The sequence below is a fragment of the Gopherus evgoodei genome, chromosome 3 (assembly GCF_007399415.2).
Source record: "Gopherus evgoodei ecotype Sinaloan lineage chromosome 3, rGopEvg1_v1.p, whole genome shotgun sequence".
In the NCBI taxonomy this organism is placed as follows: Eukaryota; Metazoa; Chordata; order Testudines; family Testudinidae; genus Gopherus; species Gopherus evgoodei.
Window position 1 is genome coordinate 7,265,630 of NC_044324.1, and position 140,833 is coordinate 7,406,462.

At 53.2% G+C, this 140,833-nt stretch overlaps 4 protein-coding genes and 1 long non-coding RNA gene across 5 annotated transcripts; 1 reads left to right on the plus strand and 4 right to left on the minus strand.

Annotated features, from left to right (window-relative positions):
* Positions 1 to 20,899: 20,899 nt before the first annotated feature.
* On the minus strand, positions 20,900 to 39,278 carry GRASP (general receptor for phosphoinositides 1 associated scaffold protein). The gene is made up of 8 exons (XM_030554889.1): positions 39,102 to 39,278; positions 30,327 to 30,376; positions 25,017 to 25,071; positions 24,136 to 24,238; positions 23,081 to 23,174; positions 22,208 to 22,274; positions 22,056 to 22,122; positions 20,900 to 21,855 (listed from the first exon to the last, which is right to left on the minus strand). Exons 1-8 carry the CDS (start codon positions 39,276 to 39,278, stop codon positions 21,392 to 21,394), a joined length of 1,077 nt encoding a protein of 358 aa, XP_030410749.1. The 3' UTR covers positions 20,900 to 21,391.
* A 10,754-nt stretch (positions 39,279 to 50,032) lies between these two features.
* ACVR1B (activin A receptor type 1B) lies at positions 50,033 to 73,920 on the minus strand. Its single transcript, XM_030554891.1, has 9 exons — positions 73,881 to 73,920; positions 62,122 to 62,361; positions 60,155 to 60,403; positions 57,990 to 58,220; positions 57,047 to 57,214; positions 55,949 to 56,105; positions 54,859 to 54,983; positions 54,037 to 54,167; positions 50,033 to 53,195 (listed from the first exon to the last, which is right to left on the minus strand). The coding sequence occupies exons 2-9, from the start codon at positions 62,294 to 62,296 to the stop codon at positions 53,070 to 53,072; spliced, it is 1,362 nt and encodes a 453-aa protein (XP_030410751.1). The 5' UTR covers positions 62,297 to 62,361; positions 73,881 to 73,920; the 3' UTR covers positions 50,033 to 53,069.
* LOC115647939 lies at positions 70,762 to 79,410 on the plus strand. The gene is made up of 3 exons (XR_003999414.1): positions 70,762 to 70,774; positions 71,724 to 71,729; positions 79,325 to 79,410. It is a non-coding gene; the product is annotated as an uncharacterized LOC115647939 (long non-coding RNA).
* A 2,392-nt stretch (positions 79,411 to 81,802) lies between these two features.
* ACVRL1 (activin A receptor like type 1) lies at positions 81,803 to 102,504 on the minus strand. Its single transcript, XM_030554890.1, has 10 exons — positions 102,092 to 102,504; positions 93,583 to 93,654; positions 91,733 to 91,963; positions 90,883 to 91,097; positions 89,123 to 89,222; positions 88,046 to 88,192; positions 87,680 to 87,955; positions 86,898 to 87,095; positions 83,410 to 83,540; positions 81,803 to 81,961 (listed from the first exon to the last, which is right to left on the minus strand). The coding sequence occupies exons 1-10, from the start codon at positions 102,165 to 102,167 to the stop codon at positions 81,827 to 81,829; spliced, it is 1,581 nt and encodes a 526-aa protein (XP_030410750.1). The 5' UTR covers positions 102,168 to 102,504; the 3' UTR covers positions 81,803 to 81,826.
* Positions 102,505 to 111,512: 9,008 nt separating this feature from the next.
* On the minus strand, positions 111,513 to 115,449 carry ANKRD33 (ankyrin repeat domain 33). Its single transcript, XM_030554338.1, has 4 exons — positions 115,156 to 115,449; positions 114,525 to 114,654; positions 113,503 to 113,643; positions 111,513 to 112,291 (listed from the first exon to the last, which is right to left on the minus strand). The coding sequence occupies exons 1-4, from the start codon at positions 115,447 to 115,449 to the stop codon at positions 111,513 to 111,515; spliced, it is 1,344 nt and encodes a 447-aa protein (XP_030410198.1).
* Positions 115,450 to 140,833: the final 25,384 nt, after the last annotated feature.

The following is a 140,833-nucleotide window of genomic DNA, read 5'->3' on the forward strand; positions in this document are numbered from 1 at the left end:
GGAGCCCCCAGCCCCTCTCCCTGCACGTGACTGGCTGGAGCCGGGGGGACTCCCCAGCCCCCCTCCCTGCACGTGACTGGCTGGACCCGGGGGAACCCCCAGCCCCCTTCCCTGCACGTGACTGGCTGGAGCCAGGGGGACTCCCCAGCCCCCCTCCCTGCACGTGACTGGCTGGACCCGGGGGAACCCCCAGCCCCCTTCCCTGCACGTGACTGGTCCTACCTGGGGAAGCCCCCAGTCCCCCTCCCTGCACGTGACTGGCTGGACCCGGGGGGACGCCCAGCCCCCTTCCCTGCACGTGACTGGCCTGACCCTTGGGGAGCCCCCAGTCCCCCTCCCTGTTCGTGACTGGCTGGACCCGGGGGGACCCCCTAGCCCCCTTCCCTGCACGTGACTGGTCCTACCTGGGGAAGCCCCCAGTCCCCCTCCCTGCACGTGACTGGCTGGAGCCGGGGGGACTCCCCAGCCCCCCTCCCTGCACGTGACTGGTCCTACCTGGGGAAGCCCCCAGTCCCCCTCCCTGTTCGTGACTGGCTGGAGCCGGGGGGACTCCCCAGCCCCCCTCCCTGCACGTGACTGGCCCTACCTGGGGAAGCCCCCAATCCCCCTCCCTGCACCTGTTTGGGCTGACCTGGGGAAGCCCCCAGTCCCCCTCCCTGTTCGTGACTGGCTGGACCCAGGGGGACCCTCTAGCCCCCTTCCCTGCACGTGACTGGCCCTACCTGGGGGACCCCCTAGTCCCCCTCCCTGCACCTGTTTGGGCTGACCTGGGGAAGCCCCCAGTCCCCCTCCCTGTTCGTGACTGGCTGGCCCCGGGGGGACGCCCAGCCCCCTTCCCTGCACGTGACTGGCCTGACCCTTGGGGAGCCCCCAGCCCCTCTCCCTGCACGTGACTGGCTGGATCCGGAGGGACCCCCTAGCCCCCTTCCCTGCACGTGACTGGTCCTACCTGGGGAAGCCCCCAGTCCCCCTCCCTGTTCATGACTGGCTGGAGCCGGGGGGACTCCCCAGCCCCCCTCCCTGCACGTGACTGGCTCGACCTGAGGGACCTCCTAGTTCCCCTCCCTGCACCTGTTTGGGCTGACCTGGGGAAGCCCCCAGCCCCCCTCCCTGCATGTGGCTGGCCTGACCCTGTGGGGGCCCCCGCCTGGCAGGACAGTCCCTGGCACCAGATGCAGAGAAAGCCCCAGGGCAGCAGCAGAAGTAGGAGGAGCCCTGTGCACTGGGGAGCAGCCAGGGTCTTTCTCCTGCTACTTGGGATTCACAGGGAGGGGCTGACACAGAGCTGTCTTACTGCTTTGCTTCCAGGGGGGTTGGGTCAGAGCCACCCCAGCCTCCCATTGGGCCTCTCCCAGGGCAGAGCAGGTGCAACTCCCTCTGTTTTTCACTGTGGCCCAGGCTCACCTAAAAAACATGAGCTGTGTCCCTCCCACATTAACCTCCAAAATCAAGTTTGTCCCAAGCACCCCTAGACTCACCCTCAAAACTCAGAGGACCCCTAACTCCCCAGGCCTGTCCCCCAGACTTCAGCACTCCCCATATCTTGCCTAATGGCTCAGACCCACCCCAGTTTAATGGTCAAAATGAGGCTTCTCCTAGAATTGATCCCAGGAATTAAATCTTCCCCACACAATATCCTGTTGCAAACAGTCTGGTGATGCGCCAGCTGGGGTATGTGTGTGTGTGAGGGGGCAACTGCCTGTGTGTGTGTGCATGGAATCGATCTGTCCCTCACATGTGCTGTCCGCTGCCGAGGGCTCAGGCTGGGATTAGATTTTACTCCCAAATCCAGGCTCCTGCTGGGCAGACCCCTGCCAGATCCCTCTTTCTGTAGAACACCCTGGTGAACTGTGTGCAGGAGAAAGCTGGTGGACGGGTAGCGCTGGAGACCAAACTCTCTGTCCAGGGACACTCCAGCCAGGGGTGCCACATACAGCCCATGTGTGCTGCTGCCCGAAGGGGCCCTCTTCCTGGCCCATTGAGCCCTTGGCCTCGCTGATGGGACTGCCAGTGCGGGTGGCTTTCGTGATGTGGACACGCCTGTTCTGCGAGGAACTGGTCTGAGACCCATCAAACTCATTGCACACATGGGACATGAGAAAATAGCCTATTTTAGCCACTACCAAACTAGGCTGGATTTGAACCAGTGACCTAGAGGCTGGGGCGGGGGCCGGGATTCCTAAATAACATTGTCTTTTAGTCTATTATTCGTTAATTTAATAAGAAACTTGGGGCAGCTTCTCTCCAGAAAATAAACCAGTTAATGTTTGGGGGCAAAGGGGGCCTCATGAATTGGGACACACCATTCTAGAGCTCACTAGCTCCTGAAGGGTTAATATGCACCGGTAGCAGCCTGCATTGGGCCCCTGAGGTTGCCTGGATTAACTGTATCTCCAGTCCCGGCTAGTTACTAGGAAACCAGTCATCTCCTAGGTGAAAGCAGAACAGGTAGGGTCTCCTGCTAATAAACCAAACCTTATAACCTGGCTTGCCATAATCCAGCCCAGTCCTACGATGATGCAGGCCAGCAGCACCCCCTGCGCCCCAAAGAAACAAACACCCAGTTTGCTGCAGCAGAACAGCAGCCTGGAGATGCAAATCAATAACAAGCCTCTGCTCTGCTCTGGGAGCGGTTCCCGGGCCCCCACACCGCCCTGCCCTGGACTCAGGACTACACCAGGGGCAGGGCAAGGCAGCTTCAGCTACACAAGGAAGTTGCTCCAGTTTAACTTCAATATGAAACTGGTGCCAGTACGGGTGGACACTCTGAGTTTGGTTCCAGGAGGGGCTTTGCTGGGTTCAGCTTAAGCCAGTTCCAAACTGATTTGAGTTCAATGAAAATAAGCCTCATTTAAACCAAGAGGAGAGTGTTCATACAGGAGGTGGTCTGGTTTGCTGACATTGGTTTAAAATCACTGGTGCAACTTCCTCGTGCAGACAAACTGAGGACATGGCCTGTGGGGTCAGGGCTGTGCGTGCAGGGAGCTGGTCGCTGGATCAGGGAGCTCCTGACTTTTATAGCACCTGTTCCAACACAGTCCAGCTCAGGACTGGCCAAAGACCCTTTCAGTGCAATGAGTTTGAGTGGTCTCAGCCCAGGCTTCTTTGTTGACAGCCCCCATGGAGGGGTCCAAGGGCTGAATGGGCCGCAGCAGCTGAGAGCTAGAGGGAGCCCATCCTCGAGGTATCATGGCAGCAGGTAGAGGGAGGACACCATTTTCCCCAACCACCAGGCCGGCCTGTTCCACCAGCCCCCAAATTACCTTGGGAGACGTTTCATAATTAAAAGACAGAAAGGGCTGGAGGCTGCTGGGCCTGGGGAAGAGAACGCCAGGCTGATTACAGGGTTGCCCGCTGCCTAGCATCCTGCCCAGAGCTCTGCACTCCCTGGCCAGTTCAGGAGGCATTGTGGCTCCTGGCGCCATCTCCATGGACATGAGCCTATATTTGTCTGTAATTATGGGTTCTCCGAGCTGGGGAGCCTGGAGAGCCTTTGTGTGGGACAGAGGGGCGTTCCCGAGGTGCCATGCCAAGGGCCCAGCCATGCCCATCTCCTTGTGAGGGGCCAGGGAGCCGCTAAGAAGTAGAGTGACCAGATAGCAAGTGAAAAAAATTGGGAGAGGGGGTGGGGGGAAATAGGAGCCTATATAAGAAAAAGCCCCCAAAATGGGGACTGTCCCTATCAGATCAAGACATCTGGTCACCCTACTGAGAAGGCACCATCCACACCACTGCCAACCACATAACCCCCCACCTTGGGGTCCCTTTAGCTTGGGCATTCAGCTCCGTGGGGCAGGTGGGGGACCTTGGGGAGGGGGCTGGCTCTTTGCTGAGCACCCCTGAGGGCACTGCTATCCCCACCAGGTTCGTAGCCAGGCCTGGGCAGGCTCCCTAGCCCATTAACTCTGTAGTGCCAATGTGCTGCTGCTCCCAGATCACAAAGCCCCTTCTCGAACACAGAGCTGGCCTGCACCCCCACACTCCACACGGAGGGCAGGGGCTTCTGTCTGGGGCACCGCCCCCCTCGGCTCTGTGGCTGCTCCGCCTCCCTCACTGCTCCAGCTTCCCCTTCTGGGTATCCCCCCGACACACACACAGCCCTTCCTGCCTGAAAATATCCCAGCACACAGGGTTCAACTCCCCACGTGCATCCAGGACTGGGGATGCTGCACCTTCAGGACTCTCACAGCTCCAGCCCCAGCCCCACCTGTACCAGGAGCTCAGCAGGTGCCTGGTGAACCCATTCGCTGATCTGAACGAATTAACCTCACACCCACCAGCCGCTCCCCAGGAGACAGGGGAGAGTATTGGTGCATCACAGGTGGGGCTGCTGACGCAAGGTCACTTGCAAGGTCAAGCCATGAGTCAGCAGAACAGCAAGGAGCAGAACACAAAGAAAGCCTGATTTCCAGTCCTATTGCCTTCCACTTGGCCCCACTCCCTCCAGGGCTGGGCTAGAACCCAGGAGTCCTGCACCCCAAGCCGTCCCTGTTCTAACTACTACACCCCACTCCCTCCAGGGCCGAGCCAGAACCCAAGAGTCCTGCACCCCAATCCGTCCCTGATCCAACTACTACACCCCACTCCCTCCAGGGCCGAGCCAGAACCCAAGAGTCCTGCACCCCAATCCGTCCCTGATCTAACTACTACACCCCACTAGAACCCAGGAATCCTCTCAGCCAACACTGCATGTGACCAGGGGACGGGGTTGGGCAGGAGGCAGCCAAATTACACTTTGCATCATCGCACTGCCTGGTCCGAAATCCTGGCTAATAAAAGCCCAGCGCCTTAACGTGACAGGTCACCTGCTCCGAGGGGAAATTTCCATGGAAAAGCCCTGTTTAGAAGGGGTGCAGTGTCATCAGAAAGGTATCTGGTGCGGGGGGAGCTGCCACTGCTAGGTCTGCTGCTCAGTGCCAGCCGACGGGTTCTGCTGGGAGTCTGGCAGGGAATTGACTGGCTCTGGATTTAGCTGTGCCCTTGACTGTGAAAAGAACGTACCCGTAACCCATACCATAAATGTCCAGCCACACAGTCATTTTGGAACCAGTACAAGGCGTAAGAGCAGCCCTGAGCCTGTGCTCTGACACACAAAGAGTGACTCACACAGGGGTGTGCGCGTGCACACACAGCCTCTCTAGCGCACACACAGTGTCATGCATATCCACAGCCCTTGGGCTCGGCCTGACCAGCAGCAGCCCCTGGCTCACGGGCTGGGAGGGGACCACCAGCCTGTAATGTCACATTCAGGCAGCCACAGGGGAAGCTGATGCAGGAGGCCAGTTCCTGGGGGAGTTTCTGTAGAGACCCACGGGATGCAGGCAGGAGAGCCGAGCCCAGCTGGTGGGTGATTTACCAGTGGGAGGCGGCGGTGTCCATGCTGAGTGGGTCTCCCCAGGCCAGGAAAAGCCACCTGTAGACTGAGCTTTACCAAGAACCATCTCAGCAGCAGGCCTGGCTGTCAGACATGAGGGACAACTGCAGCCAGCTGGGTGCTCGGGAGCGGGAGGGGAGTCACCTCTGCTCATTAGACACATGGGGCCTGATGTTCCATGTGCCTTGCAAGCCCTGCTGGGGATCCAGTCCCTAGTGGTTACAGCCCTGGGTGCTGCCAATTGGATTAGCATCCCAGCAACACTGGGACACCCCCCCCCACTTATGGCCTTGGCATGCCAGATGCTGCACAGACACAGTGACAGACAGTCCATGCGCCAGAGCTCATAGGCTAAATAGACAAGGGCCAGAGGGGAAACTGAGGCACAGGGAGGGGAAGGGACTTGCCTAAAGTCTTGCAACAAGTCAGTGTCAGAGCGGGAATAGAACTCAGGTCTCCCAGGCCGGTATCCCATCTACTAGCCCATCCTACCTCCTAGCCCAGGCCCAGGCCCCCAGCAGAGGCAGATTAGGGGTTTGCGGGGCCCTGGGCTAAAGCAAGTGGGGGCCCCTGCCCTCCCCTTCTGCCTGCAGCCCCTCCCCCCAGTGCTCCCACCGGGGAGTGGGGTTGGGGCATGGGGGCTTCCCTTGTGCCTCAGCAGGGGCGCCAGGCAGGTGAAGTGGGTTGAGGACAGGGGCGCCCATTTTCTGCCCCCCCCCAATTGGCCGGGGCTCCTGGGTACTGGTCCCGTTGGCCCAGTGTCTGGTCTGCCACTGACCCACAGGGAGTGCAGAGCAGGCAAGAGGGAGCCAGAACTCCTGGGGTCAATTCCCAGCTCAGCCTCTGACTGTGTGACCTGGGGCAAGGCTCAGCTTGACTCTGCCTCAATTTCTCCTGTTGTCAAACACCTTCGCGTTCGGGGCTCCCCCCCGCCCATTTCTCACCAGGGCTTTGGAACAGCCAGGGCCAAGCCTGGGCCCAAATGTCCATCCTGGGTTTTACGCTGAGCCCAGGCTTGGCTGGGATAGACACAACCCTGCCCTGGGGCAGGGCACAGGGGAGGCCACCCCTGCCTCCCCCATTCAAGGGCTCTGAGGGATGGTGCATCCCTGGTGCAGGGGCCCTGCTTCACTGCCCCCAGAGGAGCTTTGCAGAGACCCCTAATTGCAGCTCTGCCCTGGACCCCACCCTGTGATGCAGAGCTGGGGCATAGGGCAGGTCCCTGGGCGGTGGGTGATGTTTACCCGCAGGCCCTTTGCCCCAGTTAGCCATTGGGCATGCATGACCTGCCCAGCTGGGGGTTCAGCCGAGGATGCACTGATCCCTGTGCAGAGCAGCCATGAGCCACAAAGTGCTGCCTGGCCCCGGCCCCAACCCGCTGAGTCAGGCCCCAGAGGTGCCTGGCAGGGATCGTGTCCGGCCCCCTGCGGGCAGCGTTTTGAGCATGCTTGGTGAAAGGCTGTGTTACCCCCTCCTCTCTTCTCCCTCCAGCCAGGAATGGGTAAAAGGGATTGTGATGCTGCAGTCTATATGGTTTTATAACAAATATGTTAATGAGTGAATATAATATAACTGGAATATGCTTCATGGAAAAGGTCTCGTGTAAGGTATCATTACAAAGCTTATAATCTTCTGAGTGTGACCATCCTATTTGTATAAATGTACCACTCTTGTATCTGAACCTAGAAATATGAACTATAACCCTGAGGGCCTATTGTAATTATGCAAAGTGTGGGCCATTAATATTGCTTTGGAATCTTGATGACTCCCATTAACCAGGACAATTGTCTGCAGATGGGTGCGTTTTACCTGGAAGTCTTCCTGTTACCTGTGTGCTGGCAAGTGGGCAATGAAGTCTTGCCGTGACTGTGATCCTGTCACCTGAACTGGAATCCATCTTTAACCTGGTGTCTTTCCATTGAGAAGGAGGGGTGGGAACCCAGAGGGACAAAGGATTCCCACCATATCCAAAAGAGATATAAAGGGGTGGAACAGAACAAAGCTAGAGGAGCCATCCTGAAGAACCCCCTAGCTACCCCCTGAGCTGGAACAGGAGCTGTACCGGGGAAAGAATTGTGCCCAGGCCTGGAAGGGGTCCAATCTGAGGAAAACACTTACTGAAGCATCTCTGAGGGTGAGATTATCTGTATTCAGTTTGATTAGACAGAGACTTGCATGTTTTATTTTATTTTGCTTGGTGATTTACTTTGTTCTGTCTGGTACTACTTGGAACCACTTAATTCCTACTTTCGGCATTTAATAAAATCACTTTTTACTTAGTAATTGACCCAGAGTGTGTATTGATACATGGGGGGGGGGAGCAAACAGCTGTGCATCTCTCTTGATCAGTGTTATAGAGAGTGAATAATTTATGAGTTTACTCTGCATAAGCTTTACACAGGGTAAAACGGATTGATTTGGGTTTAGACCCCACTGGGAGTTGGGCATCTGAGTGTTAAAGACAGGAGCACTTCTGTGAGCTGCTTTCAGGTAAACCTGCAGCTCTGGGGGCAAGTCATTCAGACCCTGGGTCTGTGCTGGAGCAGACAGGAGTGTCTGGCTCAGCAGGACAGGGTCCTGGGGCCCCAAGCTGGCAGGGAAGTCAGGGCTAGAAGTAGTCTTGGCACATCGGGTGGCAGCTCCTGGGGACGGTTCTGTGATCCAACCAGTCACAGGGATACAGAGATGGCAAGTCTGGCCAGCCCCCTGGGGGCATATTGCAGCTCCACAGAGCACATCTGAGCAGGGAGAGAAGCGTGGCCGTGGTGGAGGATGGAGACAAGGTTGCAGTGACTTATGCTCCCACACCCCCTGCCCCTCTCCCCCATGGCTGTATTCGACTCACAGACCCCTGTGGTGCCTGCTGGCAGTGGAGGCGGCTGGAACAAAAGCCAAGGTGCCACACGTGGGGCTGCCAGTGCAGCCGCTGTACGGGTGCAAACCCCTCATGCAGAGGTGCCGCACCGGTGCAGCTCACCCCAGCACAGCACCTCTGCACCAGCGGGTTGCGCTGGGGCACAGAGCCTCCCCCATCCCCACCCCCTTGGGCCAAGGAGCCCAGGGCTGCAGCAGGGCAGCCCGCCCTGTCATGTGAGGCTGTGATGCCCTCTCGTGGGCGGTCAAAGTCAGCGTTTAACTCCAAGCTGGGTATTTATTTCCAGGGGGCGTCGGGCCTGATCCTTAAAGGCTGGGGCTGCTCCAAACAGAAATGTTCTGCTCAATTTACAAGGGGGGAAAAGGCTAAGGGAGCAGCCGGCCCTGCACTTACAGCTGGGCTCGTTCGGGAGCTGCAGCATCACCCGTGACAAAAGACTCTGGGGCCTGACGCCTCCTTGGTTAGGCCTATGCTGCCCCACTGCCTTCAGCTTCTGCCCCATTGGTGCTGGCAGAACCTGGGACTGGGACTGTCCTGGGAGCCCCCCATGAACCCAGCCCCCTCGCCCACTGCAGCAGGCGCATCGAGAAGGCCCCAGCGTTCACGGAGGGCTTCGGTCCACTTCCTCTTAAGTAATTAATCGGGGCAATTGGAAGGAAAAAACGGACACACCTGCAGGCCTCTGGCAAGGCCTCGGAGCATCCCTCTTCCGAGACTTGGGAGTGGGAGTGATGCCTTGTCTCAGAGGTGGGCGCTTCAGAGCAGCCAAGTGCTGCAGGGAGCCATCCGGCGAGTGCCCGGCACTGCACTGAGCTGCCTGGCGACCGCCCGGCGCTGCCCGGCACTGCCTGGAGCCCCCCAGCGACCGCCCGAAGCTGCATGGAGCCGCCCGGCGCTGCCCAGCACCGCCCAGCGCTGCCCAGAGCTGCATGGAGCTGCCCAGCGACTGCCCGGAGCTGCCTGGAGCCCCCCAGCGACCGCCCAGTGCTGCCCAGAGCTGCATGGAGCTGCCCGGCGACTGCCCGGCACTGCCTGGAGCCTCCCAGCGACTGCCCGGCACTGCCCGGAGCCGTCCAGAGACTACCTAGCACTGCACTGAGTGTCCGGCGACTGCCCAGCACTGCCCGGAGCTGCATGGAGCCCCCCAGCGACCGCCCGGAGCTGCATGGAGCTGCCCAGCACTGCCCAGAGCTGTCCGGATACTACCTAGCACTGCACTGAGTGTCCGGCGACCGCCCGGAGCTGCATGGAGCTGCCCGGCGACTGCCCAGCACTGCCCGGAGCTGCATGGAGCCCCCCAGCGACCGCCCGGAGCTGCATGGAGCCCCCCAGCGACCGCCCGGAGCTGCATGGAGCTGCCCAGCACTGCCCAGAGCTGTCCGGATACTACCTAGCACTGCACTGAGTGTCCGGCGACCGCCCGGAGCTGCATGGAGCTGCCCGGCGACTGCCCAGCACTGCCCGGAGCTGCATGGAGCCCCCCAGCGACCACCCGGAGCTGCATGGAGCTGCCCGGCGACTGCCCAGCACTGCCCGGAGCTGCATGGAGCCCCCCAGCGACCGCCCGGAGCTGCATGGAGCCGCCCGGCGACCGCCCGGCACCGCCCGGAGCCGTCCGGAGAATGGGACCAGGAGGACCAAACCTGCACATTTCTCCATGGTACAATACACGGTCGCCAGCCAGTCCCTGGGCACCGGTGCAGGCAGAGGCATCAGGAGGCCTGAGCTTGTGAAGTTTCCCGCCCCCGGTTGAGAAGGTCCAAGAAGAGGGCTGATCTGAACCCATCCCACCCCCTCAGCTGGTTCAAGGCCCTCCTGTCACCCCCACTTTCTCCACTAGATGGGGCCAGATGCCGGCTCTCGCCCCGTGCCCCATCCAGCACCCCCTGGGCTCTGAGCTGGGCTCAGCCCCACTCTGGGAGGGGGCAGCTCTGGGCACAGGGTCCAGCCCTGCAGCCGGGGAATCTGGGACCTGGCTCAGAACTTTCCCAGGCTCTGAGGGACTTTGTGGCTGTAGCGCTGGACCTGTCTACAGGGTCGGGCTCCCCCTTCACACGCCCTCCCCCCATCTCACTCACTGCAGGGGCTCAGTGGGGGGCACTCTCCCTTCAGTCAGCACTGGCCCCAGTGCGGTGCGTGGGGGAAACAGGGCATCCTGGCTTCCCAGCTCTCGCATTACCGGGAATGACAGCACCGACATGATCAGGGAGGGAGTTTCCTGGACTCAAGCGAAGAGACTTGCCCCCCTCCCGCTGCACAGAGAACAGGCATTCTGGCTCCCAAGTGCTTTACAGACATTTTTAGCAAACCTGGCCCCTCGGATTCCCGTTGGCTGCAGCCCCTTGAAGGACTGGCCCGTCCTGCAGCAGGAAAGGCACAGGGGTGGGAACCTCCTTCAGAATATTTCGCAAGATCCCAGAGGAAGCAAGACAGGAAAAGGGGCTGGAGAAGGCCCAGAAAAACGCTCCACAAGTTCCAGCCGCCCAGGGAGCTGCTGTCAGAGGGAACCAAGCATGGAGGCTGCTCCAGCCCCAGGAGGTGGGACACTCCCATCAGCCTCGCTCTAGGCAGAGCCGCAGGTTGCCTCCTAGACACCCAGATTTGGGAGGGAGGAGACCTAGTAACAAACCTCAAATAAAAGGAGCAGTTGGCTGGGCGGGGTAAGAGGGGTGTTTGCACCCGCCCAGGGAGCTGCTGTCGGAGGGCACTGAGCATGGGGGCTGCTCAATCAGCCAGGGCCGGATTCTGCTCACTGGGCCGCTGGGGTCACGAGAGGTGCTGGGGTGAGCGAGAGCAGGACTTGTCCCATTATGCACTGCAGCACCTGCATCCAGCAAGCACCGGCGCTAACAACTGCTTTGCAAAGCCCTGCCTCCTGGCCTCAGCACCCCCATGGCAGCTTCTTTACCATCACACGGGACATCTGTGCTGGTAGAACCCAACAGCCCTGATCCCCTGCCTTGCCCCCGCTCTAACCCCTAGTCCCTACTCCTCTCCCAGAGCTAGAGTCCAGGCTCCTACCTCACCCTGCTCTAACCACTAGCCCCCACTCCCCTCCTTCACTTGGGAACAGAACCCAGGAGTCCTGGCTCCCAGCTGCCCCATTCTAACTGCCAGCCCCTACTCCCCTCCCGCACCTAGGAACAGAACCCCAGGAGTTCTGGCTCCCAGCCCCTGCCCCCCCCGCTCTAACCGCTAGCCCTCACTCACCTCCCACACATGGGAACAGAACCCAGGAGTCCTGGCTCCCAGCCCCCCTGCTCTAACCCACCAGCCCCCACTCCCCTCCTGCACTTGGGAACAAAACCCAGGAGTCCTGGCTCCCAGCCCCTCCACTCAAACTGCCAGCCTCCACTCCCCTCCCACACCTGGGAACAGAACCCAGGAGTCCTGGCTGCCAGCCCCCTTGCTCTAACCACTAGCTCCCACTCCCCTCCTGCACTTGGGAACAAAACCCAGGAGTCCTGACTCCCAGCCCCCAACTGCTAGCCCCCACTGCCCTCTCACACCTAGGAATAGAACCCAGGAGTCCTGGCTCCCAGCCCCCCCGCTCTAACCGCTAGCCCTCACTCCCCCCCCCGCACCTGGGAACAGAACCCAGGAATCCCCAGTTCCACCTACTGGTGCACTCTCTGGCTGCCCACTAGGGTGACCAGATGTCCCAATTTAATAGGGACAGTCCTGCTATTTGGGACTTTTTCTTATATAGGCTCCTATTACCCCCACCCCGTCCCGATTTTTCACATTTGCTGTCTGGTCACCCTACTGCCCACCAGGGAACCTCCACATGCTGCAGGACCCCCACCTCCGCTGGGAAGGCTGCCTCCGCGCCTCGCAGCCACTGCTGGTACAGAGAAAGCAAGTTCTTTTGGCTGCCAAGAGCACGGCATTTCCTGAGCCTTGGTGTCCCCTCCCCCTCTGCCCCCCTCCCCCAGCTCCTCCACCCCGCAGCTCACGGCCCATGGAACAAAGGCTCGACTGGACAGACACACTGGTTCTGTTCTCTGCCAAGGAAGCCGAGTCTACCCCAGGTTGAGCGTACGAGCTATGGGCTGGATCGGTGCTAGGACAGGAGGCCTCTGAGGAAGCCCCAATGATGCTGAGTCGGTAGTAGGGGCTCTGCCCTCTAAGCTGGGCAGGAACCGATGCTCTAATGGACAGTTAGGGGGCTCTGGAATGCAAAGCCACGGTCCTGATCTTCTGACTGGCAAAAGCCCAGAGCATTTCATTGCACAGGGAGGCGGGACGTGAACGCGGGTGTTCTGCCAAATTCCAGTCCAGCTAATTCCATCTGGCGACCCGCATTCCCTTTGCAGGTTCAGTTGGACACAAGCTTGTCTCCTCCACTTCCTGGCCTATAACTGGCATCTCAAGTTACTGTTAAACAGCTGCTGTGTCCCACCCCAGAGGTGGCAGCAATTCAGTGCAGGGCAAAGACATCCCAGTCTGGCTCTATTTGATGTTGTAAAGCGCTTTGGGTGATGAATGGCTCCCTGGAAGCAGACTGACACCGCAAGCGGCCAGTTCACCTTTCCTCACCTGCTCAACGAGACAGAAAAATCCTTTGGCATGAAGCCGTTTGCAGCAACAATGGGAGTCGCTGGATGCTGAGCTCTTTGAAGCTCTGGCTGCAGGCGAGGTCTGTGTTAAAGCCCAGTGAAATTGGAGGGGGAGAACTGCTGAGCGGGGGGGGGGCGGGGGGAGGGAATGCTCTCCCTTACCATCCCCCCACTGATAGCAGCCCTCCCCCAGTGTGTCCATATACACACGCACACGGCACATGCCCGGACGCACACAGGACTAGCCCCATGCAGGCTGTCACGCAGAGCCCACACCCACTTCCACACGCCACACCAGAGACTTGCACAAGTGGCACGCTGGGATCTATTCATAGCCTGTGCACTTGGCTGGGTGTGCACGGCCCTCGACCCACAGGCAGCTGTACAGGGGATTAGGCAGAGCCAGCTCCCTGCACCAGGCCCCGGGGGCAGGACTGGGCTGTGAGGAATGTGCAGCTGGGGCTGGGTGGGAGCGCAGGAAACAGATGGGGTGGGAGGTGGGTGGGAGCCCCATGCTGGTGCAGAGCAGGGCCCTTGTGCCGCCCAGCCTGACAGCACCTCCAGGAGCCGCCCTGCAGCACGGTCCCCTCTGGAGTGAGTCAGCCCCCACTGTCCCCCCTTCCGCTTCCCCAGAACCTCCCCCTGTGACGGCTCCTGCCCTGACGCGCTGGTGCCTCGAGGGGCCTACCACCAGCCTTGCGGTTTCGTTGCTTTCCTCGCCCCATGTCCTCCCCCAGCCTTATCTTGGCTCAGCATCTGCGGCAGCAGCAGCGCCCCGCGCTATGGCAAACGGAACTGAGAGATGAGCAATGGCTGAGGGCAGCCACCCGGCTCTGGCTTTCGGGCCCGGTGATACCCAGAGCCAGCCGAGGCGGCCTGTAAAATACCCTCGGGCCTTCCCACTCCAGTCCCTTCCAGCCCTGCTGGAGTCTGACCGGCCACGGCTCAGAGCATTGGGAAACACCTCAGAGCGACTAGCCAGGCCATGGTGGCTCTCCAGCGTGGCCTTGGCCCTCGCCAGCCTGTGGCACCCAGGCCTGCCTGCCGTGAGCGTCACAGGGGAAGCCGATCCCTGCTGGGCGTGGAATGGGTGGGGCTGAGCCCAGCGCTGGGCTCGGACAGCAACAGACCGTAGACCACAGTCCAAGGAGCTGGTCTCAACCCAGCTCATGGTGGGCGGCAGCTGCAGATGGGGCTGCCCATATGTTCCGCTGCTTTGCCTGCCCTCCGAGAGTGACATCCCCTTGTGCGCAGGGCCCTGGTGCATCCCTTCATCCGGCATTAAAGAGCCAAGGGCTGAAAACTCCTCAAGCCAGGGGCTGTGCTTTCCTGGGTGTCTGTACAGCTCCTGGCGCTCCTGGGTGACAGTGCAAACCCAATCAGCCCTAGAGGCAGGACCTGGCCAGCCTGCTCCATGCTTACCTCGCACACCACGTGCACAGAGCAGTGCTGAGCCGGGCGAGGACGGCAGGGCAGTCAAAGCAGCGGAAGTTTGAGGGAGAGGAGCTGCTGCCCCTTTTGCGTATGAAGCTGCACACTGAGGTTGCTTGGTCAGATGAAGCACTGAGGGGTGGGAAATGCGGCCAGCAGCAGCAAGGAGGGAGCCAGTTTGCAGCAAGGTTTTGCTTCTTGCTTGCTTGGTTTTCAGTCTGTCACTGCAGGGAGCCCCGTGGAGTCTGGCTAGGGAGAGGTTTGGCAGGAAGACACAAGCCGTTTCCTGTCTGGAACAGGGATATTTAGCTCTTCCCTACACACGGGGTCTGGTGTGGTACTCGTCAGAGCCTGCTGGCCGGCTCCCTCCCTCCGTGCTGGGAGGGGGCAGGAGCTGGGACTAAAAAGAAAAGAAAAGTCTATATAAAATCATGGCTCGGCTTTACTTTGCACAAGCCAGCTCGGCCAAGTTGATTATCTCATCTCTCCCATTAGTCATTTCATGTCACCCTCCTCCAGCGTCAGGAGACACTCAGCAGACTTGGGAATGCAGTTCTCAGCGACCCAGGTGATGGGGAATTTTAATAGTCACGCTGGAGGTGCCACAAATAAACCTCCTCAGGATCATTTTGTTCAGTGCATGAGCTGTTCTTGATTCCCTCTTCCAAGCGGTTTCTCATTTCACTGCTGCGGGGGAAGACGTAGGAGGATCTGAAATGGCCCCAGGTGCAGAAGGCTCCTGGGAGAGGATGCGATGTCCAAATGCCGCTCTGGTAGGTCAGAGCCCAGGTCCCTCTAGTCCAGTCTCGACAAGGACCAATGCCACATTATTCAGAGCGAGGTGCAAGAAACCTCCTCAGCCCTAGTGTTTGAGATTAGTTAAAAGCCTAACATTTAATCACCTCCCAAACATACCTGAGCATTAACTCTGGCTAGTTCTGTGACCCCCCTGCAATGTGTCCAATGCCTCTTTGAACCTTGCTGCCGTCGCGATTTCTGGGACATCCTGTGGCAATGAGTTCCACAGGCTAATTACACAGGCGCAGGGGGAGGGGGAGGATTTCTCTTTATTTTTTGTATTTGCCATCTTTTAGCTTGAAGGATTATGTCCTTCCCCTCCCCCTGATTTCCCCCAAGGGCAGGAATGGGAGCAACATGGAGGTGCTCTCCCCCAGCATTCCCAGCTCGATGCTGCTGCTAACGCGACCAGCCCTGAAGCAGTTACTCCTAACAGCAGCTAAGGCCTTGCCCCCAAAGCTGGTTTCACCCACCCAGGGCACTGCCACCATTAGGCTCCCGATTCTACACCCCGAGTCGCACGCCCCATTCTCCTGGTTGAGGAGAGAGAACGAACCCCGCCGGACAGCTTGAGTCCTGCTGTGAGGGCACAGCTGGCGGCACCCCCTGCTGAGGACTGGAAACCCCTGCACAGGGGAGGCGGGCGGGTCCCTGCTGAGACCATGGGCTGACGCCCAGTGCTGCAGTAGCAGGCAGCTCCCAGCAGGGCAGGGTCCTACCAACCCAAGTGCAGCCCCCTCCTCAGCACCCCGGGCTGTGCAGCGGGTCTGCTTGCCAACCGGAGCCCCAGGCCACGGAAAGCTCTCTCAAGCCTGCTCCTTTAGCTGTCACCAGGGAATGACCCCGGCCAGCATCAGGCACCATCCGAGAAGCATCACAGCTCTGAGGCTGATTACGCCAACCTCTCTTCCCTCCAGCAGGAGCAGAACCCCCTGACTTCGTGCCGGCAGCACGGCGGATGGAGGAGAAACGTTCGTCATGCGCAGAACCCTCTAATCAGCACTCCAGCTGCTTGCGACTCATTGAAGGGAAAATGTCTAACAAGCCTTCGGCCCAGAGGATTCCAGAGCACGGTGTCCAGCATCTAACAGGAGCCTTTCCACCCACCACGGAAATGCAGCTGCCTCAGGGGAGCACGAGTGGTACAGCCGTGGACTACACCAGCTTAAGGCAGGGAATCTCCTATGCAGACTCCAAGGAGAAGTTTAGGCAGGTAAGATGTAGTTACGGAGATTGGAATGTGGCCAGAACACCAAGGCCTTGGCTCTGTTATCATCACCCCAGTGCGAGTTTTCTTTGCATAGAGAGCATGTTACTATAAACGTGTAATGAGGGCTAATGAGCACAAGGACCCACGGCTTCTGCACAGGAAAGCTGCTCCAGCAGCTAAATGCATAAATGAGGCAGAAGAGCAGCAAGCATGTTTCCTTTCTGAGAGCCTGGAGCAGCTCCTGGTGATGTACTTAGCCCCAGGCCAGCGATCCCAGCACGGCTACTTCCAGTGCTTTAGAAAACAGATTAGAGGTCAGAACAGATCTGCAGCCTCGTGGCAGCTGCAGGGCTGGAACTCAGGGCTTGTCTACATCAGAAAGTTGCAGCGCTGGTGAGGGAGTTACAGCGCTGCAACTTTGAAGGTGTACACATCTGCAGGGCATCACCAGCGCTGCAACTCCCTGTTTGCAGCGCTGGCCGTACTCCCGTTTTGTCTCGGGTGTAGAGGATCCAGCACTGGTGATCCAGCGCTGGTAATCAAGTGTAGACACTTACCAGCGCTTTTCTTGACCTCTGTGGAATAAGCAGGTATCCCAGCATACCTGAGGAAGCCTCTGGTAATCAAACTGGTCTCCTTCCCCAGCTTGCTCTCGCGTTCCCCGAACCCCGAGCAAGCAGGTCTCCTTCCCTGCGGTTTGCAGGGTGGTTCGGGGAACGCGAGAGCAAACCGCGGCGAAGCTGGTCTCCTTTCCCGGCTTGCTCTCGCGTTCCCCGAACCTCCGTGCAAGCAGGTCTCCTTCCCTGCGGTTTGCAGGGGGGTTCGGGGAACGCGAGAGCAAACCACGGCGAAGCTGGTCTCCTTTCCCGGCTTGCTCTCGCGTTCCCCGAACCCCCGAGCAAGCAGGTCTCCTTCCCTACGGTTTGCAGGATGGTTCGGGGAACGCGAGAGCAAACCGCGGCGAAGCTGGTCTCCTTTCCCGGTTTGCTCTCGCGTTCCCCGAACCCACCTTGAAGCCGCCCAACAGCGCTGCAGTGTGGCCACATCTAACACCACTTGCAGCGCTGGTTGCTGTAAGTGTGGCCACTCTGCAGCGCTGGCCCTATACAGCTGTACTAATACAGCTGTAACAACCAGCGCTGCAAAATTTTAGATGTAGACATGGCCTCAGACTCTCCTGCTCCAAAACCCCAGCCCTGTTAGCACCTCAGCAGCAGGACTCAAGCTGTCCGGCGGGGTTCGTTCTCTCTCCTCAACCAGGAGGATGGGGCGTGCGACTCGGGGTGTAGAATCAGGAGCCTAATGGTGGCAGTGCCCTGGGTGGGTGAAACCAGCTTTGGGGGCAAGGCCTTAGCTGCTGTTAGGAGTAACTGCTTCAGGGCTGGTCGCGTTAGCAGCAGCATCGAGCTGGGAATGCTGAAGGGGAACCCCCATTAGCAGTACAGGGATCATGACCCACACTTGAGATCTGCTTGCATCCGTTCCAGGGCAATGTGAGCGATATCTACTTAGCAACCACTGCTAAACCCTTTGCAGCTGTCGGGCCAATGGCTGCAGTTTATTTGCCAAGTCCAGGATAATTCCCCCCCCCCGCCCCATTAGAGGCTGCATATTAAAGGTGGTCACAGGCATTGCCCTTGCCTGCAGGGGAGCCAGCTCAGACTCCCACCTGCTGACATGAGATCCAGGCAAGACCCAGTTCAGCCCTGAAGGCTCTGGAGAGAACATCAGACCCAGCAATTCTCAGCCGCCCCCCCAGCAGAACCTCTCCTCTCTGTACTAGGGACTTTCCTCCCCGCCCCAGCCAGTGCACAGCCACCTTCTTTGCTTTGCACAAGGCCCCGCAGCTGTCAAAACAACGGGCAGCCAGCACGTGAGGATGGATTTAACAACAAACCCCTGGTAACGGCAGGGCTGTGGGATGCGCTTCGGGGGTGCACGGGCAGGGGAGCACTGAGGAGAGGGGGCCCTGCTGGTGCAAGTCATGTTCCCCTTTGAGAGAGATCTGAGGGGGGTTGCAGGGGTGTAATTCCCACTCAGGCTGCTGCTGGCTTGGCTCAGGCCCTGAAGGGAGGTCGGATTGATGGGCTGCCCCAGCCCGAGGGCCTGCAAGCCCAGCGTTCACTGGGTGCTGTACACGAAGCTACGCTGGCTCCAGCAGAAAAGTCGGGGGCTGCAGAACAGGCCTGGCTGCTGGCAGATTTGTACCACGCTGCGCAGCTTGGGAATAAATCCACCCCGTGCTCGGCCTCGGGGCTTTGCTGCAGCAGGAGGGTGGCAAGAGTTCTGCTTCAGCTCAGACCCTGCCCCTCCACCTGCAGGAAGCGGTTAGGAGCACCGTGCCTGGGCTACCCAGGGGAGCAGCTCAGAGCAATCCTCCGCACAAACACCATGGCTGGGGGCTCACTGCTACCTCCACCCCCACCCCATAAGGCAGCCCCACCCCCCCCAGCTGTACCTCCAGCAGGAAGTTTTCCAGGGAGGCCCATTGCACTCAGATGCCTTGCTTTAGCAAGCTGTGATGAGCCGAGGGACAGGGGTGGCCTTTCCCAGGCAGCTACATGTCCTTCCCCCCCCACACCGGTCTCCCAACTCCAGGCTCTTCTGCCTGCTGCCTCAGGCCAGGGGATTCACACCCAGGTTCAAATCCCAGCTATCCAGGGGTGACCCTGGGCAAGCTGCTTAGTTTACACTGTCTCAGTTCTCCACTGGGACGAGAGGGGATTATTCCCCCACCTTTGTCTGCTCAGACTGGGAGCTCACTGGGGCAGGGACTGACACTGCACCCGGCCCTGGGGAGCTAGGCTTTCGGCAGGTCTTACAAGCAGGGGCAGTGTCCTAGTTACCACCCCCCAGGTCTGCGCTACCCACCCTCCTGCATGTCACTAGTCCTGCAGAACCCATCCCCCAGCTGGGAGCAGGAGCAGCCTAGCCTGTGTCCAGCTGGGCACACAGCTGGCTTGCAGCACCAGGGTGACGGGAAGACTTCCCCAGAATCCACTCCTTGCCCTAACATGAGCTGGGCTGCCTTGGACGCAGGGCTATTTTAGGCCATGGCCCACATGCAATTAGTCCCTTAGCCACAGGAATGCTGGGACTCCCTCCCAGCCCCAGGCAGAGCTGGAGGAGAGCAGCTCTGAGCAAGGGGCTGGCCAGAACCACCTGCAGGCTGCGAATTCGGGAAGCATACCCCATTGACAGGAGGATTCCTCTCTCCCCCTCCAGTTCCATTCACAGTGCAGTCGAGGGCTGCAGCACATGGTCAGTTCGGCAGGGCGAGGGGCTGGGGCTGGGCTGGAGGGAGCTTACAGGAAGGCTAAATGTGCCCCCCCAGACAGACACTCATGGGGGGGGCTGCTAACAGAGGAGCTCAATGGAGACATCCTCTGAGCCACTCAGCCCATGCAAGGCTGACAGGTGCATGGGGCTGGGAGTCCGGATGCCTGGGTTCTGTAGCCAGCTCTGCCACTGACCCTGGGGGCGAGTCCTTTTGCCCCTGGTCCTGTGACCCCCACCCCCTCAAGGACACTGCCCCATCTCGGGAAGCAAGCGAGCAAAGGTGAAATTGCAACAGCCCCACACCGATGCAAAACAGTCTCATTGTATTGATCAGAATCTGTGCCAAGCATTTTAACAGCAATGTCTGTGTCCGTACAAAACCTCACTCCCCCACACCACAGCTAACCACACCTGTGTCCCAGCCACAGCCCCACCCCCACCCCCCTCTGCTATTAGCACTGCCTGGGGGGCAGGGGCTCCATTTTATCCAGCAGGGAGCCCTCACTTGCTGAGCCACCCTCTTCCTGTGGCTATTTCCTGAGATAAGAACCAGCTTTGCTGAGAAGTTCCCCTCTGCTCCATGGAACCAGGTTCTCTCCCCTCCCCCAGCCAGTGAAGATGGAGCTGTAAAGCCTTTTCCTTAAGGGCTGCAGGTCACCCAGTACAGCCCCATCCCGCTCTCAGGCCAGGGCTGTCCCTGAGTGCTGACTCCTCCTTCCAGAGCGGACACACCCCAGTACGATGCTAGCTTGCCTGCGGCAGCCACCCCATGGGTGTGATCCTGCAGGGTGCTCAGCAGCCCGAGCGGTCTCTCCCGGCCACGTGACAGCCCGTGCACACCAGCGGGCTGAGCAGTTCTGCTGGCGTCAGGCGGTTACAAAGGGATCTTCTCGCTCCAGTCAATGCGTCACCGGGCGGAGTGGTGTGATGGAGAGACACACACCCCCAGGGTCAGTCCCCTGTGTGCTGAGAGCCAGTGCCATAAATAGGGCTGACACAGAAGCACCAGACTTCGCCGAAAGTCACGCAGAGCCCCAGCGCTGCAGAGACGGGAGGAGGATGTGGCTGGAACAGAGCAGAGCCCCTGGCTGCTGGACGCCTTCCAGGGGAAAGCAGGCAGGGGACCCCACACCTCTCTGGGCCAGGATGCTCCGTGCTATATTGGGGAAGAGGGCGCCTGCTCGGAGATCCTGCGGGCTACTGCTCCGTTCAGAGCTCTGGGGTAGCACCAGGATCCCTCTCTTTCCGAGACAGTCCTGCACTTCCACCGCAACCTGGCCCCCGGGAGACACAGGCAGGGGCATGGCCAGCCTCTCCCACACCTCCTGCTCGAGGAAGGAGTAGTTTCTCTCTCCTCCTGTGGCCTCCCTGCTGATGGTACTAGCCTGAGGGCAGAGCCCACTTGATGCTGCCCCAGACAAGCTCTGACTCATCAGCTCATCTACCCCCAGAGCTATTGGAGGGGTTTGGTCACATGAGGTCTGGAAGCAAAGGGCCCCCCATGGCCCATTCCCCCAGGACACCTGAAAATGCCCCCTAACTGTGCAGACAGGCCCAGTTCCCTCCTCCAGCAGTTCCCACAAGCAGGCACCCAGGCTGCCGCTGGGGCTAGATCCAGCTCCTGCTGCTGCTGCCCCCACCCATTCCTTTACATGTTTATCCTTCTGTGGGGGGAGCAAAAATCCCCTGTGCCCTTCACAGCAGAGGCGCTCCCCAGCTCTGAAACCCAGACCCCAGCACCACGCTCTGCCAGGGCATTGGCACCAACCGAGATAATAAATATATAAATAAACCAAACTGCGTAAAACTTGGCTGCTCCATGGCCCCCCGTGTCCCCTGTGCTCCACCCCTGCAGCCAGCACCCCCTACAGGTGGCTCTCCTCCTCTTCCAGAGAGCGGTTCAGTCCCGGGATGAACCTGAGGAGCCGTTTCCGGAAGCTGGTGTGTTTGCTCTTGTGGGGCGTGATTGTGCAGTTCTTTTGGTCACCTGGCCTGTCCCAGAAGTGCCCCACGGCCCCATTGCTGCTGCTGGTGCATTTGACGCTGGCACTGCGGGTCAGGGTGGGCCGGCGCTGGGAGAGGACCGGGGGGGCGCTGCCCCCGTCCCGCCCTGAGTGCCCGTCCAGGGAATCGGCCGAGTCAAAGAAGCAGGTCTGGTAGACAGAGTCCTCGCTCTCTTCGGTGGCGGTGCTGACGCAGCTGGAGGTACTGCCCGCGCCTGAGAGCATCTTCCCGAAGGCGAGGGAGCCGCTCGCGAGCCCAGCGCTGTACAGGCAGGAGCGGACAGATTCCAGCGTGTCGTAGATACTGGGGTCTTTCACCACAATCCCTGGGGGGACAAGGGGCGTTAGAACGGGCTGGGCACGACCACACAGTGCAGCAGCCAGCCCGGCGAGGGCTTCGGGGCGTCAGCCAGCAAATTAGCCCCCTCCCCGGCAGGCTGGGTGTGCTCCCAGTACGGGGAGGTCCCCACCCCTCTGGCTGCTTTTCACTCCCACAGCAAAACACACACCCAGCGCCCCCACTCACCATGCACCAGCCTCTGCTCCTGGACCATCAGCGAGCGGTACTCCCCCCACTTCTCATACAGGGTTTGCTGCAAGACAGACAGGCCAGTTAGGGCTGCCTGGGGGGACCTGGCTGCGGACGGGCGGGTAGCTCACTCCAGGTCACAGCCTCACCTTTAGGTACTGCAGCCGTGCCTCCAGCTCTGCTCTCCGGATGGATGTCCCATACAGCGTCTCCAGCCTGCAAGAGACCAGCTTCTGGTAGCGACCAACCAAATCACAGCCTTCCATGGAGAAAGGGGGTCCCCTGCCAGCCTGCTCCCCACCAGCAAAGGGGGTGTCCTCTGCAGACCCCCCCCTTTCAAGTTGCTGCAGCAAAGAGGCACTGGATGTTTTCCCATGCACTCTCCGGAGTTCAGCCCAGCACAGGACAACTTGTCGCCAGGTGGGCTTCCTGGGATCAGCTCATCCACCTCGTGCCCCCGGAGGCGGGGCCTGGTGCCGAGCTTGGGTCTGACATGGTCCCACAGCAGAGGGGAAGGAGCTCGTTACCAGGCGAAGGGGTCGGAGCTGGAGCTGGACCTGGAGTGGGCTCCCTCGCAGCCAGGTGGGGCACTCCAAGAGTGGCTCGTCCCCCCAGGCTACAAGTCCCCCAGCCGGCAGAGGACACAGACAGGGGATGAGCAGGAGCTGCTCTAAGCAAGGTGCTGGGCTCTGGGAGCCAGGCAGCCCCCAGTCCCACTGAGGCAGGGGTTATTTTCTGAGGAAGCCAGTTCCTGTGAGCACCAGCTGCTTCCTCCTGCCCCTGGCCCAGCCCTATCTCCAGGACAAGCCAGCCAGGCACCAGAGCACAGGGGCAGTGGATCCCCACCTCCCACCTGGAGCATGGGGAATATGTCCCAGCCCCAGCTCTCCTGCCCCTCAGCCCCACAAGCTGGCCAGGCACTACAGCACTGGGACAGTGGATCCCCACTTCCCACCTGGAGCACGGGGAATACGTCCCAGCCCCAGCTCTCCTGCCCCCCAGCGCGGCTGCAAGCATCTCACCTGAGCACGTTCCCGGAGGCCTTGATGATTTCCACGATCTCGCGGTGTCGGATGCCCTCCACGTTCAGCCCGTTTACTGCTGTGATGGTGTCTCCTGGGAGGCAGACAAAGCACTCAGAGCTGCCCTTGCCAGTGGCATGAACCTCAGCTCAGTGCCCCCGCAAGGGAGTGGCTGATGCAGCCACCCCCTTCCCAGCCCCATGGATATCTGACACTAACCCTGAGCCCTGCACAGAGGGGGCAGGGCAGCCTGAGCCACATGTCACAGAAGGGACTTTCCCCAGGTTAAGCTCAGGGCACAACTGGAGAAGAACTCACAGTCCTGGCTCCCAGTCGCCACAGCTCTAACCACTAGCCCCCAACCCCTTCCCCGGGCCAGGGAGAGAACCCAGGAGTCCTGGCCCCCAGCTGGAATCTGGCTGGCCGGGAACATTACAAGAACGAGTGCATGGCAGAGCTCAGAGCTACCTCACCCCACTGTCTGCTCATGGAAGGCCCCATGCTCCAGTGAACTTTGCAGAGTCACTTCCTGCACTGGGCTGCACAGCACCAGGCCGTGGCATGTGCGGTGACGTGATAAGGCGGGGGACACTGCCTGTGTGGCTGGCACCCGCCAGGGGCTGCATGCAAACAGAAGTGATTGTGAAGGGCAGTGCTTGTGACTTCCCCCTCGCGCCTGAGACTAGTCATTTCCCAGGGCCCTGCAGCCCTGGGGGTCAGTCAAACAATGCAAGGCCAAGAAAGGGCAGAGGGGCTGACACCCAGGTGCCACGCATGGAGCTGCCTTTTCCCGAACTATTTCTCAGTTCTCCTCCTCCTCCCACTTGGCAGCTCCCAGATCCGGTTACTTCTGTTCTACTTACTTTAACCAGTGAACACTACTGTTAGAGAAATATGGGTCTTCCCCTGAGAGCCAGGATGCCTGGGTCCCTCGGCCCACTGAATGCCTGGGTCCTACCCTGGCACTGACAGCCTCCCCCCACCATCCGTACCTCATCCTGCCCCAGGGTGTGAGATGGGGACCAAGCCCCGGGGAGCTGGCACGATGCACTTACCGGGTGTGAGCCTGGCTAACTGGGCTGGGCTCCCCTCGTGGACACGGCAGACAAAGGTGAACATTTCCACACTCTTCTTGTCTTGGTGGTGGAGTCCATAGGTCTGGAATGAGCAGCAGCCGCCAGTTCGTTAGTGGGAAGGGCTGAGCGAGCACTGGCTGGCCGGCGAGACACACAGGAAGCCTCCAGCCCCGAGGTTAGCACCATCCATCTCCCAGTGCCGTGTTACCTCCCCAGGTCCCTGCTACAGCTGAGGATCCAGGGACTGCCTACGCTGCCTCCCTCCAGCTCCGCGTCCCTGCACGTCACGAGCCACCACCCCAAACGTTCCGTATTTAACCAACCTTTGCACAGTGCTTAGCAACGCACAGCGATGGGGGCCCCCACACGGGCCCCCAAACCCAGCCTGCTCCAGATGGCTGCTTTGCGTGAGCTGCCAGCCCCCTCCCGCCATCTGAACCGTGACTGAGTCGGGGGCGGCTTCTGTAACTTCGGCATCATCGCTGCTAAAAATAATCCCTGGCTCAGATGCAGTTTAAAAATACTGTAAATGCAGAGAAAGGTCTGGTCTGCAATCACTGAACCCAGGGCAGCTCCTCCACCCCGTGAGCACGCTGCTGCTCTAGGGAGCAGTGCTGCCTGCGATGGCTGAGTATGGGGCAACCCCCTCCCCAGGAACGGCTGCGAACTGCACCGCTGGGGCTGATACAGCCACACCTGGCCGCCCAGCACCACCAGGCCGGAGGAGCGGCTAGGAGAGGCAGCCCTTGGTCCCCAGGGGGCCTACCGGGTAGAACCATGATCCAAATCCCATTTGAGGTCGGTCTTCTTAGAGCGAGTGCCAGCTGATTTCTCTGCCCTCAGGGGTGGGGGGCACTCACCTGGATCTCAAACCCAAATGTCTCCTCTGCCTCCTTCTCCAGCGTGATCATCTTCCTGGGGAGGGAAAGAGTCATCAGCAGCGGTCTGAGACTCCCTGTTCCACGCCGCCCATGGCTGCGTGCCCAGAACAGAGCCACGGCCCCCAGGGCAGCGTCTCATCCATGTCACCGCTACTGTTCCCTGCAGCACCGGTGATATCCCCCCGCCCCAGCGGTGTCTCGCCAGCATGGAGCACGGCTACCAACTCAACCCCCCTTGTCACAAAGCCCATTCAAATCCCAGGGACACCTCTTCTCTCCCACGGGCCTTGAGCCAGCGCAGAAGGGTTAAGTGACTTGCTCAAGGTGACACAGCAGGTCAGTAGCAGAGTCAGGATGAGGACCCAGGAGTCCGAGCTCTTGGTCCCCCTGCTCCAGGCAATGGACTGCAATCCCTCTAAGAGCTGGGGCTAGAACCCAGGAGTCCCAGCTCCCAGGTTTAAAGCAGGAATGAACTGAGGCCAGGGCCACATTTAATTATACAGCTTCCCCAGCGAGGGGCAGAAGGGGGAAGAGACAGTGACACAGACATGATGACTTCAGCATGGGCCCGACTCCCAGAGGGGAACCCCACCCTCCCAACACGAAAGGGGAATCCACCCTGACTACCTGCCAGGCTCTGCGTACCAAGCATCAGGCCCCACCTTGCAGGCCACCAGCAGGCTGGCCCCGCTGCTACCCAGAGCGTGTTATTTAACAAGTTGCGTAAGCGTCTCCTGCCTGCAGCTAAGCAATTACACTCCAAATGGGTTTATTCTTGTGCTCCAGAACAATGCAGGCAGGAAAGCGCGTCGTGCAGCTCATTCAGTGTTTTCACTGAATTAAGTCTTCACAGAGCAGCTCTCCTCCACATTCAGCATGCGTCACTGGGCCTTCTCCGGGGCATCAGGAGGCGCAGAGAGAAAGGAGCTATCGGCAAACCTGGAGGAGCACCGAGGATAATCGCTGCTGTCAGGAAACCGACTGACACTGCCTGGTGCTGTGAACTTGGGAATGTCCCTTAACCGCTCAGCACCTCATGTCCCCCCACTGCAAATGGGGACAGTGGCGCAGCCCTGCCCACCATGCGCTGCCCAAGGGTTACCATCCTAGTCTCTGCTGGAAGGAGCCTGGATTGCTGGCCCTACTTCCGGCACCCATCAGGGCTGTGATCGGTTTTACTTTCCCAAGGAGGCGGCTCGTCTGGGGCACTCGGGATCTCTGCTCCAGTATCGCTACTAATACAACCCGCCAGTGTTAACACTACACGAGTGGAACACGTCTACGAGGGTAAAGCATCACTTGCACCAGTGTAACACCCCCGCCCCCCCCCCGCGTGTCTGGGCTTCCGGTGCCAACCCGTTACCCAGCTGCAAGCCCCGCTTTAAAGCCAGCGGCACCACGACTCCACCGCCCAGACTCCCAAAGCAGACAAACCCTTCGGTTTAGAATTAAACCCGGGCACGCCTTCTCAAAGGGGATGCGGCTTCTTCCACGTGTACCCGGCAGGAAAAGAGCTGCCCTTCCAGCCGTCCCACTGACTCTAGCTAATGGCCACGCCAGCCCCATCGGGGGACAGCCCAAGCCCCTGGGAAGCAGCAAGGCTGGGGGGTTGCATGGGTGAGTTCGGACACACCACGTACAGCTGGTTTGCAGCCTGGGACAAATCAGGTCCCAAGCACCACTCACACTCCAGCAGGACCCCACACTGAGGGGTCGAGGGCTGGGATTTGTCCAAAGCCCTCTCAAAAGGGTCCACGTCCTAGAGACAGTGACTCGGCTGCCAGCTGGATCCTTCTGGCACTTGTAACAGAAATTCAAAGGCGGCTTTAATTATCCATGCGCCACGGAGGCTGGAGAGGAGAGACCTCCCTGGATCGGAGCCCAGCCCCTGCAAAGGCAGGAACCAGCATGCTAGGAGAGGAAAAGCCCCCAGCACACACCCGGTTTGCCCCCATCAGGCAGGACTACAGCAGCTGCCAACAGGACAAAATCTGAGGGGCCCTTTCCCAGCTCTGGTGTCAGCCTTGCAAAGGGAAAAAATCCCCACACCTTCAGGCAGCTGCTGTTCCATAGGCCATTTACCGGCTCACGTGCGATGTGTCATGCCTGCCCCTGAGCAGGCATTTAACAAGCTCCGCTGGAGGGCTCCCAGCTGCTCATCTGGCTCATAATGGGTCTCATTTCACGTGGGAGAATTTCACCGTCCGGTAAAGAAAATTCATCACTTCCCCCTGCCCCCACGGCTAAGCGCTCAAAATAGCCTTTATTTATAGGCTTCTCTTTGCGGTTCAAACACACACGCTTCTGCCGCTCGGTCATTGCTGTCATGGTCTTGCTAACGGCCCAATCCTGAGCTGTGCTTGCAGCTTCCAACCTGGTGGGACTGAGTGGTGAAAGGTCACCCTGAAACCCCAGGAAGGCTGGGATAAAAGCCAGCGAGAGGAAATCCAGTGCTCTGAGAGGAGCTGCAGCCTCTGGGGCTTTTCAGCAGGTTTGTGTCCAGAGCCCAAATGGTTAATGGCTTTCCTGGCACACAGCCTTGGTTTTACGATATGCAGGCGGGATTTCTGGGCATGCTCGAGACCCACCCCCTGGAAGGTGTTCAGACCCTCTGACAGTCAGGTCCTCAGCCCCGCAACGCCCTGTAGGCTCCAATCCCTCGCTGACTGCAGACCTTTCCAACACCTCGGTGTGCAGAACTATCCCACTGCACAGGAAAGAGACCACCCTGGCTTAACCAGGAGATCTTCGGTGATCTAAAACTCAGAAGAGTCGAAACTCAGTCAAACGATAAAGGATGAATATAAACAAACACCACATATGTAGGGACAAAATTAACAAGGCCGAGGCACAAAATGAGATCAACCTAGCTAGGGACATAAAGGGTAACAAGAAAACATTCTACAGATACATTAGAAGCAAGAGGAAGACCAAAGACGGAGTAAGCCCGTTACTCAATGAGGGGAGAAAGGCAATAAGAGAAAAATGTGGAAACGGCAGAGGTGCTTAATGACTTTTCGCCAAGAAGGCTGGTGGCGACTAGACGTCTAACAGTGAATGCCAGTGAAAATGAGGTAGGATCAGAGTCTAAAATAGGGAAAGAACAAGTTAGATGTCTTCAAATCATCAGGGCCTGGTGAACTGCGTCCTAGAATACTCAAGGAGCTGAGGCGATATCTGAGCCATTAGTGGTTATCTTTGAGAAGTCACGGAAGACTGGAAAAGGGCAAAGCTAGTGCCCATCTACAAAAAGGGGAATACGGACAACCCGGGGAATTACAGACCAATCAGCTTAACTTCTGTACCCAGAAAGATAATGGAATAAATAATTCAGCAATCAATTTGCAAAACCTAAAAGATAATGATATGATAAGTAACAGCCAGCATGGATTTGTCAAGAACAAATTGTGTCAAACCAACCTGATAGCTTTCTTTGACAGGGTAACAAGCCTTATGGATAGGGGAGAAGCGGTAGATGTGCTATATCTTGACTTTAGTAAGGCTTCTGATACCGTCTCACATGACCTTCTCATAAATCAACTAGGGAAACACAACTTAGATGGAGTTACTATAAGGTGGGCGCATAACTGATTGGAAAATCATTCCCAGAGAGTAGTTATCAGTGGTTCACAGTCATGCTGGAAGGGCATAACGACTGGGGTCCCTCAGTGACCAGTTCTGGGTCCGGTTCTGTTCAATATCTTCATCAATGATTTACTTAAAGGCATAGAGAGTACACTTATAAAGTTTGAGGACAACACCAAGCTGGGAGGAGTTGCAAGTGCTTTGGAGGATAGGATCAAAATTCAAAATGATCTGGACAAACTGGAGAAATGGTCTGAACTAAACTGGATGAAATTCAATAAGGATAAATGCAAAGTGCTCCACTTAGGAAGGAACAATCAGTTGCACACACACAAAATGAGAAATGACTGTCTAGGAAGGAGCACTGCAAAAGGGATCTGGGGGTCATGGTGGATCACAAGCTAAATATGAGTCAACAGTGTAACGCTGTTGCAAAAAAAAGTGAACATCATTCTGGGATGTATTAGCAGAGTATTGTGAGCAAGACACGAGTAGTAATTCTTCCGCTCTACTCCATGCTGATTAGGCCTCATCTGGAGTATTGTGTCCAGTTCTGGGCACCGCATTTCAGGAAAGATGTGGACAAATTGGAGACAGTCCAGAGAAGAGCAACAAAAACGATTAAAGGTCTAGAAAACATGATCAAGGAGGGAAGATTGAAAAAATTGGGCTTGTTTAGTCTGGAGCAGAGAAGACTGAGAGGGGACCTGTACCACCCTTTTATGTACTTGAAACTTATCAAGAATGAGGGAAAAAAATTGTTGTTGTTAACCTCTGAGGATAGGACAAGAAGCAACGGGCTTAAATTGCAGCAAGGGCGGGTTAGGTTGGATATTAGGAAAAACTTCTTAACTGTCAGGGTGGTTAAGCACTGGAATAAATTGCCTAGGGAGGCTTTGGAATCTCCATCATTGGAGATTTTTAAGAGCAGCTTAGACAGGCATGTCAGGGATGGTCTAGATAATACTTCGTCCTGCCAGGAGCGCAGGTTGATGTTGTCTCGAGGTCCCTTCCTGTTCTATGATTCTATAAACTCCCACAGGGCCAAGCTGCACACCGGCCCCCAGCCCAATGGCCCCTCAGCACACCCGCCTGCCCCCAGCCAGGGGAGCTCGTTACAACTGGAACGCTTCTGAGGTGCTAACTGACTTTGCCCCCCGATGCTGGTTCACTCCTGGCATCCCCACTCGGCTTGGCCCGTTGGCAGGGGTAGAGAGCATGGAGGGAACCAACGTTTCTGCTCAAGCCCAGTGCAGCTGCGTTTGGGATGCAGAGGGGACAGCTAAACTTCCCTGAAGCTTTAGGAATTCATGGAACTTCCCTTTAATGTTAGGTTGGATTATTTTTTTTTGTTTGTTTTTCACAATCAGCCTCCCTCCCTTGCTGGCAGGCCACTATGGGGCTGTTTCCTTTACCCCCTGCCCCGGCCTAGCCCCACAGACCACAAGCCCATTTGCATGCCTGGCCTGGGACAGCCGAGGAGTGGGCACTGCCTGGCGTCACAGCCGCACCTGGGGGTAAGTGCCCTTGAGTGTTAATGGCCAAAACCCAAGAGCTGATCAGAAGCTGGAGCTGCTTTTTATGAGCCTGTCGCGATGCTAAGGAGCAGCCAGAGGCTGCTCTGGCTGGGAGAGCGGGAAGGAGGCTGCCGTGCTGAGGCCAGACCCCGGTTATTGTTCGGGCTAAGGAAGCGGTGTGGCTTACCGGTGCTGCTCCGGGGACTGGCTCAGAGATTTCCATCGGCATCCAGAGCCCTAGGAGAGAGCGAGAAAACACACCAACGTTAGACTGTCCCATCCCTTCCCCCCCACGCCGGCGTGCAAAAGCAGGCGCTTCCCCCTGGGACCCCGGGGTGTTAGCTGCAGAACTGCCAGGCGACGGAGCACATGGCCCTTCCACATCACCTTCCAGGTGAGCCCCATAGCCCCATAACCCCCTTCCCTGCCACCGGGGAAGGCGGCCAGGCTGGGGCTGGCAGACAGGGAGTGACCTCGCCCAGCGATCACAGCTAACAGGGATATAAAGCCCAGCAAGCCGAGGGCTGACCTCAGTCTGGCTGGCCCCTGCTGGAGCCAGGACCCAGGACTGGAGGGACTCTCAGGTCTGACCCAGCCTGGCCAGTCACACAGCAACTCAGTGGCTGGGCCAGGCCCCAAGGATTCCAAGTGTCAGATGGAGAGCCAGTGCCATCCTGGGCCCTCGCTGCAGGGCACGTGTGAACATGGAGGGAGGGGTGGCAGGTTCTGCCGTCCCACACAGCTGCTGCCCAGCACACAGGCAAGATCCACCCTGTGTGATGTCCTCGTGAACTCAGGGCACCTGGGCAGAGCTCCCCTTTTCCCAAGCCACAGATTGGTCAGGGCACAATCGCTGCACCAGCACCCTGCACAACGAAGTGTAAAATCCGCCTCCCCTGCAGCTCTGGCTGGCCCTTAGAAAGGGCTCAAGGCGCATTGGAAAGAGGGGCTGGGCTCTGCCCCTTTGGAGCCATTCGGGGTCGGGCAGCCATCCCTGTCCAGCTGCTACATCCCAGATGGGCACCAGCAGACTCTGCCCACTTTAAGCAGGTGTTTTAAGACCCCTTCCAATGTGGCGCCTCTGGCTCTGCAGCATCCACCTCTCGCTCTGTGACCAGTAGAGCCCCATGGCGGCTGCCCCGATGGGGAGCACCAGGCTGCAGCAGCAAGACAGGTCACAGCTCTTGACTCCTGAAATCAACCACCTAGCGCTGCTACAGAAACCTGCAGCGCCGGGTCAGCTGACTCCGGCTCGCGGGGCTCAGACAGAGCAGTGCACACAGGGGCTGGAGCCCAGGCCCTCGCAGGGTTTCAGAGCCAGGGCCTGAACCCAAACAGCTCCACTGCAAGGTTCAGTCCTGCAGCTTGAGTCAGCCGGGGCCAAGCCGCAGGGCTCTTACTGCAGTGGAGAGGGACCCTGGAGAGGCTCCCCTTGGCACGGCCTGGGCCTGCGAGCTGCCAGTCACTACTCGCCTTGGAGGACCTGCCAACAGCCCCAGGAGGCATCAAGCCAGACATCCTGAGCTCCATTCCCACCCCAGCCCAATGCCAGGGAGCAGACTGCACTGCCGGGCGCCCTGCCCTTTGGATGAGATGAGACACCAAGGTCTTGCTGTGCTTTCAGATCCCACCATCCCTCTTTGCGAGAAGGCCAGCAACCTCAGGAAATGTCAGCTGGGCAACTGCCCCCCCAGGGAAACAGCACACTGGATTCCAGAATGTGCAGCGCTGATGGGTCATTTCAACAGTGGCTGCACCTCACCCCAGACGCAGCTGCATTTTAACAGAGTCTGTGAAGCACTTGGGAACGAGATGTGCTACAGAGGACAAAGAGCAGGCTCCGCTCTGGCCACAAGCAGGGCCCACCAGGCCAGGGCTGCACCAGGGGACAAATTGAATCATGTTTTGGTTTAAGCTGGAGCTTGCATCTGTTTGACACTTGTCCCCGGTCTGACGTCAAACAGAATCGCTGGCTCCTGTCACGTTCTGTGCATTGCGTGCTGTGGCAAGCACTCTGTGGGGCTGGGAGATGAAAGCCCCGCAGACAGAAAGCCTCTTTGTTTTCCTCTAAAGTCAGATTTTTAATGCAAAATTCAACAATCCCCCTCATTGTTAATCATTTAAAAAATGGGGAACCAACGCCTGATGGGAGGCAGCAGCAAGGCAGATGAGCCAGATGAATTAGCATCAATGGATCACCCCGAGGTGGGCGGCCCCGGGACCCACTTCATAGTCAGCCATAAGAATTTCAGACATCTCGGCCGAGGCATAAGTAGCGGCTGACTATAAAGATGGGGCTTTGTCACCAAGTGTCTTTTTTTGCTGCTCTTTGGTTCAACCCGGTCCCCGCTCGCAGCGGCCAAGAAGCAGACAGCAGGTTTTTATTAAACTGCCTTTGAAAAGCCCAGCCATCCTCACCCCACAAGTGGAATTCGATTTGAAAATAAACATGGACTAGAATCCTGCCTCAAGCTCCCTTGATCGCCGGCCAAAGCCTCCGTCTTCCCCGGGGGTTCGACTGCACCCTCAGCCCAGCGTACCCCCCCCTTCGCACCCTGCCCAGTCGGGATCATCTTCCTGCCATCACCTTATCTACACTCCTAGGAAGGGCTGCCCCATGGGCTCCGCTGGCTGGGCTGCCATCTGCCGAATGCCGCCCTGGCCAATTCCGTGGTGCTAGCGGGAAGGACGCGTGCACAAAGCAAGCCCAGTCGGAGACACAGCTAAGCATGCGAGCCGGCCGGCCAGCCACTGCAGCCGCCAGGGTTCTCCAAGCTCCTGCACGGCACAGAGAATAAATAAATACTCCAGAGGCCCGGTCACAGCCCTTCCTGAGCAGAACAGAGCGAGGCAGCTTCAAACAGCAGCCAGCTGAGAGCAGCTACTTTTCTCTCCAACAATAAACATTATCCCCCCCATCTGGTCCTTTGCAGAATCAAACCATTATGCAGCGACCAAGGACTCGGTGTCGCCACGTGTAATTAGACTCTTGTGCAAACATGTGCTTCCAACACAAAGCCCGAGGCAGCACCGACCGACACCACGCCCTGTGGCTGGGGCACTGTTACTTCTGCTGGGGTGGCAGGTGGGTAACGATGGGCCACACCTGCCAGGGCTGCCCTCCCCAGCTGGGACGTGCTAGATCAGAGGGCGAAATTTAATCTGCCCCCCACCCCGCCAAAAAGAGGGAGCTCTGTGCTCCGAGGAGCCAGGTGCTGATAAATTTACATCGAAACTGACCATGCAAATGGATCTGTGACTCCCATGGAAATCCAGGTTTTGAAAGTGAAATGTGCCGGGCCTGCTCCCTGACAGCTCCGTAAACAAGCCACACGGTTCATCCACTCGCTTGCAGAGCTGGTTTCCTGCCTGGGGCTGGAGGCACCAGTGCCTGGGTGGGGCCTTATTTGCGACTATCCAGCTTTCTTCAAGTTTCTCCACAGCTGAGTTTTATACTGGAAGACCCCAGACCGTGCACACAAGAGTGCTCACAAGCCACTGAGTGCAATGGGGTGGGGGTGAAGGGCAGTGTCGGAAGGCACAATGGGGTGGGGTGGGGGAGGAGAGAGATTTGAGTAAAGGATCAGGGGAAGGCAGGTTATCACCATTAGGATCCAAGCAGAGAAGTGCTGGGTCTGCCCACTCTAACCTGCCAAGAACACGTCTCTGTCCTCCAGAGGTTCTGAGAAGCTAGTGGATGCAAAGGAGTAAACCCAATGCACTGTGCAGCCAACCCCTGGACACCTGCCCCAGACGCTCTGAAGCCCTGTTCTGGCTGATGCTGGCTAGGTCGTATTTGCCTCTGGCACAAACACAAGGCCTGCTGCCCCCTTTTGCTTTGGCAGCCTTTCGACCATTCCTTCTGCCAGCTCCAGGACTTGGAATGGCGTCATCTCCTGGGCTTGGAACCCACTGCACCAGGATGTCCAACCATTTCAAACGTGATGATCACAGCACCAAGCCATCCCCTCCAGCCGTGACCCCCACCCCTCCCAGGAAGCTTGATGTGGAAACTATTCCACCCCACTCCTCCCCACCAGGAAATTCAGGAACCAGGGAGCTAAGAGGGCAACTCCGCAGAAGCTACATTCATGACCTCCTAGTAAACTTAGAGTTTCTTGGCAGAGCGTCAGCCTCTAGATTCATTTCTCTTCTGAAGTTCTTAGCAACACCAGACTCAGTTCCTCCCTCTCTCCGCCCCATCTAGCCCCAAGCCACTTTCAGGAAGCTTCCTCTGCGAGACCGAAAGTCTCGCTTGCTTTGAGAGGGATGGCTAGGAAAGTTTGTGCAATGCCTCAGACCTGGGCGCCAGCCACTGGTTAGCACAGAAGGGGTGTCCCCCACAGGCTCTGAGCAGCCAGGCGCCCGTGTCATGCCCAAGAACAAGTGCGTAAAGCACACAGAGTCCTAGAAAAAGTCCAAGTGTAGGGCCAAGAGCTCCCACGCACCAGGGGAACGGAACACGGCCAGCTGAAGGCAAAATGGCCAGTCTTGCTGCCCCCCCCCCCCACCAGCTTCAATGCCCATATGCTGCTTTGTCCCCCCAGTCTCCATGCCTCCCACCCCCTCTGTTCTGGCAAGTCAACCCCCGCTGCCTTCCCTCCTGGCCCCTGAATCAGAACTCCTGCTGGCCTCCCAGCACATCCTGTCTGATCTGCCTCACTCAGATTGCGATCTCAGCGGCCCTGGCCAAGCGCTCAGAGCCAGCACTAGCAGCCTGCGCCCAGCAGCACCCCGTTCCTCTAGTGCTCTTCACCCAGGGGAGCCAGAGGAACGTGCAGAGCAGTATTATCCCGCTTTCTGGCTGGGGACATGCCCTACTCAGGGTCACAGCCAGTCATGGCAGTGCTGGGTGCAGACCCCGGGAGCCCTGAGCCCAGGTCTGCACCAACACACAGCCCGCACCCCGGGGGGCTCGAATCAGACACGAGGCTGGTAGAGCAACAGGTTGGTGCATCTGTATCATTCACTCCCAACTGGTTCAGCTTCTGACACAGGAGTTCTCAGCCAGGGCTGCAAACTCCGCTTCCTACGTGGGCACCGAAGGGGGAACAGCATGACTTCACGGGTACACAAATCCCCCACAACCATAGGAGATTCCAGCATTCATATTTAGGTGACAGTTTTTCTGTCTTGGCAGGAGACAAGAGAATCCACTTTGCTCTTCGGCAGCTATTGATGCCTCTGACTACATAGACAGCACCTAAAAAACCACCCCCCTCACCCCAGCGTTGCATTGATGTGGCTTAGCCACAGAGATCAAAAACGCAACTAGACATGGTTTCCACAGCTCCATTCCTGACCTCACACACGTTCACCACCCTCATTTGGAAAAGTTTATTAAAAAAGGGAACCTGAGAAGTCATTTGTCTCTTTGTCTCTCCAACAATGGTTTCATTATGTTCCACACTTCCTGGACAATTGCGTCAATGTGTCCTGAAGTGGCCGTGACACCATGGTACCCAGAGCCAAGCCTGCAGTGCCGTCACGGGCACCCCACAATCACATGCTCCCAAAAGCTGATCACTTAAGAACTTGCGGCCTGAGTGAGGCTCCACCAAGAGCTCTGCATTCAGTGTTCCTGGTGAACAGCAGTGAGTGTTTCCAGGCTGCCACAGGGATGGGGAAGCTGTGCAGGAAGCAAGTCCTTATTTCTCCAGTAAGGCCTTCACACACAACACAGCTCCACGGCCTGTGTCTCACAGAACTGACCGGTGAACTCCCCGCTAGAGGATATTACTAAAGGAAGCAAGTGGTTCCAACAGCTGTTAGAAGAGGACTGAACATTGAACTGCAGCCAGCAAGGGGTGTTCATACAAAAGCACAGCCTGTGTTCTGACTCTAACCCCATCCCACCCCTCGCTGTACTGTGTCTAACTTGGTCGGCATGTTCTTAGGACCTCCCTTTGCCTGCAAAGCACTGGTGCTGTAGGAAAGGTATGAAAAACAGCATCCATTGCCCCAATACCTAGGTGAACATTATAAGAGTCATCAATCCTTATGCTTCTGGCCATGGCTGCCAACTGGGATCAGGAAGGAATTTCTCCTCCCCTGCTTGTCACCTGGAAATCTGCACAGCTAGGGGACACTGTGGGTTTTATGGCCTCCTCTGAAGCACTGGCCACAGGGAATTGCTCCAAAACAGGTCCTGGCTTCCAGTCCTTTTCCAGGTGGAATTTGAGGGGTTTGATGTGACCTGACTAAACCCTGCAGGTTGAGGGATATCAGAGTCAACTATTGATGACAAGTATAAGGGAGGTAGCTGTGTTAGTCTATATCCACAAAAACAAAAAGGAATCTGGTGGCCCCTTAACGACTAACAGATTTATTTGGGCATAGGTTTTTTACCCATGAAAGCTTATGCCCAAATAAATCTGTTAGTCTTTAAGGTGCCACCGGACTCCTTGTTGTTTTTATTGCTGGCAAGTTGATTATACGGACAATTTATACTGTGAGAGACGACGTCTGTTTTGGGGCAGATGGGAGAGTTACAGCTGCTTGTCCCTATGCTCATATGACTTCTAGCATGTGCACAAACACCCAGAACCCTGAATAAATGCTTTGGACACAAATAGATGCTGACGAGATAGGAATGCCCACACTACAGCAGACTGCGGGCTATGCTCCCGTAGTTCTGCCGACTCGGCCCTTTCTTTCCCACCGACAGCCAGTTCTCTCTCGGGAAAGTTTTGATAACTTGGTTCAGGACACAGCAAACTTTCTAAACTAAGACATTTCAAACACTTCACTTTCCAGCACCCTAGTATTTACTTTCCTATCACGCCCAGCAGATTAAGCCAGTTACCAACTTAAGCCTCAGTTTTGGAAGCAACCGTTTTACATGGAATGCCAGGGGCTTTTTCCAGGGACCAGCCAAAGCAGTCCATCGACAGCCTTAGACAGAATGTCTCAGGACACGAGAGGTGAAGTTTCTTAAAGTTATTTTCCTCTACGTTACATAAACTTTTCAGTGACCATGGCCACGTAATGATCCTAAGGTGTTCTCTTTCCACTGGAATGCATCATGTCAGATTTAAGCCCCACATTTAAGCATCGTGCATAATCAGCTTTTACAGAGGTCAGTGGAAAATTCTGAGAGTTTTTTTTTTTTTTTAAAAAGAAGAGTTCCAGTGAGAAGTTAGGTTTAAAACCCAACAATTCCCTGCAATGTTTACAATCCAAGCATTGTGGCACTGTGCTAGGGCATGAAAAGCTGGGAGTGAAATGACCTAGAGATAACTATAAAAAAGCAAAATCAACTAGCTTCCTTCATTGCCTTTGTTACTGGTGAGGGGCAGGAAGGAAACCAGCACAGAGCCAGAACTGCAGCAGATCTTTGTAACCTTCGCTTTGCCACCAAACTGGCTCTCTTGAGAGAGGAGTTTAACCCATCAGCGTCTCTAAGCATTAAGTGGAACATACCACTGATTGACATGCAAAAAGTGCCCCCCCCCCAATCTCCTCCTCTCCAAGTTACACAGAACTCAAGCCATTCCCAGTTTGATGATCAACAAGGAGGACAAGTTGTCTGCATTGGCAATCTGCTCCCAGGAACTGCCCGCTCAGAGCAGCGCCTCGCTAGCCCAGTGCCCCATCCCCTGCAGGGGCTGTTTCAGAAGATGCAAGAAGGCCTGCAGGGAGCAGGTACGGGGAAGCCTGCCCGCCCTGTCGCTGCTTCTCCCTAATGCCCACCCTGCGGGGGTCAGTTCAGACCCTAAAGCAGGAGGATTTAAAGGCACTCATCTCAGTGCCCACAGCAGCACTGCAGGCCCCGGCTTCTGGATGCTCTCGGAGGGCTGAGTCTCAGCTAGGGGAAGCTGGCCCTGGGGTGGCCTTACAGCACAAGAGGGACATGCCCTAGGGCTGGCGGGTCCCTGGGGACCAAGGGAAACCCACAGCCTTTCCCTGCATCCCGCACACCATAGATGGGGGGATGATGCATTGGGACAACACAAGGTGCCGGCTGCACCCAGGGAGGAGCCAAGTCCAGCTGGAGGTGGGGGGGGGAGTCACGCAGCAGTTGGTCCATAGCCTGTGGACCCAGTGGGGTGGGGGCGGGCTCGGCCCCGGTCCCGGTGGGGGGGGGTCTAAGGGGCAGGGAGGGTCTGGACGCGGGAGAGGGGGTTCGGTCCCGGTGGGAAAAGGGGGGGCTCGGTTTCAGTCGAGGGCTCGGTCGGGGGGGGGATCTAAGGGGCAGGGAGGGGGCTCGGTCCTAGTTGAGAAGGGGGCTCGTTCCCGGCCCCGGTCGTAGAGGGTGGGGGTCGGAGTGGGGGGAAAGACTCGGCCCGGTTCCGGTCGGGGAGGGTGGGGGGAAGGGGCTCTGTCCTGTTTCGAGGAGGGAGGCTCGGTCCCGGGAGGCGGGGAGGGCGTCGGGTCTCGGTCCCCGGAGGGGGGGGTCTAAGGGATAGGGAGGGTCCGGACGCGGGAGCGGCTCGGTCCCGGTTCGGGGAGAAGGGGAGGGCCCGGACGCCGGAGCGGCTCGGTCCCGATCCCGGTCCCGGTTCGGGGAGAAGGGGGCTCGGTCCCGATCCCGGTCTCGGTTCGGGGAGAAGGGGGCTCGGTCCCGGTTTCCGATGGGGGGGTGGCGCTCGGTCCCGGTTCGGGGAGAAGGGGGCTCGGTCCCGATCCCGGTCCCGGTTCGGGGAGAAGGGGGCTCGGTCCCGGTTTCCGGTGGGGGGGTGGCGCTCGGTCCCGGTTCGGGTAGAAGGGGGCTCGGTCCCGATCCCGGTCCCGGTTCGGGGAGAAGGGGGCTCGGTCCCGGTTTCCGGTGGGGGGGTGGCGCTCGGTCCCGGTTCGGGTAGAAGGGGGCTCGGTCCCGGTCCCGGTTCGGGGAGAAGGGGGCTCGGTCCCGGTTTCCGGTGGGGGGGTGGCGCTCGGTCCCGGTTCGGGGAGAAGGGGGCTCGGTCCCGGTTCGGGGGAAGGAGGGGGAAAGAAGGGCGCTCGGTCCCGGTCCGGTCCGTACCTTGCGTGCCCGGGGCAAGGTGCCCCCGGAGGCCACCAGCGCCCGATACATCTCGGCCGCCCGGCAGCCGCCCAGCGCCAGGAAGGGGCCGCCCCCCGCGGGTCCCGGATCCAGAGCAGCTGCCCCCGCCGCATCCTCCTCCTTGGGCTGCAGCCGCCGCAGCCGCCGCAGGGTCATGGCGGGGCGCGGGACGCGAGCCGCCGGCGCACGAGGCTATATCGGCCCGGGGGGGCGGAGCCGCCGGGAGACACGCCCTCTTCCACACAGGCCCCGCCCCGTCAGGGAGAGGCTATCTACAGGGACCACCGCAGCGCCACGCCCCTGGGCGGGGAGGCCACGCCCCTTCGATCAAACCCACCAATCCCGACGCAGATTGAGGCCACGCCTGCTTCCACGGACGCCCCGCCTCTAAAGATGGGAGGCCACGCCCCCGTCCAGGGAAACTCCATCCTGCGGCTCACAAACCTCACCCCTTCCTCAGTCGAGCTGTGCCCCAGAGCAGAAACCGCCCCAGGGGCCCGCCTCCTTCCAGGGAAACTCCCCCCACGGCCCATAAACCCCACCCCTTTCAGAAAACCCCTCCCCCTAACATATAAGCTCCACCCCCTTCAGGAAACTCCTCCTCATGACACATAAATCCCACCCCCACAGTGTTTGCAATTGCAAAGGGTAGATGCTGGGGAGGAGTCGTGTTTGTACCCTGTCTGGGTACAACAGGCAGCACCAACTGGAGGATTTTCCCGTATTTCGGGGAGGAATCCCACGGCTGCTCTCTTGCCACCCAGTACGTGGCAGCTCAGGCACTCTTGGACAAGAGTGCTACCAGTCTTTAGTCATGCACCAACGAATCTCAGCACCGCCAGGGAGCCAAAAATTATATCCTTAGAGATTGGAAACCTCAGTGATAAAGAGTCTAACGCTAACTTCAGGAGCCCATCGCTGCACTTGCCTCCTTGTCCGCGTCATTGTAGATCCTGGACCAGGCTCAGCAGCCCATTCAACCAGAGCTGTCGCAGCCATGCACTGGCTTTGCCTGGGTTCCTCCCCACACCATGACAGCATCACAGACAACAACCCAGCCTGAGAACTGGAGGGCAGTCTGCAACGCCTAGCCTGCAGGATCCAGAGGCCAGGACCTGGATGTCATACAAGAAAGAGAGAGAGGTTGTTATTACATTTATTAGTATTATTCAAGGGTCCATTTCAGGTGACTTGAGTCAGACACCCAAAACTGAGGCATGCTGAAGCACTAGACACCTGGGAGAATCTTGGCTGGTGTATTTCTAGGCATACCCCATGATATGAGTTATCTGGAAAGACGCACTGTTGGGTTAAAACAGTCATACGTTCACAGGTGCAGCTGTGTTAGCGATAACACCCCTGGTTAGCAATGCGAAACTCATTTGAAACTCCTGTATTTACTGTATTTTTCACCAATGATTGCCCCCTCCCCCCGTCCCTTTGTGCATTTCTTTCAGCTTGGAAAATGGATTATGACTGGTCAGTGTCATGATTTGGTCATCATGCATTCACCAAGGGCCAGATCCTGGAGTGGGGTCCACAGGTACAGAGCTCATTGCAAGATCAGAGTTTCACACCCTTCCTGCACCATTTGGTAGCAAACGCTACAAGGGAATGTTTAAATCCAGATGAAACTGCTTTCCATTAAACTTCTATCAAACAAATAGATTACAGACCCTGGTATAAATAGAAATGAGTTAAAGGAGGGGTTTGTTTGTGGGCCATCTGAATGTGCCCCTTAGTCAATTAACGAATTTCAGTTTATTCTTTATAAGACATAAAGGTCCCAGCCAAGGGAAGGGTTATCATTCATTTTACAGATGGGGAAATGAGTCCCAGAGAGATGAAGTGAATGGTCTGAGGTCACCCAGGAAGCCAGGGACAGAGCTGGGAGTTGAACCAGATGCCCTGCGTCACAGTGCACGGCCTTACCCACAAGATCCAATTTCCTTTCATACTAAAGCCGAGCTCAGCCGGTGATGATTTTATGCAGGTCAGACATAGACCTAGCCACAGTGACCTTGTTCTAACAGTGCAGCACCGAGTGGGCTTCTTTATAGGAAGCACCAAAAAGGAGAAGTGAAATACACAAGTGCAGAGTCATGTTCTCCCCCAGGACAGGTACACACGAAGGTGGGGGTGAGCTGCATGTGCCACTGAACTGGACACTTGCTGGCACACTCGTATGACCTCGTTAAGGATTATAGCGTGTGAAGGGGACGTGCACAACTTGCATTGTTCATGTTAAATAAATAATTACATCACCTCCTTTTGGACAGGTGGGGAAATTGAGGCACAGAGCACTTGGCAGCCTAGTGTTCAGAGATGCCACACCTCGGCAGCACCTCCGAAATTCCAGGGTGTAAATGATTTGCACAGGGCACGGCAAAGCAATGCCAGCCAAGAAGAGAAGCTGGTGAGCTAACCCCAGGAGCTGCCACCTCCATCGCTTTAGTCGCTGTCCTGGACACTTGTGATGGAGCCCAACCCAGATTTTTCTAAGGGACGTCAGAGCTACGCTAGCTGACCACCCCGCTGCTCTTCCTGCTTCCCCAGCAGTAGGCTCCGTAGCCACTGTTTCCTCTCCCACCCGTGCATGGGCTGTGCAGTGCAGAGAGTGGGTCGAACCAGCCACGTTATCAAAGCCAGTCTGAGATCAGAGGTGGGAACACCCTTTGCATTTCTGTGGTGCCTTTCGTTCCCGGGGCTCAGCAGACATTCACTATGTAGGCCTTACCCCATCCTTCCTGCCCGACTTACGCTGTGCTTTTCAGCCAGGCAGCCCAAGGATCTTCCCCAACACCAGTATCCCCCCTCACCAGAGAGAAGGGGACTTGCTGAAGGTCACACTGCAAGGCAGGGCAGCAGAACCAAGACCTACCTCCCAGCCTTTAGCACTCTGCACTAGGCCACGCTGCCTGGCATTTCCCCTACCCCACTTCCTGCAGCGCTGTTCGTTGCTCAGAGATTTCCCAGCTTAGTACTGACCCAGGCCTAGCCTGGCTGGGGCCTATCCTGTCTCTGAGAGTCACTTCCCCTCACCGTGCCTCCATTTCCCCAGCTGTAGAATTATACCTATGCCATACAGAACCTTCTGAGACATCACCAATCGGTCTTGGTAAAGTGCTTTGAGATCCTTGGCAAAATAGGCGGCAGAAGGGAAAATTCGTATTTACTGACGTCCCACTGGCGAGCTCCCTCCAGGACAGAGGAACCTCCCTCAGAACACAGGGTCCAAACACAACAGGAGCTGAAGCTGCAGCTCTGGCTTCCTTTGGCTGGAGTCAACTTAGCTGCAGGCGTGTGTCGCCCTCTGTTGTCCATCTTGCTCAATTGCAAAAGCAGCTTCCTTCCCAGTACGTCGTGGTATCTATGTATCTACTCACACCCCCACTGGGTTTGTGAGCCCCCCAAAACGTATCCAAGAAGAGTGGGAAGAAGCCACAGACCCTAAATGACCAAACTTTCTGGTTTCCTTCTTCCCCTGTAGATAAGCCAAAAACACTGAGGTTTTACACGTGTCTCATGACTGATTATGGCTTTGTATAGCAACTTGTCGGCCCTACTGAACCAGGGAATAATGGGGAGCAGAATGTCTAGCGCAGCCACTTAGGGTCTGAATGCCTGGATTCCGGTTCTGGATCTCTATGGCGGTTGTTTCTAGTACTGCCCCTGGTGCACTAGGATCTGTACAAACAGAACTCATAGTCCCTGCCCCAGCAGCCTTACAAAGGCCTTGATCCTGAAGCTGACCCTAGGGAGAATTCCGAGGACTTCAGTGAGGCTCTACCTGAGTATAAGAGCCCGATCCGATGGGGCAGCTATGGGTTCACAAGATGCATGTCTGACATCCACTGTGCAAATCATGTAAACATTCTAGCCCCCCCCCCCCCACCTGCAGGAGTGGGGAGAACACCAGAGTCTTGGAGACATCAGAGCTGCTCCTCTGAGCACACGTAGGTGTAATCTGGGAGTAGGAAGGCTGGCAGGTAGGGGATTCCCCCGGAGGATTTAGCCAACTCTAGGCAAACCTGCTAGCGATCCCCATGCTTACAAGCTCACCCCAAGATTGCATTTGTATGTATTGAATGTCAAGTACTTCACTGTGGAAGGAAAAAATCAAATGCACACCTGCAGCATGGGGGAAAACGGGCTAGGTGGTAGTGCTGCTGGAGAGGATCTGAGGCAATAGTGGATCGCAAATCGAATGTGTGTCAAGGCGAATGTAATTCTGGGGTGTATTAACAGGAGTGTCATATGTAAGCCTTGGGAGGTAATCATCCCACACGGCTGGAGCACTATGTCCACTTCCAGATGCCTCACTTTAGGAAAGATGTGGACAAATTGTAGAGCATTGGAGGAGAGCAACGAAAAAGATAGAAGGTTTAGAAAACCGAACCTATGAGGAAAGCTTGGAAAAAAGACACTAAAGTGGGATATGATGGAGGTCTATAAAAATCACAACTGATGTGGAGAAAGTGAACAAGGAAGTGTTTTTACCCCTTCACATAACACATGAACCAGGGGTTACCCAATAAGATTAATAAGCAGCTAGTTTAAGACAAACATAAGGAAGTTCATCTTCACACAACACACAGTCAAGCTGTGGAACTCATTGCCAGGGGATGTTGTGAAGGATAAGTTCATAGAGGCTAGGTCCATCACTAGCTGTTGGCCAAGATGGTCAGGGACACAACCCCATGTTCTGGGTGTTCCAAACCAGAAGATGGGCTTGGACAACAGGAGATGGATCACTCACCCATTGCCCTGTTCTGTTCAGTCTCTTTGAAGTATTTGGCGTTGGCCACTGTCAGAAGACAAGACAGTGGGCTACATGGACCATTGATCTGACCCAGTATGGCCGTTCTTATGGAAGGTTAACAAACCTGGGCATGTTTAGTCTTCAGAGAAAAAGACTGAGGGGAGACCAGATAACAGCCTTCAAATACGTTAAGGCTGTTACAAAGACGATGGAACCAATTGTTCTCCATGTCCATTGGAGGTAGGACAAGAAGTAATGGGCTTAATCTGCAGCAAGGGAGATTTAGGTTCCATATAGGGGAAAAACTAACTCTAAGAGTAGTTGAGCTCTGGAACAGGCCTCCAAGGGCAGCTGTGGAATCCCCACCATTGGAGGTTTTAAAGGCAGGTTGGACAAGCACCTGTCAGGGATGCTCTAGGTTTACTTGGCCCTGTCTCAGCGAAGGGGGCTGGACTTGACGGCTTCTCAAGGTTCTGATATTTCCATGACACTCATTCTATGCCTACAGTCCAGCCATTGCTGCCCCCGTTTTGACAGTAGCATAGACAGGACCTAAAACCAACTGCTTTTCTGCAACAGGGCCTGGCCCGAAACATCTTCAAGAAAATATTTCCACTGCGTGTGCGGTTTGGATCCAGCAGCTGGCTTTAATGTTTAGCAAGGAATGAACTGATGCACTGTTAGCTGCAGAAATTTCTCAGTGAGAACAAACTCAAAGCCACATGTCTGGGGGCAGATGGCTGGCAGCTGAGGGAGATTTCACAACAACTTGACTCCAACATTACAGGAACTTCTTCGGGAAGGATGCAAGTTATGTAGCGCTCCCTCCTTTTGCTGGGTTTGTTCTTGGAATTGCCCTTTTTGGAGGGGTTGGCAGGGATCTTCTCCTCACCCTCCCAGGACTGAATAGAAACAGCTGTTCCCAAAGGGGGTCAAACCTCTCACAAGCTCACAGGAGCAATATAAAAAAGCATCATCCTTGGAGACTGGGGAGAGACCAGCTGGGTTAGAGTCAGCAAGGAGCAGCACTCAAGCCCCAGACCCAAACACACAAACTTTGGGGCAGTTTGGAGCCAGATCCGAGCACAGGGCGTGAACTCCGCCCACAGAAGTGGTCCCACATAAATACCAGGTCAGGTTGCCAACACCTAGAGCTTCCGCAGCATCTTCGAGCATGGGATTTCAAAGCACTTCTAAGAGGGCCTAACGAAGGCCTCGTTTACACAAAGTTGTATCACTGTAACTAGACTGGAACAACCCCCTTAGCGTGGATGCAGCTGTTAATATACAGGCATCCTACATACTGGGATAGCTTATACCCCTTCCCATGTGGGAAGAGCCATACTAGTGCAAAGCACCTTTCTACTGGTATAAATGTGCCCATGCGAGGGGGATTGTGCTGCTTTAACTAAACATTGCTCTATCCTTGGCCAACAGAAGACAGAGACGAGGAGAAGTGTCTGTCTAAGGGGGTTGCACAGATTAATTACATCAGTGTGTAAACAAAGCCTCACGTGTCCCTTTGGAGAGGAGTTGGTTTTTTTAAGACATTTATCTGCTACCCAAAGGCATCGTTTTAGTGTTTCCGGCTGTTACCCCTCAGCCACGCTGCAGCATCCTTTGCACCTCACTAGAGGGGGGCTGCAGTTAAGAGTGACAAAACCAACCAGAGGTGATCTCTGCTGAGATCGATAAAACACCATACAGAAGCTTGTAAGAGGCTTATAAAAAGCTCAGGAGTTATCTTATTGTTAGAAAATGAGGCTTAACAGGATGCGATATCAGCACAGGACATGGCCAAGATCTCATCTTGATTAAAAAAAATAATCAAGATTATAAAAAGATCCTGCATCATTTTGGTTTTAGGAATTGTTAAAATCTTTGTAAATTAAGTTGATAAAGGCAACCAGGACCCCGGGGCTGCTGGTGGAGCACTAAGGAAGGCATCTTTGAGAGGAGGGAGGGTGGTATGCATTAAATGCAAACAAACACTCTGGGTCAGTGTTTGTCAGACAAAACTACACAGGATCTTTTCAGGGGGCAAGACAAAGATGCCACATTTATTACGATAATTTGATTTATGACCAATGACTAATATCTTAATCCTTATATACACACACATTATACCTAATACCTATACATACACACACACACACACACACACACACACACACACACACACACACGATGTTCTGCAGCTGCTGCATAGTTACCAGTCCTGAAGATAGCTTGAGTTTGTTGCTTGATTTTGTAGCTTGTGGCGGCTAACTGGCCAGGAAAGCAGGGCAGAAGGACGAGCTGGGTCTCTGTTGGGCCTGCACCGATGTCCTTCCATGTTGGCAGCAGAATGTTACCCTCCAAAGTCTTCCATCTCACCCATCCTTTGTGTAGGCTTTAGTTTGAATCCAGAGTCTATAGGTCTTGCTGTGTCACTGCCTCTGGGTTTGGTGATTGATCACCTGTCAATTGCAGGCGTGACTTTCAGCCTCAGACCTGGCTTTGATCTTCCTTCTATTGTACCTTTTCTTTTTAGGGTGGACACTTATTACTTTGTTAGGGCTCTTGTCTGCATCTTCAGCCGTTGGGGTTTGAACTTTATTTCATCAGGACAGGCTGGGAATGGAGGTTGAATCCATCATCCCTACATATCTCAATCACACATCTAATTTAACTGATAAGATTACAGCAGGGTTTGCAAAAAATGAAGGTTGGAGGAAGCTTTTACAAAATGGAGTGAGCGTGTTAAAATGGGGTTTGAATTACAATATGGCAAAGAGTGAACAGAAGTTACAATACAGACAAGTGTAGTGGACGGCAAACAAGTTACATTAATAATTAAAAACAATTTCATTTATCAGTTCTCCATCAGGATCCCTTGTTTCTATGTACTTGCTTCCATAAGAGACTTGCTGTAGGACCTTGGATAATTCACTTCAGTCGGAGCCTCAGTTTCAGCCCCTGAACAATGGGAACTATCACAGAAATGTAGAACTGGAAGGGACCTTGAAAGGTCATTGAGAGTCCAGTCTCCTGCCTTCACAGCAGGACCAAGTACTATCCCTCACAGATTATTTTGCCCCAGATCCCTCAATGGCCCCCTCAAGGATTGATCTTACAACCCTGGGTTTAGCAGGCCAATGCTCAAACCAGTGAGCTATCCCTCCCCCCTCCTGAACAATGGGAACAGGATAGAACCCTACCTCTGAGAGGTGTTTAAGAAGTCAATCTGCAGATCTAACAACAGGTGGCAGCAGAAGCCCTTAGCCCAGGGCCAGGCAAACTTTTTGGCCTGAGGGCCGCACCAGGTTTCATAAATTGTACAGAGGTCCGGTTAGGGGCTGGCCCCCACCTCCTATCTGCCCCATCCACACACACCCACTCCCTGACCGCCCCCGGACCTCCACCACCCCATCCAACCCCTCCTCTCATTCCGATGGCCCCCCCAGGACCCTTGCCCCATCCAACCACCCCTTTTCCCTGTCTCGACTGCCCCGGAACCCCTGCTGCTCCATCCAACCCCTCCTCCTTCCTGACAGCCCCCTGGGACCTCTGCACCCATTCAACCCCCTGTTCCCAACTGCCTCAACCCTTATCTACACCCCTGCCCACCACCCTGAACTCCCCTGCCCTCTATCCAAGCCCTCCTGCTCCCTGCCCCTTAACTGTGCTGCCTGGAGCACCGGTGGCTGGTGGTGCTACAGCTGTGCCACCCGGCTGGAGCCGGGCCACACTGCCAACGCACAGCACAGAGACCGGGTCAGAGCCAGTCTGCAGTTGCGCTGCCCCACTGCAAACCTCTGCCTTAGCCTCAACAGGCAATTTAATCAACAGCGGAAGCTCGCAGCTTAGAAGCTTCAGGCAGCAGTGCACTGAATTTGTTAGTCTCTAAGGTGCCACAAGTACTGCTTGTTCTTTCTGGTGCAGAAAAGCTATTATAAGTTTTCAGTACAGAGGCACCCGGCAGTCAGAGCGTTTACACAGAGAGAAACAGCAACAGCTTCTGAGAACAGGAACAAGTGGGAATTTTCCCCTTTGATTTTGTGTAAGTGCACTAAACATTGATTTGTTTCTAAAGTTATAAGGAGCATTCAGAGCCTGCCTAAGCACAGGGTTTGCTTTCGCTCAGCCAGGATTTGGAAGTCAGGATTTTGCCCACATGTTCACATTTTTAAGAGAGAGACACACACACACACACACACGAGTAAAGTCAACCAACCATTAGTTTGTAACCATCCGATTGTCTTGCACACATCCTCAGGCTGCCAGGAGAGTAGTTTAAATTCAAGTTAGTTGCCTTTGATAAGGACTGGGTGGTACTAGGCACCTGCTTGTAGATCTGCAGCCTGGCTGGTATCTGAGCTGAGGAACTGGGGGAGAGTCACACCTGTGTACACCTGGCTGTCTAGCTATGATGTGGCACCGCCCAGGGTGAGGTAATGTACACCTTCCCCCTCTGCCCAGGTCACAGCCTAGGATTGCATTTTGACTGAGAGCAGGGGGCAGGGTGTGCTAGAGAAAGGCTATTACACTTTAAAATCCAGGGCAAGGCCCAGATGGCAGCTTCCCCCGAGCTAAGTCCATTAGTCTCATCTCGAGGGGTACTCAAGGCATCATAATGTTAGGAAAGGATTGGCCCCTTTATCCTTTCACGACATGCTCTGTTCAGAAGGGGTGGGGGCTAATTGGGAATTAGTTCAGGCACTTTGAACAGCAAATACAACTGAGGCCTAAAATGCACTCCACTTTGAAACAGTCTGGAGGGAGGGGGCCCACAAACCTTCCTTGGAGTAGTTTCAGTAATAAGCCATCCACAGGCTGTTACATCTGTTACCACCATTTCCAATTCCCCCTACCAAAAGGGCCACTTTCAATGCACAGCCAAAGAAACCTAGTGGATGAGGGTGAAGGCTGGGACCTTAAACTTCTCATTCTAGCTCAGTCTAGCTTAGGCGAGCCCAGTGATGGCAAAGGGGTATTTTTTGAAGTGTGGCAGCCAATGAAGGTCACCAAAGCATGTTTAACTCCTGTGACACTAACCTGGTGACCGGTGTTAAAATCCTAGTGCAGTTTTAAGCCATTGTTGGCTGGCCCTGGAGCTCTCCAGCACCGTCTTCACTGGAAAAGACACAGTGAAGCCACTGTTATGCAGTCCCCTCGCTGTAAAACAGTAGGAGCCAAGGCACTGCATCTTTAGTGGCTCCCAAACATTTTAGTAAGGTGACTCACTCACCGCAGTGTCTTTTTTGCAGCCCACCCAGGGTCCAAATTTGTGGGTGGGGGGCCCAAAACCATAGGCCAGCATCCTTCCCCTCCACCATGCCATACCTTCCATTCCAGCACTTCAGCCCTAATCCCAGCCTGGTGCAGATGGGGAGGACAAGGGACTGGATAGCAAGCCTGCCCTGCACTCACCCCACAGCTCCCATCCTGCAGGGCTGGCCCTGACACCCCACTCCAGGAAATGTGACCTGATGCAGAGGATCACAGCCCCACTCCTCTCTGGGGGGCAAGTCCAAACCGGAGTGGCCCTGTCACACTATGGCTAGTCTCACTGCTACAATGTGAGTGGGGTGGGTACCTGCCCTCCACAGCAGGCCCATGACCAGTCTACAACCTGGTTGTGACTCAATGTTTGGGAAACACCAGGCAAGGTGTATTGCCCATGGGGGCAAGAGCTGCTGTAGACTCTAGCAGGTGGATGATGCGTGTGTGTCATTGGCTTCAGGCTAGCAGACCTGGGCTCAATCCCCACGGCTGACAAGTCATGCAGACAGATCATGTGATGCACAGAAAAAAGTTAAACCAGACTCACCTATTTGAGTTGACAGTAGGAAGAGCCCAGGGTCATTCCAGGTGAGTTCCCAGGGATCAAGGCAGGGCCACTGTGCAGGTTCTAGGATCCTGTTCAGGATCCTGTTTAGGATCCCACAGCATTGGACCTTTCCCATTTGACCTTGGAGGCTGCTTCATGGTCTGACGCCTCCTAGTCTAGTTTATTTTCCAAGTACCATCTCATTACCACTGGTTACTCCCCATCCACTCCCTTCCTGCTGCTTGTTTGCAGACCGCTATACCCACTGGCCAGGGCTAACCCTTTGCAGGTTACCCACAGCAAGCTGGGTTGGAGAGAGAGTCCAACAGTTTGTGTGAATAAAACAAACTTTAATCATGTACAGCAGAAATTGGACAGCTTGTTCTTATATTAAACACAAGATTTCCTATATTACAATGTATTTACATTTGCATACTGAAGAGGTAAAGTGTCTAAGTGACTATTTTACAGTCCTTTTCTAATAAAACATACAGAGAAAGGGGGCAGATAAATACCCAGAAAGATCTGTTCTGAAGCCAGAGTACCATCCATTCATCTTGTGTCAGAGACTAGAGGCACAAGCTTTGACCTGAAACCCTTCCCCAGTTTGATCCATTGATCAACCTGAAAACCTACCCTGGTTGAACCAAAAGCCTAAACCCAACTGTTTTGTTACCGTATGCTGCTAAAACAGCTGGTGTGTCTCACTTCAGACAAGGCTGCATTTCAGTGCTGGGCAAAGTGATCCCTAGATTTGCGACAAGTCAGCTAAGTAAGGTTTGCACACACCGCTCTTGCACATTTGCATGAGAAGTGCCGTATAAATGCTACATTGTTATTCCCATCTCAGAGGGTCCAGCCAGGGTTTGACCGATCTTATCTGTACCTATGAACTGAGTATGTTTCATAATCCTTATCACAAGGTGATACCAATCCCTTCCAGACACGCTGGCATGTGCTGTTTGATATGGTATTGAGGCAGGTACATGTGTGGCTACTGTTGGGGGTGGCGGAGCGAATCAACCAAGGAGTTAAATTGTTGAATTAGTTTCAAAGAAAGTCTTTGGACAGCTAATGGAACTGGAGACCTTGTGCTCTGGAGGGAGAATTTTCTTAATGCTCATGGGAAGACCAGATGGCAACCCCTGCTTATCAGTGTGATGGGCCTCTCTGTGGCCGTTTATTTCAGTTCCTCACACTTCCTCCCCAGCCCCTGCACAAGTCTCATCCTAACGGTCCCGCTACAGTAGCTGACGAGTCTTTCTTGTAGGTATTTTTAAGGCACACACCACCCTGGTTTCTCAATGCAGAAGAAGGGTTCGGTAAGTAACAAGTCACACTGGAGATGCAGTAATTTCTGGCTGAGAAATATCAGAACAAATCAGAAGGGAAAGCTGTACATTCACCAACCACGTACACTGCTGCATGAACCAAGGGTCTAAGATACAGACCACTGCAGGCAGGGAGCAGCTCTGTCCTGCCTGTCATTTAAAAGCAAGGGAAGAATGCAAAATGGCTCCAAACACAATGCAAGACTCCTCATTTGAGGGATCTAAATCACAGATGGGATGGGGGCCTGAGGGAAGAGAGACACACAGACAGTGAGAACAGAAAGTCTTAAAAAAAAACAAAAAAACAACCACCACCTGCGAACCAGAGAAGAGATAAACGCTCACCTTACAGAGCAGGCTCAAGGTTCGAGTAGAAAGTTCCAGTGTAAATTCGGCTGTGTGTATTTGCATTTTTTTTTCCTTTTTTTGCAGTGATTTCTTTACAAACAAAGAGGTTGAGAGGTAATTATAGATTGTTTCTCTTCTCATATAAAAATTAACAATATTAAAAAAAGTTAAAATCCAGACCCTCCGAATCAAATAAAAAATAATCAAATGCACTCCAGTTAAAAGTTATGGCTTCAGAGTCACATAGCACAGATAACACCCTAACCATCACACAACCCAGCCTTCTAATGTTGTCTTTAATGCTGCATTCAGTTCAGACACAGGACTCAGCCCTGGGCTATTTCTAACACTCACTAGGCAACATTCAAATCAATTCTACTTCACCCTGACTGGTTATTCAATTAAAATAAGATTCATGCAGTTACCCCCTCCCTACCCCACCCAAAGAGTTATACACAGCTGCTTCCAGAATAGGAGATATTTATATATGTATATTTAAAAGATGGACATGTATTTCCAATCCTAGTCACCAATGGTCAGATCCTGCAGTGTGCCGAGTGTTCCTTGAGAGGTGCTGTGCACAATTGTTTTTGTGGGCACAGAGATCTTCACAGATCAGACCTTATGCTTGGCTCCAAGTTCTAGAGTGTTCCTGCCAAAGCCCTTTGAGAGATCCATGGGTTATGCTCCTAAGAGGCTGATATCCTGCATGTCCCTGTGGCCTGGTCTCCTCCACCCAGGGGGAGCGCCAGCTCCAATCTCTGAGACACGCCTCTTCTCTCCTTTGCATCCCTCCCACGGATGGCTCCTCTGGCAAGGCAATCCTTCCATACTACCACACATTACAAACCAGGGTTCTCAAAACAAAAGCTTAAAATTTCAGGGACAAAAATCAGTACCCTGCTTTAAAAAGGAGAGGGATGGCAGTGAGGCAACTTGACAGAAAGTTCCTGCAGCTGGTGTACAGCTGGCAGGACAGAGCCCTGCTCCAGGAGAAAGAAGATCTGGCTGTAAGTAGCCTGTTCAAGCTAGATAATGTTCACTACTGGACAGGCAAGGCACCAGTACTTCAGACTTGCACATGCACAGAAAAACACAAACAGGAATGTGCAAACCTACAAGCAGATACTCTGCACATCTAAGGGGGACTAAGCAGGCACAGGGCACACATGGCTTTGCACATGCACACACTTGCACGCACACACACACACAGCCAGTCTGGCTTTTTGAATTTTTCAAGCTCAAAAGAAGGAGAAATGATTTCATGAAGCCAATGCCTCTTCTGTGTGTCTGTGCCAGTTCCTGGAAAGCCTGCAGGTATGGCAATACCACCGTCCCTGTCCCTCCCTACTCCCAGGCCCTGAATGCTTCCCAACGAACGTGCCATATTCACTGGACTACACAGGGATTTCCATCAAAGAAACAAAAAGTGATGGTCATAGCGAGATCCACCCACACAGATCCCTCAAGTCTCCACGCTGTCAGGAGGTGGTTATAAAAGGGTTCTGTTTGTTTCATACCCAAACCAGGAAAAGAACATTTCTTTTAATAGGCTCTGTCCTCCCTAGCTTGCAGCCCATAGGTCACACGGTCTGGTCAGTAGCAGTAGGTTGGGTAGAAACACGAGGTAGGCCTCAATCTCGTCAACTATCATGGCAGCTTTTGGGCAGCTTCCTCATGCTGCAGCTTGTGGGCTAGATCTTCACATCTTCCTGGATGCTGAGCTGTGAGAGTGTTTTCTTAATGCGAAGGGCCGTTAGCCGAGCTGCACCATTGGCATACCAGCACTCACGCATCATCTTGCCCATCACTCGTAACGCCTGGCCAGGAAACGGAGAGAAATGTCAGCCCTTTCCCTCTCAGCAGAAGGAACTGAACTCTCTAACATTTTAAAGTGAACCCAATGCTTGTGGAAGGGGCTGGCGCAACTGTGCCAAGACTGAAGCCCTTTGCTTATCCCCAGAATAGGCACAGCATGGGCAGCACAATGCAAGCTCCCCATGCCACCCTTCACCTGGAGGGATGTCCCTTCTACAGAGTCTCTTCACAGGCCATCTGATTCTTAGCCATTCCAGCAACATGGGAATGCATTACTGCTAGTTTTGGTAAGGACATGGACCATTAGCAACTGCAGTGAGACTCTACTGTTTCACCCCGTCTGCATAATGGTGACAGCGAGGTTGTTCTGAGCATTACCTAACATTTGTACAGTGCTCTGAAAAAGCCAAGCATTAAGAGGAAGAGCAGTTACTTTAACAGCCCAAGAGCAAAGTTCACTCAATATTATTAACCACTCATCCGATTTCCATCATATGCAACGCGGATGGAACACAATGGACTCAAAACTGACCTGCTATCCAAGTGCTTGGAACACACCTCTGGCCTTCTCCACCGTTGGAGTGCAGGAGTGACCACCTACTCTCTAGCCTCACATGGGATCCTCAAGTCTCCACATTCACTTTCTCACTGGACTTCCCCACACTGATTCTGTCCATGGACCCCAAACCCACACTGGAGGAACCAGTCACTCCTGGCTGGAGTAGGGAAATCCAGCCTCCATGCTTACTGAATTTGGAACTCAGTCCAGGCCTGAATCTAAACTTCACCTATTCAGTGGATAATGCATTTCCTTTAGGCTCAAAGGAAGACGACAGATCCTACCTCATAACTCTGCCACCAGTTAGGGATGTTGGGGCGCAGCTTCTGATCACACACAACCTTCCGCATCTCCTCAATGGAGGGGTCAGAGGGCACAAGGTCATAATATGGGAGTTGATATTCTTCATGGATACCTAAGCATGGGAAGGAAAAATGTCATTCACAGAGAATGGAAATCACTACCACTTTCCCCAGAGCTACAATAACCCTGGCCCGGATGACATGACTTACAAAAGGGAAGAGTCAGCAATTCAGGGAAGCAGAATGCAAGTAATTAAACTGGGATTAGGTTAGGCCACTGGGGTTAGCGTCTCCCCTCCTCCTGGGAAAAGGGCCAAGATATGTGTACTGACCACAAGTGCTCAGGACTTAGTGGATATGAAAGACGGCACTTACAACAGGATGCCCATCCCTGCCCCCATCCACTACTATACGCTGACACTGGTTCAGTGTCACTGATTCATAGGGAAGCAACTTATGTACTGAATCAGCAACACCACTTCCTGCTCTAAGGTTTGGCTAAAGAAATAGGTGTGCCACCAACAGCACAGCTACCCGTCACCTCTCACATGCCTGGTCTATGAGCAGTCTGGAGTCTTCCCGACGCTACCACCATCTTGGTGGCCATACTCTTGGGGGACATTGCAATAGTCCCAGGATACAGGGGTAAATGCAATCTCCACGACTGCCTGGAGGACAAGTTATTCTCTAACTTCAGGCCTCAGTTAAGTCAAAGACAAGGGTTGTGAGGTGGTTTTTTTGGGTTTTTTTGGGGGGGGCGGGGGGGAAGACAGCAGTGGGGAGAAGAAGCTGAGAGCATATTACCTCCTGAACCGCACCTACGAGCAATCTCCCAATAGACCAGGCCAAGGGCATAGATATCAGCACATTTAAATGAATCAAAATGCTTCATGTTAATGGTTTCATCCAAGACCTCAGGGGCCATGTATCTGCAGCAAAGAAAAAACAAAGTAATTTCCTTGTCAGAGGGACTCTCTAGAAGACTATCAGTGATGAATTCTCCATGTTTATTGTACACAACATGTGTTACCAGATACAGTGCTTGGATGCTGCACAGAAGTTAGACAATAAAAATCAAACTAAGGCCACTGATGCAGACAGAAGCAGGCACTGTGTTAAGAGAGCAAATAGAACAATAATCCACAACAAAAACCCCAAAAGAAAGAGGGGTGAAATAGGGAGACAGGAATGGTCAGAGATGCACTGAGGCAAGGATAGCAACGACCCCCAAGGCTGGGATGGAGGTGAGGGAGGATGGAAGAACATAAGCAGAGGGAAGAGACAGTAGGCTGTGACTGCTCAAGTACCTCAAACCTAGATTATTTATTCATAAATAAAAAACCCACTAAATATTCTCCTTTGTTATTCTGGAAACCCTGCCAATGCGTAAGACAGAAACACTAAAAATCCCCAGTAAGGCTCTCACGTTTTCTATACCAGTGGTTCTCAACCAATTTATCACTGTGGGCTGCAGCTTGAGAACCACAGTCCCCTATGTCCAGCACCCCCTGCTCAGAGACCCTTCCACAGAGCAGGGCTAGGCAGCGAGGACCAGAGTCTCCACCCCACAGCCTAAAACCTGGGGATGCTACAGCATCCCCACAAACCCCTAGTTCCCAGTGCCTCCCCTCCCTGCAAACCTGCCCAGCAACCCATTCTCCCACACCCTGCCCCGCTGCAGCACTCCCCAGCCCCCTGCTGCCAGGAGCACTCCAGCAGGCTGCCAGATGCTGTCTTCCCTTCAGCTAGCCCTATCCCCTTTCAGACCACAGCAGCAAAAAAAAAAAAATTTATTTTTTAAGCACACCACACGTGGCTTGAGAACTGCTGTTCTAGACCCTCATTCTGATAGCACTGAGCCTTGACCAGGAATACAGCTGAGCCCTCTCCCTACCGTTTGGTTCCAACCCTTTGATTTGGTGCAATATCAATGGTATCGGTAACAGAATCATGCCGGACAGCCAGACCCAGGTCAGCAATGGCACACATGCCGTTCTTCTTCACAAGGATGTTCTTGGATTTCAAGTCCCTGTGCGCAATCCCTGGTTTTCCTGATGGAGTAAAATAAGTCTCAATAGCAGATTTTCCTCTCCCACCTTAGGGTAGGTCTACACTACCCACCGGATTGGTGGGTAGTGATCGATCCCCAAACATGCTCCCCGTCGACTCTGGAACTCCACCAGGGCGAGAGGCAGAAATGGAGTCGATGGGGAGCGGCAGCCGTCGATCCCACGCCGCGAGGACGCAAAGTCAGTCAGTCAATCTAAGATACGTCAACTTCAGCTACACTATTCTCATAGCTGAAGTTGACATATCTTAGATTGATTTCCACCCCACCCCACCTCTGACTGTGTAGACCAGGCCTTAATGTATCTGATCAGTGCAGATGAGCTGAACGCAGAAAATGGAGCGACTGAGGCTGTCATCAAATCCAGAGTGAATTTGAATCTTAACATCTCTATGTACAGTAGGATCTGCAGCCCTATTCTTCTTCCCAGTCTCTTATTTAAATTAAGCTCTGTACCAGTGAAAGGTGCTAAAAACACTAAAGAGCTTCCATATACCCTCCAAGTACTATTTAAACTGCACCAGGTCTCTCATCCACACACAGACAGAATCCCTGCTCTGAAGAGTTTACAATCTGTTTTGCTCTGCCATTGCCTATGCAAACCTCTTCTGTGCTCCCCATCCCAACCAGAGGAGTTAAATGTGTGTGCGCGCACATGAGATATGGACACCTGTCTAACAGGAGCTGGACCAAGACTAACTCGTTTCAATGACTTTTGGTCAAGACCAAACTGGCCTAGATTCAGTCCTCAGAGCCTTAAGGCACTTTTCCCCTTTCATTTTATGATTAGATTCCATCTCTCTCTCAGTACAAGGCACCCTGTGCATCATACAAGCCCCATATTTCTGTCTTCACCTTTCCTGCTTTAGTCTCTCCGAAGACTGTCCAGTTCATGTTTAGGATACTTTGCTAGCACCCTCTTACCCTGGGTCCCCACAATCTCCATATGTAGGTGTGCCAAGCCACTGGCAGCAGACAAGGCCAGTTTAATCATTCCCTCAATGGTCATTGTGTATCTGTTGAGGTAATCAAATAGAGAGCCATGCTCATGGTAATCAGAGACAAGCCACAGCTGAGTCCAAGTCCCGTTATCTGCAGCAAGAGAAAAGGGGAGAGAGCAGCATAACATCAGCACTTACGATGCATTTTGAACAAACATAGGAAGAGCTGCCAGATTAGGTCGATAGCAAGTCTGAGCAGACCCAGGAAGAACTGCAAGGCCAAGTATAATGATTACTTCTGGCACCTTAGTGCTATATATATTTAGTACATTTCCCAAGCAGCTTTTCACATTACCTGTCACTGCTTCAATAGCTTCTACTATGAATGACGCAATGTTTCTGCTAGTGACAGCAGCAATTTTACGGATACTTCTCAGCAAGAAGGTGAGTTCTGTGGATTAAGCCCATACTCAGGGACAAAGGAAGTGCTGCTAAGCATTTCAGTGCACAGGTCAGGCTGTTCTCTATCCCTGTTTTAACTGAATTAAATTATTAGAATTATTTTGATCTAGCAAATACTTCGATTAACTGGAAAAAAGTGAAGAGCAGAACTGACCATGTTAAGAATGTTTTAATAAATAATTTATCTTACATTAAAACGTGAAGTCGCCTGAATACTCTCGTGCATTCAACTATTATGCAAGCTTCCTTTGTAACAAATTATGTCACACTGACAGCTTTAATAGTTTTTAATGATAGCCAGCTATTTTTATAATTTGGGGAAATGATCGTAATACTTTACAAATATATTGATGGCTTTCTTCATTTATTTCATTAAAAAAAGTAAATCCTATACTAGAACACGGAACTCTGAGGAACCTATGGCCATTAGTGCTTTGGCTCTGAAGGCTGAGAGGCATTTTTACCTTTGTTATCGGCAGCAATAAACCCCAAGATGTTCTCATGTCGCAACATGACAGTCTGGTATATTTCTGCTTCCCTAAACCAGGAGCGCTCTTCCCGTGAAGAGAAGATTTTCACAGCCACATCACCTCCACGCCACCTGCCACGCCACACCTCCCCAAAGCGGCCTTTTCCAATGATCTCCTGCAGGACAATCGTTCGAGCCACAGTTCGCTGGACAAAGAGTGGCAAACCTGTGGGCAAAAGATTGAAAGAAGAATTCAGATGAGGGACACTCGAGAGATGCTGCAAGATTTAGGGTTGTCTGGGTTTGATTTGATTGTATTTAGCAGTCCAAATAAAAACCCAAGATTCACTGCCGTGGTACCTAAGAACCATAATTCATTCTGCCAGGGAAGGAAGAGTTTTGGCCCACAAGTACAAGTTTTCACAACTAGAAAATTTCATGTCCCTCCCTCACTGATTTGGGAACAGTGATCGGAAAAGAAGAAGATCATTCTCATCCTTGGCCTTTCTTCCAACATATGAATCAGACTGTTATTGTTCTCTCCCCACTGCCAATCATTCACTGTCACTAAGTCACTGATCACTTCAAAACACTTCTCCAAGAGCTCAGTTTTTATTCAGATCAACAAAATTCTGTGGACAATATTCTGCAGAACAATCCTGCCCCATGTTCTGTAACCAGTTATTCCGACTGGAGCCCAAGTACTATTCTATACAGGTTCTTCTGCTGTGCTCATCGGTACACTATCTGAGCAACCAGATGCATGTTGGACCATCTTTGTCAAAAGGAAATAAAATATAATTTCTAAACAAAGTTACCCTAAACCTGCTACAACAGGAACAACATGTAAGGTCTTTCATCAGCAGTGGCAAATCAGAAAAATCAAATGGCTAGCTTTCTCTCTACAAGAATACCAACAAGTCAATACACACTTATACAGACCTAAAAAGTCTTAGTGGATTTACACAACAAGAGTCCTGCAATTTCTTAGCTGTTCCAAATCACTTTGGGCCAAGACCTAGGATACCACCTTGTGCTGTGATCCCATCAGATCTTGTAAGCTGAGCAGAGTCACTGCTCACAGGGGGAGAGTTCTCTAAGGAACATTGGGAGGCTATATGTAAGAAGTGGAGAGACAGCACTAAAATAAGCAACATCACAGCATTTGTTAAGGGACTATTACACTGCTGTAGGTGCAGTCCTTCAGGCAAGACACAAAAAGTTAGAGTCCTGACTAGCTCTGGTCATTAAAGATCCCATAAGCACACTTTGCACATGAGAGACGGTATTAATGCTTATGTTCTGGCCAAATGCCTACCTGGGTAAGTTACATTGCAGGGGTAATCTGTGGAGGCAGAATGCTGATGGGATATACAATTCATTTCTTGTCCCAACCTGTCGTACAGTGTTGTGTAGTTTAACAGCACACAATTCCACCCCAGAGAGGATTCACATAAGTGCCCAGGAAGTGAACCTTGTGGGTAGTTCATTTACACATTTCTTGGGGATTCTTTGGGTTGAAGGGTGCTATATAAACGTAAAATCTATATACTAGTTTCCTAACTCTGATGCAATTTCTATAAAGAGACTCATCCATTTCTCCACCCGCTTTGATGAAGATAGTATCATTTGAAAGCTGGTAACCTGTAGACGTGCAGTGAAGTTTGTTAAAAATTCAAAATTGGTTACAGAACTAAACACCACTCACATGAACCAGATGTACTGTATCCTGAGTCAAGGTAAGGTATCACCAGTTCACAACAGAAAGCAGGGACAGCTAAATCTGATGTTGCATTAACAGGTAGATGGAAGTGTTTCCTGGGTAGGATCTAGTTTATATACTGAAATCCACACAGATGACTTTAGGTAAATGCCAAATGACTCAATGATGATAGAGTGCTGTATCTCTTATGCATTTTACAATTGCCATAGCCAAAGTATCCACGTGCTGATACTGGGCCACTGGCTTCACTGTCTAATGCACACTTAGATTAAGAACACACACCAGTGCCCCATTACAACTCAAGACCGTACATAAGGAAGGATCGCCAATGATCTAATATTAGAACATATATACCCTGGTAATGAGCACTTCAGAATACAGGATTCCATTACAATCACATGTCATTTATTATTTCCAAAACAAAAGCAGCTTAGTACCTGAGCCAGAGCCAGAAGTGGAGAGATCATAAACTAGATCCTGCAGAGTCTTATCCTTGGACAGACACATTTCACAAGAGGGATCTTCCATGTCCAACCGCTGACGATTGTGATAAACTCGTTGGTGGTGATAAAAGACGAAAACCACTACAATCATGACGACAAACAAAAGGAAGACAGGCCCTGCAATCACTGCTACTAACTCCACAGGGCCCCAGCTAGACTGAGATTCGTTCTCTTTCACGTGACCTTTAGTGGTAGGAGAGAAAAAACATTTTAAGCACAACCTGATTCCGTTATATACATACACATACACACACACACGAAACCTTGTAGGCAAGAGTCCCTAACTCCTTCTCTTAGAGCCCAAACTACTTTAACTCTGTCTCAGGACTTTGTAAAGGACACTCCAAGCAGCAACATTAATCCACTAGCTATTGCAAAGCAGAAATAAACAGGTTGGGAAGGAATAACAGATGAGGAAGGTCATCACTTTTACTGAAACTGCAAGAAGCAGTTGACCCCACTTGAGCGCCCAGTTTAGGGTTTACTTTAGTGTATTTTAGGTCATGAAGTGAGACTATATTGGAACCAAAAAATGTAACCAAACAATTTCAGAAGACCAGTCTGCAGTGCATCTTCCATCTAAGCACAGAATACACCTCACTTATATGAGGAATGGCAGCTTTGTGTATGAGGGGCCCTGTGCACCTCAACTTCCCTTTTATTCTCGCCCAGGAGGCTCTGTCTTGAATTAACCTAGCTTTCTGCTCTAGGCCTGGATGTGTTGCTCTCTCCCAACACAGTCACTACTGGCTAATCAGTCAGATGATCACTTAAGTTCACGGCAAAGCACTCCTTCCCACCTTCCCCTCAAAATAAATTGGTCATTGCCTTCACTCAGCACTACAGCTAAAGCATTAAGTTGGCTACCATCAAAGCCAACTTTCTTAATAAAAATTATAGTGAAGGAGGAAGGAATTATTCCCCACATGTAACAGCTAATGAGTCTTTAAAAACCAACAACTGGTGAAGGGTTTGAGCTAAACAGAAAAAAAAAATAGAATTCCCCTCCTATCTTGATGGATGATGGTACCATTCTGCAGTTCATGAGAACCCAGAGAAACTGCCCAGAATGGGGGAGATAAGCAGCATGTGCCTTCTCTGACACAAGAGCTTTGACTGAATGGGTTGCTGGGTTTAGTGTGCGGTTGCTGAGCATTACAGGAGGTCAGATTAGACAATGGTGGTCCCTTCTGGCCTTGAACTCTGACAAGTCAGATTTCTTCCAGCACTCTCATTCCAGGGCAGGTCTATTTCTATTGCTTGCACTCAGAGTTCAAGCATCTCCCTCATTTTACTCTGAAGTGTAAAACCACGCTCATGACTGAAAGACGTTTCAGTCCCACAGGGAGCAATTCTATTGCTTAAAGAGCAGACTGCAATACCACTCAAGGGGGATCTTAGACTAGTCCCAGGGTCTGTACCTCAACCTCAGGCTGTCCTCGGCTTAGAGCGCTATGCAGAGACAGGACATCCATGACTGGGTGGCAGCAAGCAGAAAGAACTTAAATTTTTCAAAGGACCTTTGGGGGGGAGGGGGAAGAGGGGATACGCACTGCTGATCAGGTCAGAGATGTATGCTGTCTTGTTCACATCAAACATTTGAAGGTGGGTGAACCAAAGGAGAGATCAGAACAAATCCAATTTAGAGGCTTCTTCCCACCCTACAAACTGAATGCTGCAATGTGATAATATTTGCCTATCATCAGAGGATCTTAAACTGCTTCACCACCCTCTGGGAGGTAGACCACCACTATTCTCTTTTTGCAGATGTGAAGAAATTGCCTATGTTTACAAAGGCAAGCTAGTCGCAGAACTGGGAACAGGATTCAGGAGTCCTGGCTCCCTGCTCTATTAGACAGTACCCCATCTTCAAGGAGATGACAGAGGACTTCTTTACTCACCACTGGGTACCCTTAGGTCAATTTCGTTGCAATAATCAGAATAGCAGCAATGTGTGTTACGCAGATCTTCTGAACTCAGACAGTAGAAGGGTTTTCCAGCAGGAATCAGCTCTGCTTTAGGGATGCAGGTCCGGATGTGGTGCTCAACTCCATCCAGGTTGGAAATGGAGACCATGCAAGCCCCATCTGTTTTGCACGTGGAGTTTGCTTGATTGCAGTTGGAGCATGAACAGATCAAAGCTGCAGAAATCAGGACACAGAAGCCTCCTTGAAACTGACGAGAGCTTTAAACAGGGAAACTCCTCTACTATTGGGGTCGGACACTGATCATTCTAAGGTTTTGCTGAGACAGAACTGGCTCTAAAAGGGACCAATAATATTAGCTGAATGTTTCAAGAAGCTAGGGAACAGAGGGTTGTTTTAGGTTTTTTGGAAGGCAGTGGGGATTATAGATTCCCCATCCCCCTCTATTTCCATAACACAAAGAGCCACCCATGATAATCTGATCAACTTTCAGGCCATGCAACAGAGATCAGGGGTGGCCAACCCAAGCCTGATAAGGAGCCAGAATTTACCAATGTATGTTGCCAAAGAGCCACAGTAATACGTCAGCAGCCCCCCGTCAGCTCCCCCACTCCTCAATCCCAGCGCCACCCACCCACTGGCAGCCCCACAGATCAGCACCTCCCCACCCCTTCTTATCAGCTGTTTCATGGCATATAGGAGGCTCTGGGGCAGAGGGAGTAGAGTGAGGGCACAGCAGGCTCAGCGGAGGGTGCAGGAAGGGCCCGTGGCAGAGCCAGGGGTTGAGCAGTGAGCACCCAAAGTTGGCGCCTGTAGCTCCAATCCCGGAGTCGGTGCCTATACAAGGAGCCACAGGTTGGTCACCCCTGCAATAGATGACATGCATTCAGCTACAGAAGACAGTTGCCACTGAACAATGCTGGAGTCTGCCAATGGAAATTAGGCCAGGCCAGCCCCCACCCCCAATGAGGCACTTAAAAAGGTAAGAAATTATAAATGGTGCATAAAATCTGAAAGGTGAGGGTCTTAGGGGGCAACTACCCTGCCAATTCCATTTCCTGATAAATATATTCATAATGGCTGGGCCTCTGTCTTAGCTGCTAACAAGGGAGGGGTGGGGGGGGGGGCTGAAAAATTGGGTCTGTTTTTCTGGTAGCATCTAATTATTAAGCCATTCCCCATTCATGAGTCAAGGTTCAGAGATAGTTTTTCTAATTGAATTTATTATTCATTAAAGACAGTGCTGGAGTCTCAAGACTTGTCAATCCTTAGAACAGGTTCTGCACCAAGGCATACTTCTCCACCAATCTGTTCCAAACCTGACCTGGGGGTGGGGGAGAGCCACATTAGGGTTGAGAAGGAGTTCAGTGCCCTTAGTTCTTGAGCCTTCACTGAGATTACAAACTAGCATCCCAACTGTAACATGGACATCCATCCACTACCGATCAGATTGAGACTCACCATCTTATTTCACAGAACAGAACTGTTCAGTGACCTAACGTGGTTTTCCTAACTAAGATCGGGTTCAGATCGGTGATAAGAGACAAAAAGCTCTGCATCCTATTAATGTTCTCCTGAGCCAGTCAATTCTTCACTAGCTGCTTTCTGATTTGCCAGACTATCTTGGGTTAAATACATTTCTGGCTTCTTGCGATCGATAAAGATCCCTTCACTCTTTACCCAAACAAACTCCAAAGAGAGATTTTCACATCTCAGCCTCCCAGCTGTCATCATTTCTCTCTCAAGCTGCCTGAAAATCTGCAGCCAAATCCCTAGCCAATGCCATGCTAGGAAACAAAGATAATTTAACCATGTTAGGAAGAAAGGTGGGAACCGTTTAATATCATATACTACTTTCTTCGGCATTCATCATATCCCATCTTCCTGGAGGGATTCAGAAACATGTACATACCTGCTGCAGAGATGGTTTTTAAGGCAGAAAGTTTAAAGTAACGTTTAAAGTATATAAATGAGAGCAACAGTTAACTGTCCTCCACTCAAACAGACCTGGAGGAATTTGCTGTTGATTTTATCCCCCACTTTACAGATATTGTGGATGAGAAAAAAGTCACCACACTGGAGCATACTTTGCACACTCCAATGTCAGTCACCTTCCTGAGGTGTGGCTGGAACTCACAGCCTTCAGTTATACAATCTCAGGGGATGAACAGATTTAACAAGCCAAGTAGGTCAAGATTAGATATTTTCTATCCAAATACTGACCTACAAAAATCCAGGGTGCTGCAAGAAGGATCTCCTCCTTCTGAATCAGCACTAAACCCAAAGCGCCAATGTAGTGGACAAGAATGCAAAACAGGTCCTGATCACTTATGGTCATGATAATTTCATGACACATTAAGACAGCATTCCTGGCTAAATCCTAATTTGGATAATTACATTAGAAGTCCCTGTATTTTCCCTGAAGTGTCAAGAGGACACTTAATTTTCTCTTTCAAACTGTTGCTGTGAGCTATTAAACAGCTGTCATATTCCACCTCAGAGGCAGCTGTAGCAATTTAGATAAATTAAACTGGATACTGATTTTGTGTGAACCAAGAACTACACAATGTAAAATAGGACAAGAGATTGAAGACCAGTTAAATACTAAAAATTGATGAAAAAAAGTGACTTTTCTTCCCAAGACCACTTCATAAGTGGCAAACATAACTTAGGGCTTGGCTACACTGGTGCTTTACAGCGCTGCAATTTTCATGCTCAGGGGTGTGAAAAAAACACACCTCTGAGCGCTGCAAGATACAGCGCTGCAAAGCGCCAGTGTAAACAGTGCCGCAGCACTGGGAGCGCGGCTCCCAGCGCTGCAAGCTAAACCCCATGAAGGTGTGGAGTACGTGCAGCGCTGGGAGAGCTCACTCCCAGTGCTGGCGCTGCGACCACACTCTCACTTCAAAGCGCTGCCGTGGCAGCGCTCCTGCGGCAGCACTTTGAAGTTCCGAGCGTAGCCATACCCTTAGCATTTCTGTTCTGGGTCTAGCACAGATAGATACCCACAGGCCTCATTTCTATTTTGGGGGTGGGAAAGAGAAACTGAAGACTTAGATTGGACTATTCTGATATGGGCAAGAGGCACTGTTTCTATAAGATGCTGCTGAAAGGGGACCTGCTTTTATTATTAAAAAAGGCAAAACCATCACTAAGGTTTGGCTTGACAAAACAACTTGAGTTCCCGATCTTCATTTTCCACCACTCATTAGAATGCTGTCTCATTCCAAGTGAATCACTTTTGAGGACCACATTCATGCAGACCGAGGTTTGTTATTACTGGGTTGTTACAAAAACAACATTGTAGAGAAGAGAAAGCAGAAGGGGCACATTCCATCCTTCAGGTATCATTAAAAGGACAATTAAATATAAACTTTGGGAAATGCTTCCTTCACTATGTTACCAATACATCATGGATTATCAATGAACAGAGAATTTAAATACATTTTTCTCCATTCATGCTGTTTCTCTTTTACATTTAACTCAGCTTGGACACAAAACTAAAACCATTAGGTTTACTCTATTTCTAGTTAGTTTTGTTCCCTGGCTCTACAAGGCTGTGATGTTTGTGTTTCCAACTGCAGAGGGAATTTTGTAAATAAATCCTCTCCATTCCGTCTGGAAATTAGCGATCCTGTGGCATTTCACATTTTAGAAGTAAAAAGGTGTGCCCTAATGACACTGGCCAAGATTTGTCCACATGCTGTTGTGTGCTGATCGTCCAGCTTGGCTGCAAGCCTCCTCACCAGAGATTGCTGTGCATTTTAGTGGCATGTGACATGAAGGGATTCTTGTGTTTACATCTGGGAACCTTTAGAATAAAAGCAGTATGAGAGTAAGGGAAGTTATTTCTCAGTGAACAGATGTATACACTTCTATTGCACCTTTCATTAGAGGACCTCAAACTTTGCAAACATTCCGCTTCACGATCCCTATGCAGCACGTGACCTTTAACTCCATTTTACAGAAAAGTAAATGGAAGCAAAATGCCCCAGACCACACAGCAAATCAGTGCCAGAATTGGGAATAGAATCTGAAGTCCAATTCCTACCCCGTTCCTAACATTATACTACTTTCCCTTCCTAAACGTCTGAATGTGTCCCTTCTTCTCTTTTATGAAGAAGTCCAGTACTTGCATATACAGATGCATGCAGCTATCCTTAGAGCAAAATGGCCAGCTAGAACATCGTTCTTCTGCAAGTGCCCCATATTGGCCAACTGTAGGAGCTGCAGCAATAACGGCTCCGATGCTGTTTTCCAGAGCCTCTCTGCATTGATGCCTGGAGGGAAACAGGGGAATTAAGAGATGCCAGCACAAACAGAATTACAAGGCAACTCGTGCAGTTCTAGCATTTCAAGTTCTGATTAACCAGAAGGGAAAGTTCTTCTTACATCAATAAAACCAGGAGCAAAATCCAGTATTTCTAAAAGAAAAACTACAATTCTTTCACCTTGGATAGTGTTCAAAACCCAACAGGTATTTGAAACCTGATCACAAGCTCCTTTCAAAGCAAGATTCTGAGAGCAGCTGGGGATGTTTGGGCAAGTCAAAAGGAGAAATGACTGAATAAAAGAAATTTTCACACTAACAGCTATCTTTTTCTGAAGAAAAGGCTCTTTTTGAGCAAAATATATAATCTACTTAAACAGAAGAATTGACTGGGCTAAACAAAATTGGACAAAAGAAAACAAAATGACAGTTCGCACAATTGGTGTCTTTAGTTCCACTAAAGTGCCTAGGGATGAGTTTGCATGAAAGGTGCTCTAGACCTTGGCAGTGGATTCTGTTATATCTGTTCAATACACTGTCTTTTTGACATTCTGCTCAAAGACAAACCCAACCCTAAGGAAGCTGTTTAAACAAGTGTAACTAAGCTGCAGAACCTCAGAATGAAAGCTTTGTTCTCACGCTAAAAGATAGATCAGATCTGTATTTATGCTGAAGTGAACCGTCACTGTGATTTAATCCAAAACTGAATGCTGGTGGTCATGACATCAATTGGAGGAGCAGGGGAGCTCCTCCAGTTCCATTCCTATTTTTTTTTTTTTAATTGCACACAGGCAGTCAATCAACACTGCAATAGGAGGATTTAGAAGAAAGTTAAAGAATCCTCCCTTTTTATCGCTTAGTTTATGAAAGGAATTTTAATCAAGAGCTATACGAGCACTGCTGGAACTGATGGACTCTGAGCAACAGCTCATGTTCTCAGGAGGACTGAAAGATCTAGGCAGAAACACCATCACTTTTGAGAAAGAAAGATGGCAGATGATACCAGGCTGGGAAAGGTTGCAAGCACTTCGGACAGGATTAGAATTCAAAATGATCTTGACAAAACAGGAGAAATGGTCTGAAATAAAACAGGATGAAATTCAACAAGGTCAAATGCAAAATACTACATTTAGAAAGGAATAATCAGTTCCACAAATACAAAATGGGAAATGACTGCCTAGGAAGGAATACTGCAGAAAAGAATCTGAGGGTTAAAGAGATCAGAAACTAAACGTGAGTCAACAATGTAATACTGTTGCAAAAAAAGCAAACATCATTCTGGGATGTATCAGCAGGAAGTTGTAAGCAAGACAAGAATTCTTTCACTCTACTCAGCACTGATAAGGCCTCAACTGGAGTACTGTGTGCAGCACTGGGCACCACACTTCAGGAAAGAGGTGGACAAACTGGAGAAAGTCCAAAGGAGAGCAAGAACAATGATTAAAGGTCTAGAAAACATGACCTACAAGGAAAAAGTGAAAAAATTGGGCTTGTTTAGTCTGGAGAAGAGGAAGGGGGGCACAATAACAGTCTTCAAGTGCTGAAAAGGTTGTTATAAAAAGGAGGGTGATAAGTTGTTCTTATCCACTGAAGACAGGACAAGTAGTAATGGGCTTAAATTGCAGCAAGGCAGATTTAGGTCAGACATTAGGAAAAACTTGACTGTAAGGGTAGTTTAGCACTGGAATAAAATATCTAGGGAGGTTGTGAATTTCAGTCACTGGAGGTTTTCAAGAACAGGACAAACAACTGGCAGGGATGGTCTACATAATACTTAGCCCTACTGCCGTGAAAGAACTGAACTAGATGACCTACTAAGGTCCCTCCGAGTCCTACATTTCTGTGATTTTATGGGCAGCAGTAGTGCCATCTCTGGTACTGGCAGGATGGTTTTGTCAATCCTGCCAGCTGGTCTACTCGACTCTTATTAGTGGGCTAGTGTAGACAAGGCTCTTGCAGCCTTTTAATAAGGATGTCATTTAACCCTTCTCAGAGCAATCTACATAACACAAGAGCTAACACACCTGCAACCACTGGAACTGTATCTACTCTCGAATGCCTACTAAAAGAATTAAGCCTCAAGTATCTGTATGAGGTATGCAGGCCCACCCACACCAGCAAACACACACACAGAAGCTAAAGTTGACCTGCAAAGAAAACAACAATTTGCTCCCTCTGTTGCTTCTTTATATTTTATCATTAAGAGGCATGCATGCATGCACGCACATCGGAAAAAGAAATAAGCGCCTTTCAGGCCTTCACTATACACTACAATGAAACAAAAATGGGACACAAAAATCAGTGCGTCACCTGTAAATGACTTGCCCAAGGTCAGACCGTGAGTCCACTGCAGGACTAAGAACAGAATCCATTGTTCCTATCTGCCAGTCCCATGCATAAATTGTGTCATGCATGGGGCAGAATGACAGTGGCCGCAAGCCTAGTGGCTGTTCAAGGACACAATGAAGGTTTCATTCTCAAAACATAAGGACAAGCGATACTCAAGACTTATCTAATAGATTGCAAAATTGATTATACTTTGCTAAAATCTAGTGTTCAAATCAACGAGACAATTATGCCAGATAAAATTTTGGTCACTGTCATCAAGTTGGCCAGACCTTGTTAAAGTTAAACAACAACTAGGCAGAAGACTTTGTTGTTTTAAATTTAAGAGTACAGAAAATCAGTCTAAAAAAATCAAGCTCATATCCATGCTAGTTCCTGATACATCCCACTACTTTCATCATGACCACTGCAACTCTCTGTGCCCACAGCAGCTGGCATTACCAAGTCCAAGTTCTAGAGTCTGGTAGGTACAGAATGCTGCTGCTCACCCTCTCTCTCATACTAAGAAACAGTAGCATACCACTGTTGATTCTCAAGCCACCTCACTTGTTCCACATTAGAACTCAACTCTGAAACAAATAACCCATGTACCCATTCCAGCCTCCTTCACAGACCTTGTTTCTTTACTCTTCCAGCAAGTGCATACCTCTGTTCTACCACACAATCATGACAGGACTGGTGCAAGAGCCTTCTCTTCTGTTGATGCCACCATTTGAAACAGACTTCCTACATCTTGGTGCCTCTTCAACTTTCCATCTACTTCCAAATCTCATCTGCAAATGTCTCTTGTCCCTTGCAATTGTTTCTTAAATCTGCTTTCCAATTGCTATTAATTTTACATTTTACTTTGTTACCACTAGTTAATTCTTAAATCATTTTCTAGATTATATTAAAATTCTGTAGAAACTAGAAATTACACTAGAATCAATGAAGTTAGAAATAAAAAGGGACAACAGAAAAATTGGGTGCATACGACTCCAGAAGCTGGCTATAGTACTCTGACAGAGACTGAACTGGATATTAAAGCAATGCTACTGAATGGAAAACATACAGGGGGAAAATGCAGTTGGCATGCACTTTCTATTACAGTGAGCTGTTGTCACTGTGCAGTACCAACCTCTATTACAAAGTGACAGCCTCTGAGTGGACTGACTTATTTCAATTCACTTCTTTAAAATGCATTGTTATTTGAATACACTGAATGTTAATTAAAATAAGGCCTGATGTCTCTGTGACTGCTGTTCTTCAAGTCAGAAAAGGAATGCTGGATCTGCGTTCCACACTCCCACTTTAGCCTTAACTAATTTTAAATTTTTAAAATTTGTTATGAGACCAATAAGTTTAATGAAGCCCAAATCCATGCTTCAGTATTAGGAAAGCTTCTTATAAAAGTCAATTCTATAGCAAAGCAAAGATGTTCAGTCACTGACAGTTCTTAGGGCCCAAACTCTGACAGTTATTGATGTGATATATTAAAAATATTGTTTATCACTGTAAGTAGGCCCAGAGGCTTTGGCAACAAGCATGTATCTAAACAGAAACGTTATTGCTGAAACAAATAGGACCTAAGAGCCATCCCATCACTGCACATCTACTCACACTCCATGATCTGACTTACAATATTTACTGTTAATGGGGGTTTCAATCACAGAAATTCCCTCATCACAGCTTACTCCACTGGAATGCAAAAACAAAAGAGAACTTAATTCTCTTGTTCCACTCGGATAATTACTCCCTGGACACATGAAGAGAAACCATTCCCACTAGCTGACACCCTGTGAACTTTGTTTGCTATTTCAGAACTGATGTTTCCCTTTACTCCTTTCGCAACAGTGGTTTCCGGTGCATCCACTGCTGGCAACAGATTGTGTACCCAAAGAAAAAAAAGTCTGAGTTGTCTGGCCAAGTGGTTTAAAAGAGTTCATGAATGCCTGTTGGACGGTTTTTAATTCCCAGTTAGAAAAAAATCTTTCTTGAAGAGTTCTAAAATGAATTATGTACCATTCAGAGCTAGTCTGATTTAATTGGGTAAATGTATATTTTAAGCAGGTGTTAGTCATAGGATCTACCTGTGCAAGATTGTTGACTGCAGAACATTTTAGTACTTTATTCAAAAGAAGCAAACAAAAATCCCACATAACACTATACTAGAGATAACCAGGGAGGGAGGAGGAGGGTGTTTTTGTAAGTCTTATTTACTAATGCATATAGCACTTTATATCTTCAAAATGCTGTGTGAACTAGGCTCTTTTTACAATGCACAATGAAACAGGAAGCTGTTAGATTCTCAAGTAAAACACATATAGGGTGCAACAGAAAGCTTTGAGACCTTGTTTGTTAAGGCACACCAAGTTTACATAATGCCTTCTTAAGCAGCAAACAGCCTTAGATTCTGTGTGGAATAAGAAATGGCAGGGAGTGTAGAAAGACTGTCTCCTATCATCTTTTTGTGCTGTTCTACAGAATTAGTTGCTTGTTCACATAACTATCCTTCCACAAACATCAGGACCTACTCACACCTTCTTCCCTGTCCACAAGACCATACTGCACTAACACCTTTCACACATAGCGTGAATGAAAACACAAAAGATGCTTAATGGAAACATTAGGCAGCTATACAAAGTACAATATCAAAACTACAGATAAACAGGTTAATTTCCACAAAACACAGGAAGTCAATTATCCATTTCCTGTTTATTTTTATATGCACAAACTTTATGGAAGATGCAAGATGAAGACCTTTGATGGATTTCAAAGAGGGTGGCTGATGCAAATTTCTGCAGCTATAGGTCATTCTGAGTTTTAAAAAAAATCATATACCTATCCTCTACTCAAGTGCATCTGTATTAACAGCAATTTAATCAGAAATGTCAAATACATTATCTGCTGCTTCACAGGTTAGCAACACATCTGAGCCTGTAAAACTTTTGAGGTCTTTACTGTCTGATATAGGCAAAATGAGCTGTGGGTCTTAACTCTCATTGGACACCTATTCAAGTTACTGTACACAAGCAGCTATCCCTATTAACATTCTGGTGGGCAATTTTCCAGAGGCCAAGAACTGAATGGGCCATGAAGAAGCAGCTATCCTCTGCCTCGAGCTCAGAGGCAGCCAGGGCTGAGGCAGATTGTCAGGAAAGCTAGTACTATACTAACTCAGTCAATAAATAGAAGGAAGGCATCAGTCTTCAGCCTAAACAAGCTGATGCCTTTCACCAGCACAAGTTTCAGTTTGTTTATTTTTTAAATCAAAGCAGCAGCACTTGGCCTTAAGTAAAAGGATCCCCACAGGTTAAAAGAAATAATAACACCTGATAAAATCACACAGAAACAACTGAGAATATATTTCCTCCAGCCGCATAATGGACATCTACAAGTGTTGCGGTACTGAAAGTGGTTTGGAAGCTTCTGGTCTCCTCTACAAAGGTATCATTCCTCCCACAATTACTGGGAGCTGGTCCCCAGGAGTGTGAGGATTTGGAAAGGAGCCATTTTAAAATATAATTCAAGGGAAATAATATTAAAACCTCTGATTTTAATTCCTAAAAAAATAAAGATGCTGTGCATCTAAATTTGCATAATAATCAGATCACTCCACACATTCTGCACAGACTCTAGAGTAACAGTGGTACTTCCAGATACCAGCACTCTACTCTCTATTCATGTGCCAATCCTGGTGGGTCGCCAAGCAGATCCAGGTATAAATACATTAAAAGACACTTGGTAAGACAACTTGCATCTTTTCATGTATTTATACCTGCTCCTGTATTTTCCACTCCATGCATCTGATGAAGTGAGTTGAAGCCCATGAAAGCTTATGCCCAAATAAATTTGTTAGTCTCTAAGGTGCTCATACAGACTAACACAGCTACCACTCTGAAACCAAACAGACCCTATAAACCAAGGCAATACAAGCCCTGGAAATTCCATAGATCAAAGACAAGAGAATTTTGAGACACCACTAGCCACCATTATGAGGTAGGAGTCTCCTACCCACAAATATCTGTCCACTGAGGACAAGAGAACTCATACCCTGAACAGCTCCCCAAATTCCCCTCTTCTCTAAAGAGGGTGATCCCTATGGTGAAGCATTTTTCCACACCCTTAGTGAAGATAGCCTTCCAAATCTCCCATGGTAGAGTCCTACAAGTCTTCATTTCCCTTCTATGCTTCCAAAGACACAAAAGGAGCATTCCAAACCTTCCCACCACAAAGAGGAGAACCTACACCTTCATGGAAAGTCCCCCAATACACACACAAACCCTGTGACACATCCAATTCCCCTATCACCTACCTAGGCCATGTAGCTCCTCAAATTCCCCCTTGCAAAGTACCCTCAGTCCCCACAGCCCACCAGTCTCCTGCCAGCCTCCCACAGAGTGGGTTCCAGAGTCTCCTCCTAGCCCTGCACCTCCTTAGCCTCCATGAGAATTAGGCTCCCTCCACTAAATACGGTATCAACCCAGCCTCTCTGTCCCATCCCTATGTCTCACTCATGAAAGTTAAGCCAAGGTCCCCAATCCCTTCCTCCCACAGACATGCCCCCCCAAGGCAACAGACCCTAGACAGTCCCATACAATCCTCCCTACCCTCCCCCAGGCAACACAAACCCCAGGCACTCCCTCCAATGCTCCCCAGCCCTCCAGGTAACACAGACCCCAAGCACCCTGACCCAGGCAACGCAGACCCCAGGTGCTCCCATGCAATCCTCCCTGCCCCCCCAAACACAGACCCCAGGCGCTCCCCCCAATCCCCCTGCCCCCCCAAACACAGACCCCAAGCACCCCATCCCCAATCCCCCTGCCCCCCCAAACACAGACCCCAGGTGCTCCCCCCCAATCCCCCTGCCCCCCCCGGGAACACAGACCCCAGGCGCTCCCCCCCCCCCCAGGGAGCACAGACCCCAGGCGCTCCCCCCCCCCCCAGGGAGCACAGACCCCAGGCGCTCCCCCCCCCCCAGGGAACACAGACCCCAGGCGCCCCCCCAATCCCGCGGAGACCCCCCCCGTTCACAGCCCCTCACACACAGGGGGCGCCCCTGCCCCGCGGAGATCCCGTCAATGGCTGCACCCCCGACAGGCCCCCCCCGGGCCCGGCCCCGGCCCAGCCCCGCACTCACCCCGGGCCCCCCCGGGCCCGCCCAGCAGCAGCAGCAGCAGCAGCGCGAGCGCAGCCCTCGGCAGCGGCGAGCGCGGGAAGGGGCCGGCAGCGCGAGCCGACTCCGCCATAGCAACCGCCGCAGCCTCGCTCCCGTCCGGGCCCGGCCAGCGCGAGCGAGCGAGCGCGAGCCAACCAGCCAGCCAGCAGCGCCGCCGGGGCCGCCGGGCCTTAAAGGGGAGGGGCCGAGGGCGGGGCCGCGGCCTTAAAGGGGGGGGCTGGGAAAGCAGCTGTCCGCCGACAGTAAACAGGCAGCGTCCGGAGGGTGGAACGAGCGTGCGTGCTCCGTGTGCGCGGGCAGGGGGGCAACGGGCGTGTAGGCAAGTGTAGGAGTGTGTGTGTGTGTGTGTGTGTGTGTGTGTGTGTGTGTGTGTGTGTGTGTCAGTGGGTAATGCCCGAGGGGCAGTGGGTGTAGAGATGGACACTGAGGCCACGGGTGTGCAAATGTGCACGAGAGCGTGTGTTCAGTGCACATGGGTGTGCAAATGTGCACGAGAGCGTGTGTTCAATGCACATGGGTGTGCACATGTTAATGAGAGCGTGTTCAATGCACATGAGTGTGCAAATGTGCACAAGAGCATGTGTTCAATGCACATGGGTGTGCACACGAATATGGGGGGCATGGTTTAGGCAAATGACATGGAACGAATGTGCAGTAGGGTGCAAATGGATATGGGCGCCATGTGTGTGCAGATGGTGTACAATGGTTGTGCAAATGCATGCTGGGGCAATGTGTAGCCATGTATATGCACGACACCCAGTGGAGAGCCAGTGTCTTTATACATGAGGGCAGGGGACTGGACTCGATGACCCCTCGAGGTCCCTTCCAGTCGTAGAGTCTATGAGTCTATGATGTGCATGGTGTACTGTTACATGCAGTGTAGTGCAGGAGAAGCCAACGCCATTCTGTGTGCGGTGCACATGGAATAGTGTGCCATGTCTGTGCAATGCACATGGGTGTTACGTACTAACAAATATACCTGGAAGGAACTAGTGTCATGTGTACAAAGAGGGAGAGGAGCGATAGGGGCGCACACAGACATGCAATGCATGTAGGGAAGGCTGTGTACAGCGTGGGCAATACACGGGGGATGCACTGATCATATGGGGCAAATCTACATATCCCATGTCCTTGGAGGGAGTCAATATCACCGTATGCAATACAGGTGGAGAGGATTCCACTGTGTACAACCATTACAATGCATTACAGACACAGTAATACTCTATTCCCCCCCCCCCCGCCCCAACACTGCATTGCAGACACAGTGATACTGGATCCCCCCACCCTTGGCCAGAAGGGCTATTTTCAGACCCCAGCATGCAGCAAACCTGGCAGGGGAACATGCTAAATGCAGGCAAACTCAGCAATGTGAGCCTGAGGCTGGCTGGCTGGACATCCCAGACCATTCCATTGCTACCCCAGAGGCACCAGTGGAATCTCTGGCATTCCAATTAAAACACATTTCATTGCAAACTGCTGGGCTCTTTTTCCTCCCCTCCTGCTTAGTGCGAACGCCTGGATCTATGGGTCTCTGGGGACTTGGTGTGCTGGGTTTACTCTACCAATTGTTGCATTCCAGAAAAAAAAAATCCTAAATTCTTGCTGGAGGCTGAGCCAATGATTAATTTGCTGAGTTCCTAAAGCATGTGTGTATGTGTGTGCAGACATACAAAGATCCCAAAGCAACAGTAATACCCGTAAGGTGCTGAGATCCCCATATGTTGCAAACTCAGGCCCATAAGCAGAAAATGATCGTAAAACCATAGGAATAAATATATAGATGAGGATACAGGGCAAACCCATCTGCTGGTTGGGGACATTATAATGAATGTTTACAGGCTGGGAATAGATCGTTTGGGGTGAGTTTCTTTAAGTTATTCCCTATGGCTGACTTTGCCTTGGAGTCGGCTAGCTGATCGGCTCATACTCACGCCAGGGCTTCATGCAGCTCTTCCTAAATGCATGGGCCTTCTGTTCAGGGGCCAAATAAGAGCTGAGCCCTTTGAAAGTCTGGCCTCCCAAATCTTCCTGAGATGAGACAAAAGAGAAGCCGAGGCTAGGAAATTACAAAGGAATATGGGGGCTGCAGTTAGCTAGGCCTAGACCTGTACAGCTCTTGGACCTTTTTCACTCAAGGATCCTTAGGCTTCTAACTCCCACAGCAGTTAGGCACCTAAATATCTTTGAAGATCTGGACCATACCTTCTTTTCCAGTTAGTGAATTGACTGTGGACCAATCCGGGTTGTTGTGAATAGTGGTTGGTCCTAAATCTATACTGAAGAATTGCAATGACTTTTTTCAGTCTATCGGTCATCCTTCAAACATTCAATAATGGGGGAGTCTGGTTTAGCACCTTAGTTACATAGTATTGTTGCTGCACCTTGATGAAGACCTCGATTCACAAAACTTCCTGTCACTGAGGGAAGCATTCAGGCATGTACTTGCTGACTGGAGTGGGGACAGATTTAAGCAGGCACTTAACTGCTTTCCTGGATGATGAAAAGTTTATAAACAGGTGAATGATGAATGCCGAGCAACTGAACATTCACAACAGATTGTCAGACCAATCATCGTTCAGCCTAAAATATGTGATATTTGGAAGATTAGGGCATGTTTGCACAGGTACTTGGCTGTTGGCTGACTGTGAGCAGCGGGAAGGGGACAGTTTGCAGCAGTTCTGTTGTTATTTATTTCTTTGCAGTAATTCCCGTGACATGCTAGGGACTGTCCGAACATTTAAGGCCAGTCCCCACCCCAAGGAGCTCGCCATCTAGATGGGAAAGTCAGGGAAAGGGGAATAAATTGGCAATTTATTGGCTGCGCTTGCAAGGCCCAGCATGACAGCTTTGCCCAGTTTGTCTCTTTAGCTGTAACATTATAACTTTTGAACCACGGCATCCAATTGAGTCCAAAATTTAAGGGAATATTCTAAGCATCAATGGATGGAACCGTAATGATTCTCCCCTAAGATGGGAGATAGGGAGCCCCTGCCATCTGTTTAGCAGAGCCACAATTTCAAGCACCTTGCACTCGTCTATAGATCACAATGAAGTGGGGAATTGGGGAGGGGGGACATACCGAGCCTATGGCATGGTGAGGAGAATGGGGGACCCTGACACACTGGTAGGGGAAAGAGGGCCACATGGAGCTCCTGTTATGGTGAGGAGAGCATGCGAGAACATGGGACCCTGGTATGGGGGAAGGAGGGAATGGCAGGACATACAGAAACCCTGACATTGGGGGCACTGAGAGATTCTGGGGGAATCTGCTATAGGGGAGAAACGGGGGACAACAGTGAGGACAAATTCAGTGTCGGCTTTGTTCACTATTTCTGTGAACCCAAGGAAACAGTGGAATGACCCTATCATGCAGATCAGCACAAACTGATCTGATGTTGGGCTATGAGTGGGCGGGATTTGACGTGTGGGTGGATCTTAGGAGCACATCACAAGCCTGATAGACCAGCCAATTGCTTGGTGTATGTTTCGCAAGGCTACCCGTAAAAACCAAAAAGGAATTCCAGGAAAGGTCAACCCACCCTGCGGGTTTTTAATCAGGGAGCGGAAAAAAGAATGATTGCAGCAAAATCTCCTGAGCAAGTTCCTCTTTCATCTGTCTCCCGGCTTTTGACTTACGGGGTGTCGCTATCAGCAGGAAACTCCTGCATGCTAGATGATGTGGATCTGGTGATAAGGAGCTGGGTGATGCAGGCTAAATAAGCCTCTAGTATCCTGTTTAAATAATGTTGTTATAGGCCATTTCCAGTGGTCGCAAACAAGACCTGGATTTTGTCGGTGCATTTTTTGTCCTTTTTTGGTGTAAATTCCTAGGAACAGTAACGCACACAGCAGATCTGATTCCAGTGGCCAGATCCTGCTCTTTGTAAAGGGGATTTTCACCCAGGCATAAAAAGAGAGAGGCTAGATCTTTTCCGTCTCACTCAAGCTGGTGTAAACCAGAGGTAAGTCTGTTGGCCTGGTTCTCCATTGCCCTTGGGTAACCATTTACAGCCACTTCGTAGTGATCTAAATGGGGGTGGATGAGGCTCAGTGCAGTTACCTCAGTGTGAAACGGGCATAAGTGAAAGCAGAATCAGGCACAGCACCTTTCTGTACAAACCCGCATCCATGGCCATGATTTGCTGTGATCCTGTTCCAAGTTCAGGCACCATTAACCAGTCTAGTACGTGGATGGATCTGTAAAGAAAAGGGAAGATGCCACAGGAAGTTGCATGGGGAGACAGCAGGATGCAGCCCTGGGAGTTGGAAAATCCAGGTTCTGTTTCCAGCTCCACCACTAACTCATTGTGAGACCTTCAGCAAATCACTTCACCTCCCTCTGCCTCCTTTTGTAAAATGGAGATAACAATGGGCTCCTCTCCTGGACGCAGCCTGTGGGGATCTTGAGATGAAAAGTGCTAAGTAGTAGTATTCCTGGGTAGGAATGCACTGAAACAGAATTGACCCAGTCCATTGCACAGCCCTCATGGAGTAAAGCCAATGTCTTGACCACTCATGGATCATTAAAGATCTTATGACAGATTTTTTGTAAAAGTTAGGGCATTAGCCCTGGCCAAATCCTCCCTTGCTAATTACACTCTGACACCTTCAAATCTTTCCAAACTGGTCAGGCAAATCCCCTGGGGGTTCATTTTGCAGCCATGTGCTGCAACATCAGCCCCCCACCTCAAATCTATAATAAGAAAAGATTGTAAATGGGTTGGAAACAAGGTTTATTGTAGGATTTGGATGCAAATGAGATATATGACATTATTCACAGGAGTTGAACACTCTGAGCATAAATAAAGACCATGCATGAGCTCTGGACAGCAGGGTTTTCCCTGTCTCCTGACATCTCACTTTGGGCAAAAGTCTGAGATTTTGCAGCGCTTAGGAGATAAAATCGCTTTACATTTTATTCAATATATTACATTTTAACATATAAATAACTATAGAATAGGACCCAAAGCTGTTTTTCTGGGCATTGTTTAAACTGATGGTACAGATGAGACCAAACTGATCTCCAAGATCTGAACAGCCTTAAGCTTTGGAGACTGGCTTCTTCTTTAGCTGAAACATCTCTGTGGTGCTGCACCCCGGGGAAGGAAGGAGGGAGAAGAATATGGCAGGGTATAATGGGAACTATTTTTCTGCCTTAAATATAGTGATGGCTACCAGGTGAGCATCACAAGAGAGGTGACAAGAGGAAGGTATTTCAGGCCCCCATTCAACAAGGCACTTAAGCATGTGCCTGCCTTTAGGCATGTGAGTTCTCCTGTTCCCCTGGGGTTTAGGAGAGCCAGGAAATGTGCTTTCTCTTATCCTTATACTCCTGAGACGGAGAGGAAGGCTCCTCAGGGGCTCATTAGCACATGACATCCATGATATTGCTGTACTCCAATCAGATACACAGAGACAGACATGTATTTCATTAATCTATGCCTACGAGCCACTGATTTCAATCAGGGTTGGTCACAGCACAGTGCTAATGGGGCAGAATGACTGAGCTGTGTGAGACACACGGGGGTAGGGGGAGAGGGGTTTGGCTGCACTGACAACCTGCCAGGAGGCTGTGGGCCACAGCTGGGCCCCATTGAAAGCGGTTGTCAAACTGCCCATGGACTGCAGTGGGAGCACACTCAGGCCCTTAACTTGCCCAGATCTGTTCAACAAGGGACCTGCCCCCACAGGTCAGTGAGTACCCTCGGCTCCAGGCGAAGTCAAGGGAAGCTGAGGGTGCTCAGAATATCTCTGGGCTGAGCCCTGGCTCTGTTAATCAAAAACAAACACACAAAGCCACAATATTTTGCTCATGCTTGTATCTTCCTTGATAGCTGGGCAGCTGAAACCACCAGCAATAGAGCCCCGCAGCTGTTCAGCGCTGTCCTTGCATTTGTATGACAGCAGCAGGGCAGCTGTGGGCAGCATTGGGGGTGGGGTGTCCCAGCTCTAAACGGTTCCAGATGTGGATAAACCAGAGAGGGACCCCGATGAGAACGCTGCTTCCAAACAGCCCCCCAAAGCCGGGCTGAGTTCAGATGCGGCTGTAAAATGTGGCTTACGTTGCGTCCCTTACGGACCTGGAGTGTCCCTCTGGGCTCCTCTGTCTGTAACAGACAAGGGAGTGCCAGGTGGGCCCCTCCAGTGGCTGGAAGTCTGGGCTGCCTTTAGGGAGACCTGGGGTCTTATTCTGCCCTGCCTTGCACCTTGTGTTGTCATTTCCACCTGTGCAAAATGCAGGGGAAAAGACACCCCGTCAGAACAGCCACGTTGCACGGCCAGTGTGCACAGATGGAAAGGCCTCCACAGGAGACAAGGCCAGGGCCGGACACAGCAGCTCAGACCCATCTTTAGCAGGTTTGCTTGGAATACGATGATGTGACTCCCCTTCCCACGGAAGCGAATGCACCCAAAGTACCCTTACAGCAGGGAGTATCTATGAGCTAACAGGGTGTCTGGGATCTGCAGCAGCAAGGTGGGGTGGGGACGCTAACCCGGACTTAACCCAGTACCATCCTTTGCAGAATACAAGAAACACGCTGCACATTGCGCCCGTCGGGGAATTCCTGGCTGCTGTCACCGGGGGAGCTGTGGGCGGGCAGCCCTGCTGGTGCCAAATTGACTGGGGAAGCTCAGGTCTGAGCAGAGCCCAGATTCCTTCAGGCTGGGCTGTGTAAGTGAGGGAGGAGGGGGCAGGAACTCACCTCTCCAGCCATGGGTAGCAGTGAGATTAAGCTGGCGAGGGCTGGCTTGCCAGCTGGTGGGGGTGGACGTACTGGGGAAATGAAGGAGACCCACTGAAAGAGGGGGTGTTTCTTGCCCTTCTGCACCTGCCTCTGGGGACGGGAGAGGGTAGATCAGGACAACCCAGGAAATGTCAAGATAGCCCTAGACCCCAAATGGCTGCTTGCACCAAATTCCTGCCTGGTGTAAACAAATGAAAGTAAATCAGAAAGCCCCCGGGCCCACCTCCTGCACAGAGCCTCACCTGGCTCTGAATGACGACCAGTAAAAGTCCGGTGCGCGTGAAGGCAGAACTCCACCACAGGAAGGAGAAATGACACCTGCAGCCCCACAGGGATTCAGCCCCAGGGTAGGGTGGCAGACTGTCCCCTGAGGTCTCTCCACTGGGGTAGAGAGCAGCTTTAGTTCTCAATAGGATGCTAAATTAGTGCATCCCCCAGTGGCTTCAGTTGCACCCCCTGAATGAGCACAGAGCGTTCATCACAGCCCAGTTCCAGGCACTGCGCTGCTGCTCGCCTCCTGGTGATTCCAGAGTGCATACTGTGTTATTTTACACGTGCCCACAGACAGACATGCGTGCACGCACACTCACCCATGTGCACATGCACGCACACTCACCCGTGTGCAAAAGGATCCCAAAGGCTAAATTGAGACTCTTGCTTTTTACATGGTCCTGATGTGGCATCCAGAGTCAACGCCCCACTCTTGTGAGCAGGGTGGGGCACGGGCTGCTGCTCATGTTCCCGTCTGGCACGCGAGACAGGCTGGCGTCAGCTCATGGACCCAACGGGTATTTTTATAAATGGGCTGGGAGAATTTTTTTTTAATTAAAAAAAAAAAACCTCCAAAAAAACAACTCCGAGGACACTGGCGAGCGGCTGCGAAAGACATGCCGGGGCAACTGGCAGCTGCTCAGTGGGGCTTTTCTGCAGCAGGTTGGAATGGTCCCTGGGGAGTGGGGGCCAATTAAAATCCTCCTTCCACAACGGGGCTGGACTTCGAGGGAAAAACCGGTTTGTTTCAGAGTTGCGCAAAGAGGCCTGGCCCCCTCCCTGCGCGCAGCATAAACTCGGTGACCTTGAACCTCTTTGGCTTCTCTGCTGCTTCAGAGGCTGAGCGAGTCAGAAACCCGATGGCAGCACTCTCAGGCCTGCTCCCCACAGTTAATCATCTTGTTTGGGTTTTTCTAGGGAGCTGCTCAGCTTCTTTAGTGTCTTTTTAATCCTCAGGGCTGTGAGCCTAGCAGAGGGGCTCTGGTACCAGCATTCCTTCATGATCTTAGCCAGGGCGGACAAAATCTGGGTGGGGACGAGAGAGAGAGAGAAGGCCAATAAACACATGGACAAGGGGATCCAGTGGACAGAGTGTACTTGGACTTTCAGAAAACCTTTGACAAAGTCCCTCATCAAAGGCTTTTAAGCAAAGTAAGCTGTCATGGGGTAAGAGGGAAGGTCCTCTCATGGATCAGTAACTGGTTAAAAGATAGGAAACAAAGGGTAGGAATAAATAGACAGTTTTCACAGTGCAGAGAGGCAAATAGTGGGGTTCCCAAGGATCTGTCCTGATACCAATAATATTCAACATATTCATAAATGATCTGGAAAAAGGGGTAAACAGTGAGGTGACAAAGTCTGCAGAGAATACAAAACTACTCAAGATAGTTAAGTCCTAAGCTGACCAGGAAAAGTTACAGAAGGATCTCAGAAAACTGGGTGACTGGGCAACAAAATGGCAGATGAAATTCAATGTTGATAAATGCAAAGTAATGCACACTGGAAAACATAATCCCAACTATACATATAAGATGATGGGGTCTAAAATAGCTGTTACCACTCAAGAAAGAGATCTTGGAGTCACTGGGGGCAGTTCTCTGAAAACATCCACTCAATGCGAAGCAACAGTCCAAAAAAGTGAACAGAATGTTAGGAACCATTAGGAAAGGGATAGATAATAAGACAGAAAATATCACAAATCCACTGTACAAATCCATGGGATACCCACACCTTGAATACTGAGATCTTGTCACCTCATCTCAAAAAGGATATATTAAAATTAGAAAAAATATGGAAAGGGCAACAAAAATAATTAGGGGATGGAACAGCTTCCGTATGAGGAGAGGTTAAAAACACTGGGACTGTGCAGCTTAGAAAAGAGACGACTAAGTGTGTGTGGGGGGGGCATGATAAAGGTCTAAAAAGCCATGACTGGTGTGGAGAAAGTGATTAGGGAAGGATTATTTACTTCTTCACATAACACTAGACCCAGGAGTTACCCAATGAAATTAATAGGCAGCAGGTTTAAAGCAAACACAAGGAAATACTTCTTCAAGCAGCACACAGTCAACCTGTGGAACTCTGCCAGAGGATGTGATGAAGGCCAAAAGTATAACTGGGTTCAAAAAAGAACTAGATCAGTTCGTAGAGGATAAGTCCATCATGGATTATTAGCCAAGATGGGCAGGGACACAGCAACATGATGTGGGTGTCCCTAAACCTCTGACTGCCAGAAGCTGGGACTGAACGACAGAGGATGGATCACTTGATAATTGCCATGTTCTGTTCATTCCCTCTGAAGCACCTCGCACCGGGCACCGTCAGAAGACAGTATCCTGGGCTAGATGGACCATTGGTCTGACCCAGTCTGGACAGTCTTATGATCTTATTTATGGATTTATGGGTTTATACAGTGGTTGAGTTAAAGAAGAGTCACTCCACTGGAGTGGATCTGTGCCCTCTGCCGCACTTACCGAGTCAGAGTACAGCCGGTTAGGGACACTGGGCGTCTGCTGGTCAGTGCAAACCACCTTCTTCATATCCTCGAAGCTGGGGTCGCTTGGCACCATGTCAAAGAAAGGAGGCCTGTAGTCCTCCACTATCCCTGCCAGGGGAAGAGAGGGCAGCATGTGAGGAAAGTTGGCGTGGTCACGGGGGCATGCAGCACAAAATCAGCACTATGCACCAATGACTGTAGTTCAGCAGCAGCCACAGGACAAACAGCAGGAGTGTGCACCACTCAGGCACGTGTGCGTGTGCGAGTGCACGTTTGCACCACTGCCCTCTGCTGGATGGACCCGGCCTGCTGAGTGCTTGTTTCTAAGGAGATGAACCTGTCCTAGCACTGTACTCGGGACATGAAGAACCCCTAGTAGCTCCAGTCTCAAACAACAGACTCACATGTATTACGGCAGTGCCTGAGGCCCAGTCAAGACTGCGCTAGGTGCTGTACAGTGTATAGACAGCCGTGTCTCTGGAGGAGCGGAAGAACAGGGGTGAACTGCTCACACTGATGCCAATGGAAGTTTTGCCATTGATATCAGTGGGGCCAGGATTTCACCCCAGGGATCCTTTCCCCGTGCTGTCTGTACTGACAGTGGCTGCAGAGTGTTACGGACCCTCCCCATGGTATGAACATGGGTGGGCAAAACCAGTCAATGGGACACTAACACCAAGCATGCTATACATCCTGGATGGCATGAAACGTGATGGAGGTATGTAACGTGAGCAGGCGTGACCAGATACGCAGCGCACCAGGATGTGTGACACGAACCTGCTCACACACCGGGCACAGTGCTAGCACATTGTAGGAGCTGACCCACAAACTACACCCCGTCACTCCAGATTCACGCTGGTGTAGCTCATATCAGGTTCAGTCTGTGCTGTTTGCGTTGCCAAATCAGACCCTGGGTGGAATCCTCCTTGGCTACCCAGTGCTTCAGGGGAAGATGCACCAAGCCTGTAGTGAACACCTCAGGGCTGCTCATAGGGAGGGAACCCCCCCAACCCCGGGTTTCCCTTTGGAACTGGTTGCAATTGCAAGAAACCAGGGACCAGTTCAGATCATCTAGGAACCTTGTCTTAGACCAGGTGTAGGCAACCTATGGCACGTGTGCGGAAGGCAGCACGCAAGTTGATTTTCAGTGGCACTCACACTCCCAGCTGTGGCACAGGGCACACGTTTCCTTTGGCTTCAGTCTGTGCAGGGTCTGGGTTTTGATCAGATGGGGCCAGAATTTTGTAAGACTAGCCAAGGGGTAGGCGACCTATGGCATGCGTGCCAAAGCCGTCACGCAAGCTGATTTTCAGTGGCACTCACACTGCCCAGGTCCTGGCCACCAGTCTGGGGAGGCTCTGCATTTTAATTTAATTTTAAATGAAGCTTCTTAAACATTTTAAAAACCTTATTTACTTTACATACAACAATAGTTTCTTTCTATATTATAGACTTATAGAAAGAGACTTTCTAAAAATGTTAAAATGTATAACCGGCACACGAAACCTTACATTAGAATGAATAAATCAAGACTCCGCACACCACTTCTGAAAGGTTACCGACCCGTCTTAGATGCAGCGCCAACTGCCACCTCGTGGTGAACTGGAGGCCAGGCAGCTGCTCATCACAGACTGGCCAGCAGCTGGCCCTGGCTAATTCATATTTAGTGCCTCCATATGTCTTTGTGCAGGAGATTTAATCCTGTTTGGCTGCCAAAGCCCTTCCAGGGTCCCATCTTATCCGGTACCTCACAAGCCTCCATCAAAAAGGGATCGGAAGCCTCGGGGCAGAGGGTGTAACCCCCACGTCACCCTGCCCCACTGGATGCAGTGAATAGTGGGGAGTTTCCCCGGCCCTGAGTGCTGGGAGAGAGGTCTTTGGCCCCACAAAGGTTAAGGGCAGCCAAGGCAAGGGCACTGTTGGGTTAGTTAAGTGAAGTGTTTAATCTGGGAGCGCCTGGGAGCCGTAAATGAGATTAGCCTGGCCAGACTGTGCCTTGGGGGAGCTGCCACCTTGCCCCCAACTTCCCCCATTTAATGAACTTTCCTGCTGGTGAAAGGTGCCAGCTGGACACCCGGGAGACTGCAGGCCTCTGTGTGTGTCCACCTGGGTCAACCTTCCCCCCCTGCCTGTGTCCCTTAGCCCTGCCCTGGAGGGAAAGGTGGGCTCTGTGGCACTCATTCCAGCCTGGGCCCGTCTGCTGAGGCCGCCACAATGAGTGTGTGTGTGTGGGGGGGTATTCCATTGCCACTGGGACATGGACTGAAGACACCACATCTGGGGCCAGGCTCACCATCCACGGCGCCCCAAGCTGCCAGAGGGTGAGAGGACTGTGCCTGGTGGGCGTCCTAGCTGCAAAAGCGAAGCCCTCCTCCCACATTCTATTGCAGGGGGAGAATGGGGCAGGGGAGGTGAATTCCACCTCCCAAAGCCCCGGAGAAGGAGTCTGCATCTGGTCCATTTGTTCTTGGGTCATTGCTCCACTTCAGCCTCATTGCCCTCCCCACCATCCCCATCCCACAGCAGCTGCTTCTGCCCAAGGCCCGCACTGACCAACCCCTGGCCATGGCAGGCTCCGAGGGAAACACGCTGGTTAACCAGCCCATACTCCGGAGGAGCTGGAAGTCCCCTGGATGTGGCCAGGTTCCAAGCAGTTCTCTGATGCTGCTTGTTTTCTAATCAGTGCTGAACAAACAAAGCGCTGATTGAGTCTAATGGGCCCTTTAATCAGGGAGCCCGGCGCTGACACTAGATTACAGTGTTTATAATTTACAGCTAATCTTCAGGCAAAAACACTCAGAGCAGCCGAAAACCTTCACCGGAACAGCCCAGAGCAGCATTGATTTCTGCACTGGGAGCCTCGCTAACTCACAGGAGGACGCGGCTCTCACTCCAGCCTCTCCGGCTCTCACTCCGCTCCTTCAGCCTCTCTGCTGTGGCTGCGGCCACAGGCTGGGCCATGCTCCTAAACCGACCCATTTACCCAGCTGCCCTCTGTTGCAACACTCAGGACGTTGATCCTGCTGACTTCCTATTAAAACAGGCAGTCCCAGCTTCAGCTCGTCCAGTCAGAGCTCCAGGTTAGGATGCATTATCTATATTGAGGTTGTACAAGGAGCCCCAGTCCTGGCCCAGGAGACCAGTGTGCTGGGTGCTGTGCAAACAGAACAAGGAGGTTGTCTGTGCCCCAAAGAGTTCGCAGTCTGGGTATAAGACAGTGAATATAGAAGGTTAGCAGAATAGATAGGACCCTCTCAGGTGTCTGCAGACATCAAGATATTCTGTGCATATATACAGACCAGGGGCCCCAGAGCAGTCTCCAGGTACTATAAAAGGACAGACAGATGTGTGCATATCTATAGAGAAGGGTCCTTGTATGACACCCACATTTGTGTGTCTGTGCATGCGGACAGAGAATCAGGAGCACAGCGTCTCACTGCCCAAAGCCCCCCAACTACCCCTTACCATTAACAACCGTCTTCCTGGTGATTTCCCAGAGCACCAGACCATATGCCCAGATATCTGTCTGCTTATAGGATTCGAAGCAGTCGGTACGGATGTGTTCGTCCAGGACCTCGGGGGCCATGTAGCGTTTGGTGCCCACCCGAGGGTTGTTCCCAATGTCCAGGTAGTCGCTGCCCTGGGAATGCATGACCGCCAGTCCTGAAAGGAAGCAGCATCATGCAGGCTGAGCTGGAGGACACAGGGGGCCTGGGTTTTCACTCCTCTCTCTATGAGGAAATCTGGGCCTGGCGAAGTTTTCTGCTTACAGCCCACGGAAGTCCACCTTGGATCAGAACAGCCTGTGTGCCTCTGTCTCCCATGGCGATTGTTCTTTCTTTCCTTCCCTGGCTTATCCCACTCACCTCCCTTCTGCTGATCAGTGGGGCTGCGAAGTGGGGGGCTATTTATTGGGGGGACTGACACCTGGGGACTGACACCTCCTGAAACACTACCATTTTGTTCTGGGGAGGAAAAAATACCCCGGAATTGACCCCACTGGGATTTTGATGAGCAGACCATCCCTTCCACTGGCAGAGGAAACAGCCTTTGTTTTTATCACCCCCTGGAGATGCATCTGCCTTTTCACCACAAGGCATGCAGGTGAAAGGGAATCCAGACAGTGGTTAGGCGTAGAGGGGACAAAGGTCTGATATGGTCAGTTCCTCTGTTCCCCAAGCAAGATGACACACAGAACTGGGTTACAGCCCTGGCTCTGGCCCTGTACATCGAGCCACCTTCCTCACCCAGGTCTGCGATGCAGCACTGCATGTTGTTCTTCACCAGGATGTTCCTGCTCTTCAGGTCCCGGTGAGCGATGGCTGGTTTCCCTTGGGTCCCGAAGATCTCCACGTGCAGGTGGACCAGGCCGCAGATGATGGAGCAGGCCAGCCTCAGGCAGGCCTGGGTGTCCAGCACCGTCCTCTGCAGGTAGTCGTAGAGCGAGCCGTTCTCATGGTAGTGAGTGATGAGCCAGAGCTGGGTGCTAGAGTTCCTTGATGTCATGTCAGAGGCGATGAAGCCTAGAGGGGGACAAAGCAGAAGGGGCCATGGAACAGGGGTGCACCAGCAGGCCGGGCACCACATAAACACCCTCGTGGGCTGCTACTCACCCAGGATATTGTCATGCCTGAGCAGCACCGTGTTGTAGATCTCCGTCTCGCGGAACCACGACTGCTCGTCCCGGGAGGAGAAGATCTTCACGGCCACGTTCTCCCCGTTCCACACGCCGCGCCAGACCTCCCCATAGCGTCCTTTCCCTGCCATGACATGGACACAGCGTCACGCTGCCTGCCGGTGCTGAGCGAGCCCAGGTGATGGGCTCACATGGGGCACCCCTGCCCCCACTGGGCCACGTCAGGATAGAAGCCCAGGCCACTGCTGCCTAAGCAAGAGGCTTAGCGACCTCAGCCACCTCAGGATAAGTTTTATGTTCTTTGTGGATCAATGACTAGAGGCAACCTGGTCCCATGGCTGACCCACTGCACTGCACCCTCTGATGGCTGCTGGGCAACCCAGCAGCCTGAGGCCATCAGAAAACAAACCTATTCACCACCAAATTGCCAGGACTTTTCTTTGGCTTAATAGGGTCTAGTCTGACCAATTAGGGGCTAGGACAGGTCACTTCATGCCCAGGCCTGGCCTATAAAGTCATGGGGATAAGCTGGGTCCCCCAGGGCCAGGCCCAGTCTGTCGAGCTAGGGGTCAGGCCAGGTCCCCCAGGGCCGGGCCCGGTCTGTCGGGCTAGGGGTCAGGCCGGGTCCCACAGGGCCAGGCCCGGTCTGTCAGGCTAGGGGTCAGGCCAGGTCCCCTGGGGCCCGGCCTAGTCTGTACCATGAAGAGTTAAGCCAGAAGCCTCATGGCCAGAGCCCAGCCCATCGGATATCAGGGATTAAGGGTTAGGAAGAGCCCAGCTCCAGTCCAAGACCTGCTCGTCCTTCCCTCTCCTATACTAAGCATCTCCAGAAGGCCCTGGGCTAGTGGGTGGGTAACAAAGACGGCCTTAACCAAAGTCTAAAATTTCCCCCGAGGGTCAGGATTCATGGTCTCATCTCTAGCTGCTCCCAGGATGGAGTGTGGGACATGCCTGGCTCACTGGCTGAAGGAATGAGCTGATAGCTGAGCCAGGGGGCTCCTCCTTCACCCCGTGCAGATGTTTAAAGGCAGATGCAGTGGCTGAGTTTTCTTACCTACGCATTCCACCAGAGCGATCTGCCGAGCCACAGTTCTTTGAACAAGAAAGGGCAGCCCGGAGCCACTGCCCGTTGTGCAGTCCTCGTTCAGCAGGTCCTGAGGGACAGATCACTGGAAGTCAGTGACAGAGCTTGCAGCAAGGTAACCTTGCAAATGGCTTGTGGCACATTAACCCTTCAAGCAACATTAAATCCCCATCTCTTTGGTTACCATGGCAATCAGGAGCGGGGCGCTGGGAGGTAGGTGGGGTGCACAAGGGTGGTGAAACTGCCTGGTGGTGATCTGGGGCTAGAGATGGGGCACATGGGCACAGTGATGGGGGCAGATGGAGTGAATTCATGCATGGATTTTGGGTGGGGATTGGTACATCGCCGTAGATTGGGGGGGCAAAGGGCATGGAGAGGCAGTGTCATAGGAGGAGGCGGAGAGGGGGCACGTGATGGTGGAGTTGTGGCATGAAGATTGTTCTGGGTGGAGACAGAGTAAAAGCTGCAAGGAGGGGTCCCAGTGACCTGTGGAATAGAGATGGCTGTGTGGCACCTAGAGGTGAACTGGAGAGAGAATTATGGAGACCATAAAATCCATGCCACCCACATGCCTTTCCTAGTCAATGTTATCAGCATGCAAGCAGAAATCATTTCTTGCCAGTTCTGCACTCATGGGAGGGAGACAAGTGGGACACGTGACCCTCCATGTGACTCCTCCCTGCCCTGCCCCCAGCCTGGGACCCGCACGCTCTCCCCGTCCCCTCCAACAACCCCCCTTTGTACATACAAACATCAACATGGTTAACTATTCACTTTCCCCCTAGATATGCAGTATTCAGTCAGTTTTATGGGAGTTGGGTGAGGAGCCATTTCAGCCTATATATGACATATTAAAAACAAATTTTAAGTAGAACTGTATCCTAAACTGCTTTATGGCATTGTCAAACATTGCATTTTTCAATGGGGGATTCAACTTCCTTTATAGGAACAGAACAGACTCCTGAAACTCTTACCAGCCCACAAAAGTGGTCCATAATCATGCAAATAGTCCCATTGTTCTCAGTGGGATTGATCAAATGATTAAGGGTTTACAGGATAAGGTACCAAGTTCGTAAATTGTTCTGGATGAAACTGACAATGCCCGAGCTGTCAGATCAGAAGGAGCTTCATTCGAATAAAGGTGGTAGATGTGTGAAAAGTCTTAGCTCCTTTGCTAAGATGAGGAACATATTTTCAGCAAAGTTCTCGGCAGATTCCTGAGGCAGCTGGTTTAAGGCCATCAATGTCTGGCATTATAATCTTCACGTATCGTTCTCTCACCCACAAAGCTGGAAAACGAGGCATTTGTTTTCTTTGTTTTGCTGCTCCAGTTCCAGTTAACAAAATGCATATCAGACTAGTTTGGCTGCAAAGAATGAATGCTCTCCCTATCTGCGTTCTGCTCCTTTAAAGAGCAGGGCGCAGCCCCTGCCCCCGGAGAAGCGGGTTAGCCCAAGGCTTTCCAGTACCCCATACTGCTAAAAATTTCTTGCTGGTACTGCAGACTGGAGGGTACCACTTTACTTGCACTCCTGAATGTTATATCTGCTTAGTTAGGAAGAGACCCCTTGACTGTGACACAGCAGTGGGCTCTGGCCACAAAGTTCAGGTTTGGATCCAACCTCTCCAGAACTCTGGGGCCTTCAGACCCGGGGGGGGTTTCAGGGTGGGAGCCTGTGGCTATCGCCATTTCTGGTCAGTAGCGGGCAGGCTGTTCAAGGCCCACTCACCTCTAAGGTGCTGTCTCCAACCATGGAGGCTTTCAGCATGAAGTCTGTGTCCCCCAAGTCATCATGTCTGATGAGAAGCCGCTTCCTGCGGTGCTGAGCCAGCTTCCAGAAGGAGAGTGTGATGAGCATGACGAGCACGAGGAGGGCCAGCAGGGGCACGAGGATCATCAGGAGAAGGTTCTTCAGAGAGGCAGGTTCTTCGGGCTGCTCCTGGCCTGAGGGAAAGAAAAGGATGAGCTGTGGTGGAGTCCAGGGGCAAATGCAGTATGCATGGAGTCAGAGCAGGGGTCCGGTCTGGATGGAATAGACTGTGGGGTCTGCAGCTTGGTTTCTGTGCTCCTGTGCTGGGACAGGGAGGGGGCTTCAGGCCACCTTTCTCTTTCTCATATTCTAGAGCCATGCAGGGCCCTGGTATAAGTTAGAGCAGCCTCGGGGCTGCTAGGAGCCACCCTCTCCGTGGGTGTGAAAGGGCCAGCCCAACTCCCCAGCAGCCCTGAGCAATTCAGGGGCAGCAAGCAGAGAGCTGGAGAGCTGACAGCAAATGTCACCCCAGTTCCTGCTGACAGCTGTCCTCCCACTGAAAGAGGGGGACAGAGTCTGCTGAGATCCAGTGACCATGGATGCAGCAGCCCAGGGCCTGAGCTCGGGGCTGGGAGGCACCTGAGCTGAGGGGACAAGGGCAGAGGGGAACCAGGGCAGCCTCAGAGTGATTTCTGGGGAAATTCCTGTCTCCCCAAAGGCTGTCGGAGGGTTCCCTAAGGCAGGGAGTGGGAGCCTGGGACAAACTACCAGACAGGGGAGCCCCCTCCACCCAGCCACACCAGGGACTGACGACACGTCTGGGCCGTACCCTTCAGGAGGACACTGATGTTCTCATTACACATGTTGGAGCTGCAGCAGTTCATGGCATATTCTTCCATGGCCGGAATCTGGCAGTGCTCCAGGATATGGTTACTCAGGCAGCCCTTGGCCTGGATGGCCTTCCCGTTCTCCAGGGTTTTGCTCACAAAACACACCTTCCCCAGGCAGGTGGCATTGTGACAGGGCTGCATCTGTGCATCACAGGCGCACCTCAGGTTCTCTGCAGGACACAAACAAGATAGCACTGTTCATGGATGGAGCCGAGCCAGGCTGGGCACACAGGACTCTCCCCACATTCCAGCTGGCGTGTGTTACATCCGGCACTCCCCGAATGCCATGGGAGGACTCTGACTGGGCTGGGAGACAGGTCATTAATAAATACTGAGGGACACAAACCAGCTTCTTGTAACAGCAAGTCTCACATAGCTGAGGGTCAGCTAGTCGAGGCTGGGCCATGCGGGCCAGATTTTCTAGGTGCTGATCACCAGAAAATCTGCCCCTGAGATCTTCTGAAAATCTAGGCTCAGACTGGCAGATAAACAGCTAAATAAATAGCTAGAGAAATGTGATGGATAGATGAGAAAGAATTTGGGGACGGGCTCAAACCAGGATATTTGTCTCTGGGGCTTTAACTTCAGAAAGGTCAGTGTTTTTTGATCCAGCTGTTTTTGTTCATCCCATTGCAATTTCACATGTGGATTTGGACTCTGAGCGCCACTCAGGGGCATTTAGATCTGGAATTTAGTCTTGGTCCTGTCTCTAAACCTGGGCCCTAAAGTTATGCCTGGAACCCAGAACCTAGGCTGGGGCCAATCATCATCATCAAGGCATTCCCCAGAGCAGGGGCAAAGTCGAGACCTGAACCCAAACTTCACCTTTTTAGGGTGTTTGGCCCATCAGAGTCAGGCTGGAGCTGCGAGCTCTGACCCCGAGCAAGGTTTCTGATTTGAAGCCCCGGAGCCCTGGGTACACTGTGGTTGGGATTTGGCCTGTTTCACAGCTTAGGCTCATCTCTAATGCAAACTCACCATTGTCTCCCTCTGCACAGAGCTCTCCCATGGCACTGGCCCTAACAGCGGGGCCTCAAATAGTGCCTCCTTGCTTCAGCACTGGGTAGCTGTGAGCAGGGTGAAGAGACAACCCCGGGCTGGGGCTGACCAGTGACGGAGATGAGCAGACTGGGGTAACTGGAGGACACTGAGAGATGTCCAGTTAATAGCCCAAGACAGCATCCTCCATGACTAAGAGGATCCTACCCCAGGGAAAAGCCCTAGGTATTTAAGAATACTCCCTGCATCCCATCTCTCGGTTTCATGTCTCCAATGAGCTCAAAGCACATTATGAGCCATAGTGAACTAACACTGGGACAGAGACCAGCAGCTGGAGGGATAGCTCAGTGGTTTGAGCATCAGCCTGCTAAACTCAGCATTGTGAGCTCAATCCTTGAGGGGGCCATTAAGGGATGGGGGGCAAAAATCTGTCTGGGGATTGGTCCTGCTTTGAGCATGGGGTTGGACTAGATGATCTCCTGAGGTCCCTTTTGACCCTGCAATTCTATGACACATGAGGAGAAACAGCTCCCCCAAGGTCACATGGCCAGTCATGGGTACAGCTGGAATGGAATCCTGACTCCCAGCTCCTTCTTCTGACCTCTCCAGGCAGACACACAGGGGACAAATAAATTGCCTGGGATGGTGACTTATTTTGAGAGGCAAGTATATAACTAAATCTCCAACTCTCCCACCATTTATTTCAGCTTCCTGCATGCTACAGAAAGAAACAGCTGTGCTGTGGGAACACTGCACTGTTCTTAGTCACTCTGGCTATTCTGCTACATACCCGCTGGAAAGCTCCTTGGAACAGTCAGAACAACCAGGAGAAAGCTCCCAATGGCTCCTTGCAGCATTTTCTCTGGAGAAAACAGAATTAATTAATAGCGCACTCTCACAATTCAGCAGCCTCTTTCACCTGGAGGATCCGAAAGCTCTTTGCAAATGCAAATAATATTATTATTGTGCAACTTCATTATATATAGGGGGTTACTTCATGCATCCCTGAAATGCAGCCACGTCTGGGCTGGAATGGGTCAGCTGCTTCACAGTCGCTTGGCAAAGCTACACAATGACTTTGGACAGGAAATAAAGGATTCTGTAGTCAACTGAAATTGCCAGGGTGGGGGGGCAGGATGTAGGTAGGTAGGACGGAATTATCCAGAGTGGAACTTGGCCAGGATATCACAGTTACCACCTCTTCCTGAGAGCGATTACAGGATATCTTTACGACACATAACTGCATGAAAACCCATTCCAGCTAAACTCAGCCTCCAGAAGATCAGTCTGCATTGGTAATGCATGTAAATAAACACAGTGCAAACTCTGCAATGATTGACAACAGTCCATTTGTATGCAGACAGGAACAGGGTAGTATACCTTTAAATGTTTGTGAACCTGCTAGTGGCGCTAACTGTGTTTGGGGCTGGAGAAGCCACCAGAAACCAGCCAGGGCAGCAGGGTAGTTGTAGCTAGGTCTGGCATGTGGGTAGTAAGCATGGTTCCTTACTTGTGACCCAGCTGTGTCCCTGCGGTGCCTTCATGTTCTGTTGTCGCGTGAAGAGCAATAGACACATCAGCCTCTTTTCATTGTAGCAATTTGTGTTGCTGTACTTCCTTACATCCCAGGAAAATCTACGTCAAAGCAATTTACAGGCTGCGCAGCCTCACCACCACTGAAATGCAGCCATCTCTGGCGTGGAGAACAGCACCCAGCTTGCACCAGCCAAGCTCCAGTTTGAAAACAGGGAGCCAGCGAGTTCCACACGATCTGATCACTAACACAGCAGGGACAGAGTAGGCGGCAGGAACTAACGGGGGACCTAGGAAGTTCAAAGGGCAGTCAGGGAGTAACAGATGTAATGGGATGCAGCAGGGCCAAAGCAGGGCAGTGCCGCTAGCGGGATTTAACTAGGTCTAAGCAATAGATCGTGCAGGATCAAAGAGCAATGACTCAGAAGGGCCTGATGAAGATGGGCTCACCTTCCCCTTCACCACACCTCTCTTCTATGCATCGAAGTCCAAGCTTCTAAGGCCAGAAGGGACCCCCAGACCACCTAGGCTGACCTCCTGCATATCCGGCCACGAAACCCCGCCCAGTTACCTCGGTCCTGAGGCCAGTAATCCGTACTAGATTAAAGGAGACCACAGGCAGAGAAATATGGGGGCTCATGGCAATGGTAGGGAATTGATTTGGTGGGACATACAGCTCCGTGGGCCTGCTCCGAAGTATCCTTCAGGCCAGCGGTGCATTGCAGAGAGTCGCGGACTGGGTCCTCCAGTGGGCTTTGGTATCAGGCTTATCAGCGATACAAATACACTCCTAGCAGGCTGCCAAAAGTTTCCCAGCTGCTTCTATGGAGAGGGAGGTTTTTTTGTTTTTTAAATTCTTCCTTGTAAAAAGGGAATTCTTGCCAAACTAAACATGATGAAGACTTGACCTCACCACTGTCCCCAAGCCTCCCTCCCCGCTGTGCAGCCGTCTCCTTCGCTTCTGGATCCCTTTCTAAATGGACGAGCCCCTGGGTCCTGGGAGCCCAGGGTTCTCCACCCACCTCCGTCTGTGATTTCTACGTAAACAGGCTGATGGCTCCGTTTCCTGCAATTCAGGGAGCCCTGCCCATTGCCCGCTGCTGAAGCCAGAACAGGAATCAAGATTGTTTAGATTCTGGCCTTGATGGGAAAGGGGAGTCACGCAAACACACACAGCTCCCAGCCGCACAAACAGATCTCTGGCCCAGACAGCAGCTCCCTGGCTCCAGCCATAGGGCAGCCTCGCAGGGACCTTTCCTCCCCGAAATAACTCGCTTTGTTGTTCTCCCAGAGGGGAAACAGAGACTCAGCTCCAGTGGGATTTGGGGCTGGAAGTGGGAGCTGCCTCTGGCCAGGGAATCTGCAGCTTTTGTGGTGAGCAAGGGTGAGCAAAGCGGCTGGATGCATCTGCAGGCTGAACCCATGCTGGAAAATGGGGTTCTCTGATGCCCGTCCCCCAAACACTGGCACAGACAGGGCAATGTTCCTGGGGGGAGGGATAGGTGATCCCCAGCAGCTGCGCCCTGAACCAGGGACAGTCACATGGGCTGCACCCCAATCTCACTTGCCCCACAGCCAGTGCAGACACCAGGGCATGGATCCAGCCCTTGTGTAAGCAAAACACACTCCTGGTTAAATCAAAGCACTAGCTCACTCCAGGGTGGCACCTGACCTTTCATCTCACAGACTGGGTCCCCCCGGCTGCAGGCAGGATCCTGGAATAGGAATTGCAACCTCCATGGTGCCCAAGTTTGGATGGCTGCTGTCCTGGCAATCTAGGTCCCATCCAGAGCCTGGAGACAAAGGAAGCTCCCGGAAAATGGGTTTTGGGCCCAGTGGCACCTCCAAAGAGCTGGGCCCAGTTCTGTTTAGCTCCCATGATCCATTTCCTTTCTTTCCGTCTTCCTGATCTCATAGACTCGAAGGCCAGAAGGGACCATCGTGATCATCTAGTCTGACCTCCTGCACATCGCAGGCTACAGAATCTTGCCCACTCACTCCTGCAACCTCTGGCTGTGTTAGCCAGTCCTGAAATCATGACTGAAAGACTGCAAGTTACAGCGAGTACACCACTTACTCTAGTTCAAGTGCCCCGTGCTGCAGCGGAAGGTATAAAAGCCCCAGGGTCTCTGCCACTCTGACCTGGGGGAAATTCCCTCCCAACCCAGCGATCAGTTAGACCCTGGGCATGTGGCCAGAGCCAGACCCCGTTAAAGAATTCTCAGTAGAACTTAGAGCCCTCCGTATCTAGAGTCCCACCTCCAGCTGGTGGAGACGTTTGCTATTGGCAGATGTGGATGAGCCATACGCTATTGATCTCCTTCCTTCCTTCCTTCTCGCCCCTACTCTCTTTCTTCCTCCCTTCTCGCCTCTCCTGTGTGCTCTGATCCCTTCCCCCATCGCTATCCTCCCCTTTGTCCTATTTCCCTCTCTCCCTCACACGCTAACACAGATGGCTCTTTAAGCCCCACAACTTGGATGTTGTAACATTGCTCCAGAGACCCAAAGCATCTCTGTCACAAGTAGCCCCGTGACCCCAGCCTGAGCTCTCTGGTTCTCATCAGTAACAGAAACACGGTGGGAGGGGGGAGGGTCCTGAGAACTGCTGAAAACTCACTTTATTCTGCTGCTTTCCAAGCAGCTGCTTCTAGAAGGAAGCTTCTGTTCCAGAAACTGAGATTTAATTTCCTGTACCCTCTACACCAGTGACTCACCATTCACATGTTCTCTGTAGCTCTCTCACCTCATTAGGTCTCCACATCATGGCCTCAGCATCTCTGTGCCAACTGGTACCAACTATGGCCCTCGACTCAGAATCAAGTGCAGGACTCGGGACAGGTAACCTGGCTGTAGTCGTCCGTGTCACTGACCCCAATGGTTCCAGAATCAGGAGTCAGGCCCCAAAGTATGATGAGATTGGCTTATGAATTGTATGATTTTCAAAGCTACTCTAGCTGAGGCTTGTTACCGTTTGGTTTGTGAGCCCTTGAGGGGCACTTGAGACCCATTTCCAGGCTTTTCTCTGCAATCACGAGGGCTAGAATCTTACTTTTTTCATTTTACTGGAGAGTTGAGACCCTGCCATCCTGAGTCTCCTTTCAGAGCAGGGACTCAAAGGGAAATCCTGGTCCCCACTAAAGTCACTAGGATTTTTGCCATTGTGTTCAATGGAGCCAGGATTTAACCCTAAATATTACAAGACTGGTGAAAAAAGTGGCAAGACCCGAATCTTAGAGCCGAGTGGAACTTCCTCTTGGGATTGTTTCTAGAATCAACCCCCTGGATCCGAGCACAAAAAACCCAATGAACCAAAATGCTCTAATTTCACCACGCAGCATGTCCTGCAAGTGTGGGGAACCAAATGGAAGTGCCTGGAGCACTATCCCCATCCCAAGCCAACTGACGCACAAATGGGTCCAACAGACGGCAGTGTCAGTGGTGGAAAATCAGCTGGAAGTTTCAAGTCCTTTCAGTTTTAATAGCCTTGAGAGTTAGTAACACAGGGAAGAAGAATTTTTAAACATGGTTCTACTGGAAGGGTTGATGGCAACCACTGATCATAGACCTGGTTAAAACGGAAGGGTGTGCTGACCACCTTTCATTCATGCCAAATAGAAGAAGTGAAGCCCCTTTTTAAATAATGATAACTGGACATAATAGAAGCCACCGCCCAAGTCACTAGGCTGTATGGCAAGACCTAATCAAGAAGGACCCCAGGGAGAATAAGTGGGGTTTCTCTATGACAGATTGCAGAAATGTAGGGGCTAATGCAGTGGGTCTCAAACTTTTTTACTGGTGACCCCTTTCACATCACAAGCATCTGAGTGTGACCCCCCCACAATAAATTAAACACACTTTTAAATATATTTAACACCCTTATAAATGCTGGTGGCAAGCGGGGGTTGGGCTGGAGGTTGACAGTTCATGACCCCGAGGGGTCCTGATCCCCAGTTTGAGAACTCCTGGCCTGAAGGATTTTTTGACATGTGAGAGAAGCAGAGAGCCCAGAAAACCAGCAGACAGCAAGAAAAACAGTCGTGAGACTAGCCCAGAGGAGAAGAGAGACAGAACTCCTTGGGGCACAGGACTGGCTGGAGAAGCTGGCTTGGAAATTCTAAGGAAACATCCTGCTCTTTTTTCCTTCTGTATTCTGGGAAATAGGACCCTGTGTTCATTCACTGTAAATAAACATGGTTAGACCAGAGAAATTCCTGACTTGTATCATCAATTTCCTCTCTAATGGAAACCACTAGGCAAGGCTCCACATATTGACAAACTGCTCAGGGGAAAAGAGGCAAGGCAGCCTTATCTGGTCTGTGACCCTTTGAACCACAAATAAATAAAGAGAGGGACCAGATTCTCAGCTTCTGTAAATCGGAATAGCTCCAGTGAAATAAACAGAACTATATCAGTTTACACCAGTCGAGAACCTGTGTGAGGATAATCAGAGTTAAAGTAACTTTAATTCCACCCCTTCCTCGCATGTGCTATTGATATGATTTATAAAGCAAGAGCATGCCAAGCATTGAAGATGTTATGCTACGGTGTCCTATATAACCACATAAGAAAGCTGGCCAATATAATGACCTATCAAAGATGCTTCTATTAAGAATGTGGGTGGAGATCGCAAAGTATCAATTTCTTTGAAAATGGAAGTGCACTCGGAGCTGCAGTTCCCCACGGGCCACTTTGACTCAGAGCATCCAAGGAAGCAGGGCTTTGAATGCTTGCAGATGTGTCTCTGTCTCTCCTTGACCCCCTTGGCGCCACACTCTTCTCTCACAAGCAGCGTGCCAGCCCAGGATCCCACTGCAGCTGTAAGGCCAATCCTGCCCTCTACTCAGCACAGAGTCTGTTTTTATCAAATCTGGAGTGCGTTTAGTGCTTGTGAAGGGCACCAGAGAGAGCCCTGAGACCTCTCTGCACAGGACCAGTGACCAGTCCGTGTGTGTAGGCTCCCCTGCTCCACCCATAAGCCCTAATGGTGCCTTGGCAGGACCATCTGAATATGCCAGGGTTCAGCCTTTGTGGCCCATTCAGGCCTTGGTCCACGTGCCGGGGCTGCCAGCAAGCGCCTTTCATGATGGTGGTTTCTGAGCTGTGGACACGTGTCCGGAAAGAACTAGATCGAGTCCCACCAAACTCCTGATGCACAACCCCACCTAAGCAGTAACTACGCTTGGTTCACATCGAGCTGGGCTGGATTCAAACCAGCTCCCTGGGCTTGAGACAGCCATGCCTGGCGCCTCCTGCAGCCGTCACGCCAGTGCAAAGCAGGTCTCCGAAGATCAGAGACAGCCCCTTGCACTTGTGTAACAGACTGTCCAGGGAAGCCATGAATTGTCCCCAGAGGGCACTGCCACACTGGGATAAAAACCCACCGCGCTGAATCTCCAGCCTGGCTGAGCTGGCTTGGGCTGCAGGGCTAAAAATAGCTGTGTAGACACTCCACCCTCGCAGGGTCTCAGAGCCTGTGCTCCAGCCGAAGCCTGCAAAGCTGTACTGCAGTTTGATAGCCCGGACCCCCACGTCAGCTGACCCAGCCAGTCCCAGCTGTGCCGCAGGCTTTTGATCACAGTGCAGACGCAGAGCAAGACCAATGTCTTCCAAGGGGGCCACAGAGTTTAAAAGCTTCAATTTTTGAGACTGTGATCTTGGGCCTGATTTTCCGAGGTGCAGAGCACCCATAATTCCAGATGAAGTGACTGGGAGCAGCAGGTGCCCAGAGGATACTTTTGAATCAGAATCAGACCCCAGAGAATACTTTGAAGATTGAGACCTAAACCCTTCTCCTCTTCCCACCACCCTGCCCTAGGCACCTGGGCCCTTCAAGTGGCTTGGTTCACACTGGAGAACAATTTAACTAGCTGACATGAAACCAAACAAGGAAAAAGAATCATCAACGCAACGATCAGCATGGTTCGCACAGTCACACGCTCGCATGCGAGAGATCTAGGGCTCCTGCCCAGCGACCCGCACACAGAAAAGCCATTTTTGGGTTTTGAGTGCCAGGCTGCATCTCATGACCTGGTTCCTTATTTTTGTTCCCTGAGAACCAGCAGCTGTGCTGACGCCCCCCTCCCCGCCAGAGCACATGAGCACGCGTTATTCCTGCCCGGGGAGGCAGCAGATTGAGGCAGTTTCCAGGACACTGCTGTTCTAGGCTGGTTGTCAGACATGCTGAAGTTCCCCTTCAGGTCAGAGGCAGCCGGGGTGCTCACTCCTCTACAAACCAGGCCGGGCATTGCTAGATCGAAAGCCCATTGAGCTCAATGAGAGTTTTTCCGTTTACTTCAGTGGGCTTTGAACCTAAATTGGAAGAGCTACGAAGATTCCCCTCCTCTCCCGGCCCACCGGGACAGAATTGGCCAGGTGCATACGGCAGTGACATCTGCCACTGAAGCTTTCAGGAGCTGGCCAATGGTCTGATCCAGGGAACATGCTGTATTCCTAGGGCTGGAGAAAATGTAGATCTGGGAGCCAGAGATCAGATTCTCTTGGCTCAGGGGTCTCCTTCAGGCCCATTTTGGAGCCAAATTGAGCCTCGGAGTCTTCCAAAGGTTGCCCCGGGAACATTGGCATGCCTGGCGCAGCATGCCCAGAGCCAGTAGATACCTCAAGCAGCCATATTGCACAGCACAGGCTTTGTGCTGCCCTGCGCTCAAGGCAGTTGCTACATTAAAAATCAGAGAAACAGGTTTTGTTATTTAAACAAAAAATCAGCCCAGACACCCCCTCCCCACCCACGTGCTTATTTTTTCTCAAATTCTGTGTGTTAGAGAAACAGGAGGGCAAGGCTGATTTTCTATTTGTTTGTGCCGAGAACAGCAAGGGTTTTTTTTATTTCTAGCCTGGAAGCTTTTTAGAAACAGTAACAAACAAATCCTGCAAAGCATCTCTGACCCTCTCGTGTGTATGTGTGTGTGTGTGAGAACTGAACACCCCATTCCAGTCCCGAGTATCCTACTGAGCTACAGGATAGCAACAGAATAGTCCCCACCCGTTCCTTCCGCACCCCAACATTGATTTGCTTTCTCCGCTGGCGCTGCTCATTGAGCTAAGGCCAAGCTTCTCCTGAGCAGTTTAGTGATTCTGTCCAGTGTGGGAGCAGTTCACGGTGTTCCATCCCAAGCTGAATTTCATTTGCCACCATATTGCCCTTAACTTGGTTAGGTGCCTCTGTCGTTCCACAGTCTTGGTTAACCTAAATCATTTTGTGTTATCTGCAAATTCTGCTTCCTCCCTGCTCTTCTTTTCCAGATCATGAATTAATATCAGCCCTAGCACAGCTCCTGCTGTTAACTTTTGGTGGTGATGAAATTGACCATCTCTTCACAATCCATTTTCCATCTCTTACCTAGTTTCTGACCCAAGATAGCCCTTTGCTGCTGATCTCTGGACTAGCAAGCTCCTTCAGCAACCTCTTACGAGGAACTTTGTAAAAGGCCTTTTTGAAAATGGAAATGAATTGTGTCAACTTGTTCTCCTTTATCTACTCTTTTGCAGAAAATGGTAGAGAATTTGAATAGATTGGTGAATGCGGTTTTCCTTTTCAGAAGCTGTGTTGCTTTGACCTTATCATATCATTCATTTCTAAGTGCTTTGTAATTCCATCATTTCAACCAGCACTTTTTAGAAATATCTGCAAAACATTTGCTACTCTCCAATCCTCCAGCACTAGCTCCATTGCATTTCATATAATTATAGTTTACATTTTGTTTCATCTTCTGAAAGGGGACACAGGGCCAGATTCTGACTTCACTTACCCTTGTGCAAATCCAGAGTCATCTCAGTAAGTGTCATTGAGGTAAACCCAGATTCTAGGCTCAGTTGCACAAGCATACATCAGGAGCAAATTCTGCTGGCTCCAGTGCGGTTACTCCAGACTTACATTCAAGCAATGGAGTGGTTCTCAGCAGCACGTAGTGCACAAAGGGGGATCAGAGTCTTAGAGGGGAGGGAAAGGGGGATCCAGAGAACTGTCTGCTCCAATGTGTCACAGAGGGGGCAAATCAGGAACAGACCAGAGGGGTGAGGAGTTACAAATATGTGCGAGCTCCAGGGAACTCAGCGCTAGGCCTCTAGCTGAGGAGTGGGCCCATGATGAGATCGTTGGTAGCTCGCTTTCTGCTTTGAGCAGCAGCCTAAGCAACATCCCAACACCCACAGAGGGAGCAGTTCATTTCAACTCACCTACGGCTCTTTCCCTCTCATTGACAGCACTAGCCCAGAGGAGAGGCTGCTTGTGGGCGGGCGGGTTCTGCAGAGCCTCTGGAGGCAGAACGGAACCCTGCCTGACCCAGGTCTGAGCGTCCTGTATCCGGCTCGCTGTCTGCTGCTAGCAGGGCTGCGGTCACCCTTTCCCAGGGCCAGAGGCGATTCTCCTTGGGTTGCAGGGTCTGGATCCCAGCCTTCGACGGACACTTTTCCAGCTCACCCCAGGCAGTTCCCCACTGCACTGCAGGCTCCAGCCTGAAGCAGATGCATGGGTCAGCCTCCGTCCTCCCCACCCCACACACCAACCTTCCTAGATTTGCACAGGGATGCTGCCAGGGCAGAGCTTTGGCTCCGGTGTTAGTTCCATCCGCTGTCGCCTGTCCCAGCTGGGGAGAGGGGTGTGTGCATCTAGGTTCCCTCCCCGGTCCTGGGGGCTCGTCTCTCTCTCCCTGTTCCCCAAACGCAGCAGTTTGGCAAGATCTCCGAGCTCTGGATGTGGGAGAAGTCAAAAAATGTTTCTTATTACTGCCTCTTCCTGCCTGGCTTTTCTCCACCACTCCCAGCTAATAAAGCATTTCCTATTGCTGAACATACAGCCACAGCCCAGCTCCCTTCCTCCTGCACACACCGGGCCCCTGCTCCATCCCGATTGTTCTCCCTGGGACCCGCCCAGGCCTCGTCCAAACACTCCCCCACGCCAGGGTGGGCAGCGTTCCCGGCTCTTCCTCAGGCTCCCACCAAACCCCTGTCTGGACAAAGGGAAATGCGCCAAGTCTCCGCACGGAGCAGCCAGGGGCCTAAGGGTTTGGCAGCCATCTAGGGTGACCAGATGTCCTGATTTTATAGGCACAGTCCCGATTTTTGGGTCTTTTTCTTATATAGGCTCCTATTACCCGCAACCCTGTGCCGCTCTTTCACACTTGCTGTCTGGTCACTCTACTGCCTCGCACTGCCTCAGTTTACTGGCCTGGAGTCAGAGCAGGCAAGAGACATTCTGGGAGCAATGCTGGTAGCTCACGTGGGGCCAGTGTAGGGGCGACCAGTGTATGGGGCTGAGAAGCAAATGAGGAACTAGTTAGTACAGACTAATGGGGAAGGAGCCTCGCTCCTTTCAGTCTGTGCTGACCCCAAGGCGGCGCTGGGCTGCAGGGAGTGATACAAGTGACTCAGAAGGGGGCGCTCTGCCCTCACCATCAGTGCTGACCCCAATGGTCCCTAGGGGGCGCTGTGCGGCACAAAGATGCTCGGGTGCTCTCCCAATGCCCCAGGGCAGGGCTAGGCGCGCTGTGCGGCAGGGAGCCGCGCTGGCACTCTGCCCTTTAAGAGAACGCTGCCCCGCAGCATGTCAGCTGGATGCCAGCAGACGCTGTTACTGCTGGGGGTGCGTCTCTCACATGGGATGCCATGGCCTGGTCCCAAAGGCCCCAGAGCCCTTTTTGGCAAGAGTCGGGTGCTAACCCTGGTGTTCAGGTTCCCATGGGGGGAGGAGAGAGGGTTACTTCCGGCCAAACCACAAATGTCTCTGGAGCTTCCCTGCAGCCACGGGCTTGTGAGGCTGGCTGGCAGGGCTCTGTGGGGACCGCAAACAGCACTTCCCTCTTTCCCTTTTTTTAACTCATTCCTCTGGGTCATCTCAGAGTCAGCTGCTTCTCCCTCTTCCTCTCTCCCCTTCAGGGAGCTCTCCTCCAGCCTCAGGCCTCCCGCCAGCTGCTTCTTTCTGGCCTCTTAACTCCTCCATTTGGGTAAGGAGAGGGGGGCCAGCTGCACCTGGGGACTGGCTTCACATGCTACGTTGTAATGAAGTCACCGGGTCCCACGCCGCTGTCTCACTCCTCTGTGAACCCCGAGCAGCTCTGCTTAACTCCATGGAGCAAGCTGCGGTAGCAAGAGGACAATCAGACCCCAATGTAGACACAAAACTGAGCTTCAGCGAAGAGACGTGACCTCCACAGCAGCGTCCTGGGCTCACACCATTAAATCTGAGTTAAAGATACTTACCTGCAAGCTACATGCCGTAAGGTCCTGGCTCCCAGTTCTCTCCTGCAGCCACTCCCAGAGCTGGGAAGAGAACCCAGGCATCCTGCCTCCCAGTAACCTTCATTGGTCACAGGAGCAGGAACAGAACCCAGGTGTCCTGCACTTAGACCCACATAACTAAAACTTTGATGCATCAATTGTTTGGCCACCATCCCCTCATTTTCACAGATTGCTGAAGCTATTCCGGGAGATTCCCCCCACCATGACGTAATGTTATTAATTATACTGTACCTATTAAAATCTCCTGGGTTGCTTTCAATAGCTACCAGGAGATCAAAGCCGATCCCAGTAGACTCCTGGCCAAGCCGGGAGAGCTGGCAGCCTTACATGTGACCTAAACAGCAGGTTTAAAAAACAGCAATGAAACACAAACGGCCCAAATTTTAACCCTTGGGGGAGCTTTCAGTCCCATTGCAGGTGGGGGGTGGGGATTTTTTGGAGCCGGACTCCCTGGAATGGGAAGTAAACAGTTTCAGTTTGATTCCGAGGGGGAAGCTGCTATGCTGAGGCTGGGCCTGCAGGGAGCCTGCCTTCACAGCCGTTTCCCTCATCACATGAACTAGCTTTGCTCCCGCTTGGAAATCCCAGCGGCCTGTTGGGGATTCGGCGGCCCCAGGGATCGCTCCTGTCCCATGGCAGGCGTGTTCTGTCACACCTCTGCTCAACTTGGAGTGCTCAGGCTGCCCCAGGGAGGTCACCGTGACGGCTCGCTGGCTAACGGGAAGCACGTGCGTCAGCGGCTGCAGAACTGAGGGCCTCTGGCTAGAAGGCCCAAAGGGAATGGGGTGGGAAGGTTCAGACAGCAAGAAAGGACAGCAAAGTCTGGGCATCTTTAGGAAGAAATTCTTAACTCCGGTTCTAACCAGCCAGACGCTGGAGCTGCCCCCCTCCTCCACACAGCCCCCTAAGAGAGGAGGTTGGCTCTTATATTAGCTCCACTGGTTTATTTTTAAAAAGACCGAGTGGGGCTGGGGGTGGGGGTGGAGGGCTCGTTAACTCATTGCTTGTTGGAGGAATATTAAAAGGAGGCATCGGACCCACAGCCACAGACAGTTCAGCGCTGTACTGCAATGGGACGGAGGCATGCGTGGAGCCAGCCACGTGGGAGCTCCCCAGTTATCATCATGCTGCTGAAGTGGTCACTCAGCCACAGCTGTAGTGAGACCAGAGCTCGGACCATCCTGCACAGAGAGAACAGGCCCCTGCCACCTGAATTAAGGAGAATCTCCATGGGGCATTAGCCCTGCAGAGCCCATACACACAGTCGGCGTAGCATTGCACAGATATGGGGGTTTGTGCTTCCTTTGAAGTGGCTGTCAGAGACAAACGGGTGCCAGACCGGACACACTTCTGAGGTGCTCCTGCTGGGTTTAAGTGGGTGAGGTTTGTGAAACAGATGTTTGGAAGGTGAGAATAGAGACAGCAGGTTTCTGGCATCGCAAAGACAAAGGCTGCAGCGACAAAAGACTGTGGGACAATACGCCGTGCCTCTGAAGATGTCAAAGCACTTCATAGATACCCGTTAGCTAATCCTCACAGTCCCCATGCTGCAGGAAATCATCTCCACAGTACAAGATGGGGAAACTGAGGCACCAGTGGGTTGCTTGTTTCAGTGGTTGCCGACATCAGCAGAGATTGGGTGCAGGACTTCTGGGTTCTGTTGACATCTCCTGCTTGAACCATTCTAGATCTAACACACACATTGAAAACACACCTAAGACACACTCTCCTCCCAGAGCAGGCACTCAACCCATGGCTGCAACCCCAAGATTGTACTGATTCTCAGAGCCATGAACACAGCCCAAGAGGCCTGAGGGTGAGGCCACGTCTCTAACTGCTACAGCACACCCTCCAGGAAACCATCCCTGCACCACAACCCTTCATCTGGGCAGCTGGGGCCCGGCAACTCCAGATCTGCCAATGGAGAAGCCCACAAACGAAAGCAAAAATACGACGACTATTCCTATGAAAGCATCATGAGTGTGCAAAGGCAGGTTGGAAACTGCAGCAGGACAAGGCCTCAGTGCAAGATTTCTGCTACCTTCTGCCTCCAGTACCAGCCTCTCTTTTGGAGACTCTCCCTCTGCTGGTAGAAGCATGGGGACTGTGACATACATTGGAGCAGTGGAAAGCAGAGATGCACACACACACGAGTCAGTCCACGGTTACAATCCCCCCCAAAGCCCAATAAATTCCCCTTCTGGCTGTTACAAAGGCAGCACTTGTGCAGCAAAAATCCACGCATGCCCCAGAGGCTCCTGTTCTCGCCGGTGCCTTGCGCTCCCTTCCCCCGCCCGCCATGAGAACAAGTCTAGCTGCACATGTAGAGCAGTTATTCGCCTGCTCCATGTGCTGTCCGCCCCCAGCCCATATGTGTGCGGAACCAGCGAGCTGGCAAAGGAAGGAAACAACACAGGGAGAAACCTGAAAATTAGCCAAGGGAGGAAGGGGAGCAGCGCGAGCCACTCTCCCCATGTCCATAGGCCCGTCCCTCCAAAATGCTGCACCAGAGTTCAGTTAGAGCCTCATGATGCCCCTGTCCCATCACTGACAGGCAGCCACCTCTGGGGAGGACCACAGCAGCTGTGTAGCATCCACACAGCAGCAATACACAAAACCAGCAACCGAACCCCCAAGGGGCGGCAGGCAGGAGCAGCCGGAGCGGGGGGGACCCCAGGGATCTTAGGGTATAAATGCCTCAGGGAAGAGACAGCCAGCACGGCACCCATATCAAAGGTTTTTATGTATCCAGGCCCACAGTGCTCTGAGCACCTGGCCTTTTACCCCTCCCCCAACAATGGCTGGGAGCTGGTGTGTTGTGGGTGGGACGACCTCAGTAGAAACCCGATATAAATGGGAGGGCAGCAACCTGCTTTAATTGATGGCAAGGCTCCGCACGGCCTTGCTGCAGCCCGGACACTGCCTGGCTGTCTCTGGGCCAGACAGAAAACTGCCGGCCCTGCTCTGAGATAACGTTCTAGTGCAAGATCCCAACCCAGTAACCGCTGTAGGGCGCTGGGCATGGAGCTGAGGTTTAGCCAGGGCCCGCAGTTCTCCTGCTCTCACATCGCGAGGGCTGAGACCAATGGGTCCTGTGAGTCACTCAATGGTTCTTTGGCCCTTTTGTTTACAATGCAGTAACCCAGCTTTACTAGGGGTCTCTAGACGACCGACAAGCCTTAACTGCGTCGTTGCTTCTGTCGCTCACTTCCAACATGCTCATCTCCAGGGTCCCCAGAGCACAGAGAGTGGCTCCTGCTGGGGGATCAGCAGGTGCACACGGAAACGGGAGAGTTGTGAAGATGCCGTATTTTACCTGCAGCTCAGGGATGAGATGTGACTAGGCAGCTCCAACTGGATGCATTTCGGCAGGTTGTGTAATGCGACCGGGGCCTGCAGGACTCAATTGCAACATAAATGGTTGCGGGACAAGACAATGTGTTTAGTAATTCCAGCAGGGAACTGACAGCCAGGACTCCTGGGTTCTGTTCCCAGCTCTGGGAGGGGAGTGGGGTCAGAGCAGGGGGCTGGGAGCCAGGACTCCTGGGTTCTGTTCCCAGCCCTGGGAGGGGAGTGGGGTCTGGTTATTAGAGTAGAGGGAGTCAGGAGTCCTGGGTTCTGCCTTTGGATGAGCTGCCTACACGTCTCCTGATCTGCAAATAGGAGCAGACTCCTCTCTGGGAGGTGTCCAAGTGGGCCCAGAGCAGCTGGCCAGGGCAGTGCCTGTGAGTCACATGGGTGCCTGCAAGGAAACCCCCAGTTCTTTCCAGTTTGTGTCTGTTTCAGACCCTGAGAGGCCAGGCTCCTTCGAGGTCCTGCCAGGGTAGCTCCAGCCCTGTGCTGGCATACAGGCCATAGCTCAGTGGGGTTAAGCCAGCTACATCCAGACTGCAGAGGGGTGAGGATTTATCCCACTGGCCACACCAAGAATCAGCCATGGTGTAATGGGCAGCACTCAGGACTTTGAATCCTGGAATCTGAGTTCAAGTCTCAGCGGGACCTCTGGGAGATATGTTGGTTTGCTGCAAAGCCTTGGAGCTCAACATGCTTGCTTACCCTCTCCTTGGCTGAACTAGAATGATGTTGGGCAAACCCAGTTCTAAGGACTGGCAGGTATCCTGGGACAGCACTGCCCACCTCCAGCTGGGGTGAGGGGCTCTGAGCGCTGCTCCAGGAGGTGGAGTCTTGATTTGCTCACCTTTCTCCTGTTGGGGCTGCTCACGGCCCAGACTGTGGCTGTTGGTTCATTTTAACTGAACTCCGTTTGGGGGAGAGTCCAAGAGGGGGGCAATCCTGGGTAACTACACAGCATCTGATCTGAGCTGGGACCCCACAGCAGGAACCTTCTCCCCTCTCCACTCCTGGCCCGGCCTGGATGGCAGGTGTGTTCCCATCCCGCCTTGATGCCAGGTGCTGTGTGTAGGGGACAATGTGCCAAGCACAGCACATCCCCACTCCCTTAACCTGGCCATGCCACGAGGCTGGAGCCAGCGCGAGTGCCCCCCAGATGCTGTTCCTGCCAGAGCTTGTCGGCACTGGGCATGGGGAGCAGGGACCCGTGGGGGTCTGCTGCAGTGGGATGCTCAGAGGAGCTGCTGTTGCACTCCCGTTAAGCACCATCTTGCTGACCCTCCCCTGCTGCTGCGTGAGAAATGCACTGACCGGGTTAACGTGGCCGGGTGAAGCTATGCTAGGTTGAGCTGTATCACCACGGGGAAGGGTGCCTCAGAGGAGCACCCCTGGGTGGGTATTCAGTAGAGCCGCGGTTCTCAGCAAGGCCGTGGGCCGGTTTCAGGGGGTCTGCCAAAATAAACCAGAGAGCAGCGCCAGTGTTAGACTCGCTGGGGCCCTGGGCAGAAAGGCCAAGCCTGAGCCCCGCCACTTCAGGCTGAAGCCGAAGCCCGAGAGGCTTAGCTTCCCGGTGCCCGTGCGGTGCGGGGCCCCAGGCCATGGCCTTGCACAGGTGGGCCATGGAGGTTTTATAGCATGTTGGAGGGGTTGGGGAGGCTCAGAAAGAGAAAGGTTGCGAACCCCATGTCCTGTACCTCACTGCCATCTCTCAGCAGCTGTGGCAGCCCTGGCACCTCGTGGGGACTAAGGACTGTCCTGGCTGCATTACAGTCTGTGTCCCTATATGCCCTCTGCAGTTTGAACTGGGTGTGATGTCATCCTGCCTCAACCTGGTGTGCTGTGCTGCTCCCCAGAGGAGGCTGCATTTCCACCATATGGTGAAGCGACTCTGGGAACTAGACTCAATAGGTGTCCTTTACGCTAGCTGACATGAGGCTCTGCCTGTCAGGTGCACCAGGATTGGGTGAGATGACGGGAGCCATCTCTTGCCAGAGCTACCAGAAGCTGTGCTGATCTGTCTGCCGAGCGAGCTCTGACTTGGTAGCTTTTCCACAACCCTGGCACTTATGGGATGTTTAATTCACCAAAGCAGCAAATGGAAATCCCAGCATCCCCCAGGACACAGGAGAAACCAGGACTCCTGGGTTCTGTTTTCAGATGTAGGAAGGCAGTGTGGACTAGGGGTTAGAACAAGGTGACTGGCAGAGCTCCCAGGTCCTGTTCCCAGCTCTGGGAGGGGAGTGGGGTCTAGCAGTTAGAGCAGGGTGGCTGGGACTCCTGGGTGCTGTTCCCAGCTCTGGGAGGGGAGTGGGGTCCCCTGATTACAGAAGGGGGCCTGGTGCTCCTGGGTTGTATCAGCTCTGCCACTGATGGTATGACTGTGGGCAGGTAACATGGCTTCTCTGCAGCTCCGTGAGTAACAGGGGGCTGACGCTGGAGTTAGGAAGTTTAATACCCACCAAGCGCTTGGATCCCCCTGGATGGAAGATGGTCATGAAAAGAGCACAAGGCCTCGTCAGCCCTGGGGGTTGGTATATGCATAAACGCTGATTTCCTGGCAACTGCTTTTAGTTTAATTTAAACACTTGTGTTCCGTGAAATCGCAGCCAGATGAGGACCTAAACAATATGGGGGAGGGGTCAGAAATTCACCCCCTTCTGGAATGTTCTGGATTGTTTCCTTCCTCTGTTACAAAGTGGGAGCTCCCTGGCACTAGGACCCAAAGGAGCTCAGCTCCGGGGCTGGTAGAACGTCCCTGTACTGTGCACTGCCAGCTTCACCACTGGGGGGCGCCCTCGGCAGCCATGTCCTGGCACGCCAACGTCATGGAAATGATGAGAACCCCCATCCTCTGCTCGCCCTTCCCGCGCCCCCAGCCCCCGGGCAGCTGCCTCCTTGGGCCAAGCATCGGCCGCCACATGAGTTCAAGTCTCTGGCCTTTTTCCACCCCGTTTTGTCGCTCCCAGTTATTTCCACCCTGGGGCAGCAGGAGCGTTACGTGTGAGCTGGGGCAGCTGTTCCTGCAGTACGGCGAGCAGAGACTAAGGGCCCAGAAGTTCATAAAATAAAGTGCTAGTTCTGGGCATCAGCCCTGGGTACTGGGTAACAGGGAACGGGGCGACTGGGAAGGGCCCCAAGGGATTCTGGGTAACAGACCAGGGCACTAAGGCTGGGCAGGGCCCTGTGGGGCACTGAGGCTGGGGGTTCTCGGTGGGGTTTAGTTGATTGGGGCTGGGTAGGACACTGGGGGGTTCTGGGTAACAGACTGGGGCCCTGAGGCTGGGCAGGGCCTGGGGGTGGATAACAGATGGGGGTGGCGGGGCTGGGCAGGGCCCTGCGGGGCACTGGGTGAGGCTGGGGGTTCTCAGTGGGGTTCAGCTGATCATTCACATGCAGTTTGAAGCTCCCTATGTCTCTTTCTCACTGCTGAGCCCACCAGCCGTTCTCTGATCTGCCCCTTGGTGAAATGCTCTTTCAGAGAAGGGCAGCCCCCCAAACAGCAGAGAGGGCGAGCGTGTCCTTGAGGCGTCCCTGGGGCATGAACCCCATGGCCAGCTGCCATCCTAGGAGCATCCCCCTCCCCTATGACTTCTTCCCTTTGCTCGTCTTTGTTTTCGTCATCGTCTCCTTCTGCTTCTCCTCGGCCTCAGCCGCTTTCTTCTTCTCCTCCTTCAGCTCCTTGTACTTCCACTTGGGCAGCTCCAGCATGTTCTTGTTTTTCCATGACTGCGGCGGCTTCCCCTGGTAGGCTGGGGGGAAGGGGGCCTTGACCAGTTTGATTTTGGGGATGTGGCCCCCAGGGAAGACGCTGTTCCTGCGCAGTAGCCGCAGTGGGAGGAATCTCAGCATGCCGGAGGGGCTCTGGTACGGGACCAGGACGCGGGTCTCTGACACAGCCTGGCCATTGCAGGAGGATGAGTCGGGCTCGGACTTGGCGTCAGGATCCGGCGTGTACTCCTCGAGGATCTCTGGCACTGACAGCCTCTGCTTGCCCACCTCGGGGGGGCTCCCGGGACAGATGGTTTGGCAGGCTGTAGCCACAAAGGGGCTGGCCAGGCATGTGGTCATCCGGACCATGTGGTCCATCACCCCGTCCACCTCGGGGTCATGCGGGAGGTTGACGCTGAAGGTGGAGCAGATCTTCTCCAACAGCCTCTCGCACCTGGATTTAGTGGCCAGTGCCTTGGTCACCAACTCGGGCAGCGCCGGCCACTCGGGCCGGTACTGGTCACTGAACTGCTCGGCTCGGGGCCGCTGCAGGATGCTGCGGATCTGCACAATGGTCTCGAAGCTCCCAGTCAGACCTGCCCACTCCCGGGCTGTCTTCCCTCGGACAGGATCCACCGCTGTCAGGTCAGCTCCTGAGACGACAGGGGGTAAAGAAAGGGCCTATTATAAAAATGAACCCCTTGGTTGCGTAGCTGCGAGCGGCTTGGGTCAGGGCCCGAGAGCAGGCCTGTTCCAAATGGCCTCATCACAGACTTTGTGGTTTGGAAAAGGCTTTTAGAACAAAATTGAAGGAAGCAGTGTGACCTAGTGGATAGTGCCCTGAACAGGCTGGGCTCCACTCCTAGCTTGGCCACTGGCCTGCTGAGCGATGACGGGCAAGTTGTGCCACCACTCTGCCTCAGTTTCCCCACCTGCAAAATTAGGGTTAATGTGCTGGGCCAGCTCTGTGAAGTGCTTTGAGCTCTGCGGCTGGAACACTGAATGAGCACTAAGGGGCAGCAGATAACAAGGAGCAAGGCGCTGCTGGGCCCCAGGGCTTGGATTCTAACCCATCACTTGTGCACCCAGAAGAGGTTGTGGGCCCGTCTACGCTGCAGTCGAAGGTGTGACTGCAGTGAGTGTAGACTTACCCACGTTAGCGGTAAGCTAGCTAGCGCAGGTCCCAATGGGCCTGAAGCTGGGGCAGCACATTCTGAGAGCAGAACCAAGGTCCAAGCTTCCATGCTATTGGTACCCAGCCACCTCCGTCACAGCTTGCTCACTTGTGTACCTCTCCAAAAGCAGTGTGGCTGCCCTCGCTCAGTGCTGAGCCCCACCCCACGCAGTGGATTTCAGAGCCCAGGCTCCAGCCTGAGCCCAAACAGCTACACTGTTGATTTAGCCCCATAGCTCGAGCCTGAGTCAGTTGATCCAGGTTCTGACACTCACGGCCGCAGGGGGGTCTGGTATACACATAACCTAAATAGCTAGTTGAGGTCAACCCTGTGCACCTCCCCTGGGAATAACCTTGACTGGCTATGTTGAGGTAAAAACCAGCGTCTCGTCTCACTCAGATTTCACACAGCGAGAGTGATCCATGTGAACACATCTTCTGGCTGTGAAGATGTAGCCTAGGAAACAGGTGTATTTGACCCAGGTGAAAATCCTAGGGCAGATGAGGCAGTTGTCAGTTTTCATGTGAGTTAGCTGGCCAAGGTAACCCCTAAGTGGGGGTCTGAGCTAACGCATGTTAAAGTTGTAATGCCTCATCTTACCTGGGATTTTCAAATGAGTTAAAAAACACTTTTTCCCTAAGCTCGGCCCTTGCGCAGCAATTCCCTGAGACATCCAGAAAGCAACGCACCTGCCAGGAGCAGTGCGGTGACGCACTCCTTCCGCCCCTGCACTGCCGCCTTCATGAGCGCTGTCAGGCCCCGCACATCCCTCTTCTCGATCTCCAGCATGGGGTAGTAGTTCAGGAGATAGTTAACTATCGTGACATGTCCTTGAAAGGCAGAGAGAGAGAAGCTGCATTAGAATTTCAGAACATAACAAGAAATGAGTATTTAGTGCCCACTCGCCGAAGCCTGCGTGCATTAGTGGTGTGATGGGGGCGGTGTCCATGAAGGCCCCAGTGCGGTGCTTGCAGGGGGTGAACCAGAGTGATCATGCATGTGTTTGACTTCTTAAAATCCTAGGAAATGAAAAGCAAAAAACTTAGTTAATGCATCAGCCCCAGCTCAGGATCTGGTCCAACATACAGCACCGCTCAGGCGGGGGCTGCCCTGAGCCCAAGGGGACATTGTTGTAGGAACCTTAACTTTGGAATTAAATGACTTAATGGTTTAAAAACTACTGCTGTAAGGAGGCCTGATAGCACGGTCAGATGTTCTGACTTCTTTAGGCCCCTTGGGATCTGCCAGCCATGGTTTCTGTGGGGTTTTTGTTCCTCTGCTGGGGGCGGGAAGGGAGGGAGCATGAAGGGGGTGTTGCATTTTTTAGTCCAAGCAAAATGCGATGACCTGTCTGTGTAGAGTAGCAGTGTGAGGCCGAACTGCTTAAAAAGGAGGCTGTTTTCTAGTCACTGCCATTGAGCTATTTCTGATTATTTGTCATGAGCAACTAGTTTGGGGACCTGGTCTGTCTCCTAGAGAAGGACGTGAGGGTGGGAGTGGGCAGCAACTTTGAAATGAGACATTATTGTTAAGGCTCCCATCGCTGAGGTAGCTGAGAACAGGCCTTTGTAATAACCCATGGAATTCACTGCTGCAGGATAACTGGACATTGCCTGTTTGACAGCCTGCTAATTTCAGTGAGTGCTCCATGCCCCTGCACTCTGGGGAGCCCCTGAGTGCAGCTCCAGCACCAGCACACCGCAGCTCCTACCTGCTTGGGCAGCGATCATGAGGGCTGTGTTCCCGTCATTATCCTGATGATTGATGTCTACGTAGGGGCATTTGCTCAGTAGGGTCACGATGTCCACGAAGCCCTTGAAGCAGGCCACTATGAGCCCATTCTAGGGAGGAGCATTCAGAACCAGTGTGTCAGTGAACACCAGCATCTTCCCACCGTACCCCCACCCCACCCACCTCCACATGGCACTTGCCCCTCTTGCAGGGCCTCACCTACCCTCTTCCCTGCTGCTAAAGTGCATGATGGGAAAATGGTTTGTAGCACAAGAGAAGTTACGAGGCTGGGCTCTGGTGCTGAGAACCAATCGGATTCAAGGTAAAGGGGCAGACCAAGGGTCCATCCAGTCTGCTGTCCTGCCTCCAGGCTGTGCCGGACTGGTGTGTCTAGTCCCTGTATCCCACCTCCAGTGGTGGGAACCCTTTCTGCCCCAACCACGATGCACCTGGCCAGGACCTGGGGTTGGCTCCTGCCTTAGCAGGGACACAGTGTGGAGTGTGGCCTGGGAGCCAGGGGAGCCGTAGGGTCGGTTTGTGTCCAGCTGCTTCTTGCTAGCCATCTCGGTCTGTCTCCGAGGGGCTCCATGCCCACGCACGGGAATGCTTACCCTTCTGTTGATATCCAGCTCCGTGACCTCCTCCCGGCTCACCCCTTGTGCCAGCATCTCCTGCAGCAGCTTGGCGTTGTTCCTGGCACAGCACTGGTAGAAGGTGAGCGACTGCCCATCATCCGCAGCCGGGGCTGGCTCGTAGCAGGGGTAGACAGAGTCGTCGGAAAGGATGCTGCTGGTGTCAGAGACCTCCGCCGCCTCCTGCTCCTCCTCCTCATAGAGCAGCTCTGGGTCCGCGGCATCCGGGCTGCTCTTCCAGGTCTGCAGCACGCTCTCCTCCACTGCTGTCATCTGTCATGCAGCCCATCCAGAGGGAGCAGGGCCTGGCACGGCACCACCTGCCCACCCCACGCCAGGAGCCTGGATGCCCTTCACCCCTGGCTGATGACTCTGCAGTGCAAGCCTAGGTCAGCGAGGCTGGGCCAGGCCCAGGCCCCCTCCCCTGCCCAGGGACCGGTCGCTCTGTGGTGAGGCTGGGGGAGCCCTGGCTTCTCCAGGCCGCTCGCAGGGCAGCGGGACTGACAGGCGCTCGAGGCTGGTCTTGGCATATGGCTCCATTCGCCCTTGAGACCAAACTGGGATTAGACCCCCCACCCCCACCCCTGAGCAGCTCACCAAGGCTGGGACCCAGGTGCAGAGCTGGCCGTAAAACCATCACCCAGGAGCTGCCGAGGGCTGGGGGCAACTCGGCAGCTTTGGGGGCCCAGCCTCTGGGCCACGTGCCATGGGGGGACCCAGATGGGCAGAGCGGGAACCTGCGTGCCCCCCCCCCAACTGCCCCTTCCATTGGCATCTCTTAACCCAGATTCCTCTCGTGCTGGGGCGGGCAAGGAGGGAGTGCCGCTGTGCCCAGGTCCCAGCAGGCTGGGCCACTACCCGGCTGGCTGGCTGGCGGCGCTGCCCCCAAAGTCCTGCCTCTGTCCTGTATGCTGCTAGTGGCACAGAGACCCTTTGCTGCCCCATGTGTCCAGCTCTGAAAGCACCTGCTTGTCAGTTTGAATTAACCAGAGGTGGGAGAAGGAGCCGGGGCCTCACACTCCTCCCTGTTCTCCCTGCCCCCCGTCCTATCCACACACAGGAGAACATGGCAGTTGCAAAGCCTATTCCCAGGCAGAGCTGGGGCCAAGTCCAGAAAAGGGGTAAATTAAATCCCCAGGTCCAGGTCCCCTCCCTGCTGGGGAAGGGGAGCAGACTCCAGACCACCAGGTCCGAAGCCCCCAGACCCCTCCAGCGAAGTTGGCAGAGCATGTGACGGCCCTGCACCCAGCTTGCTGGCATTTCTCTGCATGTCTGTAATGGGATAACTCACGAACGCTGCAGCCGGGCTGCCCCGGCGTTTCTGGGACTGTTCTGGGCACCCATGCCCAGAGCTCTAGTGAGGTGGGGAGAATGGGGGACAAAGGGGGCCCTGGACCCCTCGCTAGCACAGCCCTGACATGAAGCGGACTCTGAGCCGCCCCTTGGCCCGTGCAGTCCAATGTTCTCTGGCAGGCTGGCAGCAGCCCTGGTTCTCTGCTGCCCTCCCCTCGCACCCCAGCCCTGTGTGTAACCAGCTCACGGCAGCCCCTGCTCTAATCACCCCCGTCTACACTCACCCTGGAGCACGCTGGAAGGACACACTTGTTTACATGGTGCACTGCTAGCCTACGCCACTCCCAGCCACAAGGTCCCGAGCAGATGCAAGGGGAGGTCTGGCAGCTAGCAGGCTGACACCCACTGCTCCCGTATTATCTGGGAAATAAAACCCTTATGGGGGGTGAGGGAACGAGCTTCCTGCCTACCTGACCGTTAGTGTCTCCTGCCCCTTTCCTGAGGCACCTGTCACCAGACCCTGCAGGCTGGGGGATGCTGCTGCTCTGCTCTGGTCCAGCGAAGCTTTGGAAATCCCTGGAAATACTGAGCCAGCGTTCGCCTCTCGGCCCAGGCACGGAGAAATCTCTTCTCTCCCTCCCAGGGCTTATCCGGGGACACTTAACTCTCCCACCTCTGTCCTGGCCCTCTGGATTTCAGCGCTGCTCCAGCCGGGCGGAGACGATCCCTGGGGCACTGAGGCAAATGGAAAGTTTTCCCTTCTTCCCACTCCCCAAGGGAAAGCTGGTTCTGCCCCGGGCTCCCGAGTGGTAACAGCTGGCACGTTGCTGAGGGCTTAGCCAACCAAGGCATCTTAGTTTAAACTGTTACTTAAAAAGGCTCTGGCCGCCCTGAGCAGGATCAGGCAGGCGTGTGTGGGATTTGGTGTCCTTAGCCGGAGAAGGGGGTGCTGGGAGCCACCACGCTCTCCTTGGTGTGTTTTTACACTCACCTCACTCTGAGAGCAGGACACTGCGACCCAGCTCAGAGCTCCGGGGGCCAAAGAAGACAGTGCCTGGGGCGTGCAACTTGGAGCCTTCTTTGCACATGCCGTGCAAACCGCTGAGCAGATGCACAATGGGTCGCTTGCACAGGGAAGTATGAGATCTGCAGAATTGCACCTGCAAATGAAACACCTGGGTGCAGTCGCATTTCCTGCCTGGGCCGCTGAACCCAGCTCACCTGCTTTGGGCCAGACTGACCACGGTCTGCAGCGCCTGGAGGGACTCTCGAGAGCAGAGCCGCTGGCCAGGCCCCACATCTCAAAGGAAGCCAGTGGCCCCTCCTTCCTCTTGCTTTTGTTTCCCAAATGAAGGGGCCAGGGCGGCTTGTGGGGTCCCAGCAGAGGGTGGGTCCCCCAGCAGCTGTTAGTTCAAATCCAGCGTGGGTCAGACTGGAAGCTGTGACCCTCTCATGACTAAGTGGGCCTCGTGCGTGACATGGGTCGGGTGGGTCTCAGTCCAGACCCTAGCAGACAAGTGTCTCCACAATTAAAGCCACTGTCCCACTGGGAGCTACTGGGTCCCTTTGCTGGGGGCCTTGGGGGTGAAGCTAAAGGGGGAACAAGCCTGGGACATGAGACTCAGGGGGCAGGCTGAACTGGGGGCAGGGTGTGGGGAGCTCGTCCCGCTGCTGTCGCTGCTGCGGGTTGAAGGCTCCAGGGCCCCACTGACAGCCTGTGGGTCGCTTCCTCCCCTGACCCGTTCTGCTGGGTGTGTCTCTGTGGGGAGGGCACAGAGGTGAGTCTTGGGCTAGCAGAGGGAGCTGGAGTGTGAGCCCTGGGGCCTCCTATCCTCCCACAGCGCACACAGCAGGGTCCTGCGTCCCTACCCCCATGTGCATGGCTACCCCTTGCCACTGGGCCTCCATCCTGGCTGGGAGAGGAGGGGGGGCAAGAGTGGCCACCAGCCCTGCTCCAAGCCCCTGGGATTTGGGGCCCCCCAAATGGTGACTGCGGGCACGTCCGCTCCCTACTGGACGGGCTGAGGAGACAAGGGGCCGATGCTGCGGCTCTGACAAATATCCCTGGGTGCCCAGGAGCAGCCGGAGCCCTCTGCAGCCGTTACGTAAGATGGCAAGAATAGCGCCTGGCTGCTGCAGCCCTGAACTGCCTGGTCCTGGCACAGGAGCCCGGTCCCCGCATGACGTAGGCCCTGTCCTGCCTGCCACGTGCTGCCATCAGGCCTTTATCTAACCTTCCCCAGCCCTCTTATCGCAAGACAAGGCCTGGAGCGGCTTTAGGGCTTATGGGGGTTATCACAGGGAGCTGCGTGTTATAATCTGTCCTGGCTGCAGGCAGGAGCCTCTGAGCTGGTTATGTCACAGCAGAGACCTTGGGATGCCTGGCCTGGCCTCGCCACAGCCCACAGGTGCATTTGCTCATTACAGCTCCAGCACTTGCGCTCTGCCCCACCCTCTCCCGTGGCAGGCGGCTGGGCGCTCTGTGGGGCCCAGAGCCAGTGGGGAGGGCTGCCAGGGGCACCCAGAGGGGTTGGGGTCTGTGCAGCACCTGACGTGACACAGCTGCAGAGCGAGGCAGGTTGGCGTGGCCCCGGGCAGGGACTCGGGAGATGTAGATTCAAGTCTCAGCACTGCCACGAACTTGTTGTGTGGCCTTCGTGGCTCCCACGTCCATACCCGGGGGATGATGATGCTTCTACTGGGATTGCAAATCCCGTGTGTTTGGCCTGGCGTCTCTGCAACGTGAGTGGGAACCGAGGAGGGTGATAATAGGCAGCATGTCCCAAAGAGAAGCAAGCCGCTTGCTGTTCCAATGGCTGCATTGTGTGCTGACAACAGGGACCACAAGGGGCTGCCACAGGACAAGGCCAGCGAGCCGGTTTGCCAGCGGGTTGATTATTAACGTGGAGCTGGTGGCTGGATAATACGCAGCCAGTGCCTGACTTGTTCGGCCTTCCTGCTTGTCATGAACGTTGAGCCAGCTTGCAAGGAGGCTGGGCCCTTCCCTACTCCATCACCTCCCTCCTTTACCCCAGATACAAACATGCCGGGCCTGAAATATTTGCTGCCTTGTTACAATGAAATGGCTCTTTGATTTCAAACGCTGCCCGCAGTCCCTGCTGTGGGAGTAGGGGCAGGGCTCTGGGGCGCGTACCCCCTGTCTGTGCTGGGCCGTGGGGAGAAGTCACTCACCACCACCCACCCCCGGCCTTTTGTGCCCCACACAAAGATGGTGGTGGTTGTTCAGGGTTTGTATTGAGGGAACGGCCAGTCATGGCCCAGGGCCCCATCGTCCTAGGTGCTGTGAAAACAGAACAAAGGGATGGCCCCTGCCCCACAGAGCTTCCCATCTGCTCGATGAAGAGGGAAGTCAAGTTATGGGGGGCAAGGGGGCCAAACTGTTCATTGTTATTTGGTGGCCCGTGATGCGCTGACTCTGTGGGCCTCGGTCCAGGGCCTAGTGCACAAGTCTCCATGTTGCAATTTGGAGAGAAACCAGGGGCAGAACAGGTCATGGAGACTGAGCTCCCCTTCCCTCCCCTCCCCAGCGGGGTATGATGGCTGGACAGTGGGGAGACCTGGAGAGAGCCATGAATAACCCTCCTTTGGCCCCTGCTGGTGTGTGACATTCAGCCCCTAGCAGGGCTCCGCTCGTGACGCTGGAGCAGGGAGGCAGGGGGTGGGGGGATAAGAGGCATGTGATGAGGATAATTGTGGGGCCTTCATTAGCGGGGTGGAAGGGTGCACCCAGGCCTGTACTAGCAAATCAAATCAGAGCGAGGGATGGCAGTGACAGAGCTCACAACAGCCACGAGGTGACGCCATCGGTTGTATTCTCCTAGCGCTCAGGGCCCCCCCCCCACCATATAGTGAACACACCACACTGCAGCGTGTGCTTGGCAAGGGGCCACCCTTTGCAGTTCCTCTGGGTGTGTGAGGAGCAGGGCCAGCCGTGCAGCTCAGGAGGGTCGACCCGCTGGGGACGTGCAGGGATGGCCATGGGCTGGCAGCTTTCCCGGCGTCATTCTCTTTCTGTGGGAGGGAGCAGCATCGGTGGTTTTAAGCTGGAGTTTAGAACTTGAGAATTTCAGAGGTTGGCTGCGGGATCCTCCCTGTTCTGTCTGTCCAGCCCCTAGCGCAACGGGTCCTGGGCCGAGTCCAGCAGGAGTGTGTGGTGGGACGTTTTCTCTTTGCTTTCCAGGGCTTAAAAACAACCACCCTCTCCCTCCCGAGCTGCGACCAAGCCCCTGCACCACTGCTGGTGCCCGTGCGAGGACATGACACTAAGTCCAAACAAAACGTGAAGCCGACCAGCTTGGTTTCATTCTCCCAAACTGAGCACAAGGCCCAGGACTCTGTGCAGCAAGTGAACCAGCCCCGTGGTGCAGAGTAAATGTATGACTTTTAATCTCTCCGAAGGGCTGGGAGCGCAAGGAGAGACAGATGTCTGGCTAGGTACCTGCATGGCCCTCGTCACCACTGTGTCCACTCCTTGGAGGCGTTTCCTATCTCCAAGCTCCTGTGAGGTAGGGAAGCAGTATCCATGGGCATGGAGTAGACTGAGTGATTTTCCCCAGGTCACACGGGGAGTTTGTGGCAGAGACAGGAATTAGCTGCAGCTCTGCTAAGCCCCCGAACCACTAGACTCCCCTGGAGGAGGTCATAAGCCCCCCAGCTCTCCAGTCTTCCATGGAGCTCTCCATCAAAATGTGGGTCGCTGATCTGATGGGCTGTGCTAAGGGTACGTCCGATTCCCAGTGCGTGGAGACGGATGCGTGTTAGCTCTGCTCGTGCTAGTACCTGAAAACAGGAGTGTGGCCGCAGTGACGCAGACAGCACGGCAGCTCGGTTAGCCGTCTGAGTACAATCCCACCCGAGACCCTGGGGACGTGACTAGCCTGGGCCACCCCCCGTCCCGCTGTGGTCACACTGCTATTTTCAGGCACTAATTGGAGCAGAGCTAACGTGTCCCTCTCCCTGCCAGCTGCTGTGCAGACGTACCCAGGCTCATGAGCATGCTGGCGTCCCAGCTTAGGGCTGACTGGTCAGAGGGGAATCCTGGGTGGCCCCAAGGAAGGGGCCCTGCACTGGGAGCCCAGGGGCCGGGCAGCTGCCATTGCTGCTGCGATTCCAGCTAAGCAGGGAAGTGCCTCCTTTGCCCAGGGGTCTCAGGGCAGGCTACGGTGTGGGCAGGGTGCGAGCAATGCTGCCAAGGGTCACTCCGTCACCATAAATCCTCCTGCTTCAGGGCATGGGCCACACTGCGGGCAGATTGGGCCAGAACTGCCCTACTGCCGAGTGAGTTGCCTCTTCTTCTGAAGCAGCTGCCATTGGTGGGCTACAGAGAGACCCAGATGTGACCAGCCCTGGGGGTGTCTCTGGTTTATAGAGAGGGAAACTGAGGCATAGAGCAGGTGTATGTGACTTGAGTGGGATCATATACCGAATGCACAGCTGAGCTAGAAATAGAATCTGAGTATTCTGGCTCCTCACTCGCTGCTCTGACCACTGGACTCTGCTGGCCAGAGGGAGCCTGTCCGAGTCGTGAGTGTCGTTGGCTCCCAGACGAACCGCGCGGGCACTAAATCACACTTGATGCTCGGGAGCTGCCGAGAAGCGGGGCGGGGGCCGAGACGCGCTTGGAATAAAGCCCTGATCTTTCACCTCCCGCCCAGCGTCCGACTGGAAGCCCTGAGCCTGGTGGTCTCGCCCAGGTCAGTCGGGCCTGGCTGCCCCATCATCTCCATCACAAAACCAGGGCGTAATAACTCAGCCCCGGAGGGAAGTTGGGAGTGTTGATTTAGAGCCCAGGATGCGTGCCTCTAACCCTGGCCCCGCTCATGCCAGGTCAGGGCTGGGTCAGCGGCTGAGTGCAGCCAGGGTCTGCCTTGCACCTATCTGTGGCTACGGACCGAGGGCTCCCAGCTGCAGAGCCGTGGGGACAGTCAGCCCCCTGCCAACGCCGCAGCCCTGGCAAGCCATCAGAGATTCGTGGCACCAGTGGGTCAGTCCCAGGCTGTCTAGGGACTGCAAGTCTCCATCATTCCATGGGTGTCTTGGGGCCCCTGCTGGGGTAAATCTGAGGGGGGCTGGGGTCCCAGAGAGGTGGGTGGGCAGCAGTGAGCAGCCTGGGTTGGGTCTGTGGTGCTGGTGGGTGGGGGGAGATCACGAAGGAGGCACACAAGTTTCCCTCCTCTCCTCAGGCTGCTTTCTGCAGGACCCTCCTGCCTGTGAATTGCGTGGGAGCCTCTGAGCCCAGCTTCGAGCCAAGGCCCTGCCGCGTCTGTGGCGAGCGCCTATAGCAGATGAGTGAGGGGCTCTGACCCCTCCCTGGCACTCGCTGAGCCTGATGGAGACGTTTCCTGACTCCAGAGTGGGCTGAGCATTGGCCTGCTCATTGCAAAAGTGGGAGTCGGCCTGTTTCCCGGGGACCCTGGAGAGAGCTGCTGCTGGGGCAGGGGTTGTGTGGGGAGCTGCCTTTGCTTTCGCTCCCTTCCCTGGGTAGCGCGGCTGGCGCTCGGGAGTGCTGCCTTTGGGTCCTGGCTCTGGGGCAGGGTCCCTGGGCCTGCATCTTGAAGCGTTTCAGCCACCCGGCAGTGGGAGGGACACCTGACAACGTCCCCTCTACAGCTGGGAGACACTGAATATTTTACAAATTAGTGTTTTCACCGAACTGTACCCCACAAACAACCAACCCCCCAAGAATGTTTAAAAATCGACACGTTGGATTTTTCGGTTCCGAACTACTTCTTATTTCAGCTTTTCTTTAAAAACAACCAAAAACATTTTAAATGGTGAAAATGGAAACTTTTTATTTGACTTAGAACAATCTCCCCCCTTCGCCCCCCCATTCTCACAGCACTGATCCTGTGTGGGAATGTTGGTGCACTGCTCATTCACGGCAGCAATGGTGCACAAGGGGGCCCAGAACTGCCACGGGATGGGGATGGTAGGAAGTGCTGGCTAATAGCTGTTTTCCCCAGTATCCTTGTGTTTCTGGATCTGGGGGAAGCAGAGGCACAAAATGAGTGGGAGATGAGGATGCTAACGAAGCGAGAGCGAATGGGGCCCTGATTGCAGCTCTCCAGCAGAGCTCTGTGGCTTAGGACCATCTGAATCCAGACCCTCCCAGAGCTGCCTGGTTCTGTACCAGAGCCCCTTGTCCCATCACTCAGCTATACAGACCTGGGTCTCCCCTGCCCCCACACAAGCTGACGCTTCTCTTGTCCCAACAAGAGGGGCCTGTGTCCAGCTCAAAGGGCGGCTGCGCCCACATACCCGCCCTGCGCTGGCACCGACGCTCTCGAAGGACGGGGCGCCTGGCCCCCAGCCGGGAATCAGACAGCCAGCCGCTCTCATCTCCGGGCAGGGGTGCAGGCTCAGGGGGGAGGATCGGGTGGGCTGGGACAGGCTGGAAGGCGGAGGAGCACCCAGCGTGACTAACAGATTTATGGGGGTGGGGACCGGAGCACGGTGGTCTCAGAGCCTGACACAATCGATGAGCCTCGGAGCAGCTGAGCGCTGATGTCACCCGATACAGTCGCTCTTTGTGGTGCACAATGCCGTACCTATCGCAGGGGGTGGGGGTGGGATTCAGCCCCATTGTCCTGGCCCCCGGCTGCCTCTGCTCACCTCTCTGGGAGACCAGGGCAGGGGTGGACATGGCTCCGAGTAGGGCATCTGGCGGTGCCATAGGGCACGGTGCTGGGGTCGCTCGGCCTCCCCTACAGGTGTTGCCCAGTGTGATTTGTGGAAGGGGTGCTGCCCGAGGGGCGTTCCCCGGTCACATGGCATGTTGCAGGGATAAAGGCCGAGAGTCCCCAGGGCAGGGCGGGGCGAGCCCATCTGCAGACTGGGGTGATTAATAGCTTGGGGTGCAAGTGGCTGGCTGGATCCAACCAACCTGCCCTGTAACCCCATGCGTGGAGCAGCCTCCCAGGGCTGGCTCTGCCCCCCGCATCCCCGGCACTCACAATCCCTCCTGCCCTGGGGACTAAGGCGCTGGCTCTGCCGCTCGTCTTGGGAGAGCTGCCTTTTCCCCCCTCTCCTGTAACCTATCTGCCGGGGGCTGGTGGATTAATTAGCTAGGTCTGGACTGGGTGTCCTGCCTACAGAAGCCTGGAGGCGTTTGTCAGGCACAGCTCCTAGAAAACCAGTGACCAAGGCTATGCCTTCCTGAGCGCCGGCTACCTGCCCGTGGCCTGCTAGCGACCCCCTCAGGCAGGGCTCTATCCTGCTGTGCTGGGCAACAGGCCCACAGACAGAGGGCTGGGCAGCTCGTGTGGACGGGGCATCCCTGGAAACCCAGGGCTTGTGACCCAGCCAAGAAGGGGGTCTGGTGCTCTGGCGATGGCCCCGCTGCAGGGTGCCAAAGGCGGTTGGGCCTGCAGGCCTGAGTGACCCAGAACGAAGCGGGCGTCACTGACGGGTAGCTGGCCGAGACGCAGCCACATTAGCTCGGCTCTTCCCCCTTTCCCCCCATTTGGACAATGAGCTGCAGCAAATCTGGCCCTTTGGTTGTACAGCCCCAGCAGCCACGCAGTTCGGACGCTGGCTCTGAGGCGAGGCCACCACAGCCTGCCACAGCTGAGCCAGTTTTTGGAAGACTCCCAGCTGTGCGCTGACCGTGCCCTGCCCCGTTAAACGTGTGGGAGCGGCCGGGGACATGCACTGCGCTGTAGCTGCAGGGCCAAAAGCAGCAACACCGGGTGTTTGCTGCAGCGAGCTGGTCAATAAAGCCCCACCCAGCCCAGGTCAGACTTCAGCCCCCTTCATTCATAACTGAGCTCCCTGCCCCATTGCTGCCGAGAGTCTCGCTACTGGTTCTGGGAGCGCGCTGGCCCCAAGTGTGGCTCTGCTGGGGGTGTCTGAATGGAGGGGAAGGGCCCGAGGGGAATAAGGGACTTTGGCTCCTGTCTGAGTGGCTTGCCAGAGCCCAGTGCAAAGAGGTTTGCGTGACTGCTGCGAAGCACTGGGTGGCTGGGAGGCATCCTGCAGGCCCCATATATAGGCTTGCCTGCTGCTTCTAGCCCCATTGTCTGGGCGCTGCACCCACAGAGTGAGAGACTGGCCCTGCCATGAAGCACTCTGGGCCTAAGCCCAATGTCAGCGCAGTTTGTTACCTGGGTTGCAGCGACGCTCTAGTTGTATTTGTTACTCAATGGCATGTTACACTCTGCAGATGATGACAAATAAGGCCAGGCCTGCACGGGGCTTTCAGCCAGGAGGAGCCCGGCATCTGGTGCAAGCCCCTAGTGTAGACAAACTGAGCCATGCTTTGTCCTGGTGTGGCAGCTGGTGCAAGCCCCAGCACAGGCAGGCTGAACCATGATTTGCACTGGTGTGGCGGCTGGTGCAAGCCCCTAGCGCGGGCAGCCTGAGCCGTGATTTGCACTGATGTGGCGGCTGGTGCAAGCCCCTAGCGCGGGCAGCCTGAGCCGTGATATGCACTGGTGTGGCGGCTGGTGCAAGCCCCTAGCACAGGCAGGCTGAGCCGTGATTTGCACTGGTGTGGCGGCTGGTGCAAGCCACTAGCACAGGCAGGCTGAGCCGTGATTTCCACTGATGTGGCGGCTGGCGCAAGCCCCTAGCACAGGCAGGCTGAGCTGTGATTTGCACTGATGTGGTGGCTGGTGCAAGCCCCTAGGACAGGCAGCCTGAGCCGTGATTTGCACTGATGTGGCGGCTGGTGCAAGCCCCTAGGACAGGCAGCCTGAGCCGTGATTTGCACTGATGTGGCGGCTGGTGCAAGCCCCTAGCGCCGGCAGCCTGAGCCGTGCTTTGCCCTGGTGTGGTGGCTGGTGCAAGCCCCTAGCACAGGCAGGCTGAGCCGTGATTTGCACTGATGTGGCGGCTGGTGCAAGTCCCTAGGAGAGGCAGACTGAGCTGTGATTTGCACTGATGTGGCAGCTGGTGCAAGCCCCTAGCACAGGCAGCCGGAGCCGTGATTTGCCCTGGTGTGGTGGCTGGTGCAAGCCCCTAGCACAGGCAGGCTGAGCCGTGATTTGCACTGATGTGGCGGCTGGTGCAAGCCCCTAGCACAGGCAGACTGAGCTGTGATTTGCACTGATGTGGCAGCTGGTGCAAGCCCCTAGCACAGGCAGGCTGAGCCGTGATTTGCACTGGTGTGGCGGCTGGTGCAAGCCCCTAGCACAGGCAGGCTGAGCCGTGATTTGCACTGATGTGGCGGCTGGTGCAAGCCCCTAGCACAGGCAGGCTGAGCCGTGATTTGCACTGGTGTGGCGGCTGGTGCAAGCCCCTAGCACAGGCAGCCGGAGCCGTGATTTGCACTGATGTGGCGGCTGATGCAAGCCCCTAGCACAGGCAGGCTGAGCCGTGATTTGCACTGATGTGGCAGCTGGCGCAAGCCCCTAGCACAGGCAGGCTGAGCCGTGATTTGCACTGGTGTGGTGGCTGGTGCAAGCCCCTAGCACAGGCAGGCTGAGCCGTGATTTGCACTGATGTGGCGGCTGGCGCAAGCCCCTAGCACAGGCAGCCGGAGCCATGATTTGCACTGATGTGGCGGCTGATGCAAGCCCCTAGCACAGGCAGGCTGAGCCGTGATTTGCACTGATGTGGCAGCTGGCGCAAGCCCCTAGCACAGGCAGGCTGAGCCGTGATTTGCACTGGTGTGGTGGCTGGTGCAAGCCCCTAGCACAGGCAGGCTGAGCCGTGATTTGCACTGATGTGGCGGCTGGCGCAAGCCCCTAGCACAGGCAGCCGGAGCCATGATTTGCACTGATGTGGCGGCTGATGCAAGCCCCTAGCACAGGCAGGCTGAGCCATGATTTGCACTGATGTGGCGGTTGGTACAAGCCCCTAGCACAGGCAGGCTGAGCCGTGATTTGCACTGATGTGGCGGTTGGTACAAGCCCCTAGCACAGGCAGGCTGAGCCGTGATTTGCACTGGTGTGGCGGCTGGGGCAAGCCCCTAGCACAGGCAGCCTGAGCCGTGATTTGCACTGATGTGGCGGTTGGTACAAGCCCCTAGCACAGGCAATCTGAGCTGTGATTTGCACTGATGTGGCGGCTGGTGCAAGCCCCTAGCACAGGCAGACTGAGCTGTGATTTGCACTGATGTGGCAGCTGGTGCAAGCCCCTAGCACAGGCAGGCTGAGCCGTGATTCGCACTGGCACAGTTCACTCCTGGTTTCAAGCAGCACAGAGTGCTTGGGCGTGGGTGCAGTTTGTCGAGGCTGTGCCTGTCTGCACTAGGCATTTGCACTGCTGCAGCAGCCAGGGTGTCTGGCTACTGATGGTTGTGACTGGGGCAAATCCCCAGTGTAGACGCGTCCCAACATCTTCCTGTACCTGCTGGTGGCGTTGAAAGCGTCTCCCCATTGGAAGCTGCCTCACTGCCCAGAGACCGGTGCTTTTGGTCACAGAGCCAGTTGCTGAAGGGTGAACAGCTCCTTTCCCTGCACTCCCCAAAGCCCTACAGTGCTGGGTGCCTGCTCCCAGCTGGCTGATGGGAGGTCCCCGAGATCCTGAACAAGGGGCGGGGGGTAAATTCCTGGCTCTGAGGGAAAGCCCGAGGCAGACAGGACAATGGCGTCAGAACGCCTGTCACACTCTGCCGATCACCATCCTGACAGTGGAGCCGTGGGCGGGATGCTGCTTCCTCCAGGGGTTGGGGCAGCAGGACACTAATCCCCTTTGTTGCATTCTGCAAGGAGCTCCAGGCCTCCGGGGGCTCCTCAGTGTGGGGGGTGTCTTCTTACCGAGCCTGCAGTGGCCACCCCAGTAAGTGTTTGAGGGGGGCCAGTGACCAGGAGGGGCCTCGTGGGAAGAGCACGGCTCTGTCAGATTGCAGTTCTATTCCTGCTTTCGCCACCACTGGTCAGCTCGGGGCGGCAAGGGCCAAGCTGCTTCCTCAGTCGGCGCTGCTGCCTTTCCCTGCAATTCCGGACAGGAACTGCCTCTGCAGCAGCCCGTGCAGTGGGGCAGGCTGCAGGCCCTGCCGTGCACTGCTTGGGAGGGGGCTCTGTGCTGAGGTTCAGCCATCTGACCTGCTGGCTCTCCTGAGCACTGGGCCATTCTGCCATCCTGGGACCCTGGGACCACGAGCTGCATTTCCTTCCCACGCCTACTGCTGCAGCAGGCTTGTTAGCCAGACGCTCGTTAGCCACTAATATCTGATGCTGGTGCAACCCCATAGTGCAAACAAGTGCAGGTTGCCCTAGTTTGAAACCCCAGCACAGACCAGGCCTCTCTGCTCCTGCTGCAAGCTGAACACCACTGAGGGCCATCGCTAAGAGCTGCACAAACACAAGAGACTCTGGGGCTGGGACCAAGCGACAGGATGTGCAAGGAGCCCAGGGTGACACCTGGATCCTACGGTAGGTCTGTAGCGCTGGTGATCGGGGGGGGGGAACCCAAAGAAATAAACAGGAGGGGGGGAGCTGTGAATGAAGTGGGGTTTGCATATTAACTTTTCTTTTCTCTCATCGTGAACCTGCTGGCGTGCGAAGGCTGCCGCTCTCTACTGACTGGCATCAGAACTGTTCAACTGTGTGTCATGGTGTGTTTAATTTGTGTTACCGTCGTCCGCAGCGCCCCCATCAGAGCTCAGGGGCCCGTGGGGGTGGGCTCTGCACACACAGTGAGAGCTCACGATGCGACTAGATCAGCTGGACGAAAGGTGGGAGTGGAAACGGAGGCACAGCCCAGCTTAGTGACTCCGACAGAGTCAGGAACAGAACCCACATCTCCTGCGATGCCGTTCGCTGTCATTCATTCCACTGCCTGGGACTCTGAGCATTTCAGGGGATCCGGGGGTAACAACACCTGGCTAATTCCCTGGCCCTCTGTTTGCACCAGCAGCTCTGGCATTAAGCTCCTGTCCCATCAATCACTGCATCATTCCAATGGACCTACTGTTCCCGGGCTAACGGAGGTGGGGGGTCCGGGTGTAACCGAATTACCAGGGCTGGGAAGATCATGTGTGATGCAGCAGCAGCTTTGGATAAAGGTCGAGTCTGCAGAGCATCATTGATTTAACAAAGGCTTTTGATGCTATTAACCAAACGTTATTGTGACAGCCACCATTGGCTGGTTCCTTGTGAAAGGAAATCCCAGAATAGAGCAGCAGAGCTTCTCTGAGGAGCAGGGATCACTCGGAAAGGGCTTTCTGCCAGGCGCAGCGATTCACATTTCTATTACAGCCACGGCCGTGGGAGGAACAGCAGCTCCTGCCGCATTGCGTTCTCAGAACTTCCTGGGCGATGGTGGGGAGAGACCGTGGGCCTTCCCATTTGAAAGGCACCGGCCCATTCTCCGGTTTCACTACATGGGACTCTTCATTATTAACTGCTGGCAGGGCACAGAACACACAGCCAAGCTGTGCTGAGTCTCCCCACTTACAATTGTATTCACGTTCATGTTTGACATTCAATAGACACACGTTAAGAGGGAAGGTACTGTACATCTGGGGTCAGGCTTGAGTTCTGAGGGATCACAGGTACCGGTTGCAAGGGGGAAGAGATACATTTATATCACATAACCAGCATAGACCCAGATTGGGTGTGGGAGTTTTTAAAGCGTCAGTGGATAAGTGGGCTCGGGTACGCCACCCATGGACTGTATAAGGAGTCCAAGCCAGTATCGGTGTAGCAAATAAGTACATGGGTGGGCTGCATCCCTTGGTTTGTCAGGGAAGGAAGTAGGTTATTTCCCTGATCGGCGGTCTCAATTACTCAATGTGGTATTGATGGTGTCCTGTGATGTGTTCCGTATAAATGTCTCTGGACCAGCTGATGGTGTCGGACACCATTACTACACCTTCTGGAGAGCACAGGAGAGCACCCAGAAGCTCCATTCTCCTGCACGTATCAATAAGTTTTGATCAAAGTAGAGAGTGACTTGAAAGTGGAATAAACATCCAAAGTAGCTTAAGGTAATTCTGAATAGCACTCTTATTCTGGAACAGGAGCATCCACACAGGGAGTTAAGGAGGAATAGTTAATTAGGATTTGGAATAACTTCCCATGTAGACAAGCCCTAACAATATCAGGGAAATCCAGTGGGCCCATAACATTCTTCAGTTCTTTTGAAAAGATCAACCTTGGGCTTGTCTCCATGGAGAGTTGCACCAGTCTGAGGGAAACTTAATCTCGTTTAGGGCTGGTCTGCGCTGGAGACTGCCATTAGCATAGCCACATCTCTCAGAGGTGTGAGAAATCCACCCCCCAGCAGACAGACGCAGCTCGGCCAGGCCAAGCCCCGGTGCAGACAGTGCCAGGACAAAGATGTCCTCCGTCAGCCTTGCTATGGCCTCTTGGCTGGTGGATGAACTACGGTGACGGGAGAGCCTCTCCCATCACCATGGTGAGTGTCTACACTGGCACGTGACAGTGGCACAGCGCTGAAGCATGTTACGCGTAGTCACTGTCCGGATGCTTGGCGTTAGGCCAGGTTTATTGCTGTGGAGCTCAAGTTGATTAGGGACAGGTTTAAGCTAAACCAAAACAAGCCGCTCTTAGACTGAAATATCTGTGTCCACACCGGTGCATGCTCTGGATTGGTTAAACAGCCTTAACGACCTCACGCAAGGTTGTGTGCAGGCAGGGCCTCTGTGTGCTGACCACAAAGCACCTGACTGACCGATGGGCAGGTCAACAGGCTGGCACAGACCTCCTGGCAATGGACACCTGCTGGGGGAGGGGGGCAGAATATTTACTTTTTGGTGAGATGTTAGTTCTCTAGTGGCTGCAACGACGCTGGCCTGAGGGCTGCAGGACTGGAACATCCAACTTGTTGAGCAGTTGGCAATGTGTTGACTCTAAACATGCATCAGATCCAGTTGGTTTTGCTGGAAAAGCTCAGCATCAGAGCTGGAAAAAATCATCCACAGTTCAGTTTTTCTCTGTTTTTTCAACTATTTCCTTTGTTTGAACTTTTGAGAACAAACAGGACAAAAGGTTTGTGAAAAGTTTTGCATAAGTTACTTTCTGTTTCTGCTGAGCCCTGCGTGCACATTGGCTGGCTGTGATCCTTCTGCAGTCAGAGGGAAATCAGTCAATATTGTCTTTGAAAAATGTTAAACCAAATGAGAAATGTTTGTTTTTTCTGTGTCTAAAGTTCAAATAATTTTGGGACCAAACAATTCAGAACAATAATTTTCCTTTTGGATCTCTGGGTCCCTTCCCCATTCCTCTCCCTAAGCCCACACTTGTCTAGAGGAAAGAGGGTGGGGGAAAGGACAAAAGGCAGAGAAGAGGAAAGAAAAACCAAAAGAACAGAAGCCAGAATGAAGGAAATTGGGAGGAAACCCTCCATTCTGAGCAAATTATCGACATTCTCGTTAACTTCCCAAAGCCCTTTTGTTTTGTCCAAAAATGTTTGCACTGAATAACGTTTACCCAGACTCTGTCCGTTCCCTTTGCTGTGCTGGGCAGAGAGCACCCTGCTAAATCACTTGGAGCTGGGCAGGCATTTTGGATTGGGGGGGCTCCGTTACCCAGTTTCAGCACCATTTGGCTCCAATCATGTTTCTGATATACTGGGGCAGGGATAGCTGAGTGGTTTGAGCATTGGCCTGCCGAACCCAGGGTTGTGAGTTCACTCCTTAAGGGGGCCATTTAGGGATCTGGGGCAAAATCAGTACTTGGGGCTGCTAGACTCAAGGCACCTTCTAGTCCTAGGCGATTGGTATATCTCCAATTATTCTGGAAGCTGCACCATAGACACCATTTCCCCTCCACAACTGCTGGGCATATGATTAATGTTGCATACTGACACCTCAAAGTACCCACAAGGATTGCTTTAAAATATTTTTCTTTCCATGGAACAGAAGTGTTTCCAAGGGGCAAGTGATCAAAGCCACCATCTGAGAACTCATTTTGCACTGGTGGAAAAGACTGTGCAAGGTGCAGGACATTGCAAAACCCAGCTTGTTGGGCTTTCAGGAAGGATCTGGTCTGAAAGGTCTTGTCTAGACTAGGGTAAAAGGAGGGACGTTAGAATGTGCTAATTAACACCGGTGATAAGTCTAGTGTATACACAGCATGCTTTCTTGAACACATGTTCAGGGCACAAATTAAAGCTGAGGATTACATCAACCAGCTAACACACGTGGCAACTACAAGCCACCTTGTCTAAACAAATGTGTGTTAAAATCCTGACAAACACATGTTAACTAGTGTAGCTTGTTTCTACAGATGATGAGTCATTCCTGCTTTACATGAGCATAAGAGCAGAATCAGGTCCCGAGGTTTTCAAAAAGCTTTCCAGGTTTGTGGTGTTTTCTGGCTTTAGGTACATTTTATTTTTAGACCAATACAAATAATAGCTGGTGAATGCAGCAGGACAAAGAAAATTCACCAGCCTTTGGTTTGCCCTCAGTGAGTGGTTTGCAGGACTGGGACCTTGGGGCCGATAGTTAAGCACGCTCAGCATGTTGTCACAATAGGAGCTGCTGCGAGCCGAGTGGAAAATCTGGCTCCTCAATGGCTGCGAGTCATTGATTAGCAAGCCCCAAACGAGCAGCGATGCACAGAGCCGGAGAGGTTTCTGTGAATTCTTTGCCAATGTTAATAACTCCCAGGTGGGGGCAGAGGGTGTTTCCATCTTGACACTGTCCTTTTTAACTTACAGTCTTAGGGTTTTTTAAAAAAGGGACCCAAAGAAAGAGATTTTTCTGATTACATTACAGATGGCCAGCAACAGAGATCAATTTCAATGTCTCTTTTGGGGGGGTGAGGGCAGGGGAAGGGGACATTAGACTTGCTAATTCCAGAACCAGAGCTCTAGGTGAAGAGTGGTGGTGCCGGCGCAGGCCCCGTGTGTGGCCAGACATTTCAGGAAGCCGTGCAAGGCCTCTGTGAAATGTGGTTGGGAAGGAAGGTCCCCCTGCGATAATTGTATTGCTGGTGGCACAGACGGATACTTGCTATAAAGAAGATGGATCGCGGGGATGGAGGCAATTGGAGAAAGGTGATGGGGCTGCTTGGTGGCTTTCATTGTGGGCATTATCCATCAGGCCCTTTAGAAGACAGCAGGAGCTGGGGCAGTAAGGAATTGCTGGGCAGTGGGCAGGTAAACGCTGAGAGGCCAACGCGCCCGTCCCCTCTTGGGTTTGTTTCCAAACCTCCTTCCTGCTTGTCAGCATATCCTTCACCCTCCTTGCATCGCCATAAAAATGTCTCTTAAACTCACTGAATTGCACTGCCTCGGTGGCTTTCCCTGGCAAGTTAATCCACATATTTACAGCTGGGAGGGGAAGAGTTCTTCCAGAGACCCTGGGTATTCCAGCTTTCCTTAATGCAGCTGCTGGATTTTCTTTAAAACTGCTTGTCAAGAGTCCTTTCTAATTCTTGACCAGCCCTGTCAGTGCTCCTGGCTCACCAGAAAGAAAGTCACATTTCTCTGCCCAAAAGCCACTTGTGTCACCCGGGTAATTCTACAGGCCTGCATTGCTGCAGGCGCTTCATGAGTTTTAGTGTTCCGGTTCTTGGGTGCTTGGTTTGCGAGACCTTGAAGGGGGCTATTCAGAAGGCAGTGCCCAGAAAACTGGCTCCTTCATGAACCAAACAGAGCAGGAAAAAGCCATCTTGTGAAATTCCCCCCTGAAAAAATGATCTAAAACTGCTCCCTTTGAGACCATGAAACCTCCATGGAGAACAAATTTTTAAGCCAATCTCATGATTTTTGAATGTTTGGGATTGATCACTAGGGTGTATAATCATAATATACACCCACATACATATCATCAATACAGTACCCTAGAAAGTGGGGCGTGCATGTATGCTTTGTAACATACACAGCCATTTAATCAGGAAAACCTGTCCAGCACTGAAATGCAGCCACCTCACATGGTGAGCGTAGCAGCCTTTGCCCTGCACACAGTAACACTGCACAGCTACACAGTACCAGGGGAATGGAATGACAGCACCCCCCTCTGAACCTACAGGGAGACGGTGAGCAGCTAGAATCTGAACTGCAAAAGCCAAAGATCTGGAAGTCCCTTCTCTCACACCTTCAAGAGTCACAGAACAGAAGCCTCCTCCTCCTCCTCCCTGGGGGAACAGGCTGGACAATAAGAGGCAGAGGCCAGAAGAAACCCCACAACCTCCCTGTAGGCAGCCCAAGAGTTGAGTGCGACATCCTACAAGAGGAACTGGGTCTTCCCCTCCGGAAAGCAATGTCCCGTTGGCGACTGTGCAGCTGATCAATAGAAATAGAACAATGCACAGCTGGGGACTGTATGGGCCCTCAGTGTTACACTAGGCACAGGCCGGGCCTGGGCGGGAGGATGTGCCCAACACCAAGGTGAGGGCTTCTGGCTGAGAGAGAAAGAGGGGGCTGGAGGTGGATGATTTACAGAACAGAACAATACTGGCTGAAAGTGATGACTAGGAAGTTGCTAATGCTGCTCCCCAGCTGGGCTGGGTTAGTGTCAGTAAAGGAGAGAGCATGCTTTGGGCTATTTCTCATCTTTCACCAGGCTCCCTCTGCCTCTGGTACAGGGCTTCATAAACATCCAGCCACCCCAAAGCGAGGCTGGCTCGTTAACCCTTCAGGGGGCTCTTGACTTCCAGGCGGGGCAGGGGTGTGTGTGTCTCTGTGGCTGGTTGCACAGCTGCAGAAATGGGATGTATTTTTTCCTTCCCCCTTTTCTGTGAAATAAGGATTCATTTTAAGTTGCTGACCCAGCTGCAGATCCTGCCTGTTGCTACTGTGGTTATTTTTAAGTACACGGGAGGTGCTTGTGCTGCTGTGATGGGTGTTTAAGACCTTTGATAGAGATCACCTTGCAGGGCCTGGAGACCCTGGGTACAGTGCATGGCAACAGATTTCTTCCCCTCCCAGGCACACTCTGCCTTTTGATTGAAGGGCGGAGAGTCGAGTTCAGGTTAAGCAGGAGGCAAGCAAACCTTGAGGAATCCATGTGCTCAGCCAGCTTGGCTAAGATTTCTTCTCCTGATTCACGCTCCCCAAAGCTCCCTCCACTGTCCTCGTGTGCGTCTGGCATGTGCTCACTCCTGCTCGACTCTCGGTGGCTGAAATTCACCCCTGTGCTCAGGACCCAGCCAAAAACGTCTGTTAGGTCCCACGAGTCCTGAGCCTCACTGCTGTGATGCCCAGGCCTAGTGCTGAGTGTGGGTGACATGAGAGATGACAAACCATTTTACAATGCGAAGGGGAAGTGGGGTCAGAACACGCAACCTGCAAACCTGTCTAGTCCTGAAACGTAGCCAGGCTGCATCTGTCTGTCTCTGGCGAGGTGAAACCCCGACTAGATACAGTCTTTTATTGCTGGGGAACAGTCTTTTATTGCTGTTTCTGTTCCCTTCCCAGTGCAGAGCGAAGCATGGGCCGATGATGGGGTGGAAATTTGGGGGGTGGGAATGACATGGCCCACCAGTGTAAACTGGGGGTGTAGTCAGAGTTCTGCTGATTTGCAATCTTTGTGAATCTAGATTACAAAGTATAAATGGAGGCACAAACAGAGCCCAGTCCTCTGGTTTCTGACCACTTGGACTCAGCGTCACAAATGATTTGGGGAGAGGCTCCAGACCGGGTTGCAAACGAGAAGTTCTGAGAAATGTTATTAGTCATTATTATATATTAGGTGCATTACCGTAGGGCCCAGGAGGCTCGGTTGTGCTGGGTGCTGCACACACACTGAACACAAAGCTGGGCCCTGCCCCAAAGAGCTTCCAATCTGCGTATAAGACAGGTGACAGCAGGTGGGGAAAGACCGACGGGGGAGCACAGGGAAGCAATGGGATAATATTGCTCAGCCTGATAGACAGTGGGCTCAGCTTTCCAAGGAGGGGTTTAAAGTGGTGTAAGATGAATGTAGCTTTGCAGATGTTTCCAGGGAGCACGTCCCTTGCACGGGAGACTTGCAAAGGTGCTTGTGTGGAAATGTCACAAGTGCGCTGGCATTCCGGGCTACTCGGAGGTGGGAGATGACAACGCATGAAACTATAAACACGTGCCGTGAAAATGTAATGTTTCCCGGGGCTGGAGCCAGCTGGCAGAGCTGTGAAATGCAGCTGGAGCCATCCAGAAAAAAGAGTCTAACCACAGAACTGCTTCTGACCCAGCTCCGTGCAGAACATTCTGCCCTGAATGGAAGACATTCCTGATGCAAGCCCTTGCCAGGGGCATCGGCAGCCTTTTGGGCGCCCTAGGTGGTGGAAGGTCCTGCCCCCGAAATACCACCGATGACCGCGGCGGCCGAACATCCGGCCACTGCGGTCCCCACCCCCCAAACATTAGCAACCTAGGTGACCGCCTAAGTCGCTTAATGGGTTGCGCCGGCCCTGCCCCTTGCGTAACTACTTCATTATTTGATTTTGCAGAATATTACGCATGTTTGGAAGGTGAATTGACACAAGGCGTTACAGCTTGGGAACCTGAAATCATGGCTACACTAGCACACTAGCTGCAGTTCAGGCTACCGGGCTGAAATCAAATCTTCACTGGCATGATACACGGATGACCCCGCAACCTGGAAATGCCGCCTTCGTCAAGGGCGAGTGGTAATTAATTTTTAGTCTCCCGCCTAGCTTGGGTGTCTGCTCCCGGAGCAGAAGAGTAGGTAGCAAGACCTCACAGAGTGCATTATTCCTCTGGCTGAGGAGCTGTTATGTCCGGTTGGTGTCTGACTGACAGGAAACCACCCGCGTTATTCCAGTTGTCGAGCTTTGCTCTTATCACCTGTAGGTCTCAAAGCATCAAGCAAAGGAAGTCAGCACCATTAACCATTGTACAGATGGGGAAACTGAGGCCTGAAGAGGGGAAGTCACTTGGGGGCCGTACCAGAGATAGGGATAGAATTCCCAGGTGACCTGACTCCCAGCCTAGTGCATGTAGCAACTTTCATTCAAGGATCCCAGAAAGATTCAGCTGCGTTGTTCAACTGAGCATCGTGCACTCCCTCTGAGGGGTAGGTGTTGGTCCCATCTTACAGGATGAGAAAAGCTGTATGGCTGTGTGCTTTGTCTAAGGCCAACAGGGCACATCCCTGCCTGGCCTGGAGTGAGAACCCTCGGGGCCTTCACGCTGACCACTGGCCCAAACTGCCTCCTAGCCACCAGCTGGAGTGGGGGACTGTTCCCCCCCTGTGCACCCAGGGGTGGGTGAAGGGGCCCCGAACTGCCTCCCCAGACTTGGAATGAGCCTTGTTTCAGGATGGACTTTTATCCTTGCATGCCGGTGAAAAGCAGTGGCCTGGCAGCCACGGAATCTGGGGCCCTCTCTTCACAGCCCCTCGATGCCGTGTTCTCGGGAAACCTGTGCGCTGCAGGGAACGGCTGTTACCCCCAGGGACAGCCAGGGAGAAGAGGCCCCAAAGTGCCTGGCCCAGGTCTGTGGTGGAGCCCAGAATGCTGGTCTGCCCACTAAGCCATCCTGCCCGTTCTTCCCAGGAGAAATACAGCAGGAGTCCCAGCATTAGGCCACCCACCCAGCAGGGACGCACCTCGGGGAGATCAGTCTCTGTGGCCACTCACCCCCTGCTCACTCTGCTCCCCTCCCCCCAGGAGAGCTGGTACAGGCTGGCCCCTTGTTTGAGCCTGTACTGGCTCTCATGAGGGGGTTGATGTGTGAGTGGCTTCTCATCCAGAGCTTGCCGAAATCAACGACAGGCCTCCCTGCTTTGCATCAAGCCCCGTCGTTCCCCATCTCCCTGCTGAGCTGAACTCTGGCCTTCGCAGGACGGGTTCGGTTACACCCTTAATCCCGGCTGGGTTTGCTCAGGCAGAGCTGTAAGGGAAATATCCCGCAACTTACAAGAGCTGGTGGAAATTCACACCGGCTCTGTTTTCAGGGACATCTCCCTCTTCCAGAGCCAGAATAATCGGCTTAGCCGTTAAAGGACGCCAGCCACGCTCGCAGGGGGACTCTGCTCTCGGTTACATGTTGGGGCTATGTCTTTAAGATTTGAGCTGCAGAGATTCTGGGGGGCATGGCGGGGCTGGGAAGCTCTGCACCGTCCATTGGAACCAGACTCAGAATAAGCCACAGTTGCTACAGTGTGATCACTGCACCTACAGACATGGGCAAGCCGACTGTTTGCCCTCTACTGCAATTGACTGCCCTGGCTGTGCTCGTAGGAAATACAAAAGGGACCCGAACCAGACCTCTCCTTTGGAACCCCCAGATCTGCTGCGCCGCTGCCTTGTACCTCATTTCCTGGCCCAGCAGAATGGGGGGTTCACACCTGCTCAGCTCCTCTGCAAAGCCGCGCAGGGCGCCAGGCAGCGTTTCGTCAGGCCGCAGCTGGTATCCGGGGAGGCCTGGTTTGACGATACACGGGGCTCAGGAGAGCGGCTTGAAGAGCAGGAGGGGAAAGCTCAAAGTTAAGATAATTTCAAACTCATTTTTTTTCCCCAAAAGATTTTTTTGGCCAGCCTGGTCCCCTGGCAGGGTTTTTAAAAGCCTTATTTCTAATCAAAGGGATTTTCTAATTCTAACTTTTTTCACATTTGTTTTTGATACTTTCATGCTACAAAACAAAGGCTCGTTAACGATGAATGAGAATGTGATGAAAAAATGTCAAAAAGTAAAAATGAAAAACCCTTTAAACAGAAAGGAATCCGGATGCACACACAAGAGTTTAGTGTGCAACCCTGCGCCCAGCCCGGATCGTTGATCCAGGTGGGAAAGCCCCTGCTCTGACTTACACCAGGTTTACACTGTGTGTCAGTTCCTGCACCAGATCTGGGCTAAGCGCCCATCTTGTTTAGACACATCCGGAGTATTCATGCCTGGCCGGGTTCGGTCAAGGAAGGGCGTTTATAAACAGCGCCTCCTAGTGGCTGAAACGTATAATACAGTTCAGCATTCCGTGACTGTGTATCTCCACTGGCTGAAGTGGAGTGACTCCTGGTTTACACCAGTGTCAAAGCAGAATCTGGTGCACGCTGAAGAAGCAAAACGTTTTGCATAAAACTTCCTATGTCATCGGAATTTTAATGAGCTGAAGTTAATCAATGGGGTCTAATTTCCAGGTCCCAAAAATGGGTTTGGCACTAGAGAGTCTTCTGCTTCCAATCGAAATGTTTGCTCCCTTGTGCAGCTGAGAGGGGATTTGAAACAAAAGAGCAACTGCCTGACAAACTGGGAGAGCAAAGGGACCCAGGGAGCAGCAAAGTGTTGTGTCAGACAAAACTACACAGGATCTTTTCAGGGGGCAAGACAAAGATGCCACATTTATTATGATAACAATTTGATTTATGATCAATAACTAATATCTTAATCCTTATACACACACATTATACCTAATACCTATATACACACACACACACACACATCAGATGTTCTGCAGCTGCTGCATAGTTACCAGTCCTGAAGATAGCTTGAGTTCGTGGCTTGATTTTGCAGCTTGGGTTTGTAGCTTGTGGCGGTAACTGGCCAGGAAAGCCGGGCAGAAGGACGAGCTGGGTCTCTGTTGGGCCTGCACCGATGTCCTTCCATGTTGGCAGCAGAATGTTACCCTCCAAAGTCTCCCATCTCACCCATCCTTTGTGTAGGCTTTAGTTTGAATCCAGAGTCTATAGGTCTTGCTGTGTCACTGCCTCTGGGTTTGGTGATTGATCACCTGTCAATTGCAGGCGTGACTTTCAGCCTCAGACCTGGCTTTGATCTTCCTTCTATTGTACCTTTTCTTTTTAGGGTGGACACTGCTTACTTTGTTAGGGCTCTTGTCTGCATCTTCAGTCGTTGGGGTTTGAACTTTATTTCATCAGGACAGGCTGGGGCTGGAGGTTGATTCCATCATCCATCCACACCTCCGTCACACATCTAAACTAACTAATAAGAGTACTACAGGGTTTGCAAAAATGAAGGTTGGAGGAAGCCTTTACAAAATGGAGTGAGCGTGTTAAAATGGGGTTTGAATTACAATATGGCAAAGAGTGAACAGAAGTTACAATACAGACAAGTGTAGTGGATGGCAAATGTTACATTAATAATTAAAAACAATTTCATTTATCAGTTCTAGAAAGGACCAGAATCATTTTTGATACCAGGTCCGAATGCTCCACCAGGTGCAGGGCCGTGGTGAATCTAGCCCAGAGAGAAGGCTGTTGAATTACATGGCAGGTCAATAGGGTTTTAGAAGCATATCCTCTCTCTTAAGCTTTGGTCTCCATGTGGCTTGGGACGTCCCTCTTAAGGGAAATGCTTCCAACAAGCTATCAGGAAACACAATGGCTCATAAATGAGAGAGGACCAGGTCTGCTGAGAAACCGGGTCTGGAAGGAATAATTGGCCAGAGTCCAGGGAGAATTGGAGTGTTGTGTGGGAGGGGCTGGCAGGGTTGAGTGGAGACCAGTTTAATTAGTCATGTCCATTAGTCACACAATTGAGAAGAATAAATTAAGTGGGGTTTTGGGCTGGGCTCAGTCAGAGT

Coding starts and splice junctions, on each gene's coding strand:
- GRASP (XM_030554889.1), bottom strand. CDS start 39,278: ATGACCCTGCGGCGGCTGCGGCGGCTGCAGCCCAAGGAGGAGGATGCG. Junction 25,072..30,326: donor CAGTCCCCGGAGCAGCACCG/GTAAGCCACACC, acceptor TTCCCTCCCCAG/GAAGATGATCACGCTGGAGA. Junction 21,856..22,055: donor GGAGCAGAGGCTGGTGCATG/GTGAGTGGGGGC, acceptor TTGTCCCCCCAG/GGATTGTGGTGAAAGACCCC.
- ACVR1B (XM_030554891.1), bottom strand. CDS start 62,296: ATGGTCTCCATTTCCAACCTGGATGGAGTTGAGCACCACATCCGGACC. Junction 56,106..57,046: donor GGAGATTGTGGGGACCCAGG/GTAAGAGGGTGC, acceptor TTACTCCATCAG/GAAAACCAGGGATTGCGCAC. Junction 54,168..54,858: donor TCGTAGGTGCGGTTCAGGAG/GTAATATGCTCT, acceptor TCCCATGCTTAG/GTATCCATGAAGAATATCAA.
- ACVRL1 (XM_030554890.1), bottom strand. CDS start 102,167: ATGCTTGTGCAACTGAGCCTAGAATCTGGGTTTACCTCAATGACACTT. Junction 89,223..90,882: donor TTGGAGACAGCACCTTAGAG/GTGAGTGGGCCT, acceptor TCTGTCCCTCAG/GACCTGCTGAACGAGGACTG. Junction 81,962..83,409: donor ACCGGCTGTACTCTGACTCG/GTAAGTGCGGCA, acceptor GTCCCCACCCAG/ATTTTGTCCGCCCTGGCTAA.
- ANKRD33 (XM_030554338.1), bottom strand. CDS start 115,449: ATGACAGCAGTGGAGGAGAGCGTGCTGCAGACCTGGAAGAGCAGCCCG. Junction 114,655..115,155: donor AGCTGGATATCAACAGAAGG/GTAAGCATTCCC, acceptor GCTCCTCCCTAG/AATGGGCTCATAGTGGCCTG. Junction 112,292..113,502: donor CACCGCACTGCTCCTGGCAG/GTGCGTTGCTTT, acceptor CTGTCGTCTCAG/GAGCTGACCTGACAGCGGTG.